General features: G+C 36.7%; 2 protein-coding genes and 1 pseudogene across 2 annotated transcripts; 1 reads left to right on the forward strand and 2 right to left on the reverse strand.

Annotated features, from left to right (window-relative positions):
* Positions 1-14,677: 14,677 nt before the first annotated feature.
* Positions 14,678-49,151, reverse strand: LOC109261293 (arylacetamide deacetylase-like 2). Its single transcript, XM_019439861.2, has 5 exons — positions 49,014-49,151; positions 44,613-44,835; positions 31,291-31,360; positions 29,294-29,465; positions 14,678-15,417 (listed from the first exon to the last, which is right to left on the reverse strand). The coding sequence occupies exons 1-5, from the start codon at positions 49,149-49,151 to the stop codon at positions 14,815-14,817; spliced, it is 1,206 nt and encodes a 401-aa protein (XP_019295406.2). The 3' UTR covers positions 14,678-14,814.
* Positions 24,629-26,860, forward strand: LOC109257822 (dynamin-3-like; annotated as a pseudogene).
* A 17,055-nt stretch (positions 49,152-66,206) lies between the features above and the next one.
* Positions 66,207-91,221, reverse strand: LOC109261281 (arylacetamide deacetylase-like 2). Its single transcript, XM_019439851.2, has 5 exons — positions 91,046-91,221; positions 78,684-78,906; positions 70,415-70,484; positions 69,326-69,497; positions 66,207-66,934 (listed from the first exon to the last, which is right to left on the reverse strand). Exons 1-5 carry the CDS (start codon positions 91,181-91,183, stop codon positions 66,332-66,334), a joined length of 1,206 nt encoding a protein of 401 aa, XP_019295396.1. The 5' UTR covers positions 91,184-91,221; the 3' UTR covers positions 66,207-66,331.
* Positions 91,222-144,179: the final 52,958 nt, after the last annotated feature.

Below are 144,179 nucleotides of genomic sequence, written 5' to 3' on the forward strand. Positions count from 1 at the left end.
TTCAAATTTTCAAACAAGTTCCTTTTTTTTTCTTTTTCATTTCTTTTATTTTTCTTGAATGCAGAAAGAGAAAAACTTAATTTTTACTTTCAATTTCTTTAAAAATATCTTAATTTAATTTTTTACCATATTTTTTTGCTTTTATGTAAATTTTTCCAAATTCTATTTTACTTCCACCATTTTATTTTAATCTACTACAGTGTATTCACTTTTTTCAAAAATGCGAATGATTTTTTTCTTTTTTTCTTTTCTTTCTATCTTTTTTCTATTTTTCATTTCTTTTCTCTTGGATACAGAAAAAGAAAAAAATCCTATTCAATTTTAATTTTTTATTAAGAATATTTTCTTTATTTTTTTCTACAATATTCTTTACTTTTGTGTATATTTTTTTCAAATTCTATTTTACCCCATCATCTCATTTTACTCTACTTCAGTGTATTCATTTTTTCAAATTCTCAAATAGTTTCCTTTTTTTTCTTCCCCCCCTTTTTCTCTCATCTGTCAAACTACTTTCAACACCCAACCAAAACACACCTAGGATCTACCATCATCTATTTGATTTGTGTGTGTGTGTTTAAATTTTAATATATTTTTTTAATTTTTTTAATTTCAATTTTTCTACCTCATTAATTACTTTTCTCACTTCAAAATGACAAAATGAAGGAATTCACCCCAAAAGAAAGAGCACAAAGAAACGACAGCCAGGGACTTAACCAACATAGATACAAGCAAGATGTCTGAACCAGAATTTAGAATCACGATAATAAGAGTACTAGCTAGAGTCAAAAATAGATTAGAACCCCTTTCTGCAGAGATAAAACAAGTAAAAAATAGCCAGAATGAAATTAAAAATGCTATCACTGAGCTGCAATCAGGGATGAAGGCAGTGGTGGCAAGGATGGATGAGGCAGAACAGAGAATCAGCGATATAGAGGACAAACTTACAGAGACAAATGAAGCACAAAAAAGAGGGAGATGAAGGCAAAAGAGTGCAATTTAAGAATTAGAGAAATCAGTGACTCATTAAAAAGGAACAACATCAGAATCATAGAGACCCCAGAAGAGGAAGAGAGAGAAATAGGGGTAGAAGGGTAATGTGAGCAAATCATAGTGGAAAACTTTCCTAACCTGGGGAAGGACACAGACATCAAAATCCAGGAAGCACAGAGGACCCCCATTAGACTCAACAAAAACCGACCGCCAACAAAGCATATCATAGTCAAATTCACAAAATACTCAGGCAAGCAGAGAATCATGAAAGCAGCAAGGGAAAAAAGTCCTTAAGCTACAAGAGAAGATAGATCAGGTTTGCAGCAGTACTATCCACAGAAACTTGGCAGGCCAGAAAGGAGTGGCAGGATATATTCAGTGTGCTGAATCAGAAAAATATGAAGCCACGAATTCTTTACCCAGCAAGGCTGTCATTCAAAATAGAAGAAGAGATAAAAAGTTTCCCAGACAAACAAAAATTAAAGGAGTTTATGACCACTAAACCAGCCCTGCAATAAGGGGGACTCTCTGAGGGCAGAAAAAGTGAATATGTATGTGTGTGTGTGTGTGTGTGTGTGTGTGTATACACACATATATATATGCATATATATGTATATATATGTGTGTGTGTGTGTATATATATATATATATATATATATATATATATATATATATACATATATATATATCAAAAGCAACAAAGATTAGAAAAACCAGAGACCACCAGAAACTCCAACTCTACAAGCATCATAATGGCAATAAATTCATATTTTCAGTACTCACTCTAAATGTCAATGCACTCAATGCTCCAATCAAAAGACATAGGGAAACAGAATGGATAAAGAAACAAGATCCATCTATTTGCTGTTTACAAGAGACCCACTTGAGACCTAAAGACACCTTCAATTTGAAAACAAGGGGATGGAGAACCATCTATCATGCTAATGGTCAACAAAAGAAAGCCAGAGTGGCCATACTTATATCAGACAATCTAGACTTGAAAATAAAGACTGTATCAAGAGATGCAGAAGGGCATTATATCATAATCAAGGGGTCTATTCACCAAGAAGACCTAACAATTGGAGACATTTATGCACCAAATGAGATAGCACCCAAATATATAAATCAACTAATCAGAAACATAAAGAAACTCATCGATAGTAATACCATAATAATAGGAGACTTCAACAACACACTCACAGAAATGGACAGATCATCTATTCAAAAAATCAACAAGGAAACAATGGCTTTGAATGACACACTGGACCAGATGGACTTAACAGGTATATTCAGAATATTTCATTCTAAAGCAGCAGAATGTACATTCTTCTCCAGTGCGCATGAAACGTTCTCCAGAATAGACCACATACTGGGACACAGATCAGCCCTAAGTAAGTACAAAAAGACCGAGATCATACCATGCATATTTTCAGACCACAATGCTGTGAAACTCAAAATCAACCACAAAAAAATTTGGAAAGGTCACAAACACTTGGAGACTAAAGAACATCCTACTAAAGAGTGAATGGGTGAACCAAACAGTTAAAGAGGAAATTAAAAAATATATGGAAGTCAATTAAAATGATAACACCACAACCCAAAACCTCTGGGATGCAGCAAAGGCGGTCATAAGAGCAAAGTATATAGCAATCCAGGCCTTACTAAAGAAGGAAGAAAGATCTCAGATACACAACCTACCCTTATGCCTTCAGGAGCTGGAAAAAGAACAGCAAATAAAACCCAAAACAGCAGAAGACACGAAATAATAAAGATTAGAGCAGAAATTAATGCTATCAAAACAAAAACAAAAACAAAAAAAACCCAGATCGATGAAACCAGAAGCTAGTTCTTTGAAAGAATTACCAAAATTGATAAATCACTAGCCAGTCTGAACAAAAAGAAAAAGGAAAGGACCCAAATAAATAAAATCAAGAATGAAAGACCAGAGATCACAATCAACACAGCAGAAATAAAAACAATAAGAGAATAATATGAGCAATTTTATGCCAATAAAGTGGGTAATCTCGAATAAATGGACAAAATTCATAGAAACATATACACTACCAAAACTGAAACAGGAAGAACTGGAAAATTTTAAGAGACCCATCACCAGTAAGGAAATTAAATTAGTAATCAAAAATCTGCCAAAAAACAAGAGTCCAAGGCCAGATGGCTTTCCAGGGGAATTCTACCAAACATTTAAGGAAGAGTTAACACCTATTCTCTTGAAGCTATTCCAAAAAATAGAAATGGAAGGGAAACTTCCAAACTCTTTCTATGAAGACAGCATTACCTTGAATCCAAAACCAGACAGAGACCACACTAAAAAGGAGAACTATAGACCAATTTCTCTGATGAACATGGATGCAAAAATCCTCAACAAGATATTAACCAACCGGATCCAACAAAACATTAAAAAAATTATTCACCACGACCAAGCAGATTATACCTGGGATGCAGGGCTGCTTCAATATCTGCAAAACAATTAACATGATTCATCACATCAATAAAAGAAAGGACAAGAACCATATGATCCACTCAATAGATGCAGAGAAAGCATTTGACAAAATACAGCATCCTTTCTTGATAAAAACCCTCAAGAAAGTAGGGATGGAAAGAGCATACCTCAATATCCTAAAGGCCATATATGAACGACCCAACGCTAATATCTTCCTCAGTGGGGAAAAACTGATAGCTTTCCCCCAAAGGTCAGGAATAAGACAGGGATGTCCACTCTTGCCACTGTTACTCAACATAGGATTGGAAGTCTTAGCCTCTGCAATCAGAAAACACAAAGAAATAAAAGGCATCCAAATTGACCAGAAGGAGGCCAAACTTTCACTCTTCTCAGAAGACATGACTATATGGAAAACCCAAAAGATTCCACCAAAAAACTGCTAGAACTGATTCATGAATTCAGTAAAGTTGCAGGGTATAAAATCAATGCACAGATATCGGTTGCATTACTATACACCAACAATGAAGTGACAGAAAGAGAAATCAAGGAATCGATCCCATTTACAGTTGCACAAAAAACCATAAAATACCTAGGAATAAATATAACCAAAGAGGTGAAAAATCTATACACTGAACACTATAGAAAGTTTATGAAAGAAATTGAAGAAGACACAAAAAAAATGGAAAAAGAGGGGAGCCTGGGTGGCTCAGTCAGTTGAGCGTCCGACTTCAGCTCAGGTCACGATCTCACAGTTCGTGAGTTCGAGCCCCGCGTCAGGCTCTGGGCTGATGGCTCAGAGCCTGGAGCCTGCTTCCGATTCTGTGTCTCCCTCTCTCTCAGCCCCTCCCCCATTCATGCTCTGTCTCTCTCTGTCTCAAAAATAAATAAACATTAAAAAAAAATTTAAAAAAAATGGAAAAAGATTCCATGCTCCTAGATTGGAAGAACAAATATTGTTAAAATGTCAATACTACCCAAAGCAATCTACATATTCAACGCAATCCCTATCAAAGTAACAGCAGCATTCTTCACAGAGCTGGAACCAATAATCCTAAAATTTGTATGGAACCAGAAAAGACCCCGAATAGCCAAAGCAATCTTGAAAAAGAAAACCAAAGCAGGAGGCATCACAATCCCAGACTTCAAGCTATGCTACAAAGTGGTAGTTATCAAGACGGTATGATACTGGCATAAGAAGAGACACTCAGATCAATGAACAGAATAGAGAACCCAGAAATGGACCCACAAAGGTATGGCCAACTAATCTTTGACAAAGCAGGAAAGAATATCCAATGGAATAAAGACAGTCTCTTCAGCAAGTGGGACTGGGAAAACTGGACAGAGACATGCAGAAGAATGCAACTGGACCACTTTCTTACACCATATACAAAAATAAACTCAAAATGGATGAAATACCTAAATGTAAGATAGGAAGCCATCAAAATCCTTGAGGAGAAAGCAGGCAAAAACCTCTTTGATCTTGGCCACAGCAACTTCTTTCTCAACACGTCTCCAGAAACAAGGGAAACAAAAGCAAAAATGAACTATTGGGATCTCATCAAAATAAAAAGCTTCTGCACAGTGAAGGAAACAATCAGCAAAACTAAAAGGCAACCAACAGAATGGGAGAAGATATTTGCTAATGACATATCAGATAAAGGGTTAGTATCCAAAATCTATAAAGAACTGATCAAACTCAACACCCAAAAAACAAATAATCCAGTGAAGAAATGGGCAAAAGACAGGAATAGACACTTCTCCAAAGAAGACATCCAGGTGGCCAACTGACACATGAATAAATGCTCTACATCACTCATCATCAGGGAAATACAAATCAAAACCACAATGAGATACCATCTTACACCTGTCAGAATGGCTAACATTAACAACTCAGGCAACAACAGATGTTGGCAAGGATGCAGAGAAAGAGGATCTCTTTTTCATTGTTGGTGGCAATGCAAGCTGGTGCAGTCACTCTGGAAAACAGTATGGAGGTTCCTCAAAAAACTATAAATAGAACTACCCTACAACCCAGCAATTGCACTACTAGGCATTTATCCATGGGATACTGGTGTGCTGTTTTGAAGGGACACATGCACCCCTGTGTTTATAGCAGCACTATCAACAATAGCCAAAGTATGGAAAGAGCCCAAATGTCCATTGATGGATGAATGGATAAAGAATGGTATGTATACACATACACACACACACACACACACACACACACACACACACACACAATGGAGTATTACTCGGCAATCAAAAAGAATGAAATCTTGCCATTTGCAACTACGTGGATGGAACTGGAGGGATTATGCTAAGTGAAATTAGAGAAAAACAAAAAATCATATGACTTCACTCATATGAGGACTTTATATAGAGACAAAGCAGATGAACGTAAGGGAAGGGAAACAAAAATAATATAAAAACAGGGAGGGGGACAAAACAGAAGAGACTCATAAATATGGAGAACAAACTGAGGGTTACTGGAGGGGTTGTGGGAGGGGGGATGTGCTAAATGGGTAAGGGGCACTAAGGAATCTACTCCTGAAATCACTGTTGCACTATATGCTAACTAATTTGGATGTAAATTTAAAAAAATAAAAAATTAAATAAATAAATAAATAAATAATATATATATATATAAAATAAAAATAAATAAATAAATAAAATATATAAAGATCAATAATAAAATATTGAATATGTTCCTATATACAATAACAAAAATGAGAAAATAAAATTAAAACATCAGGACCATTCGTAATAGCAACAAAAACCATTAAATTCCCATAATTAAATCTAACAAAATATTTTTAAGACTGTGACACTGAAAATACTGTCAAGAGAAATTAGAAAAGACTTAATTCAATTGAGAGATACAGCATGTTCGTGGTTGAAAATGTACTAATTTTAATTTACCAATTCTCCCAAAGATTCAACAATATCTGACTGAAAAATTTCAAAAAAAATTTTTTTGGGGAAAAACCTGACAAGCAGATTGTAATTTTTTTTAATGCAAAGAGCATAAAATAGTTGAGACAATTTTTAAACAGAACCAAGTGGGAGAATTTACCAAACCAGACTTCAAATTTAGTATAAAAATCAGTCAACATGAGTAGAAATAGAAAGTATTTAAAATTAAGTACACAGGGGAGGAAACATGGAAAAATGAAGGGTTCTGTAATCTCTGGGAAAATATCAAGCAACTAAATATGTGTAATTGTGTGGGAAATGCAGGAGAGAAGCATCAAAGGAAAAGACTTCAAAAGGGAAGGACTGGAGAAGGTGCAAGGCCTTAGGACATGTTTACATAGTTGAACATGGCTGCAGCTCATAAGGAATGCCTAGAGCCATTAACATTGTCCAGGGCTGGATCCTCCTTCACACCTGACCCTTCCTAGTGTTATAGAACCAATTAACTCGAAATTCAACCTTGAAAAGCTAAACCATTAGATTGATTAACATATTTGCTTAGCTAATTTTATGCACATAGTCTTTAGCAATTATCCTAATAAAAAGAAGCTTCATTCTGGAGTCGGGCACCTATGAGGACCTTCATTTGAATGCACTTTGTGGACTCATCTTTTGCAACTCCGGCCATACTCCCTGCAACATAATTGGGAGTTCCAGAGAGAAGTAGCAGATATATTGTTGGGGCAGGAGGAGAAGGGATAAATTATATGAAGGTAAAAGGGGCAAAATTTTTCTAAATCTAAAGAAAACTATGAATTCAAAGATCCAAGAAATTCGATAAATCCCAAGAGAATAAAAATATAAATCACAACAAGTCACATTTTTTTTTATTTGAGAGAGACAGAGACATGTGAGTGTGGGAGGGGCAGAGAGAGGGGGGTAGAGAGAGAGAATCCCAAGCAATGTGAGGCTTGAACTCAGGAAACCACAAGATCCTGACCTGAGTGGAAACCAAGAGTCAGACACTTAACTGACAGGCACCAAGGCGCCCCACAGCAAGTCATATTTTATTCAAAATGCTGAAAAGCAGTAATTAGAAACAAGTTTTCCAACTATCCAGAGATAAAAGAAATATTACATACAAAAGGATAAGATTGACCACAGACTTCTCATTATAACATTTGTAAGAAGAGATCAACATCTTTAAAGTTCTGAAGAAAAATCATACTATAATCTTACTCAAAGTTAAAATATTTTCTTAAACTCAAGCAAAATAAAATATTATTCAAGAAACAGAAGCTTGAGAGAAATCACTGCAAGCAAACATACACTACAAAAAATGATAGAAGGACCTCTTCAGAAGGAAAAAAATAAGATGATAACCCTGATTTATACAAAAGAATTAAGAGCTACAGAAAGATAATAATGTGGATCAATACAGATGTTATTTCTCATCTTAAATACGCTTAAAAAGATAATAATTTAAAAAATTATTAACATAATGTTGGGTTCATAAGTAGCACTGAAATATATGGCAACAATAACCAAAAAGATGTGAGAGAAAAATGGCGGTATACCGTTGGAAAGTTCTTACCACTTCCATGAAGTAGAACGTTATTTGAAGTTAGATGTGATAACATAAACATGCATACTGTAAATTCTAAAGCAACCACTAAAAAGGATAAAACCAAGAAGTATGTCTCATAACCCAACAGAGGAGAAAACAATTAAATCATAAAAATACTGAAATAATAAAAAATAAAGAAAATAGTAAAACAAAAAAAAGAGCAAATGTAACAAAGAGGAAACAAATAGCAAGATGATTTAATCCCATACATTGAAGTCTCCAAATATGTCCTATATGTATAATATCCATGTTATCAAAAAGAAATCTCTCTGACACTACATATTACACAAATGGTATCTCAGCTCTTATCTACTGACCTTCTGCAATGGTAGATGTTTGCACCAGGGCTCTATAAGAGACTAGCAATTGTCCCAAAAAGTGATACTTTGCTCCTACAGCAAGGAGATTTTGAATCCAGAATCCCAAAAGACACCACCAGATGGCAGTAATTGACTTTATCTGCAAGTGTCTAGTGAACACCTCCAAAATCATGTGTGCGTGCCAGTTGTTGTTCTAGACCCTGGCCAAATTCAATACTATTTCAGTGTATAAAGTTAGTAAGTTACTTATGTTGGTTAATACATTTAGCAATATCTAAATACATCTAACAATATTCAAATAGCCTGCAAGGACCAAGTTTATTTCTTAGTGTTCATCCAGCAGAGACTATTTTATTCCATATATCCATGGAATGTATCCCGAGATCCTGGATCAAGTTATTCTTAGAAAATTTATTGATTAGCTTAGTTCCTGTATTTTATCTAGTTGGATTAACCATCTTCAGCTACTCATGTACACCAACATAGTGTTTGGTTTTTTCCCCAGAGTGAAATTATCCTGCTATACAACCAGAATGAACACAGAAAACAAACAAACAAAAACCTGGGGAAAAACTAGATACCCCAAAACAAGAAAATGGTTAAATAAATTGTGGTATATTCTGGTAATAAAACATTTTATACCTTGGTGAAAATGAATAAGCTTACATTCCCTGCACTATCTATGGCGAGTATATATATGATTGAGTGAAAGTCATATCTCAAAAGACTACATAACATATAATTCCATATTTGGCCCCTAAAGCAAGCAAAACTAAGCATATTGTTTAGGCCTGCTTACATATATCTAAAAAATATTTTTAATTAAAAAAAAAGAGAATTGCATACCTCCAAATCAGAATTTTAGCTGCTTCTCAGGGGAAACAGAGACTGGATAGGAAAAACATATAGGTAGATAAAACATATTGGTGATATTCAGTTGAAGTGAACACAATAGCAAATTTATGGTGTTTGTTATATTAAGACTTTCAAAAGAGAGAGAAGATAAAGAAGGAAATGAATTCACTATTGAATGGCAGAGGGAATCTGTTAATAAGTGTAAGTCACAAAGAGAGTCCATTTAAGACCTTCCATCCTTTTATAAGCTCTCCCTCACCCCAAGACCCCTGTGCTGCTCAACCAAACTATTCCCCCAGGTTCCAAGGAAAAAGAAAAAGTATTTTTAAAAACGGAGCTTCTTAAATGAGATTCTCTACATAATTAAAGTGTTACAGCTGCTAATAGAGGTCTACAGAGCAAAAATGGAGACTAGACAAAAGTGGTGGCCAGGAAGGTCTTGTAAGTAGAGGAGTTTGTATGAGCACAAGTCCATAGGTATGACAGTCTGATGTGACTATGGGACTTTATGGTATTTTGAGGACTAGACTGTGAAAGGCAGAAGGGATTCTGCAAAATACAAGCTGAAGACTTCATCAGATGGATCATTTAGCTAAATGGCAATTGACCTTGCTTCTATTCTAATGTATGCATTAGAAATTATCATGTATGTTATAAATTCCCTTCTAAGACCAGCTTTACCTGCATCCCACAAGTCATGTGTTTTCATTATCATTCAATTCAAAACATGTTCTAATTTGTATAATGAGTTAGTTTTTAACTCTGAGTTATTTAGTAATACATTTATTACTTTCAAACAGATGGGGATTTTTAAATTATCATGTTGTTATTCTAGCCTAATTTCACTAGAGTCTGAGAATATGCTTTACCTGGTTTCTATCATTTTAAATTTGACAATAATTGCTTAATGGCCAAGAATATTTTTAATGTTCAAAGTATACTTGAAAAGAATGTATTATGACATTATTTGCTATTGAGTTCAATATTTGTAAATTAAATCATTTTTATTAATTATGTTGTTGAAATCTTGTATACTTATCAATTTGGGTCTGTTTCTTTTTTTTTTTTTTTTCTAATAGTTACTCAAAAAAAAAAGAATTCAAATATTCCACTATGGGTCCTTAATTTTTGAAAATCCCCAAATCTCCCCCAGGAGAATCCACACAGAAATTTGGGTAAGAAAACCAAAAATCTATGGACAGCATTATATGAAGTAAAACATGAGCCAGAATATAAAGTATCCTACTAACCTCTAAGTATGAATGGTAAGAACAATTCACCAACACCTACAAGGCCTGTGCAGCATCAGTGCCTGTACAAGAGATAGCACAGGGGAGCAACAAAGCATTTGATACACTAAGATTTTAACATGTATTCACCAGAAATCTTAGTAAAATTTAGAAAACAGTTGAAACTCTCAGGGATTTGTGCACCCTATTAGTTGGTGAATACAAGCCATTTGCAATTACATCTGAAGGGGCTGGGATAGTGTAGACCCTACCATCCCTCAACATAAACCAATTAAAGCCTCTTCCGGCACAGAGCTCCACACTGACTAAACTGCTGGGAATAGAATCCAAAGTAACCAGGACAGGGGAAAAGACAATACAGATTAAATGGCCAGAACAAAATGTAGTATTTCACAATAATAACAAAAGAGGGAACTCAAGAGTCATAAAGTGAGAAAATCTGTAAAACCATGCCTTCCCCATACCTTCTAGAAGTTAAGATAATTAGTTTCATGTAAAAATGAGAATCAGAAAATGATTGTAGTTATATATCACTCAGAATTAATAAGAGCAATTTGTAAGAGCAAACATAATAAGAAGCAGAATAAACTCTATACAGACAATGAGAACATAAACAGAAAAACTTGCCCACAAAGCAAAGGAAAACTATATCCTAATGTTTTATAATTATCTGAAGTTATTAACACAATGATCTACAATGTGAAAGAGAAACATAATCCAGAATTATCAAAACTCAAAAATTAATTAATAACACCCAAGAAATAATTCAGAAAACAAAACAAAACACTGTTTCAAAAATGAAGATTAGACCAGAATCAACACAAAGGAAAATAAATACAGAAAATGTCAGAGGGAAAAACAGCCTTAAATTAGGAAAAAGTTTAAAGTAAAAAGGAATTTAATGGCTCCCATATGATTCCATTTATATGATAATCCAGGAAAGGTAAACTCACAGAGACAGAAAACAGAACAGTAGTTGGCAGGGGCTATGGGAAACAGGAGGAAACACAGAACAGAGCTGTTCCGTGTCTTCGCTGTAGAAAAATTTACATGATACTATGCCTTTGTCAAAACATATAGTCCTATACCTCAAATGTAAAAAAAAGTGAGTGCAAAGTAGAGATTAAGAACAAAATTAAAATGATTTTAAAATCTACAAATAATGAACAGAGGGAAAGAATATCTAACATAGATATGATAAAATTTCCCAGAGAAGAAAAACCAAAACAAGGAAATGGAACAATTACTAAAAATTATTATTCAAGATGTCACTGAAAGTTTTTAAAGAATTACTTGAACTTAGATATTAATGAGGTAAATGGCATACCTGGGGAAAAAATCAAACCAGAAATATCAACACTGATTCATAATTTAGTAAAAATTATTTGTCTTTAAAGAAAAACAAAAAAGAATTTTTTACACATTAATGAAAACAGGACCAAATAACTTCTAGAGGAAAGGTCTTCAGATAATGTGTAACTATTTTCATACCAAAAGGAAATACTTATTTATGTATATGTGTGTGTATGTACATATGTACATGAAATGCTCTGAATATATCTTGTCAAGTCCATCTGGTCCAGGGTATCATTCAAAGCCCTTGTTTCCTTATTGATCATCTGCTTAGATGATTGTCCATTGCTGTAAGTTTGTTATTAATTGATGTACACGCTTGGCTGCTCTCAAGTTAGGGGCATAAATATTTACAATTGTTATATCTTCTTGCTGGATAGATCCCCTAATTATATATTGTAGCCTTCTTCATCTCATATTATAGTCTTTGGTTTAAAATCTCATTTGATATTAGTATGGCTACTGCAGCTGTCTTTTGATGTCCATTAGCCTGATAAATGGTGTTCCACCCTGACCTTCAATCTGGAGGTGTCTTTGGGTCTAAAATGAGTCTCTTGTAAGTAGCATAACTGTGGGTCATGATTTTTTATCCATTCTGATGCCCTATGTCTTTTAAATGGAGGATTTAGTCCATTTACATTCAGAGTAATTATTGATAGATATGAATTTAGTGCCCTTGTACCACCTGTAAAGTCACTGTTCCTGTAGATGGTCTCTGTTTCTTTCTTGTTTCTTTTGGTATCTTTCCCACTCAACGGTCCCCTTTAATAATTCTTGCAGAGCTGGTTTAGTGTTCATAAAGTCCTTTAGTTTTTGCTTGTCTTGGAAACTCTCTCTCTCCTTCTATTCTGAATAACAGCCTTGCTGGGTGGAATTCTTGGCTGCATATTTTTCCCATTGAGCACATTATATGTATCATGCTACTCCCTTATGGCCTGCCAGGTTTCTGTGGACAGGTCTGCTGCTAACCTTATGTGCCTACTCTTGTAGCTTAAGGACATTTTGTCCCCAGCTGCTTTCAGAATTCTTTTCTGAAATTCTTTTCTGTCAGACCTGTGCTAGTACAGATGCACCTGTAGGGAACAGCAGGGTGAGGTTTGTTGTAAGTAGTTCCAGCCTCCACTGGCGGCACTGTTTTGGTTGGTGAAGTCCCACCAGGTACTGGGTGGGGGAAGATGGCATCACCCCATTCTCCTTTCCTGGCTAGGGGAGCTGCTGCCCACCTCTGTTCAGTTAGACTTCACAGACAAGCAAGCCATCTCCCTTCCTATGTCCTACACTTCAATCAGATCCCTGCCTTCAACCCATTTGTGCCTAGGTTGTCAACATGCCCAGTGTCACAGCTCTCCTGTGTTTTATCTCTGGTGCATGGCTGGTATTCAAAATTACTAATCTTAAAGGACAAGGTGAGCCAGAGGCCTGTACACCCCTCCAGAGGAGATCCTCACAGTGCTGTGCCTGGTCCTGTTATGTCCATGAAAATAGGCTGCACAGATGTACAGGTGCCTGGAGTTTATGGTGAAGCATAGCCAAAAGCTGGAACCAGGTTATCTGCCCTATGCACACACTTCTGTCCCCTGCTGTTGAATGGTTGCTCAAAGGCACCAGCCAGGTCTTTTGTCTGTGGAGAGGAAATATACCATCTTCCAAATGCACAGCAGGGAAGAGAAACTTTCTCTCCCACTGTGACCCAGGGGCTCCCCACAACCCACTATCCGCTGTCCACTGCTGACCTTCCACCCTCCTTTCCCCAGGAGTACTGCTGCCCTCCCAGATTGACTCCCACGAATGGTAGAGAATTCCAAAACCTCGGAATTTCAGCTCCACTGTTTGCAAATATTGCAATAATCATTTCCTCCCAATTCCCCAATGATTCTCAGAAAATCCTTTTCTTGTGCAAACCCAGTGCCATGCTCTCTCACCCTGTTTCCCTCTCCTTTCTGTAAAAAGGTCTTCCTACTCCTGTGGCACTGCAGCTTTTCTCTCCCCTAATGCACGTCTCCACACCTCTTAACCTGCCACATTCTCTCCTTCAAATTATGAAGATTGTTCTCTTAATCCTCAGATCAATTTCCTAGGTATTCAGAATGATTTGATGTGATCTAGCTATGTTTGAGGAAGGACGCAAGCCCAGGGTACCCCTACTACTCCACCATCTTAACTCTTCCCCTCGTTGAGTGCATACTTAGATGTGATTGAACTTTAACAAATTATAATGTTGATCTGTTGCCTTTTTAAAACATTTGACTGAAAATGTGAAAAAAAAAAAAGGCCTTCTAGAAAAAAATCTAAATCCTACTCCGTGGGAATGTCACCTTACATGGGGAAAAAAAGGCAGGTATTTGCAAATGCAATTAAGGATTTTGAGATGGGGAGAGGATCTTGGATCACTTCGGTGGAAACACATGTACCTTTCTAAAAGGGAGGCACAGATGAAGGCCAGTGAAGATGGAGCCGAGAAAAATTTGAAGATGCTAACCTTGAAGATAATGTGATCTGGCTACCCCAAGGAATAATGACAGCCATCGGATGAAGGAGGCAAAGAGCTCCATCTAGAGCCTCCAGAGGGAGTGTGGCTCTTGCCAGCACCCTGATTTGGTGACCCTCTGAGAGAAAACATTTCTGCTGTTTTAAGCCACCAAATTTGTAGTAAAACATTACAGCAGTCATAGGAAACTAATCCAATTACCTTGTAACTTTTTCCCTTTATTTTTCCTTTGCCCACTCACTATTATAATTTCTCTGCCATCTTCTCTAACGTATCAGTAACCATTCTTATTCTCAACTTGAATAGGTGTTGGTTTGTATTAGGACCAACATAATTATCATAAACTATAAATAAAAGGATTATATACATTTTACACATGCAGTTCTAGGAATAAGAAAAATTAACTAGCTCAAGGACATACAGTCACTTTTATAACTGATTTTAATCTCCATTCAGATAACACAAATGACATTGCTCTTTGTACCACACCTGTGATAATTTGTATATCACAAATTACAACCCATTAACTGGTGGCCCTATATATTTTATATATATTACATTTATAAATTCTTATCCAGCCAACTAATATACATGTCTTTTATCCTGAGACCTAGACGTAAGTACACTGGTGACACCATCAACGATAAAGCTCCATGGAACCCATTCTCAATATGGTCATGAGTAACTTGAACTCCAACATTTTGAAGTCTTGTGACATACATAAGTCCATCATCCCTTACACAATCATACTGACAGGTAAGAATATAGGTTGATGGCAAATTCTGTAACTGAGAATCACTGGCTAACAAGGGAGATGCTCTGATATCCATAAGTGCTGGCAATGAATAATTATGTCTTCCAAGAACTGGTTTGGTATAAACATGGTTTTTTCTATATTCCTTGGGTAAAAGAGTACTCCAGTTAACAAACTTAAACAGGTGTCTTGATTCCAGAGGCATATGTTGGTTTCTTCTGATTGCTTGGGCAAGTGTTTCATCAGTGGTTAAATATGAGCTAATGAGTTTTATGCCAAAGTCCTTTGTTAGAATTATACCACACTCATGTTCTTGGTGAGATGGCAAACAAGAATCTATTATCTGTAAGACAGGGTAAATTAAAGCTTGAAGCTTGATTTTATGCTTTATTTCAAGATCAATCTGCACCTGAAAAAAACATAATGATGTCCTATAAGCAAAAATTCCAAAACTTCAGGAGGGAGAGATTTAATTTTTAAAACGTAAGCAATCATGAGATAAACAAATCTACATAAATTGATGTGATAATATATTATTTTCACAATATTTATAATGACCTTCAGTGGCATAAAAACTTGTCAAGCTCATTTCAACAGTAAAGTTTTAAAAATGTTGGTTGTGTGTGAAAAAGGGAGAGAGATAGAGACGCCCAGGTATAAAACAAATAAGTCCCAGGGATGTCATGTATAGTGTGGTTACTAGGTTAATAATCCTGTGTTGTATATTTGAATGCTATTAAAATAGTAAATCTCAAATGTTCATATCACAAGAAAAACAATTTGTAGTTATGTGTGGTGATAGATGTTAACTTGACATATTACTATGTTGATCAAGCTGCAATATGTACATCTATCGATTATGCTGTGTACCTGAAACTAACATGATGTTGTATGTCAATTGTATATTGATTAAAAACAAATTTAAAACAGACAATGTCAGGAAGTGAGGCACTACTGGGCTGTACCCAAGAGCAATTTGAGAGACTGGGAGCAGCAGCCACAGGAATCTCAATCCCAGGTGGTGACAGAAGTAGCAGCAACCTGGCTTTGTAACCACTAATAGTACATACCTTGCTAGATTTGCTTTAGCAATTTGATGCCTTATTGTCAACTGGGTTGGCACATCAAATGAGTTCATTACATTGGGTAAATGGGAAGAGAGAGAGAGAGAGAGAGAGAGAGAGAGAGAGAGACATGCATACATACATACATAGAATGAGGTTTTTGTCAAAAATCACCAATGCAAATAATCTAAATAGGATAACCCTGGAGGAAACTGACACTATAAATAAATCTGCAAGAATTATTGACTGCATGAAACCAAAGTGAATGGAAAAAATAAATATAGCTATTGAAATAATATTTTATCATAAATTTGAAAATTAAAATTAAAAATTAGCATTACAATTAAAATATTTTAAAACAGTTTAAAGTTTAAAATAATAGTATTTGGCTGTTAAGCAAGTTCCCAGCAACATACTGTAAATTTTAAGAAACATTATTTAAATGTAGAAGTACAGAGACAGAAAAGAGAAAAAAAGCCAATGGATAGGTAGCTTACCTTCTGAAAGAATGGTGATATTTGGAAAACAAAGGGATGAAATTATTTTTAAAAACCTTGTTGATATTCCATTTGACATACAAGGAGAGAATGTGGAATATGTAACATGGAGCCCTTTTTTCTTTTCAGAGGTGAAGGGGGGTGTCCTGAGGTTCACCTATGACCCTGAGAACCCTAAAGGAGAACCTGAAAATAATTTCCAAAAAGCAAGTGTCTAGGCTAGAGTGTGGCATCTGAGACAATGATATCTGGACAAATGAAAACGCCTGCTGTGACTAGAAGATGTACCTATAAGTCAACCTCTCACCAGGGTGGCTGGCTGAACTCAAAGGAGGGAATCAACTGAAATCCAAGATGTACCTCAGAAAGGGAAATAGTATCCCACCACCTCTATGATGCTCTCTGAGGGCATTAGAGGCTTCACAAGTTTAGAATGAAAATGAGCCAAGACAATGTTTCCTGACGGAAACTCTCAAATCTCTCCCAAGTGCCCTCATGTAGATAGATGATTTACTGAGCCAAAGTCTACCATCAACATCCCACTGCCAACGTCCCAAGCCTAGACAAGGAAACAAACAGCCCACATCCACAGGGAGAGGGCAAACAGAAACACACCAACCAACACCTTATCTGGCCCTAACTGTCCTTTCTGGAATGTCATATGAAATAAATTGTTTTCCCGCAAATGTGTCACTACTTACTATGTCTACGTCCTTACTATATCATTTGTTGCTTTGCCAGTCAATACCTCTTCCTATCTCTCTGTCATCCTTTGAAGCTCATTTTAAAGTTATCTCTTTGAAAATACTGGAAGGGCACCTGCTGGTCAGATCCACCAAGTTTGGCAATTTTACCCTAGTTTTAGCAACCATGTTATCAGTCTAGTATGAATCTTCTTAGATGTTTTCTATATATTTACATATATTTCTAACCAAAAATGTATGATTATGCATGTAAGTAGCTGATCAAAGTTCACTTCTCTATCTTCAAACTCTTCTAAACTTCCAAAACTCTCTAGCTCTTTCAGGTCAATGATCAATTTCCCTTTACCTTTTAAAAATGTATATAATGGATCTCTCTCCTCGATTTTGAATTCCACAAGCACTGATAATATCTAAGTTGTCATTGTATGTCTTACCAGTTCTAAGATAATAAAAGGCTAAGTATAATATTTTTTAAAAGCAGACAAATAACTAAATCAAAATTGCTGCTCAGTTTCTAATTCTAAGAGGACATTGTGTTCTCTTAGAACCAGAAACCAGAGGACATATGAAGCAATAAGAGACTTATAATGAGTAGGTCCCAACAATAACACTTAATTATTGAATTATCTATAGCATTGTTCTTTCCTTCTAGATCCACATGGACTCAAAGACAAATGGCCAGAGTGCAAGAATGCAAATAAGCATTAATACTGAACCATAAACATTACTACTGAAAAGCCCTGAATGAACCTTCCTGTAACATAAATGTGAATATCACATTAATGGATACATATTTCTCATTCTGTGAGCAATCCATATGTACCTGGCTGCAAAAAGTGTGTAAGACATTTATCTCAGGATATTATCACTTCAAAAAGAACAAGAATGAAAATACAAAAGCAAAAAAAAAAAATTGAGAGAACACATCTTGCTTGTTGTGGTATCCTTGAGGTTTAAACACTGGTAACTGTTCTTAAATTGTCCACTTAAATTTTTATTATTGTTTTCAGTATAACAAAGACCTCTGGGTAACTCAGTAGAAGGTTACAGAATACATTCAAAAAAGCCCATTCTTATTTTTAATCCCTTCCAATAATTAACATTATTTCAATGAGAACACAATGGATGTGATATATTTCAACTTGTCTTTTGTACTTAAATACCATTAATTCTAAACTCATGAAATCTAAAATACAATTCTCCCATATAAACTATTCCCTCTGCTCCTCTTTTATTAAACCATGCAATTTAAATTTCTAACTGGTTTTTCAAGTTACAGGTCATGCCACTGATAGTATTGTTACCATGAGAGTAGTTTATTAACACCATGGTAAAGACTGATCTCCTCAATCTAGAAAGTTGGCAACAAAATTCGAAACCAGTTCATAAAAGGCTTCTGTATCATACTAAAAAGCTTAGAATGACATGTAGGTCAGAAGGATTTTCACTCCTGCGTTAATTTCTTTATTCACAACTAGCCCCCATTAGTTGGGAATGGTGACTGAGGGGTAGCTGATAGGAAAGACAGAGAAAAACCACTCATGACTTTATGCCCTGCCCAGAGAGCCCTATATCAGTTTACTGACTCAAGTGCTTTGAAGCCCATGTATTTGCCTGTCATGAATACTTGTGCCTGACATAAAGCCTGCTCCAGACAGTCTGAAGCATTACTGAATCCTCTCCCATTCCCCAAATGCCCCAAGGCCATCTATTAGGGCAATGGTGCTTTCCTAGAGAATGGCCGGTTCTTCTTGCCTAGCGCATACATTACTGTTCCTGCATTGAGTCCCTCGTTATCCACAGCCCAGCTCAAACCAGTCACTGGTTTGCAAAGGTCCTTACCATCTAGCCCCCTGGTTTAGATGTGTATTATTTAAAGTTCTGCACATCCACAGCAACTTATCCTGTGCTTGTCATCCATAGAAAGATAGATGTATGTAAAATATTAGTTATATATGGAGTTCCCACATCACTACTGATAATCCTGTTCATCAAACTTAGCAGATCTACTATTTTTTAATCCGGTGCACCCAGCTTCATAGCAATTGTGATTGCTTCCCTCACTACTCTTCCTTTTCATTGATCACCCCCACCTCGTACCACATCCAACTTCACCAACACACAGATAGCCAGTGAGTATTTGGGTGACTACGAGCCACCATGAAGGAACTCCAACACAAGAGGACTTTTGGCATCACCCTGGAGCACATGTTCCAACTTTTGTAGGAGCTGGAGAACTCCCACATGGAGCCTACTGTAGTCTGAATGTTTATATTCCTCCAAATTCATACGTTGAAAAGCTAATGTCCAAGATGGTGGTATTAGCCCATGGGGTGGTTGGGACTCCTTAACGTCCAACACTTATTTCACCAATTCCCCCACCCACCACCCCTCTGGTATCATCAGTTTGTCCTCTATGGTTAAGAGTCTATTTCTTGGTTTGCTGCTCTCTCTTTTTCCCCATGATCATTTGTTTTGATATTTAAATTCCACATGAGTGAAATCATATATACAATGGAATGTTCCTCAGCCATAGAAAAGAATGAGATCTTGCCATTTGCCACAAAGTGCCTAGAGCTAGAGAGTATTATGCTAAGATAAATACAACAAGCAACAGTATTTTTTAAAATACAAATGTGATTAAAATTTTTCTATGACTTCACGATGCCCTTGGAGAAAAAAAAAATCAAAAGAGGCATGATTTGCCCCTGCCATCCTTTCTAACATCACTATTCACCGTACTTCCACTGATGTAGTATCTATGCACTTAGTTTTTTGTTTTTGTTTTTGTTTTTTTTTTTGAACCAGGATTCCAAAAGAGACAAACAGTAACTGCATAAATAGGGAGGGGACAGAATGAATCCGTTCAACTCTTCTCAGCAAGTCGCAAAAACAACTTGATTCCAAGGTGAATAATCAGTTATGGTTCAATTCAGCAGCATGTAGGACAAGTGTCTTTATTTAATCTCTAAATCTTTCCCACAAAGATGTGTTGAGGATAATCTGTAATATCGTGCTGTGTTACACAAGGGGACTGATAAAGAGGCTGCCCTCAGGTAAAACAGGCAGAAGAGAGGCCAAGGTCCAACTCTGGAGTATTCTGAAGGGTGGAGGAAGAAGACAGCAAGAGTACAGGTATGATGGCAGGGTTTGGATATATAAAGATTAAAAAAAAATTATTGTCCCAGATTCCAAAATACTTAGAGTCCAGTTGGGATTGTGCACATGCAACAAATAATAGGATAATCACTGGAGTGTAACTGCTTTGAGTAGTATAGAGGAGGTTCGCCTGTAAGGGTTTCTAGTGCTTATGGAATATCCAGGTGGGGAAAACCATTTGGATACATGGGTTTTGAGCTCATGACAGTGGCATTAGTGGGAGGCATAACTTTAAGAGCCTTTAGCAGATCATTCAGAGCTGAAGTCATGAGACCAAGCAGAGAATGGGATAAAAGCCAGAAGGACCAAACGTTGAGTCCTAAGGAAAATCAGACTCAAAGGAGTGTATAGACCAAGAGTTCATCTCCCATAAAGCTGAATGGAAGAGAAGATAAGAACAGGGAGAGTGAGTATTTTAAGACAAAAGTTGGCAAGAGTTTCAAGTGATGAAAAGAAGTTAAAGAACAACAACAAAAATGCCCTTAGATATAGAAATAATGAGATCCCGGACCTACTTAGCCACAGCAAGTTGAACAAATGGCCAGGAGAGAATACAAAGTGATTAAATGAGGAAGGTATACATTAGGAGTATGTAGAAAAAGAGCTTAAAATGATGAGAGTTGAATATCTGATGTTAGGCTGTAGCAAAACAACTTTCTTACTTACCAAAGTGACCTCCACCTGTAACTCCAGAGTAAGGCAACTTTGTTGTTACTGTGTGTCAGGTAAACAGCTTTCATATGTTGAAAGGTAATAATTTCAAAGCCAGATGAATTTCAGGCTTAACTTGCACTGTTAATAAAGGTCTTTTAGTTTTACAGAACTGAGCAACCTAGCCAATCTTTTATTTAATCTAGCAAACTTACTAAGTCATTTTTTCCCTGAGATGAAGATGTAAATCCCAAGACAAGATGCTTTTCCTAGACACGTCTTCTGCTTGGCCAACACAGGGAGAGAAAGACCTACTGCTAATCGACCCATGAAAGAAGAATGGAAGAATTTCTCTTAGTCTTTTTTTTTTTTTTTAATTTTTTTTAACGTTTATTTATTTTTGAGACAGAGCATGAACGGGGGAGGGGCAGAGAGAGAGAGGGAGACACAGAATTGGAAGCAGGCTCCAGGCTCCGAGCCATCAGCCCAGAGCCCGACGCGGGGCTCGAACCCACGGACCGCGAGACCGTGACCTGAGCCGAAGTCGGACGCCCAACAGACTGAGCCACCCAGGCGCCCCAGTGGTTTCTCTTAGTCTTAATAGAGGGATAATTGGTCCAAGATCTAACAAACGATGACAAAGACCTCCTGAGACTACACAGTGGCTTCAGAAAACCATCTTGATTGTGCTGGCACAGATGGATAGAGGTTTCCAGAGAGCAATGGTGATGCAAGATTGAAATTAACGGAGGACTGGTATTTCTACGTTCAGTGGATTTCATGTAGTCCATGTGACACTGCTATGTTGCGATTACATGGAGATTAATAAACAAATAAATAGTATACCTAGTATACTTAGTATATAAACAAAGAATATAGTATACCTGCTACTGAAAATATCCCAGGTTGAAGGGTATGTAGTGTCACTTTTTTTTAAGGCATCATCATTAATTAGTCTCTGATTTATATTTACTCTTAAGACTGGTAAAGAAAACATTAAAAATATTTTTAGAGAAGTGTCAAACATATAAGATCATATGTGGCCATAGAAATATGATGTAGAGATGTCACAGAAATATTGTTATAAATCGATCACAAGGCTACGTTGACACCTTATGACAAATGATACAAATTAGTAGGAACAATATATTTAGAAAGGTTAACCTATAAACAAATAGAGATATCTTATATTACCACTACCTTTCAAATTTCCTACATAGAATCACATAGTTTTTAACAACTGCGAAGGGTGGAACTTAATAATTACTTCAGAGTATTGAATCAATTCATATTATTTTCTAAAATTAAGAAGATGTTTATGCCATAAATAAATAAAAATAATGCATAAATTACTCTAAAATATAATTAGATGAGATGGCCAGGAAATTGAATTTAAATGCTATTAAATTTAAAAAAATTGCTCCTTAAAGTAAAGATTAAGGAACTTTGTTGAGAGAAAGTTTTTCGACTATAGTGATTATTCAGATCATTGTAATTGGTAAGCAACATTAGTAATTTTAGGACACATTATGTGATTTTGCCAGAAAATCTCAGAATTGTAGGGAAAAGATACTCATTTCTCTTTCAGTAAGTAGAAGAGAATTGAAAAATGGACAAAGTCCAAAACAGAAAATTACAGAATACAGAAGAATCTATTTAACTTCTTAATCCACGAGAACATCTTTTTACACTATGAATTACATATATATATACACGAGAACATCTTTTTACACTATGAATTATATATATATATATTTGGTATCCATTAGGAAGGATATATCTAATATGTCGCCTGAAGTCTTCTCAGAGTACACAAAAATACCGATCTCTAAATGAGGTATTCTTACTGAAACTGAGCTTTTCAGGCTGTAAATCTGTAACATACTATTAAACGCTTTGTTGAAACATGAGACTTTGAAAAAAGGGAGGGGTGGTATAATACTTACAAAGTAAAAGGTGATTTTAATTAGCCAGATAAAGAATAAACCTAGCATGGGGAATAAAACTTTTTGATTAAAATACAACTCATGTAGAAAGTTTAGCTGACCATGAAGAATAAGCAACTTAAAGTATGATCATAAAAAACAGGAGGGGCACCTGGGTGGCTCAGTCCGATGAGCGTCCGACTTTAGCTCAGGTCATGATCTCGTGGTTCATGGGTTTGAGACCCACATCGGGCTCTGTGCTGACAGCTCAGAGCCTGGAGCCTTCTTAGGATTCTGTATCTCCCTCTCTCTGCCCTTTTCCCTCTCTCTGTCCCTCTCCCTCAAGAATAAATAAACATTAAAATGTTTTTAAAAAAATAAACAAGAAATGCTAAAGGAAATCACTTTTTTGTTATACTATGTAACCATGTTGAGTTCTGATACAGTATTTTCAGCTGTAAAACAATTTCTTTGATCAGATATATCAGAAAGTTAATTAGATATTATGTTCTTCTACAAGTAGCCAATTCAAAGAATACGATAATGTCAAATTTTAATTCACTTCAAGACAACAACTTGTACTGTCCTACAAATTGTACTGAGAATCGCATCTGTTTTTGGTAGCTGTGTTAATATTCAGGATTGCCCTGCTGGAAAGGTCTTCACATCTTGATGGATCTTTATGGCTACATGTCATAATCATTTCAAAAGCTTTCTTCATTTACAAAGCCTGGCAAATATTACAAAATGCAAACAGACATTACAGGTGTTAAAGGTGCTTCTTGATCATTATTGGGTAATTATTGGACAGTTTCCAGAATTTCTATGTCCATAAAACCAGTTTTCGATAAAATTCAAGATTTGATTGCTGTATGATTTGGTGTAGCGATTCGTATGTAAAACAGGGGACAGTCTCCAATATTCATTCTCTACCACACTTCCCACCCCATCCCAGCAAGATTTTTCAAATAAGTGATGTATTAATTCAAATACATAGCAAATTAGTTTAGGTTGGAAGAGGCCTCGGGAATCAACAAGTCTAATGGCTTACAAATTTTTTTTTGGTAATGAAATTCTGCAGAGCCAAAGGTGAAACTTTGCTAACTACTGCCATTCTGGCTCCACAATAGGGTTTTGTATGTGTATGTGGTGTTACAGATTAGTATACATGCATATGTATATGTACACTTTCATATTATGAATGTGTGTATCTCTCTTTGCAATGTGCATATGTATATATAAAATATAAATATATGTGTCTGTATATAATTTTCTTCTGAGTGGTCTGAGTATTTTATTTTCATTCCTAATTTTTTTTTTAATGAGCAAGATTCTGGGTTTGTGAAGAGGTGGAAATTTGGGAAGAGTGGAACACCTGGAGATGGTTTCAAAGCCCTGTGCACTTGGCCCATACCTTGCCCTATCCATGTCTTCCCTATCCTTTTATAATTACCTGCTAATCTAGGACATTCTCCTTTGGGGGTTGGGCATTGCAACGAGATGGTCTTTTGTGCTGCACTATGAGCAGAATATGCTGGATTTATTAACTACACAGGAAAACAGATTTTGATGGTGTGTGCCATGAAATTGAAGCAGAAAAAGATCAGGTGACCAGAAGGAATGCAGACATTTTCTCCAATCCAATTTATTTATGACTCTATTCCCTACACGTGTGAAATCCAATCCTTATCGTCCTACCTGGATAAAGTGTCCACAGGAAATCAGTCACCATATCAGTCACCAATCAGAGAAATGATTTCACAGTTCATCATGCAGGAGAACTGATACTGGCTGTTACCCCAGCCAATACCAATCTTACAAACTAAGATCATGGAAGATAACTAAATAAGTTGATTCTCAGGGTGCCTGGTTGGCTCGGTCAGTTAAGCGTCAGACCCTTGGTTTGGGCTCAGGTCATGATCTCACATGCTGACAGCACGGAGCCTGCTTGGGATTCTCTCCCTCTCCCTTTGCCCCTCCTCCACTCATGCTGTGTCTGTCAGAAAAGAGAGAAAGAAAGAAAGAAAGAAAGAAAGAAAGAAAGAAAGAAAGAAAGAAAGAAAGAAAGAAAGAAAGAAAAAAAAAAAAGAAAGAAAGAAAGAAAGAAAGAAAGAAAGAAAGAAAAGCAAAGAGAGAGAAAGGAAGGAAGGAAGGAAGGAAGGAAGGAAGGAAGGAAGGAAGGAAGGAGGAAAGGAGAGGAAAGGAAAGGAAAGGAAAGGAAAGGAAAGGAGAGGAAAAGAAAGGAAAGGAAAGGAAAGGAAAGGAAAGGAAAGGAAAGGAAAGGAAAGGAAAGGAAAGGAAAGAATTTGATTCTCAAGGTCTGAAAACTACTGGAGTCATCACCAAACTAGACTTTATAGACGAAGAAACAGATGCCAGAGATGTCCTAGAGAACAAGATGCTGCCTCTTCACAGGGATTATGTGATGGTGGCAAACAGAAGCTGGAAGAATATATATGGGAAGGAGGAAAGGAAATTGTTTCTCTCACATTCAGCTTACAAACATATTGCCAGTCAGATGGGGACCCCATACTTGCAGAAGTTCCTTAATCAGCAACTTACCAACCACATTTGACATAATCTGCCAAACTTCAGGAACAAATTAGAAGGACAGTTGTCCTCCACAGAATGACAGAATGTGAAGTAGGAGCCTACAAACACTTCAAGCCAGAAGAGCCCACCAGGAAGACCAAAGCATTGCTGTAGGTAGGTCAACAATTTGCTGTGGACTTTGAGAAGAGAATCACAGTGTGAGGGGATCAAGTAGTTACCCTGGAATTCTCAAAGGGCTTTAAATCCATTGTATTTTCTATGAAGGCTTTCCTTCTGAGACAGTAAAGATGGGGTTCAGTGAGAAAGAACTGTGAAGAGAAATAACCTATGCAATCAAAAACATACACTGTATCAGGACAGGGTTGTTTACTCAAGACATGGCATTTTGAGCAATAGTCAAGAAACAAATTGCAAACCCTTCCTTAAGGTGTGTGGATCTGGGAAAACAAATATTTATCAACAGTGTCAAAAAGTACACCAAACAAAAAAAGACTGGCAAACTTCCCCAGACTCTTCAAGTAAATGGAAAGGATGATTGGTGACCACATTTGACAGCAGAAGGGAAGACAAAGTACTAGGTCCTGATATTGATTGACATCCAGTCTCCTACACCAACACTAGTCATAAAGATTTCATAACTTTGCAAATGTTCAGCAGAGAATCAGTCAGGTTCACAAGAAAAATAGATTTGGAAATTAAGTAATTTGAAAGATGCAGCTAACCATCAGCATCAGTGGCATCATGAAAGGAGGCTCTAAAGGATACTGGTTTATATTTACCCCTGAAAGTTTGTCCTGGTACAAAGATGACAAGGCAAAAGCAAAGAAGTATGTATTTCCCTGGGACAACCTGAAAGTCTGGGATGTGGACAAGAGCTTTATGCCTAGCGAACACATACGTATATTCTTTAATAAAGAACAAAGGGCTGTATACAAAGACTGTTGCTTCCTTGAGCTGGCATGTGATTCACAGGAGGATGTAGGCAGCTGGAAGACATCTCTACTAAGAACTGGGGTTTCTCCTGATGAATCTTTTACTGCAAATAATGAGAATAGCCAAGGAGAAAACTTTTCCATGGACCCACAAGTGGAGAGACAAGCAAATATCACTCATAACCTGATAGATTCCTACATGTCTACCACCCACAAATGTGCCAACATCAAATTCCCAAAATGATAATGCACTTGCTAATCAAAAATGTTAAAGATTTTTATAACTTCAGAGCTCTTCGCACAGCTTGGTTCTTTACAGGACCAAAATACTCTGATGAAGGAATCTGCTGAGCAGCCTCAGCACTGAGATGAGATATACCAAACCCTTAAAAAAGCCCTTGTGATCATTGGTGATATTAACACTGGCACTACCTTCATCCTAGGGATTTCTGTGGATGGCTCCTGGAAACAGCACTCCTGTAGGTCACCACCTCCAAGTCCCACAACCTACAACAGACATTGAGTGCTCCCCTCATATGGCCCACATGGCCCACATCTCTCCCAAGGTCTGCCCCTGCCAATCCTCTCCTGCACCCCACTTGGGAGCTACCCCAGTTCCGTTCCGGCTGACCCCTTACTTCTTTTTCCCAACAGCAACAGTTCACTTGGAGTACCTCTGCAAGTTTCCTCTCAACCCACAAGAGTCCCTCCCAATGTTCTAAGTCATTCCCCCAAATTTTGAGTGAGGGCAAACCCATGACTCTTTTGAGTGTCTCTTTGAGTCTCTCTTTGCATATGTAACATCAAACTTTGGTGCCGCCAATGATGAAGCTAGTAAGCCTTGATGACTTGGGCTCAGGAAACACAGACAACTAATTGACTTGTGTGACTGGCCTGTGTCTGATTTCCCCACAATCACATGGTGGAAATTACCTAACTTAGTCCCTCTTCAACATCCCTCTATAAGTTTGACTTTTAGGAGCTGAGTGTCATTTGGACAAATGAATTCATCTTGTGACTTCTGATTTCAGCTGTGAGCTTTCTATTTTCCTCACCATTCTTCTCCTTTAAAGAACAAATAAATATATTTATGATTAGGTTTTCTGAAAAAAAATTGGAGGAGGAGTTGGGATGCTTCCCAAATGATTGAATGAGGCCAGTATAACTTTATGTCAAAACCTGACAAGGGGTGCCTGGGTGGGTCAGTCAGTTGAGTGTCCAACTCTTGATTACAGCTCAGGTAATGATCCTGGGACATGGGATTGAGCCCTGTGTAGGGCTCCACATTCAGTGTGGGGTAAAATTCTCTCTCTCTCTCTCTCTCTCTCTCTCTCTCTCTGTCTCTTGGGGCAACTAGGTGGTTCAGTTGGATAAGAATCCAACTTTATCTCAGGTAATGACCTCATAGTTCATGGGTACGAGCCCCATGCTGGACCCTGCAATGGACTCCACATTGGTATCTGCACTGACAGCTCTGAGCCTAGAGCCTGCTTCAGATTCTCTGTCTCCTTCTCTCTCTGCTCCTCTGCTGCTTACACTCTCTCTCAAATTAAATAAACATTTTTAAAAAAAGGACTCTCTTTCTCTACCCCCACACCTTCTTGCCTGTGCTCACTCATTTGCTCTCTCTCTCTCAAAAAAAAAAAAAAAAAAAAACTTTGACAAAGAACTTTTAAAAGATAGACATCAATCCCTCAAATCTTTAATTTCAGCAAAAAGAAACCAGCAAAATATAATAGCTTTAAGTCATCATGACCAGGGAGGCTCATAATTTTACATCTGAAAGTCAACTGACATAATTTACTACATCAAAAGAATAAAGGAGAAAAATCACACTGTAATATCAATAGATCCATTAAAAACATTTAGCAAACTTAATACCTATTTATGCAAACACTATCATCAAATCAGGAATAGTAAAGACTTTCTCAGCCTGACAAAAGCCAACTGTAAAACGCTTTTAGTTAACATCATATTTATTGGTGAAATATTGAATGATTTCCTTCTAAAATTCAGAGAATGACAATTGTATTCAATATAGTCCTGGAAGCCCTAGCTAGTGCACTAATTAATAAAAGAAAAGCATAAAGATTAAAAAGGAAGAATTAAAATGGTCTCTAGTGGCAGGAGATAGGACTATGTAGAATATCCTAGGAAACATTAAAAAAAAAACCCTAGAATTTATAAGTGAAATTTTTAAGGATATGATTGTAAAAGGTCAGTGTAAAATGCAAATGATTTCTGAATACTTTCAAAGAGGCACTTGAAAAATATTATTTTACATGAAAATTTTCCCAAATAATTCAGGAATAAATTTAAGAAAAGATTTGTAAGATTTCTACACTGAAAAAGGAAAATACTGAGGAAAGTGAAGAGGACTTAAATAAAAAATGACATAAACCATGCACTTTAATTGGAAGTACCAGGATTATTAACCTATAGATTCAACACAATACCATACAAAATCCAAATTAGCTTTTTTGTTTTTAGAAATTGACAAGATATCCCAGTATTTTTATGGAAAAGATTTAGAGTATTAGAAACAATTTTGAAGAAAGACCAAAGCTGGAATCAGAATAGTATCAGGCATAAGAACAGACAAACAGGTCAATGGAACAAAAGAGAGGATTCAGAAATAGTCATATTGATAGTTAAATGATCTTAGACTCCAGTATCACTGTAATCCAATGAGAAAGTATGGTCTTTTCAACAAATGATGCTGAAAGAACTGGTTATGTGTATAGGAAAAAAAAATAATTTGTGACCTCTACCTCTCAGAATAAAAATAAATGCAACATACCTGTTGAGTCACAGCTGCTGCCAAATTGCCCCCAGAACTGTCTCCTGAAACACAGATTCGGGTGGGATCCACTCCATATTTTCTAAGAATTTTATCTTGAAGAAAAAATTTGACTGCAGTGAAACTGTCTTCAAACTGAGCAGGAAAATGATGTTGAGGAGCTAGTCTATAGCTTTAAAAAAGAATGATTTATTTAAACAATTTTTTTATAACATACCATTTATGGTTGTATCTTTCCATGTAGTTTTTCAATACCAAATAGATGCAATTTAACACCAGTTTCTATTTTTAATCTGTCAAAAAAATCACACTTGAGTTTTCCACTAACTCCTTAGTATATGGAAAAAAAAAAAGAAAAGAAAATTCATATAAAGGTTTTCAACCTTGTATCTACATTCCACGGATAGCATTGTGTGTGAGGGGTAAGGAGATATTAGGAACTCCCGACAATTGTAAGCATAGTTTTTAGTCCACATGCATTTTAGATTGGAGATACTCTATAGTTTATACCATATTCTCAATGTAACTGGAGGTCCAAACATTAAAAAAAATTATTGAAAGAGCACCATGGATGTTTGAGGACAGCAGATCTGAGAGATTATTATAGGGAAAGTGTTACATTTTTCAAGATCATGTGGATAAAAATCCTACATGCTTGCAATGTATATATCTCACCAAGGATAATGTCAAGGGGTTGATTTTAGATAAAAATTTTGAAATATAAATAACCTTTTAGTATGCTGGGAAGATTGTTTGTTTCTGATGAATTCATTTCTGAGGCAAACTATCACACTATTCTTTTAATGGATACAAATGGATTTTTTCCCCCACTATGTACATGGACCAGTAAACATAGGAGAATGGTTCTATCAGCCTGTTATCTATCAGGGCTAACTTTTTTTCTCATGCTCTTTAGAAAAACAAAATTTGTAAATATCTGTACTTAACATTAAATGTTAGTGTGATGATCCTTAAAATTTTATCATAAACTATCTTTAGAAAATCCTAAACAAAGTATGTTGGTATCTATTACTTTAAATGCAGTATATTTAGACGTTAGGGCAAAGAACACAAATCATAAGGATATGATAAAATATATAAGCCAGAAACAGACATATCACTATATTAAAATAGATTTAAAATGATAAGTTTTAGATTACTTCAAAAGGTATGGAGGTATAAAGGATATATCCTAATGTTATAAATGAGAAGTATCCCTGAAAATAGGAAGTTCTAGCCACTGCGAGTAATCAAAACAAACAGCATTGGCAATCACTCTTTAGATGACCAAATTGTCACTTTAGTTTTCTCTCTAAACTTTCATAGCTTCCTAGCTAAAAATCAAAACAAAACAACAAGAAAAAAACCCCCAAATCTATGTCACTATTACAGAGTAGAAGTCTTTAAGTATGTTTTTGTTACTATGGACTAGGGAAGAGAGGTACGAAAAAATCCCTCCTGGGGATGTGGGCTTCAGAAATACAGACTGCATAAGTATGAGAAAATATTGAACTGTCCTGACACATTCTGATATTTTCTAGCAAAATCCAGAAGGTAAAATTCACTTTTCCTGAGAATAACTTAAAATTCTTAGCTGATCCCAACCTTTACCTCCTACATTACTCCAAACAAGAATTATTATAAAACATTTTATTACCAACCCAAATATAATCTACCATCCCAAATTTGTAGGATTTATTTATATCTTCTTATCTAGCTATGTTACTTGGGGCTTGAGTTGGGACCTGAGTTTTAAGTGTCTAGAGCAAAAGTGTATCCAAAAATGCTCACTCAGGGATGTTACTCAGAGATTTCCAAAATCACAGAAGAATATGAGATAGTGGACTCTTCAGGAATGGTTTACATTGCAATGGTGATAAATAAAGAGAATAATTTTTTTAAATTGATATTTCAGGCATAGCTAACTTGATTTGGAAATCAAACCTCTACCTGGTGAAGGCAGAAATCATAGTAGCCAAAGAAAAACATTCTCTTACTCCAATCCTACAACAACAGCATTGAGTTTGTTTGCAGTCCATCTATTCAGGGAGTCATAAGCACTCTGCTCTGGAATGAAGAAAGAAATGTGAGAGTACTTTTGGTAAAAAAAACAAAAACAAAAACAAAAACAAAAAACCACAGCAACAGAAATGCTTGTAGCTATGAACTTGGAAAGAAATGTGAGTGTTATATAGAAACCTAAATTTCCCACTCCATTTCTATTCAGAGGGACCAGAATCAGCCTGACACAGTCTGGAGGAGTGTCTCCTCTGTCACTGTCTCCAGTGATGAAAAGATGACTTTGCAGATTGGTGTTTTGAGGAAGGGAAAGTAGCCTTGGGCCATTCTATTTTTTCTATTTGCATCCGCTGCCTGTACACAATGATTCTCCCAAGAAATTTTTGTGGCTTGTTGCGTTTTACTCTGCTTGCTTTTTCAGGCAGCAAGTTCCATAGGGAGGAACTGCGTGGCTGGTTAGCAGGGCCAGCCACGACAGATGAGTCAATCTAACTCAGTACCTAAATACACTTTCTCCCAAAGCCTTCTTTAGAAATAATGGTTATGTTTTGACTGTTGTTTATTTGAATTTTGTATATAATCTTCAGTTGGTTCAGAATTTGGGGGGAATGAAAATAATAGATACACTGACTCTGTAAAACCACAGCACTCAATAATACGGTTCCTTGAATCTCCATATTCTTTGCATGTCACATTAGGAAATGGTGTAATAACCTTGGTATTGAAGACAGAGTCTAAAGAAAAGTAACTTAATTTTGAGAGAACCTCTGGCGAGTGATAGATTTCCAAAATCACAGAAGAATATGAGATAGTGGACTCCTGAGGAATGGTTTACATTGCAATGGTGACAAATAAAGAGAATTATTTTTTTAATTGATATTTCAGGCATAGCTAACTTGATTTGGTAATCAAACCTCTGCTTGGTGAAGCCAAAGAAAATTATTCTCTTACTCCAATCCCACAACAACAGCATTGATTTTGTTTGCAGTCCATCTATTCAAGGAGTCATAAACCTTCTGCTCTTACATGTTCATTTTAGCACACAAGGCATCCCCTCTCTCCCTAGTACACATGTGTCTCTAACCCCAGGTACCTCCAAACCCAATTTACCAGTAACCTGGCCACATAACTTTGGCAACTCTGTGACATCTGCTACTACTTTATTTACCACAACATCCTAGAAATTCAGAGAAGCTGTTCCAAGATGTCTCCTGCAGATTAACAAAACTTCAAATTAAAAACTAATTAAATACTGGGTATGTGAATACCATGAAAACAGAAAAGTAAATCAACTAGCCTTTTAGGTAGATAAATGTTTTCATTCAAGACTGAGTTGATAATATGCAAGAAAAGGCAATGGGTGGATGAACACCAAAATGTACAAGACATAAGAAGTCACTGATACCCACAATGAAAGACCCTCAATGATATATTTCAAACCTGTCTTCATGTTATCTCCCAATACTTTTTATTTATCATAAAGCAAAAGTCATTTTAAGTTTTTTGTTTCCTATTCTTTATCTCCAGCTGTCCGAAGTCACACCATATTTCTGATAAAACTTGTTGGCTCATGTTTTTCCGTCTTCAATGTCCAATTACTGAATTTATATCACTTGTAGAACTCAGGTAGAAACAGGAAGGTATTAGTATTGAGGATGAAAAATAACAACCACTGTTTTATGTAAATAAATTGACTAGAGAAAGATATTCTTATATTTCTTAGTTCTCAAAACAACTTCAAGTTATAAAGAAGAAAAAATAGGAAGCCTAGGAAACAAAAAAGGAAAAGTGAAATTTATAAATAGTTACATTATCTATGTCCTGATCTGTCAAAAAATAGAAGCTATCTAAGTCCTTTCTAGTTTATAAATATAAGTTCTCACTATCTATAAACAATACACAAATATAAAGCCAAGACACAGAATAAAGACACAACAGGAATTTGGCTGAACAAAATGTTGGAACATGCGTCCTGAATGATAATTTGCACATTTTTTAGGAACTACTGATCACAATCATTGCATTTGTCAATAAAGGGGAAATCAACATGATAATCAGGAGAACTTCCAAATATTTTCCAAAGTGATATTTTCCTATCTGTGAGCATTTGTCTTGTGCTAACTGAAGACCCAGGTAATGTGTATATAGATACTTGGATATTTCATAGACCTTATAAGAACTTTAAGGGTATTAATACATCTCTTTAGAGAAGCATCTGGGCGGCTCAGTCAGTTAAGCATTAGATTTTTGATTTCTGCTCATGTCATGATCTCACGGTTGGTGGTATAGAGCTCCATGTTGGGCTCTGTGCTGAGAACATAGAGTCTGCTTGAGATTCTCTCCTCTCCATCTCTGCTGCTCCCCTGCTTACACACTGTCTCTCAAAATAAATAAATTTTAAAAATGCATCTCTTTTGAGACAAATGAGGCCAAATTGGCCTCATTAATTTATCTTTTTATATATCTTAGAATATCTTAAAATGTATTTTATAAAGGAAGCATAATATTCCAACTACAAATGCCTAGTATAAATTAAATTATATGTGAACTCTAATTTACAGAAAACATTACGGAGATAAAAAAGATATAGAAATACTGGGAAAGCGAGGAGCCAAGATGGCAGACAGCATGGAAGTTTTCTGTGTGTCGTGTGTCCATGAAATACAGCCAGACCAACACTAAATCTGATCTGAGGATTAACACAACAATCTGCACAACTTGAATGACAGAATTCAGCAGGTATGTGGCATGGAGAGGTGAACATGGGGAGACAGAAACCACAGAGGGCAGGGAGCTGCTTTTCATGCGGAGAGAGGATGGAGATGGTGGGCGGGGGGGAAGAATATGTGAAAAGCACTGCTCCCCAAAAGCAGCTGAAGAGAAAGTGGAAAATTGGAAACAGCCATAGGGACTGAACTAAAAAGGGAGAAAGGAGAAAGGAGAAAGGAGAGGGTTTAAATTCCATTAAGACTGTAAACAGGAGGAGTGCAGAGTCTGAAACTCCACAGCTCGATACTAGCAATGCTCTGGTGGGAAGGGTGAATCCCCAGGAGCAGAGTTGGGTCCAGAAGGTTCTCAGGCCACACGGGGAGAACAGTTCCACTGCTGGAAGGACATTTGCTGGAGGCTGTGAGGCCACCTGGTCCCAGAAGACCCCAGAGAATGGCCCCATTCTCTGGCACTAGAACAAGATCATTTGGGGTGAAGCCTGGTGCCAGATGTCTGTTGTGATTTTCCAAAATCCCTGAAATGCTGCTGCTACACTATCTCACGAACTTTTTCCGGGGCAGGCTGGCACCTGGCCACATTCTCGGGGCACCGGCAGCAGCAGGGTCCAGCAAGTGTTCCTACATGCTGCCAGCACCCAGCCATTGTTCAATAAGACCCTTCACAGAGGGATAGAGACAAAGCCACAGTCCCTCAGAAGGGGGGGCTGGGGAAGGCAGCTGCATCTGAGACAAAACTCGGAAAGGAGGTGCTGCCTGGGGCTTGTTCATGGACAGTGTGAAAGTGGGGAGTGGATGGAAACCGAAGATGAAGGATGGGTGCGCGATTGCTGATCAAGGAGAACAGAGTTCCGATACTAGAGACTGGGTAGCTGGGTGTCACCATTTTCATCACTCCCACATATGCAAATATGCACCTACAAGCGCCACAACAATCCACTCCAGTAGGCTAGCAGTGCCATCTAGTGGAGGATGGAGAATGCCAACTAGCAGAGCTGTGACACTAAGCCCCGCCCAACTGGGTCACCCTCACTCTTCAAGAACACAAATCTCACCACCTACTTAGTTTATGGTCTGTCAAGTGCTTCATACTTTGACTTATAGGGGAAAACAAAGTAATTTCAGTCGTATTTCAGTCTGTTAGCCAGTCCACCTATCCGATTTTCTTTTTTTTCTCTTTTTCTTTTCTTTTTATTGAATACAGAAAGAGAAAAAAATCATTTTATTATCATTTTTTATTAAAAATACTTTTTCTTTAAATTTTTTCTACTATATTTTTTACTTTTTTGTAATTTTTTCCAAACTCTATTTTACTACCGTCATTTCATTTTAGTCTACTTCAGTGTATTCATTTTTTAAAATTTTCAAATGATTTCCTTTTTTCTTTTTCCCTTTTCTCTAATCTATCAAGCACTTTCAACACCCAGACCAAAACACACCTAGGATCTAGCATGATTTATTCCATTTTGTGTGTGTGTTTGTTTTTAATTTTTTAATTTTAATATTTTTTTAATTTTAATTTTTTTTATTTTAATTTTTCTACCTCATTAATTCCTTTTTTCCCATCAAAATGACGAAACAGAGGAATTAACCCCAGAAGAAAGAGCAGAAAGAAACGACAGCCAGGGTCTTAACCAACACAGATACAGGCAAGATGTCTGAACCAGAATTAAGAATCACCATAATAAGAATACGAGCTGGTGTCGAAAATAGATAAGAATCCCTTTCTGCAGAGATAAAAGAAGTAAAAGCTAGTCAATGAAATTAAAAAATGCTAAAACTGAGCTGCAATCTCAAACAGATGCAGTGGTGGCAAGGATGGATTAGGCAGAACAGAGAATCAGCGATATAGAGCACAAACATATGGAGAATAATGAAGCAGAAAAAAAGAGGGAGACTAAGGAAAAAGAGCACGATTTAAGAATTAGAGAAATCAGTGACTCACTAAAAGGAACAACATCAGATTATAGGGGTCCCAGAAGAGGATGAGAGAGAAATAGGGGTAGAAGTGTTATGTGAGCAAATCATAGTGCAAAACTTTCCTAACCTGGGGAAAAACACAGACATCAAAATCCAGGAAGCACAGAGGACCCCCATTAGACTCAACAAAAACTGACCATCAGTAAGGCATATCAGAGTCAAATTCACAAAAGACTCAGGCAAGGGGAGAATCATGAGAGCAGCAAGGTAAAAAAAAAAAAGTCCCTAAGCTACAAGGGAAGACAGATCAGGTTTGCAGCAGACCTATGCACAGAAACTTGGCAGGCCAGAAAGGAGTGGCAGGATATATTCAGTGTGCTGAATCAGAAAAATATGAAGCCATGAATTCTTTATCCAGCAAGGTTGTCATTCAAAATATAAGGAGAGATAAAAAGTTTCCCAGACAAACAAAAATTAAAGGAGTTTGTGACCACTAAACCAGCCCTGCAAGAAATTTTAAGGGGGTCTCTCTGATGGGAGAAAAGATGAAAAAATAAACAAACGAATAAATAAAGACCAAAAGCAACAAAGACTAGAAAGGACCAGCGAACTCCAACTCTACAAGCAACATACTGGTAATAAGTTCATATCTTACAGTACTCACTCTAAACGTCAATGGACTAAATGCTCCAATCAAAAGACAAAGGGTAACAGAATGGATTAGAAACCAAGATCCATCTATATGCTGTTTACAAAAGATCCACTTGAGACGTAAAGACACCTTCAGATTGAAAATAATGGGATGGAGAAGCATCTATCATGCTAGTGGTCAACAAAAGAAAGCCAGATTAGCCATACTTATATCAGACAATCTAGACTTGAAAATAAACACTGTATTGAGACGTAGAAGGGCATTATATCATAATCAAGGGGTCTATCCACAAGAAGACCTAACAATTGTAAACATTTATGCACCAAATGGGATAGCACCCAAATATATAAATCAACTAATCAGAAACATAAAGAAACTCATCGATAGTAATACCATAATAGTAGGAGACTTCAACACCCCACTCACAGAAATGGACAGACCATCTATTCAAAAAATCAACAAGGAAACAATGGCTTTGAATGACACACTGGACCAGATGGACTTAACAGATATATTCAGAATATTTCATTCTAAAGCAGCAGAATGTACATTCTTCTCCAGTGCACATGAAATGTTCTCCAGAATAGACCACATACTGGGACACAAATCAGCCCTAAGTAAGTACAAAAAGATCGAGATCATACTGTGCATATTTTCAGACCACAAAGCTATGAAACTCAAAATCAACTACAAGAAAAAAATTGGAAAGGTCTCAAATACATGGAGACTGAAAAACATCCTACTAAAGAATGAATGGGGGAACCAAGCAGTTAAAGAGGAAATTAAAAAATATATGGAAGTCAATTAAAATGATAACGCCATAACCCAAAACCTCTGGGATGCAGCAAAGGCGGTCATAAGAGCGAAGTATATAGCAATCCAGGCCTTACTAAAGAAGGAAGAAAGATCTCAGATAAACAATCTAACCTTATGCCTTCAGGAGCTGGAAAAAGAACAGCAAATAAAACCCCAAACCAGCAGAAGACAGCAAATAATAAAAATTAGAGCAGAAATTAACGCTATCAAAACCCAAAAAAACCAGATGAAACCAGAAGCTAGTTCTTTGAAAGAATTACCAAATTGATAAATCACTGGCCAGTCTGAACAAAAAGAAAAAGGAAATGACCCAAATAAATAAAATCAAGAATGAAGGACGAGAGATCACAAACCAACACAGCAGAAATAAAAACAATAATAAGAGAATAGTATGAGCAATTTTATGCCAATAAAATGGGTAATCTGGAAGAAATGGACAAATTCCTAGAAACATATACACTACCAAAACTGAAACAGGAAGAAATGGAAAATTTGAACAGAGCCATTACCAGTAAGGAAATCGAATTAGTAATCAAAAATCTGCCAAAAAACAAGAGTCCAGGGCCAGATGGTTTTCCAGGGGAATTCTACCAAACATTTAAGGAAGAGTTAACACCTATTCTCTTGAAGCTGTTACAAAAAATAGAAATGGAAGGAAAACTTCCAAACTCTTTCTATGAAGACAGCATTACCTTGAATCCAAAACCCGACAGAGACCACACTAAAAAGGAGAACTATAGACCAATTCCCCTGATTAACAGTCCTCAAAAAGATTTTAGCCTACCAGATCTAACAATACATTAAAAAAGTTATTCAGCACGACTAAGTTGGATTTATACCTGGGATGCAGGGCTGGTTCTGAAAAACAGTTAACATGATTTATCACACCAATAAAAGAAAGGAAAGAACCATATGATCCTCTCAATAGATGCAGAGAAAGCATTTGACAAAATACACAAAGCTTTCTTGATAAAAACCCTCAAGAAAGTAGGGATGGAAGGAACATACCTCGAGATCATACAAGCCATATATGAACAACCCAACGATAATATCATCCTTAATGGGGAAAAACTGACAGCTTTCCCCCTAAGGTCAGGAACAAGACAGGGATGTCGACTCTCGCCACTGTTATTCAACATAGTATTCGAAGTCTTAGCCTCTGAAATTAGACAACACAAAAAAATAAAAGGCATCCAAATCGGCCAGGAGGAGGTCAAACTTTCACTCTTCTAATATGACATGATACTCTATATGGAAACCCAAAAGATTCCACCAAAAAACTGCTAGAACTGATTCATGAATTCAGCAAAGTTGCAGGATATAAAATCAACGCACAGAAATTGGTGCGTTGACTGGGTTGCACAGAAATCGGTTGCATTCCTATTCACCAACAATGTAGCAACAGAAAGAGAAATCAAGGACTCGATCCCATTTACAATTGCACGCAAAAAAAATAAAATACCTAGAAATAAATCTAACCAAAGAGGTGAAAAATCTATACACTGAAAACTATAGAAAGCTTATGAAATAAATTGAAGAAGACACAAAAAAATGGAAAAAGATTCCATGCTCCTGGATAGGAAGAACAAATATTGTTAAAATGTCAATACTACCCAAGGCAATCTATATATCCAATGCAACACCAGCATTCTTCAGAGAGCTAGAACAAATAATCCTAAAATTTGTATGAAGCCAGAAAATACCCTGAATAGCCAAAGCAATCTTGAAAAAAGAAACCAAAGCAGGAGGCATCACAATCCCAGACTTCAAGCTGTACTACAAAGCTGTAACCATCAATTAATATATATATATGTAATCATCAAGACAGTATGGTACTGGCACAAGAACAGACACTTAGATCAATGGAACAGAATAGAGAGCCCACTAATGGACCTACAAACGTATGGCCAACTAATCTTTGACAAAGCAGGAAAGAATATCCAATGGAATAAAAGACAGTCTCTTCAGTAAATGGTGCTGGGAAAACTGGACAGAGACATGCAGACGAATTAACCTGGACCACCTTCTTCCATCATACACAAAAGTAAACTCAAAATGGATGAAAGACCTAAATGTAAGACAGGAAGCCATCAAAATCCTCAAGGTGAAAGCAGGCAAAAACCTCTTTGATCTTGGCCACAGCAACTTCTTACTCAACACGTCTCCGGAGGCAAGGGAAACAAAAGAGAAAATGAACTACTGGGACCTCATGAAAATAAAAACTTCTGCACAGTGAAGGAAACTTTTGGCAAAACTAAAAAAGGCTACCAATAGAATGTGAGAAGATTTTTACAAACAATATATCAGATAAAGGGTTAGTATCCAAAATCTATAAGGAACTGATCAAACTCAACACCCAAAAAACAAATAATCCAGTGAAGAAATGGGCAAAAGACATGTACAGACACTTTTCAAAAGAAGACATCCAGTTCTGGGGTGCTTGGGTGGCTCAGTCAGTTAAAGCATCCAACTTGGCTCAGGTCAAGATCTCAGAGTCTGTGAGTTCAGGTCCCGCATCAGGCTCTGTGCTGACAGCTCAGAGTCTGGAGGCTGCTTCGGATTCTGTGTCTCCTTCTCTCTCTGCCCCTCCCCCATTTGCACTCTGTCTCTCTCTGTCTCTCAAAAATAAACATTAAAAAAATTAAAAAAAAAAAAGACATCCAGATGGTTAACAGACACATGAGAAGATGCTCCACATCACTCATAATCAAGGAAATACAGATCAAAACCACAATGAGATACCACCTCACACCTGTCAGAATGACTAACATTAACAACTCAGGCAACAACAGCTGTTGGCGAGGATGCGAAGAAAAAGGATGTCTTATGCACTGCTGGTGGGAATGCAACCTGGTGCAGCCACTCTGGAAAACAGTATGGAGGTTTCTCAAAAGATTAAAAATAGAACTACCCTACAACCCAGTAATTGCACTGCTAGGTATTTATCCAAGGGATACAGGTGTGCTGTTTTGAATGGATACATGCACCCCAATGTTTATAGCAGTACTATCAACAAGAACCAAAGTATGGAAAGAGCCCAAATGACCGTCGATGAAGGAATGGATAAAGAAGATGTGGTATATATATATATATATATATACACACACACACACACACACATACATACATACATACAATGGAGTATTACTTAGCAATCAAAAAGAATGAAGTCTTGCCATTTGCAACAACGTGGATGGAACTGGAAGTATTATGCTAAGCAAAATTAGTCAGAGAAAGGCAAATATCATACGACTTCACTCATATGAGGACTTTAAGATACAAAACAGATGAACATAAGGGAAGGGAAACAAAAATAATATAAAAATAGGGAGGGGGACAGGGGCACCCGGGTGGCTCAGTTGGTTAAGCATCCAAATTCGGCCAGATCATGATTTCACAGTTTGTGAGTTCGAGTCTCACGTCTGTCTCTGTGCTGACAGCTTGGAGCCTGGAGCCTGCCTCAGATTCTGTGTCTCCTTCTCTTTCTGCCCCTCCCCAACATGTGCTCTGTCTCTATCAAAAATAATAAATGTAAAAAAAAATTAAAAAACAGGAAGGGGGACAAAACATAAGAGACTCTTAAATATGGAGAACAAATAGAGGGTTACTAGAGGGGTTGTGGGAGGGGGATGGCCTAAATGGGTAAGAGGCATTAAGGAATCTACTCATGAAATCACTGTTGCACTATATGCTAACTCATTTGAATATAAAGTAAAAAAATGAAATTAAAAATTAAAAAAAAAGAAATACTGTGAAAGCATTTCGACTAAGTTGGCAAGTTAAAATGTAAGAACCTGGAAATCTGAACACTATGCTAATGGATTTAAATTTATTAAGTGATAAAAGTGAAGAGTTTAGACAAAGAAATCATATAATCAGACTTGCATGATAGAAAGATCCAGTATACTAAGTGTAGAAGATGAAATAAGGTTGAGCAGGGAAGAGGCAGAGACATCACAAAAGATTATCTGTAAAAGATGACGAAGTACTAAATTGTGTTAATGAAGTCAAAATGTTCAGAAGTACAATGAATGGGATATGGTAATTAGATGTAAGTGCTAAGGAACTATAATTAATTGATCATAAGTGCTATTTACTGAGAGCATTCAATGTTGCTTTAGATCGATAGTGGTTCTTTTGTTTGTTTCTTCTGAGGCCATTAGGACACAAGACAATAAATTATACTCGGTCATGTGGAGCTTGAGATGTCTGTGATTTGTCCAGTTGTAATGTCTAAGTGATAGGTGTATATGTGGAATCAGGACTCAGGAACAGTGTCAGAGAAGCAGATTCAGGACTGGATGTCAGCAGCATGTGGGTATTTCGAGAAGATCAGGGATTGGAAAAGAGAGTATGTACAGTCAAATCCCAAAGATAGGGAGAGAATTCTGGGGGACAAGAATATTCATGAAGAATAAGTATGGGAAACCTGTTATTTTGTTTGCTTGGTTTGTTTTTAAATGAGAGAGGGAGGGAGATGAGAAAACAATGAATAACAGAGGAAATCTAGGAGATACTTTGTCATAGAAAGAAAAAGGAGCAGCAGTGAGAATGTCAAAGAGGAGAAGAGACTAGTATTCATCAAATGCATTAGAGTAGAGAGATCGAGGAATTAATTAAAGTGGGTAAAGAAGGAAATAGGGAAGGCCTAGAACCTACAGTGTATACAAATTGGTCTGAGAAGGAAAGGGAAATCAAAGGGACTAATGAGACAGAGGAATTCATGGCCAAGTGGAAAAATATTTTTTCAAGATAAAAATGAGCATAACATGTTTTTCAAAGTTAAAAAGCAAAAAAACAGAGTATTGATGGAGATACACTGATGAAGCCAAATAAGAGGGAAAGAGGTATATGATATGGAGCAAAAGGAGAAAGAGTGATTTTGTCAACAGATTTTGTCTGATATTCCTGTGAGAATATTAGAAAGAAGTGAGCCAAGGATGGATATGGTGGATAACAAACTTACAGAAGGGGGGATTGAGCCAAGGACACAGCGTTCGAAATGTGAGGGCATACAATCCTTCATACCCTCTTTCCTCTGAAATAGCAACAAGCTTGCTCTCTAGCTGAGTGGGAGGCACTGGGAGGCCTAGAGTCAAACAGGCCGTGAGTGACACACGAATGAGAGACAGAACTCAGATACATGGGACAGGATTTCTGAGCCACCGCAGGGCACAGGTCATTGATCTCCACAAGCAGTCAAGCATAGTGTAGTGCCCGGATCAGTATCATCAACAGCAACTGGAAATTAATTTGAAGTGCAAATCATCGGTCCCCACCATTACTTGTTGAATCACAAATTCTGTAGGCCAGGCCCAAGAGTTTTTAACAAGTCTACTAGGTCATGCTGAGACACTAAAATTTGAGAAGCACTGTCTTAGGGCTTCATACATTACTAGAAGTACGCCATGACTGTCCTTCCCTTCCTTGTCACAGTGTGTGCTTTAGAATTCACTTTCCAGAATCTTTTAAAATCTTTGAGAAAGAAAGCAATCTTTATGAGGACTTCCTGAAGGACATTCAGAATACCTGCTTCCCTGGATGTTATAAACTTCACCTATGAATCACATCTTTCCAAGAGTCTTGATCTTTACCGCATCCTATTACCTGACCTAGAATTGCTTTGACTGGGCTGCCCGGGTGGCTCAGTCAGTTAAGTGTCCCACTCTTGATTTCAGCTCAGGTCATGATCTCATGGATCATGACTTTGAGCCTTATGTTGGCCTCTGTGCTCACAACTCAGAGCCTACCTGGGATTCTCTCTCTCCCTTACCCCTACTGCATTCTCTCTCTTTCTCAAAATACATAAATTAAAAAAAAAAAAAGCAGAATTGTTCTCACTAATTATTGTCTTGGAGGCAAGCTATCATCCTATACTTGTAAGGATGATCGTAAATTCAATAGTGACTATTGGGATGGTTTTCAGGAATCTACCAACCAACCAACCAACCAACCAAGGGACATGAACACAGGGACCAAGCCCCACCCACGAGTTTTGGTTAAAGTTGAATATTGCCTCCTGAGCTGGAATTACAAGGACTCAATTTTTCCCAGCTTATCCTACCCAAAACCCAAACCCAAATTCCATCATCCTTCTTCAAATGAGGACCTGTGGGGTCATCAAATGATTTTCAAGTGAGCCTGGCCAACTAAACTCTCTAACCTCTGTTTAAATCACGTAAATAATTTTCTTTTGACAAGTCACTATGAAATTTTACTGACTATATATTATTTCTAACTTGTTAGTTGTCAGAAAGCTAGGAAGGAGAAATCTGGAAAGCCAAAATTTCAGTCTGTTTTGGCCTTTTGTATATTCATCTGAGTGTTTGTGCCTCATCAATTTTCCATGCCAATTTTCTCTGTGACTAATTCTCACAACTTTTGTTTGGTGAAGTGTAGCTTCCTATATGCACATATTTTTATAAGGTTCTCACTATTTAGAACCCAATGAGGCTTAGAGAAAGGCAAAAGGTTAAAAAAAATAACTTCTTATCTGTTTATCTTTCCTCCATTCTCTTCATTTGTTTAATTAAATAGAATGGTGCCTCCTCCTGATATACCAGCACCATTCTATCAAAGAGTTTTCCAAAGCTTTCATGAAGGAAAATTTATTCATGTTTTTGGCTTGAATCTTCTACCTATTCCTCTTAAATCATAGCCAGAAATGAACGGGGAAATTAGACTTCATAAGAAGGAGTTTAATGTAACCTATGTCTATTTTGTGTTTTCCTTTAAAAGAATTGAGACGAGCTATCATTCTAAGCTTTACTAACTGTTAGCATTATTGTTATTGGTATTTACAAACTTGATCTTGTAGCAACCAACATGATTCCAATTTACTGTTTATAACATCCATATCACTTCAACGTTTCTGCTCCTGAATATATTCTAATGTCACAGAAAAGAAGTTGTACTAATTGACTCCTTCATGTCTTATTTTCATTTGTTATGAGCTGATTCAATATGGAAGCTGAGAAGAAAGAGCTTATCAAAACCAAGCAAAACAAAAACAGAAATAATGGTCTGCCTATTTTTCTCCAAACATATGTCTATGTCTGTTCAATATCTAATATTTATAGCTATACTTATCCCTATTATACATATAAGTATGTATATTTATATTAAATATTTCTTATACCAAAAACATATTGCCAGTTATAGTTTTTTCCTTATGTGATAAACTTACTGAAACTTCCAAAGCAAAAACCACCACCATGAATATAGATGACAGCTGGTCTTCGGATTTCTGACTTTCTCTTTGGCAAGTACAAACGGACTGGAGTATCAACAAATGTTGTGTCGGTCACTGTGACATTTTCATCTGAGAGTGGCTGTGTATGGTCCAGACTGACTATCATGGAAATTAAGTCCCCATGTTTCATAATACCTAAGTTTTCAAAACACATATCCTGTAAAAGCAAAACAAAATTGAACATTTTCATCTTATATTACACCAAATGCATATAAAGAGAAAATAAAACATAAGGAAAATGGACAGAAATAGAATATTTGTAATATTTATTTCCAAGTAATACTGTATACACTTTATTCCATACTTTTTTGCCTTTGAAAATCTCAAGTATCCTGTATTTTATTAGTAACTGGGTCATTCAAAAGCTGTCAATTAACTGGAAGTTATTTTATAATTGTAAATTCTTACCTGGAAAATTTCCAGGTCTTATAACATCTTTTCTTTTCTTTTTGTTTTATAGGAATGTTGTCATATTTTTCTTCTTTATTGTTCATTTTATCTAATCCAAAATTTTAAAAGTTCTCTTATGCTCACACTAACAGTTATTTAATGCCCTGGTTATCTTTTTTTTTTAAATGCTTTTTATTTATTTATTTTAATCCAATTTAGTTAACATTCAGTGTAGTATTGGTTTCAGGAGTTGAACCCAGTGATTCATCACTTACATATAACACCCAGTGCTCAGCCCAACAAGTGCCCTCCTTAGTGCTCATCACCCATTTAACCCATACTCCCAATTACCTCCCCTCAAACAATGCCCAGTCTGTTCTCTGTATTTAAGAGTCTCTTATGGTTTGTCTCCCTCTGTTCTTATCTTATTTTTCCTTTCCTTCCCCTGTGATCATCTGTTGTGTTTGTTAAATTTCACATGAATGAAATCATATGGTATTTGTCTTTCTCTGCCTGACTTATTTTGCTTAGCAAAATATATTCTATCTCTATCCATATCGTTGCAAATGCAAGATTTCATTCTTCTTCATCACTGAGTAGTATTCCAATTTGTGTGTGTGTGTGTGTGTGTGTGTGTGTGTGTGTGTGTGTGTGTGTGTATGGGTATGGGTATATGTATATATACACACACACATACCCATACACACATACATACACACCATATTTTCTTTATGCATTCATCAGTTGATGGACATTTGGGCCCTTTCATAATTTGGCTATTGTCACTATTGCTGCTATGAACACTGGAGTCCATATGCCCCATCAAATCAGTACTTTTGTATCCTTTGGATAAATGCCTAGTAGGGCAATTGCTGGATTGTAGGGTAGCTCTATTTTTAATTTTTTGAGGAACCTCCACACTGGTTTCCATAGTAGCTGCACCAGTTTGCATTCCCACCAACAGTGCAAAAGTCTTCCTCCTTCTCCGCCTTCTTGCCAACATCTGTTGTTTCCTTAGTTGTTAGTTTTAGCCATTCTGACAGGGGTGAGGTGGTATCTTGTTGTGGTTTTGATTTGTATTTCCCTGATGATGAGTGATGTTAACCATCTTTTCATGTGTCTGTAAGCCATATGGATGTCATCTTTGGAACAGTCTTTGTTCATGTCTTCTGTCCATTTCTTCACTGGATTATTTGTTTTTTGGGTGTTGAGTTTGACACATTCTTTATAGGTATTTCATATTAACCCATTGTCTGATATGTTATTTCCAAATATCTTCTTCCATTCTGTAGTTTGCCTTTTAGTTTTGCTGATTGTTTCCTTCATTGAGCAGAAGCTTTTTATCTTGATGAGGTCCCAATAGTTTATTTTTGTTTTTGTTTAATGCCCTGTTTTCAACTTTAAATAGCTGTGTCCTAGCACCCAACCCCCATCTCTCAAATCCCATATTTGATAGCACTGAAAAAAAAATATCTCCCTGTTATTTCTGATAACTTTTCTAGGAAATTCGTGACATGTCACTGGGCAGTTTACTCAAAAGAAAAAAACTTAAAAATACATGGTCAATAGTACATCACACACATTCCTACAATTATTTCAGAGTATGGTATTACAGGGTCTTAGAGAATGTCTAATTCCTATACTTTAACAATGAGGAAGCATGCAGAAGCCCTAAGTTGCAGCCAGTAAAGGTCAAAGCCAAATCTGCACTCATTTTTCCAGACCAACCACTTATACCATCACTTACTGAGTATATGATCTGAAGCAAATTACGCTCTACCTCAATTTTTTATCTATACAATTGTAATCATAATAATAACAACAAATCCCTCAGTGGGCTGTTGTATGATCTAAGTGAGTTAGGACTTCTAATGTACATAGAGGAGTGCCTACTACATGTATGTATTTAATGAATCTTGCCTTATTTAAGTATTCTTTACTACTAAAAATTCTTAAGTAATTTCATGCTAACTGAATATAATCAGGTAGAGTGTCCTTTAAGGCAAGATTTTGGGAAATGGGTAATTAAGCTAATTTTTCATTTAGTGAAGTGAATTTTAAAAAGTGAATTGCTTTTTTTTTCTCATTTCTCAGACATTTTATGTTTTTGAGCTGGTAAGTATTTTTGAATAACAAAAGTATCACCTTAGAGATTATTTTGTGCTGTTCTACCATACATTATCTGTAATTCTCAGAGCAATCCTCTAAAGTATTTATGATTAATATCCCCATTTTATAGGTTAAAAATGTACAATGGGGGATTAAGGAAAGTTTAGAAGATTGGACATGCTTTCTTTTACCAAACTCAGCCTTCCAAGTTAACATATGACTCCATAGCAATGCATTTTATTTATCAAGATTACTTACTCAAAAACTTTACTTTTCACTTCCATTTCCTATGATACAGTAATCTATCTTCTGCTATCTCAACTTTGAGTTACAAAATTCAGTACTGACAAGAATAATTTTTTTTGAGAACAGCCAAGGACTGTTAATTTTACTAGAATAATCTTGCAAGTAAATACATGGGTGCTCTTCTTAGTATCTTTGTAAAAATAAAGAGCAATCCATATACAATGTGAAATCTATAAAGTGTATAATTGTGTTATAGATGGACAATGGTGGGAATAATTTGTAGCTGAAAAAGGAAAAGACTATGGAGTCGGCACTTGTTTCCCCACATCTTCTTTCATGTTACGTTAAATCAAGGAGTAGGAGCATTGGAGAAAGAGGCAGTTATGCTTAAGGTCAGCCGCTAGAAGTGATCAGGGAGAGAAATAGCAGGACTCGGCAGATGCAGAGAGGAGATAGTTGTGTTTTCACAGAACCACTGTCTGCTGTGCAAAGTACCACGGGACAGCCTCTCCTTATATCATAGATTGTTCTCTCTTCTCTAATCATTTGCTGCTGCTTTGTCTTCTCCTTTCAGCTTCTTACTGTTTCCGTCATCAAACGACATTTCTGGGAGCCACTTGATTTAGCAGAAAGAGTACAAGTTTTGGAATGAGGCATTTGTGGCTTCAAATTTTGAAGTGGTCAGTTTCTAGCTGCGTGAGCTCCTCTGAACTTCTTTTCCTCCTCTGTAAACTGGTCCAAATAGTCGGAAGGTAGTGGGGATTCAGAGAAGTATACATTACTGAAAACCTGTGTATTCTAAGAGCTGAAAAATGCTATTCTAACCATATCTCTCCCTTACCAAGAGCTGTTTTTGCTTGAATTCATAATCGACCCTGCATATTTCAAGTCAGACAATCTCTGAAATCTAGAAATTTTGATTAAAGATAAGCAATGGAGTGGCACCTGGGTGGCTCAGTTGGTTCAGTGTACGACTTTAGCTCAGGTCATGATCTCACAGTTCGTGGGTTCAAGCCCTGCATCGGGCTCTGTGCTGACAGCTTAGAGTCTGGAGCCTGCTTTGGATTCTGTGTCTCCCTCTCTCTCTCCCCCTCCCCCACTCATGCTCTGTCTCTGTCTCTAAAACATGAATAAACCTTAAAAAATTTAAAAAAAGATAAGCAGTGGAAACCAATGAAATACTGAGAGCCCTAAATTAACACCAAATAGGCACAAGTCTCAATAATGTTGATAAGTATCACTTATATATAAGTAAAATATAACTGGAAACTCAAATACGTTAAATATAACTCAAATGTAAGGTATCAAGTAAGCTTCAAAGCTTTCCTGTCAAGAATACCACTTATGCATATCACAGTATACACAAACTTTACATCTGGATACAAACTCCTTAGAAGCAAGAATTCTGTCCCACTCTGTTTGCACAGATGTAGATATAGCTAGTTTTATAACTTTAGTTAATTTTGTGTAATTTTTTCTAACAAAGAAGCAATGGTTATTTCAAAACAGTAATTTCTAAAAAGTTCATAAGCACTGATTTTTTAGTCAACAAGGCATTCCAATATCCAGAATAAAAAATGTTAATCTTACCACAAATGTGCAGGTTTTAGCAACTGTAAATAAGGCTATTACTTTCCAGTATTCTTCAATGTTGCCTGGAATGGTGATATAAATGTAAGAAGCACAGAGAGCACAAAGCAGACCCAAACAGAGAGCTTTGAACCCCATAATATCCCTTTCTCCAGTCTCTTCACAGTGCTGAGAAAAAGAGATTCTGAGACAGATACTGCAAAACATTAGTTCAAGCCTTAATTATTATTAAGCAACTCCCACAGTGTTTCTTCACCCTGTGACGCTGTCATCTTCCTAAAGCACCATAGGTGTGAGTCAGAGCCTAGATGAGAATTCTTAATAAGCCACAAAATCCAATTTTGTGATTGGTTGGTTGCAGCATTTTGTAAGAAGAGGTTTTAAAAAAAACCTAGCTAATATTTCATCAAGATCCTGGCTCATGAAATTAGCATGGATTACTAACTCTGTTGCTTGTTGTGCTGGACCAAAATTTGAGCTAAAAGATAAGGGGTGTGGCGACTTTTCCACATGACATTATTCATCAAGTTGGAACTTCAATAGTCTGAAGTACAACAAGGCTCGGTATAAGTATCTCAGGAAACACTTTTTGAAGTGATTGTATACTGACTTTATTCTAATGGTTAACTGGTAAATCTTTAAAATCAATCTACACCAAGTAGCCTAGTGTGGCAGGCAACCACGAGCGCAAATATTGGACTTACGCTTGCTGCAACCTAAGATAGCCTGAGAAGCTCCTGTCCATAAAGCTGATCATTTCAATGTTCTTTAGAGATGTAAGGCACTGGAGATTTTATGTCTGATCTGTTAGGCCCTAGGAATTAAAAGAACAGTCATAAATCAATAAATCCACAATTCTCAAGCTCATTCCCAGAGATTGGGACTTAAAGAAAGTAAATTTTAGTGATAGAATTAAATTCAATCAGGAGTCTAATTTAAGTATATACTGGACCTCTTGAAAGCATAAGTATTAACTTCAAAGTCTCTCCTAAACTTTATTACTACAATTTTTATTTTTGTTCATTTACATTGCAGTTTCCCTGAATCCCCCAGTCGTAATTTAGGAATATTATTTGTTTTTCAAACTACAACACTTTAAAAAGTGCTTTCACTATTAATAATGCATTTAAACTGGAACTTTCTTGGAGAAACTGGTACTAACAGACCTACCCTAATTATGTAACTCTTTGATCACATTCAATTGCTAAATACATATTTTTCATAAATTAATGTATAAACAAGTTAAGTGATTAATTAATGCTTACGAATATTGGGAAGGGGGAAATCTCAAGTTCACCAACAACAATGAAGTTTGAAAACTAAAATCAGGAGTGTTCATTGATGACAAAGACTGAGAGGAGAATAGAGTTAAAGTTAAGATAAAGTTTCTGCCTTCACATCACATGTCTCTCCTACTCCACCCCCACCCCATGCACATATGCATGCACACACACACACTCACAGAAGGGGACTGGGAAGAAACAGAAATAATGTTATCAGGCTAAATATTTGCTGTACCTGTGTGAACATGAAGGCCCTAATCAGAAGCAGTTAGGAGATATAATCAAAGTAACATATGCCAAGAAGTATGCAGAAGGTGTTGGAATTTTTCAAAAGCCAGATATCATGTAGCTGATGTGGTTTTTTCTCATATTTTGAAAAATGAGCAGAGGCATCTGATGTAATGACTGAATTACTTTGATCATGGCAGTTTGCCTAACACATAGTGAGCAATCAAGAAATATTACCTGTTATTGTCATGACATGGTTTTTTCTCATATTTGGAAAGATGAACAGAGGTATCTGATGTAATGACTGAATTACTTTGATCACACAGTTTGCCTAACACATAGTAAGCAGTCAAGAAATATTACCTGTGTAATATTACTAGTATTATTTTATTACTGCTGACATCAAAGAAAAGAGGCAACTTAAGAGTATGGGATCCTCCAAGAAGACCCAGATCTATGTAGTGAGGTTATAGGGGGACTTTAGATCTCTGACTGTAGTCAAATGTTAAAAGCATCTGAAGAGCTAGAGAGAGGGGTGAAGACAAGGAGAAAATGCCCCCCAAATTTATTTCACTTTGCAGTTCCTTAGATTCAGCCCTAGGTTTCTAAAGATCTCTAACTTTCGCAATTTTGCAAGTCCCTTGGGTCACCATTGTTCAGTATGGAAGGAGAACATATCAGATGCACAACATGAAGAAGGAATAAAACTAATACCATCTCCTCCAAGATTCAATGGCTGTGGGTCTTTTCCTACTTTAAAGAGCTGTCAACAGCATCGTACTAGGTCTGTCTTTAATCTTCATTTTATTTTACTCACTAAATGAAAGAAAGGTAATGTTTTTTGCATACAATAGTTTCGTTTGGCATTTTTTGGCCTTTGGCTTGTGAGATTACAAAAACACCATGCACTCAGTTGACAGCAAAGTGTGCTTAGTTTCCCCACAGGTTTCCACCACACAATATTATAATCAGTCAACTAACATCTGTGGGGTATCATCTCAATTCTATGCAGATTGGACAATCTCAAACATCTTTATATTTTTCCCATTTCCTCCAAGATAAAATCCAAATTTTTCCGTATCACATTGTATGTTCTAGTCATCTTCACAGAGTCTCTCCTTTGATCCCACAATCCAGGTCAACTTCAACTACTGAAAGTTATCCTAGAGCAACAAGCCATATAAGCCCTCTGGAGCTTTTGTCATATCTCTTTTCCTAGAAAAAGCTTCTCAAGTTCTCTCTGCTCATACCTGCTTATCAAACACTTTTCCTGCTTTGAATATTCAAGGCAGCCACTTATATGATGCTTTTTGTGATCCCTGACAGATAGGATTGATCAATTTCCCTTTCTTTATTTATTAATCAATTTTTATTTATCAGTTTTCCCTCCTAAAGAAGTGTAGACTTTTGCCATAGTCCCAGTAACACCAAACTGAATTTACATAGTAGGCATGAATCTCTCTTAATGGTATGTACAAATATTTCTTTAAACCCTGTTATAGACTGAATGTTTCTGTTCCCCCAAAATTTATATGCTGAAAATTTAATGATCAAAGTGATTGTATTAGGAAGTGACCTCTGGGAAGCTGATTATGTCATGAAAGTAGATCCCTCATGAGTGGGATGGTGCCCTTATAAAAGAGACTTCAGACAGCTCCTTTGCCCCTTTTGCCAGTGAGGACACAACAAGGAGATGGCTGTCTGTGAACCAGGAAGCAGTCTCTCACCAAACAGCAAATCTGCTGAACCTTGATCTTGGGCTTTTCTGACTCCAGAATACTGAGAAATACATGTTTGTCTTTTAGCTACTCAGTCTACAGTTTGGTTTTGTTTTTTGTTTTTTTATAGCAGACTAAGACAAACCACAAACAACATTAACATCAATGTATTATGCCAGTTAGGCATTGCAAATAAAACATAAATAGGTCAGGGACAAGACAAGGATCCTGCTTCACCTCTATTACTTAACACTATACTGGAAGTTCTAGGTAGAGCTACCAGATAAGAAAAGAAAAGCCCATCCAAATTGGAAAGGAAGAGACAAAGCTACCTTGATTTGCAATTTACATGGTCTTTTAAAAAATGTTTATTTTGAGACTGAGAGAGAGCAAGCAATGGAGAGAAAGAAAGAGAGAGACAGAGGGAGAGAACCCAAAGCAGGACCCACACTGTCAGTGCAGAGCCTGATGTGGGGCTCAAACTCACAAACCGTGAGATCATGACCTGAGCTGAAATCAAGAGTCAGACACTCAACTGACTAAGCCACCCAGGCACCCCTGCAATTGACATGATCAGAGGTATAGAAAACCCAGTAAACCCACAAGAAAGATACCAGAGTTAATAAAATAATTCAGCAAAGTTGCAGAGTACTAGACCAACATATAGCTGTTCACTAGCAATTACAAAGGAAATTAGGAAAGTAATTCTGTTTACAATAGCAATGAAAAGACTTACATACTTAAGAATAAATTTATCCAAGGAGGTGAGAAGCTTGCATGTTGAAAACTATAAAACAGTGCTGAAAGAAACTTTAAAATACATTAAAAAAATAGAAAGACATAACATGCTCATGGATAGGTAGACTTAACATTGTTAAGATGTCAATACAACCCAAAGTAATCTATAGATTTAATGCAATTCCCATCAAAATTCCAACAGTCTTTTCCACATAAGTGGAAAAGCCAATCTTTCAATTTGTATGGAATTGCATGGGGCTCCAAATAGACAAAACAATCTTGAAAAATAATAAAAGAGTTCCATACTTCCCATTTGGGGCCAGTGGAAGTTACTACTGAATCAGAAAATATCTGAAAGCAAGACACTCTACTTTTTAACACTTCATAAAAACTGAAGCAGGAACTCTTGATATTAGAAGAAAATATCTGAACTGTCTCTTTTTACAAGTTCAAAAAACCAAATTAAAAAAAAATGGTGAAGAAGAAAAGTATCAAAGTCCAAGTCTCATACAAAATATACAACATAGACAAGAAAACTAAAATAGAAGAAACAGAAAGAAATAAACACAACTAACAACCATTTAGATCAAGAAATGCAATGTGGAAAAGAAAAAAATTAAATATTAAAAAGAACAGAAGGGGTAGCCTGGGTGGCTCAGTTAGTTAAGCATCCGACTCTTGATTTCAGCTCAGTTCATGATCTCAGGGTTTGTGAGATCAAGCTCCGTGTTGAGCTCTGTGCTGACAGTGTGGAGCTTGCTTGAGATTCTCTCTCTGCCTCTGTCTCTCGCACTCTCTCCCGCTCTCTCACTTTCTCTCAAGAAAAAAATAAAACATTCTTTAAAAATAAAAGAGATAAATGATATTCAAGGGAAAGTGACAAATTTAAAGATAGGCAAAGAAATGACAAGTTGGACAATTGCAGTTATTAAAAAAATTAAAACAAGAGAAAAAATATTAAAAACTGTAATTGAAGAAACTTTCCTAAAATTAAAACAAAACCTTGAAAATACATAATTAGAGACTGCTTTTGTGTACCTGAGAATATTGAACCAGAATAGCCAACAACAAGATATATTCTTGTAAGTTACTATACTGAAAAGAACAAAGGAAAGAAATTATATGTTCAGGCAAAAAGTCATTTGGCTTATGAAGGAAATAATTAGACTATCATGAGAACTTAATTATCATTATTCATGTCGGGAGAAAATATAATACATATATAACATACTTAAGAAATAATGTGACTAAATAATTTAATATCTGGAATTATTCAACATATAATAAATCAGTGTATTGTACCAAGAGTGTTTCGTAAGAAATCTAGTAGAGTGTTTCGTAAGAAATCATGTAATCAAAATTAATATTGAGACAACCTAAATACTGCTTAACATTATTAAATATATTGTTATTGTAGAGTCAGTGTTCAATTATGGTTAAAAAGGGGCAGGTGTAGTAGTAAGGGCATTGTAGTCTAATAGCACCAAAAGGTGAAAGCAGATCAAGTAAGGAAGAAAAGAAAGAGCAGAGAGAAAAAAAAATTTAACTGTTTTTAGTCATTAAAATTAGTGGTGGTGACATTCATATTGTTATTCTAAGACCACTAAATTTGTAAGGTGAGTAAAAACAAGTAAGAAATTGTGGGACAGGGGTGTCTGGATGGCTCAGTTGGTTAGGTACCAGACTCCTGATTTCCATTCAGGTCATGATATCACAGTTCGAGAGTTCAAGCCCTATGTGGGTGTTTGTGCTGACAGTGCTGAGCTTGCTTGGGATTCTCTCTCTCCCTCTCACTTTGCCACTCCTCCACTAAAACTACTTCTCTCTCTCTCTCTCAAAATAAACATTAAAAAAAATTGTGGGATGTCTTTATTCTCTCATATATATGTTTCCCCAAGTGCCTAGATTCTTGGGTTGTTAGTGGGGAAAAAAAGGGAAGTGATACTAAAGAGATCAAGTAAAAACCCTATGGTCTTGAATTTGAGATGGAAATAACAAACTGCAATTATTATCAAGGATATCAAGAATTATTTTTTCTTTTAAAATAGGTATTTGTAAAAATTCCTAGTTTTGCCCGCTGAATAACCCTAGTGCTCAGATTGTGGTATTGAAATATCACCACCATTAAAATAAATCAAATATTAAAGGAAAACCAGGGATCTGGGATTAATGGCTAATCCAAGATCCCTTTCATTAAATGTGTAAAATGAGCCTGGAAAATACAGGTTGCAAAGAATATCATACCAAGAGTCATATCAAGAGGACTGAAAGGAGCTTCCACTGGCCCAAAGAGGGAATACTGAACTTCTTTAATACGAAATTAATCAACATGGGGCACCTGGATGGCTCAGTCAGTTGAGTGTCCAACTCTTGATTTTGGCTCAGGTCATAATCACATCACTTGTGGGGTCAAGCCCCGCATAGGGATTCTCTCTCTCCTTGTCTCTCTGCCCCTCCCCTGCTCCCTTGCACTCTCTCAAATAAAATAAATAAACAAAAAATGCCTCAAAAAAAGAGAAATCAATCAATAAAATAGGCTTTAATTCTCAAGTGTGTACTGATATGTTATTTTTTAATTAATCGGTTGATTACATTCTGAAGATAACAGAGAATCAATTCGTTATCTTGAAAAGAGGAAATGAATACAAGGAAATAAATACTAAAAATGAAGGTAACCATCTTGTATAATACTTTCAAGGTAATGTATAAAAGAAATAATCAAATTAAAATATCATTTTGCAATCTCCACTGAATTAATAAATCTGTATTTTCAGCCTCGATGGCTTTTAACCTAACATGTAGTGGCAAATATGTGTTTCCTGATGAAATAAAGCCCCATCATATATATTCTTGCTAAACAGATTGAACCTAAGTCTGGTCAAACCTCTGGATTCCAACTGATAATTCCCAGGAAACACACAAGACAGAGGAACATGGTAAACTGCCAAGAAGTGTGCAGTCAGCAAAATCTAGACTGTAGGAAACCGTACAGGCTGAGATTCTTCCACAGATAAATTAGGAATAAAGTGTCCTTGTAGGAGAGGCCAGTGGCCAAAGGAAAAAAAAAATTATGAAGCATACTTGGAGAGTGAAAGAGATTTAAGAAGACTGCCATGTTTCAAGTTGTGAAAGAATAAACTAGAGTTTCTAGGGATTCATACTTGGGTGATAATATTATATAGAAATGCAGTGAAGCTATAACTAAAATTCAGGACAGCGGTTCCACTTGGAAAGAGGGGAGAGTAGTGATTTAATTGTGAGTCAAGGATGGGCACATGGGTAACTTGGCAAAGTTGCATTTCTTAACCATAGTGGCGGTTGATATGGGTCTTCACAGTATCCTAATTCATTAACTATATACTTGTTTAATGTGGTTTATCATATCTGTGTTTGATTTTACAGTAAAAAGTATTTTGAAATAAACATAGTCTAACAACATATAAAAAAAATTAACTCCATAACCTAATATAAGACCTAAAACTATTCAACTAGAAGAAAACATGGGGAAATTGGATTTGGCCATGATTTCTTGGATATAACACCATAAGCACAGTCAGGGAAAGGAAAATATACAAAAATTAAACTAAAATTTTTCAGGGAATCAATGGAGTCAATCAAAAGAGTGAAGAGTGGGGGTGCCCTGGAGGCTCAGTCAGTTATGCATCCAACTCTTGGTTTCAGCTCAGGTCATGATGTCGGGGTTCATGAATTCGAGCCCCACGCTGGGCTCTGTGATGACAGTGCAGAACCTGCTTGAGATTCTTTCTCTCTTTTCTCTCTGCCCCTGCCCTGCTTGTTCTCTCTCTCTCTCTCTCTCTCTCTCTCTCTCTCTAAGTAAATAAATAAACTTAAAACAAAAGCAGAGTGAAAAGGCAACCAGTGGAATGGGAGAAAATATTTTCAAATCAAATATCTGATAAGAGGTTAATATCTGGAATATATAGACAACTTCTACCACTAAACAACAAAAACGAACAACATCCTTAAAAACTGGGCAAAAAACTTGAATAAACAGTTCTCCAAATAAGATACACAGATGGCCAAAAAGCACACAAAAACATGTTCAACATCTCTATTCATAGGACAAATGCCAATCAAAACCACAGTGCGATATCACCTTATAGCATTAGTATGGCTATTATTCAGAAAAACAAAACATAACATGTGGGTGTGAGGATATGGAGAAATGGAATACTTGTGCACTGGGTTGCATTAATGTAAATGTAAGATGGTGCAGTCATGTGGAAAACGGCATGATTACTCATAAAATTAAAAGTAGAATTATCATGTGATCCAGCAATCTCACTTCTGAGTGAGATGAAAGAGAATGAAAAGCAGAATCTCAAAGAGATATTTGCACACCCATGTTCACTGCAGCATTATTCCCCATAACCAAAAGGCGGAAGCAACCCAAATGTCCAACAACAGATAACTGGATAATGAAAACATGGCATATACATATATTAGAATACTATGCAGCTTTTAAAAAGAAGGAAATCATGTCATGTGCTACAACATGAATGAAACTTGAGGACGTTATGCCGAGCAAGAGTCAGCCAGTCACAAAAGAAGAAATATTGTCAGATTTTACTCATATGAAGTATCCAAGACAGTCAACATGACAAACAGAAAGTAAAAAGCTATTGCCAAGGCCTCAGGGCAGGAAAGAGGGGAATTAGTGTTCAGTTGGTAAAGAATTTCAGTGATGCAAGATAAAAAAAGTTCTAGTGATCTGTTGTAAAACAACACGAAGATATTTAACACTACTACTGAACTGTACACTTAAAAAAGGTTAACGTGATAAATTTAAAAAATGGGCAGTAATTCTCATGACTAGAACCATAATAAGAGTTGCTTTAATATAGCGTAAAAGTAAAATAAACATAGTCTGATAGGATTCTTAAATATCCATATATTGGTCACAGAAATCAAATCTAAAATATAGTATGCAAAAATATTGGCATTCAATATATTACAAAACATATTTCAAGAAACATATGGTCTAGTTGGCAGCTGGTATAGCTACATTGCTCGAGGCAAGAATCATTTTTTGCCTATAGACAGATAAAGAAACGATAGATAGATAGATAGATAGATAAAGAAACTATAGATAAAGAAACTCACCAAATAGTGACAAAAAATTCTTATGCACCTAGATGACAGATCAATTCCATACTCTAGTAAACTAGCCTCAAAATAGGGACGGAAAAAAACATAAAACTCAAAAAGAAACTGAAAAATTTACTGCATTAATGAGAGAATTTTAATACTTCTTTCCTATCATTAAGAGATCAAGTAGATAAAAGTTTTAGGAAAGATGTGGAAGATCTATACAGCACATTAATTAACAAGCTCAAACTCATGGTATAAGTAGACTGTTTCAACCAACAATTAAAGATTAATATTCTTTAGAAATGCATATGAACGTATACACAAATTGATCACATGTTATGCAATAACCCTAATCTCAAGAAGTTTTGTAGGACTGTAACATACTGACCATATTCTCAGGTCTTATCACAATTAGGTTAAAAACTAAAAAAAAAAAATCTCTAAACAACTAAATATCAAAAAAGACTCAATTGAAATAGAAAATACTAAGAACGAAATAGACATCAACAAGTATAGAAAGCCATTTAAACAACAGGGGAAAATCTATGCTAAATTCTAAAAAAAAATCCTAAAATTTATGAGTTATGCATCCATGGCAAATTCTTCATTTTTCCTAGCTCTCACCAATAAATGAAAGAACAGCTGTATAGAAACATAGTCTATGCATATGAATGTATGTACATGTGCATTTGTACACACTCTTTTCTCTTTATTTCAGTGGTGAATTCTACTGAGAAAGGGTCACAAAAATGTATCATAGAGCAGTTAAATACCTCTGAAGAAGTGAATCGAAAGCTGCATATGTGCTTCTCTGGTGTTCGTTTGGGGAGGCTAAGAGGTAGCATCTTCCTGGCACAAGGAAAGCCTCAGGCATGTAGAAGATGTTGGTTTGGTGGTCTAATTATATACAGCAGCTAAAGCCACGGAGACAGACTGACCTGGAGACAAAGACAGGCTTCGTAAGACAAATGTGGGAATTCAAGCTCTATCCTGAAGGAACTGGGGAAACGTTCCATGCTGTAGAGGGTGATCATATGTTCCTCTCACCTGAGGTCATCACCTTCACAATTACCTTGGGTTACACAATACATTATTTGGACATCCATCTATAAAGGTGTTTAAAGAAAACACAAGTCTGACCTGGTATAGTTAGGCTGAGAGGGGAAAGGTATTGGAAAAAACACCCAAACACCCACAGAAGATTAGGTAACTCCGAATTGTGTGTGATGCAAACACCTGCAGAGAGGACAACAATCTTCCTCCTGTTGCTTCATAAGGCAGAAATTCACAAACTAAATCCCTGGAGTCATGACCTTTAACTTGAAACTGTAACACCATGCCTGGATATTTCAGCAAGGAGGAGAAACAAAACAAGCTAAAGCCCGATGAGAGAAAAACTCTCTAAAGGCCTGGTCTTTAAAGGAAGCCGCTTTAGATTTCTTTCCAAGTCAGCACGAGTGTACATCAATTTTGCTGAAACCGAAAGCCTGATTTATGGCCCACCAAATGCATGCTGTATACCTGGTTTGTAAATGAGCAGCCTGAAAGAAAATCATGTTTTCTTTAAGATAGTCATCAATGCTTCTACTCCTTGATGTTAAAACTCCTTGATGTTAAAACTCATGATTCCTGTCTATATGTTAATCTAAATCTTTTGAACTTCCACAAAATGTACAAATATTCATTCTCTGTAAAAACTGTTCATTCTCTGGAACACTTTCTTCCCTGTGAGAGCCTGTTTAACAGGTAGCAATGGAAAATACTACCTGGTTCTTGTCACAGGACAAGTGAGACATATTGCTTACTCCAAAAATTTTTTAATATTTTTAATTATTCTTGAATTATTATTCATATCTTTAGTTTTTTTACAACTTATTTTTATTTATCATATAATATGGTGTTCCACTTTATTTTCCTCAAGTTTTTATTTGAATTCAAGTTAGTTAACATATACCTGTAGTATTGGTTTCAGGAGTAGAATTTAGTGGCTCATCACCTACATATAGTACCCAGTGCTCACCACAACTGCCCTCCTTAAAGCCCATCACACATTTACCCCATTCCCTCACCCACTTCCCCTAAGGCAACCCCCAGTTTGTTCTCTATAGTTAAGAGTCTCTTTTGGTTTGCCTCCCCATTTTTATCTTGTTTAATTTTCCTTCCCTTCCCCTGTGTTCATCTGTTTTGTTTCTTAAACTCCACATGAGTGAAATCATAGGCTGTTTTTCTTTCTCTGACTGATTTATTTTGCTCAGCATAATACATTCCCACTCTATCCACATCATTGCAAATTGCAATATTTCAATCTTTCTGATAGCTGAATAATATTTCATTGTATATGTATATACCACATTTTCTTTATTCATTCATCAGTCGATGGACATTTGGGCTCTTTCCATAATTTGGCTATTGTTGATAGTGCTGCTATAAACATTGGGGTACATGTGCTACCTTGAATTTTTGTATCCTTTGGATAAATACCTACTAGTGTAATTGCTGGGTCATTGGATAGTTCTGTTCTTTAACTTTTTGAGGAACCTCCATACTGTTTTCCACCAGTTTGCATTCCCACCAGCAGTGTAAGACGATTCCCTTATTTATCCTCACCAATATCTGTTTTTTCCTGAGTTGTTAATTTTCACCATTCTGACAGGTGTGAGGTGATATCTCATTTTGGTTCTGATTTGTATTTCCCTGATGATGAATGATGAGAGCATTTCTTATTTGAGCATTTTTTCATGTATATGTTAGCCATTTATATGTCTTCTTTGAAGAAATATCTGTTCATGTCTTCTGCCCATTTCTTAACTCGATTATTATATATATTTTTTGGATGTTGAGTTTGATAAGTTCTTTATAGATTTTGGACACTAGACCTTTATCTGATATGTCACTTGTAAATATCTTCTCTCATTCCATAGGTTGCCTTGTAGTTTTGTGGATTATTTCTTTCATTGTGCAGAAGCTTTTTATCTCAATGAAGTCCCAATAGCTCAATTTTGCTTTTGTGTCCCTTGCATTCAGTGATGTATCTAGTAAGAAGTTGCTCTGGCTGAGGTCAAAGTTTGTTGCTTGTGTTCTCCTCTAAGATTTTGATGGTTTCCTGTCTCACATTTAGGCCTTTTATCCATTTTGAATTTATTTTTGTGTATGGTATAAGAAAGTTGTCCAGGTTCATTCTTCTGTATGTGGCTGTCCAGTTTTCCCAACACCATTTGTTGAAGAGACTGTCTTTTTTACATTGGATATTCTTTCCTTGTTTGTCAAAGATTTTTTGATGATAAAGTTGTGGATCCATTTCTGGGTTCTCTATTCTGTTCCACTGATCTATTTGTTTTGTGCCAGTACCATACCCTCTTGATGATTACAGTTTTGTAATACAGTTTGAAATCTAGACTTGTGATGCCTCCACTTTGCTTTTCTTGTTCAACATTACTTTGGATATTTGGGGTATTTTTTGGTTACAAACAAGTTTTAGAATGTTTCTTCTAGCTCTGCAAAAGATGCCAATGTTATTCTGATAACATGAAATATGTAGATTGTTTTGGGTAGAACAGACATTTTAACAGTACTTGCTCTTCCAATCCATGAACATGGAAGGTTTTCCATTTGTGTCTACAATTTATTTCATTAGTGTTGTATAGTTTTCAGAGTACAGATCTTTTACTTCTTTGGTTAGGTTGATTCCTAGGTATCTTATGGTTTTTGGTGCAATTGTAAATGGGATAGATTCCTTGATTTCTCTTTTTGCTGCTTCTTTGTTGGTGTATAGAAATGCAACCAATTTCTGTACATTGATATTATATTCTGTGACTTTGTTGAATTCACGTATCAGTTCTAGAAATTCTATGGTGAAGTCTTTCAGGTTTTCTACATAAAGTATAGTATCATCCATGAAGTGTGAAAGTTTGACTTCCTCCTTGCCAAGTTGGATGCCTTTTATTTCTTTTTATTATCTGATATCTGAGGCTAGGACTTCTAGTACCAAGCTGAACAACAGTGGTCAGAGTGGACAACCCTGTTGTGTTCTCGACCTTAGGGGAAAATCTCTCAGTTTTTCTCCATTGAGGATGATATTAGCTATGGGTCTTTTGCATATGGCCTTTATGATATTGAGGTAAGTTCCATTTATCCCTACTTTCTTGAGGGTTTTTATTAAGAAAGGATACTGTGTTTTGTCAAATGCTTTTTCTGCTACTGAGAAGATCACATGGTTCTTATACTTTCTTTTATTAATGTGGTGTATCACATTCTCCATTAGCATGATAAATGGCTATTTCCTCATTTCCAATATGAAGGTGTCTAAAATGAGTCTCTTGTAAGAAGTATATCAATAAGTCTTGTTTTTTATCCATTATGATACCCTATGTGTATCATGTGTATTGGAGGATTTAGTCCATTTACATTCAGAGTAATTATTGATATGAATTTAGTACCATCGTGCTACCCAGAAAGTCAATATTCCTGTACATTGTCTCTGTTGCTACTAGTCTTTGTTGCCTTTGTCTCTCTTCCCAAAGTGTCGCCTTCAATAATTCTTGCAGAGCTGGTTTAGTGTTTACAAACTCCATTAGTTTTTCCTTGTGTTGGGAACTCTCTCTCTCCTTCCTTGTTAGATAAAGTATTCTTGGCTGCATATTTTTCCCACTTAGCACATTATATATATCATGCTCCTCTCTTATGGCCTGCCAGTTTTCTGTGGACAGGTCTGCTGCTAACCTTATGCATCTACCCTTGTACGTTAAGGACGTTTTGTCCCCAGCTGCTTTCAGAATTCTCGATCTTTGTATTTTGCAAGTTTCACTATGATATGTCTTGGTATTGTCCTGTTTTTGTTGATTCTGAGGGGAGTTCTTGGCCTCGTGGATTTGAATGCCTGTTTCCTTCCTCAAATTAGTGAAGTCCTCAGCTGTAATTTGTTCAAATAAACCTTCTTTTTCTCACTCTTCTTCTTCTGGGACTCCTTTTATACAGATATTATTATGCTTTGTGGATAACTTAAGTATATATTCATGATCTAATAGTTTCCTCTCCCCCTTCTTTTCAGCTTCATTATTTTCCGTAATTTTATCTTCTGTATTACCTATCCATTCCTCTGCCTCTTCCATCTTCATTATGATTACATCCAGTTTTGCATTTCAGTTATACTGGCATTTTTTTATTTTGACCTGACTAGTTTTTAAGTATTTTATCTGGTGTCTTCTATGCTTTTCCCGAGCCCAGCTAGCATTCTTATGACTGTTGTTCTAAATTCTTGTTCAGATATATGGCTTATATCTGTTTTTGAGCAAATCCCTACATGTGGTTTCTTCTTGATCTGTCTTTTGAGCAGAATCCCTCGGTCATGTCATTTTGTCTAGGTTTCTCTTTCTTCATGTTATGAAAGCTTGTTATGTTTCCTGCTCCTGACAGTAATGCTATATTAAGAAGGGTTCATACACTGTCCAGGGCATAGCACTTCAGGAAGTGTTTCTGGTGTGTGCTTTGTGCACTTTGCTGTTGTGTTTTTGCTGCTCTTTTCCACAGGTCAGTCCTCTGTAGAGTTCCTCCTTTCTTGCATGGAGGATTGTTTGGACCTTTAACTAGGTGTGCTTTGATTTGTTTGTTAAAATAAGCCTGATCCAAAAAAAGAGAAAATGAAAAGGAAATAACAAAACACCAAACAAAAAACTATAAGCCTGATTTCAAAGAAAACGAGAGAGAGAGAGAAAAAAAAGGAAGCAAATGTAAAAACAACCAAACAAAAACTACAAGCCTGAATCTAAAGAATGAAAAAAAAGAAATCCTGGTCCTATTTCTATCAGAACTGAAACTCACGCTTTGGAGCACTCTATGATGTGTACACTTGACGCATGCATTTGTTCTATGTGCGACAGGCTTTCTGCACTGGTTCACAGTCAGACGTGCCTTAAGATGCACCTGCAATATGCAGAGGTTGGGGTTTGGTATAAGTGGCTCCAGCCTGCATCGCGGGCACTTTTTTTTTTTTGCTCACTGAGCAAAGTCCACTGAAGTCCAACAGTGCTGGTGGGTGGGGTGAAGATGACATCATCCCACTCTCTCCTCCCTGGAGAGGGGAGCTCTCACCCACCCCTATTCAGGAAACCCTTAGAGACAAGTGAACCAACTCCCCTCTTGGGTTTCAGACTTCTGTCAGATACCTGCCTGTGCCAGGCCCTCAAACACCTGGCACCACAATCTCCTGTGTTTTATCTCTGGCATGGCTGGGATTCAAAACTCCAAATCTTAAAGAGCCTGACAAGGTGTGGACCCACTCCCTTCCTCTAGAGGAGACTTCACTGTGCTATGTCTGGTGCCATTTTGTCCCAGAAAAGCAGCTGCATGACCTCACAGGTGCTTGGAGTTTATGTTGACGTACAGTGAAAAACAGTGACCAAGTTATCTGCCCTCTCTGTGCACTTCTGTCCCTTGCTGATGAATGGCCATTCAACGATGCTCTCCGGGTCTTTTGCCCTTGGAGAAGCAATATACCCTCCTCTGTATGTACTCCAAGAAGGGGAATGTTTTCTCCCCATGCATCACAGGGGATACCTCCACCTTCCTTCTCTCCAGGAGTACCACTGCCCGTATGGCTTGACTATAGCATATGTTGTGGACTCCTAAAATCTCAGAATTTTGAGCTCTCCTGTTTGTAAAAACTTGCAATAGTCAGTTCCTCCCAACTCCCCATTTTGGCGAAGTGTTTTTCTAGTAGGAACCCTATGTGCTGCTGTTTCTCCCCAGCTCACTCTCTCCTCTCCCTGTGCCACTGTGGGCTTCTCTCCCCCAATTCACATCTCTGCACTTCATACCTGCCAAGTTCTCTCCCTCTAATTGTGGAAATACTTCTCTTAATCCTCAGACCAATTTCCTAAATGTTCGAAATGATTTGATGTTAATCTAACTATGTTCGAGGAACAAGGCAAGTCCAGGGCCCCTGAATACTCTACCATCTTAATTAACCCTCTATTGTGTTCCACTTTTGTTCTTCCACATAGAAATTCATCACTGATATTGCGATTCTGTATTTTCTAGTCTGTTTTACTGCTTATCTTTGTCTTCTCCCACACTGAACCAATATTGATTTATGTGACATATTATAGAATGATTCAAACAGCATTAAAGGATTGCAAAAGTTTCTTACTCAATAACTTTATGTTAATATGTAGTAAAACCAAATTTATAAATAAGTTATCAAAGTTATACCTATAATTTCATGATACAACCTATGTGTCCCCCATGTGAGAGCACATCACCCAGGATTTTATGTCATCCTAGTATCTTCAGGTCATTAGAACTACATTCTGCTTCTTTATTTAATCAGTGTTCAGTATGTGACTAGAAACTTTCTTGGATTGATAATATAGCAATCAATATTTTTAAAAGTTTGAGTGTTGGGTGGGGGTGAGGGCGTGCCTCAGTGGCACAGTTGCTTAAGCATCTGACTCTTGATCTCAGCTCAGGTCATGATCTCACAGTTCATGACAGTTCATGAGTTCGAGTCCTGCAATGGGCTCAGCACTGATGGCATGAAGCCTGCTCAGGATTCTGTCTCTCCTATTCTCTGCTCCTCCCCAACTTGTGCTCTCTCTCAAAATAAATAAATAAACTTAATTTTACAAAAAAAGCATAGTGAGAGCCAAATATTTAGGCTTTTGAAAGAATTTATAGCCTACATGTTAATCCTTTCCTTCTATAAGAAACTGAGCAATATATTTGAAAGCAGATTTTGTTTGTATTAGGTGAATTGAAAAAAATAAAAAACCTAATGGAATTTACATTTGGTGAATACAATTACTGTATGGACCATTAATTGAAAAAACAGGTTTTCAATATAATGTAGTTTTCCTCCTACACACAAATGCCATTGTGATTTTTCTTCTTTAAAACTTCTCCTCACTTACCACTACCATTCCTATCACTACCTGGATACTGTCCTGCTTGTTTTGTTTATAATCACACTTTTTAAAAAAAAATTACTATTACTGGTGCATATTTAAAACTTATCAAGCAAAATAAATTGTATTTAATGGGATTAATACAGTGAATCTCTACATTTATTAAGACCCAAGTTTAGGGAAATTAAGTAACTTGTTCAAAGGTACACAGTAATCTTTGCTTTTAAACTTACATTTATTCAAAAAGAATATCATTGTTCTGTTCCTTAAAGTCACAAACTTTCAAATATAACCTTTGGATTATATTACTAAATAAATAATTAGCTAGCTACATGTACTATTTATAGATTTTCTTCAAGCCAATTAATATATTTATCACTTATTCTAATGCCTACATGTAAGTAAAATGGTGTTGTCATGAAAAAAAGTGCTCCATGGATCCCATCCTCTATGTGGTCATGAGAAACGTTAACTGCAGCATTTCGAAGTCGTGAGACGTATATAAGTCCATCATCTCTTAGGATATCATGTTCACAGGTGATGATATAAGTTAGTGGCAATTTTTCTAATTGGGAATCAGTGGCTAACAAGGGTGATAACCTGCTATCCAAAAGTACTGGATACGAAGAGTTAAGCTTCCCAATAATTGGTTCAGTATATATGTGATTCCTTCTATATTTTTCAGGAAGAAGAGTACTCCAGTTAACCAACTTGAACAGATGTCTTGATCCATGGGGCATATGTTGATTTTCTCTCACTGCTTGGGGCAGTGCTTTATCCTTGGTCAAGTACAGGCATCCCATTTTAATTGCCATATCCCTTGACAGAATCGGACCATGCTCATTTTGTCGGTGAGAGGGCATTAAAACATCCACCACCTGCAAGCCAGGGTAAATTAAAGCTTGTGCCTTAATTTTATTTTTGAATTCTGGATCATTTTGTACCTGAAAAAAATTGATAATAAAATGTGAAAAGACTCCAAACTATACGATTGACGATTGGGAGGTTTTACTCCAATAATATGAGCAGTTATGATGTAAATAGTTACAAAACCAATACAGGACCTAATGGTTATTTCTTTTTATAATATTTAGACTTTATTTTAAGGGCATTAAAATGCATCAGCCTGCTTTCAGCAGTTATGATACACATATACATCAAACACTTACACATGTTTATTCATATACGACCATGAAATAAAATTATAATAATGAGATTCTTAGAGAAGATTACGAGCTATGTTTAAAAATCACTTTTTGATCTAAAGTAACCTGAGAAGATAGACTATAACAATAAAATATGAATGCTCAAACACACATACTAACTAAATTCAGAAGGAGTTGGACCAAGTTAAAGGAAATATTCCTAATATACAAGTTGCCTTCTGGAGAACATAATGTATTGTGATGGTAAATAAGCAGAGGAATTTATGAAAATTTGAAGGGCAGGCAAAGACACGGAGCATTGTATCTGGAGTTTCTCTTTCTTACCAGAGGTATGAGGTATCCTAAGCTCTCAGTGATGGGGTGAGAAAAGCCACCATATATTCCCCATTCCTTCTCTCTTAGTCCTAAACACTACAGGAGAGTTAATCTCTCAAGAAAAATTACCTGAGCCACAGACCAGCTTCTACAACTATGACATCCGGGCAAATGGCTATTCCTGCTGCCATAGCACATGTAAGTCTAGGTATCTGAAGAGTGATTTTGAAAGCCAATCCCCTCACCAAAGTAGGTGACATACCAAATGAGACAATTAACTGTAATCTCAGTAGTACCTCACAAGAGGAAATGATATCCTGCCAACTCTAAAATGTATACTCATTGTATAGTCAGTGCCACAAGTTCATAAAGAAGCTAAGACCAATTTCCCTAACAGAATCTCTCCTATGCCCTTGATCCCTCCCTAGCATCCTCAGACAGATAATTTTCTAGGAAAAAAAAAAGGATCATCTCATAAACTGGGTGGAAGAAACAGTGACCATATAAACAAAAATGAAGCAGAGAGATTCAACAGATACATTCTCAAGCTAGTAAAAGTGATCCCACAAAATAAGTAAATAGATTCTGCTGATTGTAAATGTATATGTGCTTCCTCTTATGCTAATTTTGTTCCATAAGTGGTTTTGGGAGTAGGAACTACGTGTGGGGCTGAATTCAATTTTCAAATATATTAATTGTTTGGATGGTTATTACTTAACTATACAAAGCAAGAGTTTAGCCTAGGCCATTGTTCTTCTTCATCACAGTAGTGATTCTTCCATACAAGCATGGCACATGCCCCAAATGCTATCTGATGACATTCTACTGGATTTAAAACATGGATTACAATAATGCCAAATGCTTGGAAGATTTTACAATTTAGCTAAGTAGAACAACAAATCCCTTGTGATATTCAATAGTAGTTCCTAGACATTGTCCTATTTTTCTGAAACTTGATGGCTGAATCAAATCCTTATTTAGCAATATATGTAGTCTCCCCTTAATGCCTCTAAAGCCACATCTGTCTACAGGAAAAATTATGCAAAAGGACATTAGGTTGGTTTTATATATTTGCCATTTCACAGTGTAAAACACAAGACCAACTTTGGAAAACGGCATGGAGGTTCCTCAAAAAATTAAAAATAGAACTACACTAGGACCCAGCAATTGTACTACTAGGTATTTATCCAAAAGATACCAGAATGCTGATTCGAAGGGGTACAAGTACCCCAATGTTTATAGCAACGCTATAAACAGCCAAATTATGGAAAAAGCCCAACATCCACCAACTAATGAATGGAAAAAGCAGATGCGGTATATACATACAATGAAATATTTCTCAGCAATCAAAAAGAATGAAATCTTACCATTTGCAATAACGTGGATGGAATTAGAGTATGTTATGCTAAGTGAAATAAGTTAGTCAGAGAAAGACAAATTCCATATGATTTCACTCATACATGGAATTTAAGAAATAAAACAGATGAACATAGGGGAAGGGAAGCAAATTAATATAAAAACAGAGAGGGAGGCAAACATAAGAGACTCTTAAATCCAGAGAACAAACTGAGGGTTGCTGGTGGGGTGTTGGGGGGGGGGGGGGGGATGGGCTAAAGAAGTGATGGGAATTAAGGGGGGAACTTGTTGGGATGAGCATTGGGTGTTATCTGTAAGTGATGAATCACTAAATTCTATTCCTGAAATCATTATTATGCTATATGTTAAATAACTTGGATTTAAATTTTAAAACACACACACAAGGTCAATAAAAATAGCCTAACAAATAAAATGATTCTTTTGTGTTAGAATTATAACGTATGTGTACTATCAACATATATAACACATAAAACATACCAGTTGAGTAACTTTTGCTGCCAATGTACCCCCAGAACTATCACCTGAAATACAGATTCGGGAAGGATCCACTCCATATTTTGCAAGAATGTTATCCTGTAGAAAGAATCTGACCACAGAAATGACATCTTCAAGGGGAACAGGAAATTGATATTGAGGAGCTAGCCTATAGCTTAAGAAAAAAAGAGAAAGTAACAAAGCATATATAATTAAACTCCAGTTGCATGTATCTAAGCAACTCAGTTTACCCAACAAGTCCAATAGACCAAATTGGCCCCACTCTGAAATTTTAATCTCACCAGTTGAACCCAGATTTACTACCAACTTCTATTTTTAAAATAAAAAGTAAATTCTGGTATAAAGGTTTTAAAATGTTGGCTCTATGGGAAGATGAGAGAGACAAGGATTGTGTCTTTATCCTCGTAAAATTGCATGTACAATTTTCAGCAAAACAACAATTAGTAGGGGAGATGCTCTGTAGTGTTCATCAGATTCTCAATGTAATTGGTAATTCAAATTTTTTCAGAACCACTGCTGGGAGGACACAAGAGATTTTAAAAGCATCAAATCAGAGAGTAAATGATTTGAAAGTCTCTAATATAAGAAATTTATTTAGGTTAAAATTCTTCAAGATGACATTCCATGTTTTATATCATGAGCACTACTTAGAAACTTGATTCAAAATAAAATCCTTATAATATTTGAGAAAAAATAAACTTTAATTTTAAATGCAAAAAATTAAAAGCTTTGAAATATAAGTATTTAAGTATAGTAAGTTATTTGGCTCAATGGTTGGAAAGTCATTTGTAAATTCAGGCATACTCTACTTCACCCTCAGTATGAAGAATTTTCTTTTCCCATCTCTCCTATAAATTACATAGTGCAGATATACACCTAGAGACTTCAAGCCCAAAACATGTTAGAGTTTCTTGGTAAGTGAGAAGCTAGAAAGTACTTGACATTTGCTAGTCTTTCCAGTATATTTTTGGAAATTCAGAAAAAAATCATGAGCAACTAAGATCTCTCACTCTGACAATGCCTTAAAATTCTGAGATGGTCCCAAATTAAAAAAAAAAATGATTGCCTTACTCTATTCCCACAACAACAGCACCAAGTTTATTTGCTGTCCATCTATTCAGGAAGTCATAAGCCATCTGCCCTGAAATGAAAGAAAAAAAAGAAGAATATAAAAGTGTACCCTGTCAATAAAGAACAATGGAAAACCATCTATATTTGTGGATAGTGACTGAAATATGATTAACTGACGGAATCCCTCTATTTTCACTTTATCTGTTGCGATGTAGAAGGATTCAAAGATATAAGATTTGATGACTACCACCAAATGGAGAATGTCATTGCAGAAGAAAATATACTTAAAGACAGAGTCATGAGAATGCATAAAGACCTCAGAGAAATAAATGTTAAGTACAAGTGAAGTAAGAATTTGGAGAAAAGTGGCGGCATAAACTAAAACCACGAAGGAAAATAACCGGTGATAAAATTCCTTGGGAAATCAGCCAGTGGGTAGGAGTGGGTAAGTTTGAAAAGTTTAAAGAACTAAATAAAAGAGCATTGCAGATTCAAAAGCTACAGAAAGGAATACTGGGAAACATGAACACTTATAAAGTATAAAAATGGAGAACCTGTTTTTGTGTTTGTTTCTATTTGTACTGTTTTGGAGAGGGAGATACAGATGAAGGGAAAGGCGAGAGGCAAAAGGAAGTTCAAAGAAATTTGTTTCACACAACCAAAGGAGTAGAGGGTGAAATGGCCATTTCAGTGAAACAGAAGGGAATGGCCATTCTCAAATTACACAGCTTAAAGAAGTATTCAAAAGGGGAAAACAAACTCCACAGTGTATAGAAATGAGTCTGAGAAATAAAAGAGGACTACGTACAGAGAAGGATTTGGGAACAAAGGAGAAGAGGTAGTAACACTTAGGAGTCAACTGGGATGACATGCTTGTAGGTAGACAAATGAAATAGAAGTACTGATAAACCAAATAATAGGAGGAAAGTAGAGAGCAAAGTAGAGAGATTCAACTGTGCCCGAAGATAAAAATGCCTTTTCCTAGGACACAGTTAGAAAGAAGTGAAGCTGAGGATTAATAAGGTGCTAATAATTTTTAAGGACTTTTGAAAGTCCTTATGTGGGAGGAGGGGAGCAGTGGTGGATTATGGACATACATCCTTGATAGCTCAGGAGGGATAAGCTGAGGTCTGGAAAGAGTGCTGAAGGTTTACAATAGTCATTGGCATGAAGGAGAGGAAGTTACGACATATAGGACACAGCATCTTAAAGCCACATGATGGGGCTGCTCACTAGTAGTGTGAGGGTGAATGCTGTGGGTCCTGCTAACAAGCTTAATTTTGACTACTGGTTCTACCACTTACTAATAGTAGGACTTTGAATAAGTTACTTTATCATTCTCTATTTCTTTATTTCTAAGACTGACAATAGTACCTAAGAATGTGCTTACCCAACAAAATAAAAGTTGACCATCCACCTGATTACAGTAGCATATGTAGTAGTCTTGAAACATTAACAGATCATGGAGTCAATCTGGGTTTAATGACCCAGGCTGTGGGTTCTTCAAGGAAAGGAGCCTTACCATTAGCTTCTTCTATCTTCTGAGTGTCTTGTAAAACATTCTTTGTGTTTTATGCTGTGTGGTGACTCCATAATACTGACATTCTACAAGCAACTCTGTATATATGTTAATATGTATAACTCAGTATGTGTATGTTAGAGCATGTTTGAGTTTGTGTCTGTGTGAATGTTTGTGGAATGTATAAGCATTTTAGCTACTCCACTGGCATTTCTTAAAATCATCTCCAACACTAGATGGGGATAGCATTTATGGGAAGAGCTGATTACACAGTTCTATTTTATGTTTTATTTTAAGTTCAGAATTAGGCATTGGATTCTAAGTCCCAAAACAAGTATTGTTGTATCACAGTCTACAATATGAACTGTATTTGCTACTTGGAAGTTGTAAATAATATCAGTTCTGACTCACCATTAACAATATCTTGTTCACTTCTATCTTTCTGAACCTGAAGTCAGGTCATTTGGTAATCTCAAAGTTAGGTTTTAAGGTTAATAATTGAATTTCCAATTTTACAACGTCAATGTAACTTTATTTGATAAAGTTTTTCGAAAAAATAAAATCTAATATACTTATTTTCTTTTTTTTTTTTATTTTTTTATTTTTTAATATATGAAATTTACTGTCAAATTGGTTTCCATACAACACCCAGTGCTCATCCCAAAAGGTGCCCTCCTCAATACCCATCACCCACCCTGCCCTCCCTCCCACCCCCCATCAACCCTCAGTTTGTTCTCAGTTTTTAACAGTCTCTTATGCTTTGGCTCTCTCCCACTCTAGCCTCTTTTTTTTTTTTTTTTTTTTTTCCTTCCCCTCCCCCATGGGTTTCTGTTATGTTTCTCAGGATCCACATAAGAGTGAAACCATATGGTATCTGTCTTTCTCTGTATGGCTTATTTCACTTAGCATCACACTCTCCAGTTCCATCCATGTTGCTACAAAAGGCCATATTTCATTTTTTCTCATTGCCACGTAGTATTCCATTGTGTATATAAACCACAATTTCTTTATCCATTCATCAGTTGATGGACATTTAGGCTCTTTCCATAATTTGGCTATTGTTGAGAGTGCCGCTATAAACATTGGGGTACAGGTGCCCCTATGCATCAGTACTCCTGTATCCCTTGGGTAAATTCCTAGCAGTGCTATTGCTGGGTCATAGGGTAGGTCTATTTTTAATTTTCTGAGGAACCTCCACACTGCTTTCCAGAGCGGCTGCACCAATTTGCATTCCCACCAACAGTGCAAGAGGGTTCCTGTTTCTCCACATCCTCTCCAGCATCTGTAGTCTCCTGATTTCTTCATTTTGGCCACTCTGACTGGCGTGAGGTGATATCTGAGTGTGGTTTTGATTTGTATTTCCCTGATAAGGAGCGACGTTGAACATCTTTTCATGTGCCTGTTGGCCATCCGGATGTCTTCTTTAGAGAAGTGTCTATTCATGTTTTCTGCCCATTTCTTCACTGGGTTATTTGTTTTTCGGGTGTGGAGTTTGATTAGCTCTTTATAGATTTTGGATACTAGCCCTTTGTCCGATGTGTCATTTGCAAATATCTTTTCCCATTCCGTTGGTTGCCTTTTAGTTTTGTTGGTTGTTTCCTTTGCTGTGCAGAAGCTTTTTATCTTCATAAGGTCCCAGTAATTCACTTTTGCTTTTAATTCCCTTGCCTTTGGGGATGTGCCGAGTAAGAGATTGCTACGGCTGAGGTCAGAGAGGTCTTTTCCTGCTTTCTCCTCTAAGGTTTTGATGGTTTCCTGTCTCACATTCAGGTCCTTTATCCATTTTGAGTTTATTTTTGTGAATGGTGTGAGAAAGTGGTCTAGTTTCAACCTTCTGCATGTTGCTGTCCAGTTCTCCCAGCACCATTTGTTAAAGAGACTGTCTTTTTTCCATTGGATGTTCTTTCCTGCTTTGTCAAAGATGAGTTGGCCATACGTTTGTGGGTCTAGTTCTGGGGTTTCTATTCTATTCCATTGGTCTATGTGTCTGTTTTTATGCCAATACCATGCTGACTTGATGATGACAGCTTTGTAGTAGAGGCTAAAGTCTGGGATTGTGATGCCTCCTGCTTTGGTCTTCTTCTTCAAAATTACTTTGGCTATTCGGGGCCTTTTGTGGTTCCATATGAATTTTAGGATTGCTTGTTCTAGTTTCGAGAAGAATGCTGGTGCAATTTTGATTGGGATTGCATTGAATGTGTAGATAGCTTTGGGTAGTATTGACATTTTGACAATATTTATTCTTCCAATCCATGAGCAGGGAATGTCTTTCCATTTCTTTATATCTTCTTCAATTACCTGCATAAGCTTTCTATAGTTTTCAGCATACAGATCTTTTACATCTTTGGTTAGATTTATTCCTAGGTATTTTATGCTTCTTGGTGCAATTGTGAATGGGATCAGTTTCTTCATTTGTCTTTCTGTTGCTTCATTGTTAGTGTATAAGAATGCAACTGATTTCTGCACATTGATTTTGTATCCTGCAACTTTGCTGAATTCATGTATCAGTTCTAGCAGACTTTTGGTGGAGTCTATCGGATTTTCCATGTATAATATCATGTCATCTGCAAAAAGCGAAAGCTTGACTTCATCTTTGCCAATTTTGATGCCTTTGATTTCCTTTTGTTGTCTGATTGCTGATGCTAGAACTTCCAGCACTATGTTAAACAGCAGCGGTGACAGTGGGCATCCCTGTCGTGTTCCTGATCTCAGGGAAAAAGCTCTCAGTTTTTCCCCGTTGAGGATGATGTTAGCTGTGGGCTTTTCATAAATGGCCTTTATGATCTTTAAGTATGTTCCTTCTATCCCGACTTTCTCAAGGGTTTTTATTAAGAAAGGGTGCTGGATTTTGTCAAAGGCCTTTTCTGCATCGATTGACAGGATCATATGGTTCTTCTCTTTTTTTTTGTTAATGTGATGTATCACGTTGATCGATTTGCGAATGTTGAACCAGCCCTGCATCCCAGGAATGAATCCCACTTGATCATGGTGAATAATTCTTTTTATATGCTGTTGAATTCGATTTGCTAGTATCTTATTAAGAATTTTTGCATCCATATTCATCAGGGATATTGGCCTGTAGTTCTCTTTTTTTACTGGGTCTCTGTCTGGTTTAGGAATCAAAGTAATACTGGCTTCATAGAATGAGTCTGGAAGTTTTCCTTCCCTTTCTATTTCTTGGAATAGCTTGAGAAGGATAGGTATTATCTCTGCTTTAAATGTCTGGTAGAACTCCCCTGGGAAGCCATCTGGTCCTGGACTCTTATTTGTTGGGAGATTTTTGATAACCGATTCAATTTCTTCGCTGGTTATGGGTCTGTTCAAGCTTTCTATTTCCTCCTGATTGAGTTTTGGAAGAGTGTGGGTGTTTAGAAATTTGTCCATTTCTTCCAGGTTGTCCAATTTGCTGGCATATAATTTTTCATAGTATTCCCTGATAATTGTTTGTATCTCTGAGGGATTGGTTGTAATCATTCCATTTTCATTCATGATTTTATCTATTTGGGTCATCTCCCTTTTCTTTTTGAGAAGCCTGGCTAGAGGTTTGTCAATTTTGTTTATTTTTTCAAAAAACCAACTCTTGGTTTCGTTGATCTGCTCTACAGTTTTTTTAGATTCTATATTGTTTATTTCTGCTCTGATCTTTATGATTTCTCTTCTTCTGCTGGGTTTAGGCTGCCTTTGCTGTTCTGCTTCTATTTCCTTTAGGTGTGCTGTTAGATTTTGTATTTGGGATTTTTCTTGTTTCTTGAGATAGGCCTGGATTGCAATGTATTTTCCTCTCAGGACTGCCTTCGCTGCATCCCAAAGCGTTTGGATTGTTGTATTTTCATTTTCGTTTGTTTCCATGTATATTTTAATTTCTTCTCTAATTGCCTGGTTGACCCACTCATTCGTTAGTAGGGTGTTCTTTAACCTCCATGCTTTTGGAGGTTTTCCAGACTTTTTCCTGTGGTTGATTTCAAGCTTCATAGCATTGTGGTCTGAAAGTATGCATGGTATAATTTCAATTCTTGTAAACTTATGAAGGGCTGTTTTGTGACCCAGTATATGATCTATCTTGGAGAATGTTCCATGTGCACTCGAGAAGAAAGTATATTCTGTTGCTTTGGGATGCAGAGTTCTAAATATATCTGTCAAGTCCATCTGATCCAATGTATCATTCAGGGCCCTTGTTTCTTTATTGACCGTGTGTCTAGATGATCTATCCATTTCTGTAAGTGGGGTGTTAAAGTCCCCTGCAATGACCACATTCTTATCAATAAGGTTGCTTATGTTTATGAGTAATTGTTTTATATATCTGGGGGCTCGGGTATTTGGCGCATAGACATTTATAATAGTTAGCTCTTCCTGGTGGATAGACCCTGTGATTATTATATAATGCCCTTCTTCATCTCTTGTTACAGCCTTTAATTTAAAGTCTAGTTTGTCTGATATAAGTATGGCTACTCCAGCTTTCTTTTGGATTCCAGGAGCATGATAAATAGTTCTCCATCCCCTCACTCTCAATCTAAAGGTGTCCTCAGATCTAAAATGAGTCTCTTGTAGACAGCAAATAGATGGGTCTTGCTTTTTTATCCATTCTGATACCCTATGTCTTTTAGTTGGCGCATTTAATCCATTTACATTCAGTGTTATTATAGAAAGATATGGGTTTAGAGTCATTGTGATGTCTGTATGTTTTATGCTTGTAGTGATGTCTCTGGTACTTTGTCTCACAGGATCCCCCTTAGGATCTCTTGTAGGGCTGGTTTCGTGGTGACAAATTCCTTCAGTTTTTGTTTGTTTGGGAAGACCTTTATCTCTCCTTCTATTCTAAATGACAGACTTGCTGGATAAAGGATTCTCGGCTGCATATTTTTTCTGTTTAGCACACTGTAGATATCGTGCCAAGCCTTTCTGGCCTGCCAAGTTTCAAAGGAGAGATCAGTCACGAGTCTTATAGGTCTCCCTTTATATGTGAGGGCACGTTTATCCCTTGCTGCTTTCAGAATTTTCTCTTTATCCTTGTATTTTGCCAGTTTCACTATGATATGTCGTGCAGAAGATCGATTCAAGTTACGTCTGAAGGGAGTTCTCTGTGCCTCTTGGATTTCAATGCCTTTTTCCTTCCCCAGTTCAGGGAAGTTCTCAGCTATAATTTGTTCAAGTACCCCTTCAGCACCTTTCCCTCTCTCTTCCTCCTCTGGGATACCAATTATGCGTATATTATTTTTTTTTAGTGTATCACTTAGTTCTCTAATTTTCCCCTCATACTCCTGGATTTTTTTATCTCTCTTTCTTTCAGCTTCCTCTTTCTCCATAACTTTATCTTCTAGTTCACCTATTCTCTCCTCTGCATCTTCAAGCCGAGCCATCGTGGATTCCATTTTGTTTTGCATTTCGTTTAAAGCGTTTTTCAACTCCTCGTGACTGTTCCTTAGTCCCTCGATCTTTGTGGCAAGAGATTCTCTGCTGTCCTGTATACTGTTTTCAAGCCCAGCGATTAATTTTATGACTATTATTCTAAATTCACTTTCTGTTATATTATTTAAATCCTTTTTGATCAGTTCATTAGCTGTTGTTATTTCCTGGAGATTCTTCTGAGGGGAATTCTTCCGTTTGGTCATTTTGGAGAGTCCCTGGCGTGGTGAGGACCTGCAGGGCACTTCCCCTGTGCTGTGGTGTATAACTGGAGTTAGTGGGCGGGGCCGCAGTCCGACCCGATGTCTGCCCCCAGCCCACCACTGGGGCCACAGTCAGACTGGTGTGTGCCTTCTCTTCCCCTCTCCTAGGGGCGGGATTCACTGTGGGGTGGCGTGTCCCGTCTGGGCTACTTGCACACTGCCAGGCTTGTGTTGCTGGGGATCTGGCGTATTAGCTGGGGTGGGTAGGCAAGGTGCACGGGGGCTGGAGGGGCAGGCTTAGCTCGCTTCTCCTTAGGTGATCCGCTTCAGGAGGAGCCCTGTGGCAGCGGGAGGGAGTCAGATCCGCTGCCGGAGGTTTGGCTCCGCAGAAGCACAGAGTTGGGTGTTTGCGCGGAGCGAGCAAGTTCCCTGGCAGGAACTGGTTCCCTTTGGGATTTTGGCTGGGGGATGGGCGGGGGAGATGGCGCTGGCGCCTTTGTTCCCCGCCAAGCTGAGCTCTGCCGTCTGGGAGCTCAGCAGCTCTCCCTCCCTTTGTCCTCCAGCCTTCCCGCTTTCCGAGCAGAGCTGTTAACTTATGACCTCCCAGACGCTAAGTCGCGCTTGCTGTGGGAACACAGTCCGTCCGGCCCCTCCGCTTTTGCCAGCCAGACTCGGGGGCTCTGCTTGGCCGGCGAGCCGCCCCTCCGCCCCGGCTCCCTCCCGCCAGTCCGTGGAGCGCGCACCGCCTGGCCGCCCTTCCTACCCTCTTCCGTGGGCCTCTAGTCTGCGCTTGACTCCGGAGACTCCCTTCTGCTAATCCTCTGGCGGTTTTCTGGGTTCTTTAGGCAGGTGTAGGTGGAATCTAAGTGATCGGCAGGACGCGCTGTGAGCCCCGCGTCCTCCTACGCCGCCATCTTCCGGAACCTCCTAATATACTTATTTTCTAAGAAGTTTGTGAAAAATATGTCTAAACTATGATTGGTAAAATCTCTAAGATACATACACATAGTCACAAACACAAATAACACAGAAATAAAGTTCTGCCAGTTATATATACAAATATATTTGAATATATATCTACATAATATGCAACACACACACACACACACACACATATACATTTGCTTATATAAGATACACTTACTGCAACTTCCCATAACAAAGGCACCACCATGAATAAAAATTACAGCCCGTCTCTGGCTTTCTGACTTCTTCTTTGGCAAGTACAAACATACTGGAATGTCAGTAAACTTTGTATCCATCACTGTAATGTTTTCATCTGAAATTAGTACTGTTTGGTCCAATTTCAGTAACATGGAAAATAATTCCGCATATCCAATAAGACCCATATTTTCCAATAACGTAGCCTGTTAAAAAAATTTCAAACATTGAATATTTCAATTTTAATACCAAATACATAGAAAGATGCAACCAACATGGAAGAAGGAATAATATAACACCCTAGAGTTCTTGTTGCACATCCTGATACATATACTATTGTTGCTTCTAGATAAATCTTAAGTATGTTGTATTTTGGAATAAGAGTAATCTCGTTAAATGTCATCATTGTACTGTGGCTACTTATTTTTTAATTCTAAACTTTTATCTGAAAAATTATCTGAGAAATAATAGAGTTTATACTTCTTAAAAAAACTATTTCTTTTTTAAAAGTTTATTTTGAGAGAAAGAAAGCGTAAGTAGGGAAGGGGCAGAAAGAGAGAGAATCCGAAGCAGGCTCCACACTATCAGTGTGGACCTCAAACCCATGAACCGTGAGATCATGACCTGAGCTGAAGTCAGACACTTAACTGACTGAGCCATCAGGTACTCCAGATTTTATACTTCTTTATGTATATAATCTCAATATTTTCATGTTATTTCATTGGTCAGTCAATTTTATTTAAAATTTTAGAAGCATCTGGTTATCACATTACTAATAAAGCTATTTCAGTTATTTCAACTACAAATAGGTTATTTTTTTTATTTAAAAAATGCTTGAAGAAAAAGCGCTACTTTAAATAAAACTATCTTTAGTATTTTTGGTAAGTTTTATAACATCTTTGTAACATTTCAAAGAATAGTTCACATATAAAGAATCCTGAAATACTGTGGGGACAAAAGAATATTACAGAGCATTTACAATACCTATATGAGGTGGCTATAATTTTACTAGGTGTTAAAGATCATCTAACTCATCTGCTTTAACATTGGGAATACTGACACCTGGTAAGTCCAATTTACTGACCAAAATGAGATAACCAGTAATTAGCAAAGCAAAATGTAAATCTATTTTTCTAGGCCACTGTTACACAAGGCAGGTACTCCTCTACATAAAAGTACTAAATTATGTTTTTTTATAATAACCCATAAAAATGGAAGGAAAGAAGTTATTAAGTACTAGAACAATAGGAAAAGATTGTATAATAGGAAGAATTTGAATTTTAAAAATGACAGTTGTATGAGGAATAATAAGTTGTTGACATGATATGGCCTTAAAGCCGCCATTTTGACATTGACACTTTAAGTAGCTTTAAAATACCATTAAGCTCTCAATTAAAACATATATAGATACACATATATAGAAATATTTATATCTTATTATATATTAGAAATATATGTTATATCTTATATATTAGAATACATATACATTATATATTAGAAGTATGTATCTTATTACATATTAGAAACATATATTTATATAATATATAGTATATGTCTCTATATAGTACTTATATATTTGTATAACATTATTTATAATATTTATATACATTTATATGTCAAACATTTGTCAAGTAGACAGCCATATCTAATCCATAATATATACTTATCTTTAGGGATTGGAAATAGGCTAGGTCAGAGAGATAATACCAAATTTCAAATTCCATGTTATAGACATCTTTTGCCTTTAGAATCTGAGTAGACATAAACATCCCTTATTTTGGTAACAGTGTTCTAGTCACTTTAGGGAGCTACCAACTCCCATTATTTGAAACCTTTGATGAGCCAGTTGATCAAGGATAACCACTCACTAGTTAAGAGGTGAGAAAGTAAACTTAAGGTAGATTTAGTGCACTATCCTTGAAAACTGGATCTTAAGCAGAGAGACAAAAAGAATGAGAACAATGAGAGATGAGAGAGAGGCAGACACAGAATCCAAAGTAGGCTCCAGACTGAGCTGTCAGCACAGAGCCCAATCACGGCTCGAATTCACCAACCACAAGATCATGACCTGAGCCTGAGTCAGATGCTTAACAAATTGAGCCACCCAGGCGCCCTCATTTTCAACAATTTCTTAATCTTAGTTGAAAATACACCAAGACCTAACTGGTGAAATGATATGCCAAAGTCAGAAAATAACTTCAGGCAACACCTCAGCAAGACCTTGGGATCTTCATACTAGGCTCATCGCACTTTCACTGAGACCCAACTCTCTTGTCACTCATTTATTCCCAAATCTTCGAGAGATTTCTCCAACTTTGCTGGGCTTTCAAATTTAAAATCTCCACATTTTCAGGGATCTCCTTAAAGTGGCATTTGCAATTTTCTTAGACATAATGTTATTGCTTTCTAATGCATATTTTCTTCTATCTGGAATTATTTATTTTTTTGTTATGTGATGCTTGTATTTACCTATTTTTCTTCATAAATATTATTTTCCTTGCTTGGATGCCTTTTTCTAGAAACAGAACATTTTACGTATCTCTTTGAGGCAGACATTTTGAAGAAGACACATTCAAACTTTGATGTCAAAATAGAAAATAACTATTTTTTTAGCTAAGTAACATCCACAGCAGACATCCCCATCTCTTATCACCTCTTGACCCCAATCTCATCATAAGGCAGTCATAAGAGGTAAAATTGTTTCATTGTATAAGGAGATGAATTTGAACAAATGCTTGGAGGTTGAGACATTGAAAGGGAAAAAGTCAATGCTTTGCCAAAATAGTCCTTAGAATGCCTGCAAATAAACATTACATATCCCTTCTCTAGAAAGTTTTTTCAGATGATCCTGATGAAAAGGAGACACTAGTCTAGGAAAGCAACAGAGAAAATGGAGATGCAATGAGAAGACACATTTTTTAGGAAAAATTTATCTTATTTGCTATGTTTGGGGAATTAAGGAGACGAGTGAGTCATTTGACTTTTTAATAACCCATCTGTTGATTTTCATCCTGCTCTCAATAGTCGCTCCAAACCTATTACTTACTTTACCTCCATTTGTCATTTCCTTCAATTACAGTTAGTTATCATCTGATAAAAGCCAGATCATTCAGGGATAAAATGAGTGATGAGGCTCAAGTCATGGCAAGAAATGAAAAGAGATGTTAATTTTCTTCTCTTCCTCCTTACATTACTTACCTATTTTTTTGCAAGGAAACCATGGATTTAAGTATCATAAATTATTTGTTTTTCCAATATCCATAAGCTCTGGATCAATTTGTCCCAAGTCAAACCATTGAATGATCAACTCTTAAAGATTGTTTGTCAAAGAGTGTATTCATGGGATGGAAATATTTTCCAAATTTACCACAAAGTAGTTTTATACTATATTCTTCCTGAATATATTTAACAAATATATTTGTTTCAAAACATGTATTTATGAATTTCAATATTTTCTTCTCAACTTATTTTTCTTGGAGTCTTAAAGAATATACTCATGGTGAATACATTTATGAGTTATTGAGTTTTATTTGTAATGAAGTAGTTAAAATGAAAGGTTTTGATGGCTTTCTTTGGCCAAGATAAAGCTCACTAAAGCCTATCTCTCCTACTTATTACAACTAAAAACTCTAGACAGAAAAGAATCAACCTGAGCACTCTGAAAGGTAAACAAAAAAAAAAAAAAAAAAGAATTTGAGGAAGTCAAAACTGGAAGAAATATTCATAAGAGAGTTTCACCTTTTTTTTTGTCTCTTGCCCTCTGGCTTTGGCCTGAAGTCACACTAAGCCCTTTAACAACCCAAGAGATGAAAGCAAATATCCCCAGAGAAATCCTTGATTTCCAGGTATTGGACTGGGAAATACATATCTTATACAGCAGAGTGTGAATGGGGGGAGGGAGGTGGGTCTCATTTTCTTTTCCTTTCTTTTTCTCCCTTTTTCTCTCCTGTCAGGCTCCAAGGCCAGTTCCATCTGCAGACAGCAGCTTTTCCACCGTGGTGAAGGCAGACATGTAAAACACTGAGCAAAGATTCTCTGCCCAGAGAAATTGTGAAAAAGGTCTTCTGTTATCCAAAGAGTATTAAGGAATAATACATTATTTTTCCTTATTTTTTCTCTCAAAGCTTCACCCTGAAGGTGGACCCAGTTATGTAGAACTGTAAAATATAATGGATGACTAAAACCCTAACTAAAAATTGTCTTTCTGGCCAGAAACACTGGCAAGAGGGAATATCGGAATTCAGAAATCAAGGAAGAAAGGGTGAATGAAATTAACAAATTAATATTCCTTCTGAAATTATTTAAAATATTTATTACTGTTGAAAACAAAATGTGTTAACATATATGGGGGTTAATGCATATAAATACAATACACATGACACCTATATATACAAGTGTCAGGGTAAAGAGACCTATGTGATTGAAATTTTATGCGCTATGAAAAGTGGTAAACTATTAAATCTATGTAAGCTATGAAAAGTTACTAGGGTTAAAGAGATGCATTCCATCATTATAAAAATCAATTTACCAAGGCAATAGTGAAAAATGAATAAACATTTATAAACAGAACTCAAAAATACATGAAACAAAACTGAATGAATTGTGAAGAGAAATAGATAATCCACATAATTATAAATGTCAACACTTCTCACTTGGTAATTGAGGGAAAAAAATAGACAGAAAATCATTAAAGATATAAAATGCCTGAATAACTTTGACATTTATAGAATGAACAAAAATGGCAAAATATAGAACCTTTTTAAATGCATATGGAATTTTCACTAAAATATACCACATTCTAAGCCATAAAACAAACTGGAAGAACTTGAGTTCACAGAAACTATGTTCTCTGACTATAATAGAATTAAGCTAGGATTCAAAAACAGAAGATAGAAAATTGCCAGATATTACAAAGTAAAAAAAATAGTTTTAATAAAAATTGTACATATTTAAGGTGTACTACATACTTGATTTGATAGGCATATACATAGTGAAATGATCGCTATAGTCAAGATAATTAACATATCTCCTTACAGTTATCTTTTTTTGTCTATGTGGTGAGAGTCCTTGAAATCTACTCTCTTAGCAAATTTCCAGTATCCAATACAGTGTTATTAACTGTAGCCATGTTATGAAATATTAGATCTCTAGATTATTCATTCTACCTAACATCTCTTCACTCCTACTACCCACCCCTGGCAACTACCACTCTACTCTCTACTTTTATGTATTAGACTTTGTTAGATTCCATATATAAGTGAGGTCATGTAGTTTTTTTATTTTTCTGTGTCTGGCTTATTTTACTTAGCATAATACCCTCTGGGTTCATTTATGTTGTCGCAAATGGCAAGATCTCCTTCTTTTTTAAGGCTCAGTAATATTCCATTGTATATATGTACTTTTTTATTCACTCATCCACTGATGGACATTTAAGTTGTTTCCATATTTTGGCTATTGTGAGTAATGCTGGAATCAATTTGAAAGAGCACATATCTCTCATTTTCTTTGGAAGAAGGATCTGGAGGAGGGATTTCTGGATCATATGATAATTTTATTTTCAGTTTCTTGAAGAACCTCCATATTGTTTTCCATTGTGGTTCTACCAATTTACATTGCCACCAACAGAGCACAAGAGTCCCTTTTTTCTACATCTTTGCCAACACTTGTTTTTATCTTTTTCATAACAGCCATCTGAAAAGGTATGAGGTGATGTCTCTGTGATTTTGATTTTCATTTCTCCAATGATTAGTGATCTCAAGCACCTTTTCATATACCTGTTGGCCATTTATATGTCTTCTCTGGGGGGGGGGATGTTTATTCTGGCTATTTTCCTATTTTTTAAATAAAAAAAAATTGCTATTGAGTTGCATGAGTTCCTTATATATTTTAGATGTTAGCTCTTATCAGAAATGTAGTCTGCAAATATTTTTTCCCATTCTGCAGATCGCATTTTCATCTTGTTTCTTTTGCTGTGCAGAGACTTTTTAGTTTGATGTAATGCCACTTGTCTATTTTTGCTTTTTGTTACTTGCACTTTTGGTGTCATATCAAAATGTCATTGCCAGTGCCAATGTCAAGGAGCTTTTGCCTTATGTTTTCTTCCAGGATTTTTTATGGTTTCAGGTTAAAATCTGAAGTCTTTCATCATTTTAAATGGATTTTTGTGTATGGTATAAAACTAGAGTCCAGTTTCTTTCTTTTTTTTGCATATGAATATCCAGTTTTCTCAACACTATTTATTGAAGAGATTACCCTTTTTCCATTGTGTATTCTTGGTGCCTTTATCAAAAATTAATAGACTATACATGCTTTAGCTTATTTCTGGACTTTCTATTCTGTTCCTTTGGTTTATGTGTCTTTTTATGCCAATGCCATATTGTTTTTATTGCTATAACTTTGTAATACAGTTTGAAATTGAGTACTATGATGCCTCCAGCTCCATTCTTCCTTCCCAAGATTGCTTTGACTATTCAGGACCTTTTGTGGTTCAATGAACTTTAGAATTGTTTCTTCTAACTCTGTGAACAATTTCATTGGAATTTTGATCAGGATTGCATTGAATCTGTATGTTGCCTTGTGTGGTATGGAGACTTTAACAATGCTAATTTTCTGATCCATTAACATGGCATATCTTTTTATTTATTTGTGTCTTCAATTTGTCTCATCCATGTCTTATGGTTTTCAGTGTAAAAAAAACACCTCAGGTGTCATAAATTCTCTGGGGAAATTAAAAAATATTTTGATTTGAATAAAATAAAAATAAAACATGCTCAAATTTGTGGCATGTAGCTAAAGAACTGGTTGGAGGAAAATTTATTAAATTAAACTATCATACTAGAAATTAAGTCTCAAATCAAGAGTTAAAGCTCCTCTCTTATAAGCTAGAAAAAATGTATCAAAAGAAAACTAAAGAAATCAAAAGATAGAAATAATAAATATAAGGGTAGCAGAGTTCAATGAAATTAAAACGAATCAAAAAATACAAAAATAGTGACACAAAAGCTAATTCTTTTCAGAGAATAAAATTAATCAATTTTATATGTAGACTGACTAAAAAAATAGAGAAGACCCAAATTACCAAAATGAATATTGAAGGGATATCACTACAGATCTTATAGACATAAAAAAGATAATAAAGAAATACTTTTAAAAAGATTTTATGCTCATAAACTTTATAACTTGTGAAATCTACAAATTTCTGAAAGGACACAATCTTCCACAACTTATAAAAAAGAAATAGATAATTTGAACAGTCTATAACTATTTTAAAAATTGAATTTGGCATTGAAAATTTTACAAAAATAAAACTTAAGGCCCAGTTTGTTTCACTGGCAAATTACACTAAATATTCAGGGGAAAAACCAATCTTACACAATAGTTACTGGAAAATAAAACACAAAAGAATGCTTTCCAACTCATTTCATTGGGTTGCCATTACCTTGTTACCTAAATCAGAAATATAATACAAGAAAAACTACAGAACAATATAGAAGCAAAAATTCTCAACAAAATTTTAAATCAAATCTAACAGTATAAAAAGAAGATACTGTATCACAATCCATTGAGTGTTATCTCAAGGAAGCAAGATAAGTACAATATTTGAAAATCAATGTTATCCATGACACTGAGAAAGGAGAAAAGCTATATATCATCTTAACAGATGAAGAAAAAGAATTTGGCTAAACTCAGTATCTTTTCATGGTAAAAATTCTCTGCAAACTTACCATAAAAAGGAACTTCCTTAATATAAAAAGCAGCTACAAAAAATAAAACAAGATCTTATTTAACGGTGAAAGACTGGGGCACCTGGGTGGCTCAGTAGGTTGAGTGTCCGACTTTGGCTCAGGTCATGACCAGTTTGTGAGTTCAAGCCCCTCATCAGGCTCTGAACTGACAGCTCAGAGCCTGGAGCCTGCTTCCAGTTCTGGGTCTCCTTCTCTCTGCCCCTCCCTTCCCCTACTCACACTCTGCTTTTTCTCTCTCTCAAAAATAAATAAACATTTAAAAAATTTTTAAAAATGGTGAAAGACTGAATACTTTTTTCTAAAAGCTGGAAAAAAGTAAGAATGTTTGGTTTCCATCCAACCTAATTCTGGAAGTCCTATTCAGTGCGATAAAGCAGAGGAAGAAAAGGTTATACATATCAGAAAGAAAGGAAAAATAGTCTCTCTCTGCTTTCAGTAAACATGAATATCTAAGTAGAAAATATTACGGGATCTATAAAAAAACTCTTAAAATGAATAAGCAGGTTTAGCTAAATCATAGGATACAAAGTCAATATAAACAATCAATTTTATTTCAAATTTAGCAATGAATAGAAATCAAAATTTAAAAATACCAGTTGCAACAGTACCAAAATTTAAAATACTTAATTATAAATAAAACAAAGTACATCGAGTATTCATATGCTGAAAAGCATAGAACAATGATGGAAGAAATCAAAGTCCTAATTAAATTGAGAATTAAGTTAACTGTCAGAAGACTTAATATTAAAATGTCAATTCCTTCTGAATTGATTTATAGAGTGAACCTAATCCCAGTCGAAATATCATCAGAATTTTTGGTTACCAATATGATAAATTTAAATTTTCATGGAAAGAAAGATGAATTATAACAGCCAAAGAGATTTTGAAGATGAAGAACAAAGTTGGAAGACTCATACAACCTGGTTTCAAGATTACTAACAAGCTATGATCGTCAATACAGTCAATACAGTATCAGGAAATGCTGGACTCACAGATCCAGGGAGGAGATTAATATCAGTCCAGAAATAAACCAATTTGTGCAATTTATTTTTGACATACTGTATAAGACAATTTAACGAAGAAAGGAAGATGTTTCAACAAATTGGAACAATTAGACATATCCATATGCGAAAAGAATGTACCTTTACCTGTTCCTCACACCTAATACAGAAATTAACTAACAATGGGCCTAATACTTAAATGTAAAATGTAAAACAACAAACCTTTTAGAAGACAACATAGAAGAAAATCTTTGTGATCTTAGGTTAGGTTAGGCAAAAGTTCTTAGACACAATACCAAAAGATAGTACCAAATTAAAAAAAAAAAAGATAAATTGGACTTCAACAAAATCCAAGGCTTTTGTTGTGTAACTTAAGACAATTAAAAGGGAAGAAACAGACTAAGAAAAAAATGTTTGCAAATCAAATACCTGCCAAATGACTTGTGTCCAGAATAGGACAATGCTCAACATTTGACAAAAACAAATCAAAGAACCAATTTTCTTGAAACAAAGAAGAGGTTTGAACATACATACACATCACCTCCCAAAAACATGAAACAGCAAATAAGTACATGAGAAGATACACATCTTTAGGAACTAAGGGCATGCAAATGGATATCAATGAGGTTACATTAATTAGAATGGTTTTTGATGCAAAACAGAAAATACTAAGTGATGATCAAGAGGTAGAACTGCTAGAACTACCATATACTGCTGATGTGAATGGAAGATGAGACAGGATTTTTGGAAAACAATTCAGTAGTTTTATATAAAGTTAAACACACACTGTATAATAACACACAGTATATCCAGTTCTAGGTATTTACCCAATAGAGATTGGAATTTTGGTTCACACAAAGCCTCTCTATGAATTATCACTAACTTTATTTGTATCCACTCCAAAGTGGAAACAACCCAAATATCCTTCAACTATTCATTGTGGACAAACTGTGACACATTCAAATAATGGAATACTACACAGCTTTAAAAAGGATTTAACTTTTGATACTGTCAACAACATGGATTACTCTCAAATGCATTTTACTAGATAAAATGTGTTAAGCCAGACTCAGAAGACCACGTGCAGTATGAATCCATTTATATGACACCACGGAAATGGCAATGTACAAGGACATACAGGGAGCAGTGATGACCAGGTGTTTAGGATGGGGAAGCTAATCACAAAGCTAATCACAAAGGTGATTTCAAAGGATTATATTCCTTCATCTTGATTGTTGTGGTTGTCACTTGAATCTATACACAACTTAAACCTCATAAAACCGTATAACCAAAAGAACAAATTTTACTATACACAAAGTTAAAATTAAATGTAAAATTTGGCACGAGAAAACAAAAAACGAGTCTGAATCAAGACTGTCTGGTTTGATTCCCAATTCCACAAATTATCAACTGTAGGTCTTTGGCTGGCTTACTTATTCTCTGTGCCTCATTTTCCTCGTCTTTAAAATGAGGATAACAATAGTGACTTCTTCAAAGTGCAGTTGTAAAAGTTAAGTAATACTTTTCAGGAGATTAAAGTTGGTCAGGGTACATTGCAAATGGTCAACACATTTTAGCTTTCTTCACTATTAATTTATATTGAAAATATTCTTAAATATTTTCACTGCTAGTTGAAAATAATTATAGTGAAGAGCTTTTCAATTTAGTAAATATGTCACTTTAAATCTAAATTTTATAGAGTTTTGGCTCTTCATCTCTCAAAGCTCCAATGAATAGATGCTGACTAGCTCTTTACTGAACAATAACCAGCCACCATTTAGACATCACTAAGCAATGTTTAAAACACACATCCCTTTATTGTTCTAGAAAAATTGCAACATGTTGTTTACATTTCTTATTTTGCAAAGGAGGAAACTGAGCCACAAAAGCATTAAGTAGACTCTTTAAAATCTGATTGTCTTTAATGTTCATGCTCTTTCTTCTACTTTTGACTGTCTCTAATTTGAATATGTAAATGCATAGTCTTATACTTATTCCGCACCATTGTATCAAGAACTGTGAGGTTTGCCTTCCTGGCATATATTTAAAAAAATTAAAATTCTCTCCGGGAATCCCTGGAGTTACTATAATTCAGAAATGACAGGGACAAAATGGTTATCCCTTTAACAAGCAGAAGCTGATCAATTATTAGTATAATTAATTCATATGTTTGTATGTAAGCTACTTGTAGTCAGTTCTATTTTAGATGTGTAATGTCTTAATTCTATTTTGCATCTGATAAAGCAACAGTTGAATTCTATAGCTGCATACTTTCAGAATGTGCTAACACTGATGAGGAAATAAGCTTTGGTTTATTCTGAAGTTTAAGGATATATGAGCTATTCGAGAAGACAACATTGTGGTTTCTCTATAGGGCTGGCACTTGCTCATCTATTATCCAGTGAATGAAAAGGTGAAGCATTAGCAATAAAGAGGGAAAAAATGGCGCCAGGAGTGACTCAGCATACTTTGGATTTTGAGCAGTAGACATCTCAAGCTACCTAGGGTGACAGATCTCTCATCTCTTCTGTGTAGCACACTAGGCGGCCTCTTCCATACACCATGCACTACTCTCCTCTCATCATTTACTGTCTGTTGAAGCATTTCCCCTAAAACTTCCTATTGTCACCATCATTCATAGGCCTCAGGAACAGCAGCATGTTTTGACAGGGGAGAAAATATTTTTAATGAGGTAGATTTGGGTTCAAATTCTGTCACTGTCACAAAAAATCCAAAATCCAGCACCTGAGGATGAAGGGTAGACAAAAGAAATGGTTTTCAAGGTGTGGTCTTAGAATCCCTGTGGTTCTCTGGTTCCCCCAGAGGCTACAAGACATGTGATGTTGCAACAGACTAAATGCAAGAGCATATACAATAATCCAGTTATATTTCATAAAGAGATATTAAAAAGATTTGCAAAAATCGAAGACAATGTCACTATCATAACTAATTTTTCTTGTGTTAAAAATGTATTCAACTTTAATAAAATTATTATCTATGTTAACCTTTAATGAGCTTATTATTATCACCATCATCATTAAGAGAAATTTTAATGAGGCCAGTTTCTAATTCAGTAAATATTGATAAATATTATAAATATAAAAAAGCTCTTTAGGGTCCTTAATAACTTATAGAGTTCTGTGACCAAAAAGTTTGATAACCACTAAGAAAGAAAAAGATATTAAAATAGTAAAGGTACAAAATACACATCAAAATATAAACATAATCAATATAGACATGTAAGTTTTAAGAGAATGAATGAGACGAGGTTCAGGTTCCCTCAGACATGTCAAATACAATCCAATGATTTAATAACCCCCCAGATTTTCCACTTAGACGATTAGATTTTCTACTTTATTCTTATCAAAACATATGATGGATTTATCTTTAGATATAGACTCTTATCAGCAACAATTTTATCTCCCTCTGCTTTGTATTAGAGATTAAATTGGTTTGTTAATAATTAATTAAATTAATTAATATTATTTTGCTAATTTGTTCTAAAAGAAAACCAAAGTCTCTTTCAAAATACTAATTGAAAGAAAGTTTATATGTACTCATAACAAGGTATCCCAGTCCCCCGGCGGGGAAAAAATTACCGTAAGAGAAGTAGTTTTTATAAGAGCATCGATGACCCCTACTTTCCAAGGTTCTTCAATGTTTTCTGGTAACGGTGTATAAATATAATAAGCAAAGAGAATCAAAGTCAGTCCAAAGCACAGAGTTTTGCACCCCATGATATTCTTGTCACAACCTTGTATAGGAATAATTTAATCCACTCCATATATACTGAAGGCTAAGTAGTAGGACAAAGGGAAATGACAAATTCTCTCAAGTAATATCGCCACTTCAGCAACAGTGACCTTACATTGGGTTCCAACATTAACAGTGACAGTAGCAACTGGTTTAACAATTACATACTGTATCTGCAACACAACTCACACACAATATATCCCATCACATAGTCTGACAGAATAGTAAACAATTTAAAATGTTGGCAGAAGTTCTTTCACCTTGTGACACCATAATCATCCTAGCACAATAAATTTGACTGAGAGTCTTAGCAGAGCACGAGGTAAGCCATGAAGTCTGTTTCTCCCATTAGTTTTTTGCAAGGATTAGTGAGGAGTTTAAAAAAAATCACAAGGTAATACTGAGTCAACCTCAGGGCTAACACCTATGGCACAGATCACTAACAAAATTAAAATTCAAGGTCATCAGCTGAGCATGACACAAGAAGAGAAGAAGCCAGGATTCTTGTCCCAAGTTGATAATTAATTCATCTAGTACAGAAACATTTATGGAGAGTTTACCTCATGTTAAATTAATTTATGGAGTCCAAAAATATTTATAAAGTGATTACCTAATGTTATGCCTAAAAATTGCAATCCATATTGTTGTATAATAATGGGAAAGTTATTCATTAAGCAAATATTTATTACATGCCTTATAAATACTTAAATTCAGTATTAAGCGAAATGATTATAAAATTGAGCAAAACCTGGTATTTTTCCATTCCTCTGCAGAGCTTTCTCTTTCTGATTTACCTTTCCTAAGACCATTTTTGGAAATTTTATCATAGAATAATTTGTTTATTTGGGACACATTTTGAAACAGAAGTTGTTATTGTTACTGTAATAATTGATGCGTTATCCCCACGCCATAAATTTCTTACTGCAACCCTGCTTTTTTATATATCTAAGCACCAAAGTGACAGGAAAAAGGTCATTCTTCTAAAATATGTTCTAAATTGAGGAATAAGAACCACATCGGTGGAAGGGGATAAGAAGGCTGAAAATAAGCTAAATATGAACAATCCAGCATGTGCATAATGAAAAAGTCAACATTTTAAAATATCAATCTCATTTTGCATGCCTTCCTCCCTACAAATGTTAAAAGAAACTAATGGGGAGGGGACATCACATTATTAAAGAAAACAACAGTATTAAAGATGGATGATATTACATACCAAGCAACAGACATAATAATAAGACAATAAAATGAGATATGTAAAATACTGAAGGAAAAAAAAGTAACTGCCCATATAAAATACTATACATGTAAAAATATCCCTCAATGGAGAAAAAATGAAAATAAATAAAGCTCATTTGTCACCAGCAGATTCACATTACAAGAAATACTGATTAAAAATAAAAAAAAAAATAATACCAGATAAAAACAAAAATAATACCAACTCGCAAGAAGAAACCAAAATGTATGTGAAACATGGTATGTCTATCTATTCCCATCACTTCTTTTTTACCTTCTATTGGTTATTCACTTAATCCAGTGAAATAAGTCCAGAAAAGTATTATGATGCATCAAGACTGAAAACAATCAATCTTTTTTGCTCTCAGGGGATACACTAATGCACACAGAAAATCTAGGAGACTAAACCAACCAGAAATGAAATGTAAATTTAGCAACATTGCTGAATAAAATATAGATATTACAAATCCACTATCTGTTCACATGCTAGTAACAAATAAAGAATAGAAGTTTTAAAGGCAAACGTCGAGAAATCTATTAGTTTCCGGACAAAATAGAGTAATGGAGCAGATCTACCTTTCCTAACATCTATGGACAGAAAAACAAACCACAAAGAATAATTGAAAATATATGAAGCAATAGTTTTTAAGACAGTGAACATCAGGACAGAGTGTAATTCCTGAAAGGTTTGGAATAAGCAAAGTGAGTCCACTTATTGCCCTAGCTTACTGCCTTGGGAGAGTTTCCTGTTGCATAGAGAAGGGAAACCAGAAGCCTGGTGATCCCCTAAGATGAAGAAACAGACCAAGGCGTCCTTAGACAGCACAGTGGCTGTAGTTCACAGGACAGAAAACCATAGCAGAGAGCTGCACACAAAAAGAATTCCTGAGATCTGCAGCAGGGCATCCGTGAGTACTGATAGGCACATGCATAAGGAAAGAATATCTAGGGCAAAGGTACTTGAAACAATGAGTGTTAACAGTGATTAGTACTCACAAAGGGCCAGGAATCAAGTCTGTTCTAAGAGTCATATTGGAAAATCTAAACATTCATGGAGCACATTCATGGGTCAACCACACAGAAGGGCCTTACCTCAGGAGTGGGGAATCATCAGCCCCACACTGAACACTGCTCTGGTTCTGACCAACCAATCTTAAAAGTGAGAAGTGAAAGAGTCAAACTATTAAAAGAACAATCTGCAGCACACCGAAAGGTAAAATTTATAATTTCTGACACCAATAAAAAATAACCTAGCATGAAAATATGCTGAGGAAAGAAATCCATAATGAATAAACAAATCAATGAATTAAAACTGAACAGACTGGCACAAATGTCAGAATTAGTAGCCAAAGAAAGTATTCATAATGGTAAACCAGAATGTTCTATAGGCTATATAGAAACATGGAAGGTATAAAAATGAGCCAAACTGACCTTCCAGTCTACACAAAATGACACAGACTCATTTATTCCTTGCTTCTTCTAAGTATAACTATAAACTCTGGAAACAATGCAAGAGGTAAACATAGAAAAGCTCTAAAAGTTGGAAAGAAGAGGGTGGACAGATTAGGGGACCCAAGACTAGAGAAAAAACATAGCAGCACAGCAACAGAAGGTGATTCAGGTAGGTTCATTCCAGCCCCAGCTCAAACAATACACCCTATAAACACTCTGTCACCTCCCTTCCCCCTTTCCCTTTCCTTCCCCTCCTCCTTTCCTCCCTTCCCTTCCTTTCTCTTTTCTGTAAGGAATACTTCTGTGACTTGGAAAAACATCTGAAAATGCATTTTTATAAATGTAGAAGAAACTGAATTTCCTGGGATGGAGCCTCAGTCTTCCCAGCTGTGCTCTGGGAGTTGGTTGGATTTCCCTGTGTATAAAGTAGATCCTCCAACCAGTTTCCTGGGATGGAAGGTCCCAGTTCACCCAGAAAGGAGAGGGTACAGGTTGGTCTGTGTCTCTGCAGGTTCCATTCAATTCATGGCCCACATTTTCCCTGTCCTGTTTCCAGTGGAACAGGTGATCAAAACCCATTCTCAAACTCTTACAGAACCTGGAAGATACACTCAAAAATTTTACCAATTTATCAAGATGGAATCTTAAAAAATTTTTTTAAACCCCAACATGTATAGAGCTTGTAAGTCATCAAACAATCTTCACACACACACACACAAAAAGACAAAATCTGAACAATCATAAAGCAAAACCTTTTTCCTAGATTCATCAGAGAACTGAGGTCAGAGGACAAAGAATCTCTCCAAATCTGGACAGATACGCAAGTACAAAGAATCACAGCCAAGATCAGATTATCTGAAGCAGAAACCACTGAAGCCAGGAACTGGTAGAAAGACTTAAATGATAATTTTGACAAATAGTTTGATGCTGAGTGCAGACAAGCTGGGGAGTTAAAAACTACTGGAGGCCCAGACAAAAGAGGTTCACCACCTTTCCTGGGTGTTACATCCAGGACATCCACTCAGTAGGTTGTCATGGTAAACAATGGAGAAAAATCCTTCCTATCTTGAGTAGGGGGAGAGAAAAAGAAAATATTGGAATTGTCTCAGATTATTCTAAGAAAGGCCTAATATCCACTGTAGAAGACTTATCTCACTTGGCAAAGAATAATTAGCCAACTCTATTCCTCTTTAATTTTCCTGCCTCATTTAAAGTATAAAGGAATGGGGCCGCCTGTGTGGCTTAGTCGGTTAAGCGTCAGCCTTTAGCTCAGGTCATGATCTCGCACTTTGTGGGTTCGAGACCCGTGTCACGCTTTGTGCTGACAGCTGCTTTGGATTCTGTGTGTCCCTCTCTCTCTGCCCCTTTCCTGCTGGCACTCTGTCTCTCTCTCAAAAATAAATAAATAAATAGATAAATAAATAAATAAATAAATAAAATAAGGATGAATCACTGGGTTCTACTCCTACTCTACATACTCTACTACACAGTACGTGAACTAACTTGCATTTAAATAAATAAATTTATTAACTAAATAAAGTATAAAGGGAGAAAAAAGAAAAGGTTAAGAAGTATTTTAAAAGATCACAGCTCAAAGACTCAGAGCCACTAAGACAAAAACAAAAACAAACAAAGCCCAACACCACAGTCTAAAGAGACAAAGCAAACATCAGAACCTGATTCAGATACAACATTGATTTTGGAATTATCAGGGAATAACTGATAAATATATTTAAGGATCAATATATTGATCATTATATTTAGGACCAATATATTTAGGAATCTAAAGGAAAAGTAGGCAATATGCAAAAACAGATGATTAATATAACCAGAGAAATGGAAGCACTAAGAGAAACTTAAAAGGAAATTCAAGAAATAAAAAAACAATGTAAAAGAAATGAATAATGCATTAAAGGCTCACTGGTAGACTATACAAGTTCAAAGAAAGAATCAGTAAGGTTGAAGATATGGTGATAGAGAGTCCCTAAACTAAAATGTAAAGATAAACAAGGAATTTAAAAAATGAAAGAGAATATCTAAGCCCTGTGGGACAATTATAAAATGTAGAATATATACCTAATGAGAATACAAAGAAAAGAAAAGAAAAGAAAAAAGAGGAGTAAAAAAAAAAAAAAGTTAAAGTAATAATGGCTGAGAATTTTCAAAAATTTACACCAGACACGAAACCACATATCCAGAAGGTTTAGCAAACAGCAAGCAGGAAAAATATTTTTAAAAATTTATTTAAAGAATAAATTTTGAAAGAAGCCAGAGGAAAAAGCACCTTACAAAGAGGAACAAGGGTAAGAATTCCATGAGACTTCTCTTCACAAACGATGCAAGCAAGAAGAAAGTTGTGTGAAATATTTAAAGTGTTGAAGGAAAAAAACCCCAACAAACTAGAATACTGTATGTAGCAAAATTAGCCTTCCAGAGTAAAGAAGAATTTGGACTTTATCAGACAAACAAAACTGAAGGAATTTATCATCTATAGACCTTCCTTGAAAGAAATATTCAATGTTCTCCAAAAATAAGGAAATTTATATAGGTAAGGAATTCAGGTTTACATAAAGAAAGGAAGAACATCAGAGAAAGAATAAACTAAGTTAATACCAAACTTTTTTCTTCTTATTCTTTTTTTTTACCTTTTTTTAAAAAATATTTTATTTATTTTTAAGACAGAGAGAGACAGAGCATGAGTGGGCAGAGAGAGAGGGAGACACAGAATCTGAAACAGACTCCAGGCTCCGAGCTGTCAGCACAGAGCCCGATGCGGGGCTTGAACTCACAAACCGTGAGATCATGACCTGAGCCGAAGTCGGACGCTCAACCAACTGAGCCACCCAGGCGCCCCTCTTCTTATTCTTAATTGATTAACAGATACCTGCTCAAATTCATTAAGAGCAACAATGCATTGTGTCATTATCACATCTGAATAAGTGAAATGAATGACATTACTATTAGGAGGGATGAGAGGGAAACATTGAGAACGTTGTGTTATATGGTGCCTATACTAACAGTGAAATGCTACAGTGTTATCCAAAACCAGATATAAATGGTTGTGTATATTTCAAGTAACCACTAAAAAATTTTATAAAATAAGTATGATTGATATGCTAAGAGAGAAAAAAGAATAATATAAAATGTTTGATTAAATCTGAGAAGGGAGAAGAGAGGGAAACATGAAGAAACAAAGTGTAATGAACAGCAAATAATTACAAACGTGGTAGATACTAATACAACTTTACCAATAGTCACTTTAAATATCAATAGTCTAAATAATGTAAGAGCTGGCAGAGTGGATAACTAAACAAGACTCATTTTTTTATTGTCTACAATTAATACATATAGACACATAGAAATATTGTCTACAATTAATCGACATATTGTCTACAATTATATAGACACATAGATTCAAAGTAAAGAGACAGAGATACAACATGCTAACACTGATCAAAAGAAACATGGATTTATTACATTAATTTTAGACAAAGCAGACTTCAGAACAAGGAAACTTATCAGGGATAAGAAGCATTATATAATAATAAAGGGATCAGTTTCCAAAAAGACATCAGAATCCTGAGCACGTATGGACCGAACAACAGAGAATCAAACTATGTGATGCAAAAAATGGTAGAAATGTAAGGTGAAATAGACAAAACAATGGTTATAACTAAAGCCTTTAATATCTCTCTGTTAGTCACTGACAGATCTAGCAGGCAGAAAATCAGTAAAGATATGGTTGAACTGAATGAACAGTATCATCCAACTGAACAGTATCATTCCAATATCGAATCTCATTGATATTTATAGAATACTTCATTCAATAGCAGCAAAATACACATTCTTCACAAGCTCACAAGGAATGAGACAGACCTCAATGTGGGCCATAAAACACCTTAACAAACTTAAAACAGAAATCATAGAAAACATACTATCTTGAATAATCCATAACTGAAGAGAATAATTTTAATGAGATTCAAGTGATCTATGCAGTGCAACGTGTGGAGAGTAATGGATCATGTAGGTGAGCTACTCAGATCTTAGATACTTTTTAAACTATTTTTGTGTATCCTGGGCTAAGTATGCTCGGTTTCAGATATCCTCCTGTGACTCATTTTGAAGAACTTCCCCAAGATGCTAAACCAGTACACTTTGTCACACATCAAATCTAAACAATCAGAGTGCCTCAAATTTCATACCACAACAACCACCACTCATGCCTTAAATGTATTTTATTAAATAAGGTAATATCGAAGCCCAGCTCTACTTCCTGGGGTCCAGACAGGAAGGCTGTGGTGCAGCCTACACTTCAGAAGTTTTGTGTGAAATCAGGCTACATTCTGAGGGTGCTATATTGACACCATATACTTACATGGCTTCATCACCTTCCTTTTCCCTACTTTCTATGTTATCTCACAGATTTCTCTGAGAGCACTTCCTTAAGAAATTATTGGTACATGTCTCTGTCTAGGGATCTGCTTCTGGACAACACTACCTATGACACATGGGATGACAACCAACATTTAAGCAAGAAAGAACAACAATCTTAATAACTACTCCTCCACATGATATAATGAGAAGAAATACTTCCCAATTCATTTTATGAGTTCAGTATAATCTTAATATCAAATCCTGACAGACATTACAATGAATATTACAGAAAGTTATCACTCATGAACATAGATGCAAAAATGTTAAATAACTTGTTGGCAATTCAAACCAAGATGTATACACACAACTAATTAGATCTTGGTCATGATGTTTTACTAGTTTGTTAAATCTATGAACATTTTAAACACCCTTGGGAATATCTTGAGCATTACTAAAATGTTTTTAAAATGCTCATTTGCATAAGGTGTTAATTCACGTGCAATACAATTTGAAAGATAAAAAGGGGTAAATGGCACACTCCCCCTTCATCTTTGCCACTAGCATTGAGATAATTAATGAAAATCCAGATATGAAGAAATGTGTAACTTTGTGCATTTGTGTACTTCCTCCCTTTAATCCAGAGGTAGAACAAAAGGGGAAGTGGTTATATCTGCTAAGGAATTATCACAGGGGGATTCAACATGGCAGAGTAGTAGGGGGACCCCAAGTTCCCCCATCTCTCAAACACAGCAGTGTTGAGGCCAAAGGACTTTGAATTCTAAGAGTCCAGGCTGCAGGGTGACAGAGACGTCTCCAGAGATCCACAGGGACAACCTGGCAGGCCATAGATACATGACTGCGAACTGGGAGAGACATAATGGGCTGCATAGGCAGGATGGGGAGGGATCCCCTACTGTGAAGAAACAAAGGGAAGAGAGAGGCTGGGGAAGTGTAGGACTCTATCTGGACAAAAGAAAAAACACGGACAGGGTTGGAGAAAGATCCAAACTCTAACTGTGGGGCTTCCACCAGAATGGGGGCAGCTGCCCTGTTCACACACCTGGGGAGTTGGGGAGCCAGCCCTGGGTGTGGTGGCTAGGTCAGGGGCGCAGTCCACAGAAGAAAACAATCCCCTCCCCCAAGTGCTATGGGAAGAAGGTATATATCCCTTCAAAGGACAAAGACTGCCTGTGTCCACCAACCAGAGGCCATATATCCATGGCACGGAGTGCAATTCCCTGGAACTGGGGCACAAGGAGCAGGACTCTTTAACATCAGGGTTTAAATCCCAGCAGAGCACAAGAGAGGCACGGGAGTCAGCAGAGCAGCACAACCACTTCATTCATGCCCGCGGCGCAGTGAGGTCGGTCTGACAGAGTGGTTTGGGACACGTGGTCCGTGGAGTAGAGACTGGGGGAGTCACCATTTTTCTCCCCATCACCACCAAGGTGGGGCTTCAGGGAACTGACGAGGGCCCACAGTAGAGGCAGGAGCCGCCTACACCAAATCACACCCCTCCACGCCTGGTAACTGCTTATCTACAAGATGGGATTGACACAGAGGAATAAGACAGACCCCTCCTCCCGACCAGTACTGCCACCAGTTCCAAGGCAACCAGCTGTTTGGCATTTCCTGATTTAATTCTTGGACAATTCTTAGTGTGTGTGTGTGTGTGTGTATTTTTCCCCTCTGCCTATTTCTTCCCTCCTCTAATTTGGTTATTCTGGTTGTTGGCTTGTTTAAGCAGACATATTTAATCTATTCTCTTTATACCTGTTATGTATCTCTTTTATTTTCCTCTCTCTCTCTCTGGATTAAGCCATAGAGTTTCTCTGCCTGCTCATTTTTCTTTTTCTCCGCCCTTGTCTTTTCTCACTTTGTATGGGAAAGGCCTCTTCCAACAACAACACCCCCACCCTGTTGTTTTGCTGTGGCTGGTGTTTTTGTTTTTTCTTGTTTATTTGTTTTCTTTTCCAGGGATACTTCAACAAACAAATCAAAGCACACATGGTGGAGGGTCGAAAACATCACTAGGAGTAAGGAGATAAAGCAACCAGAGTAACAACAAGAAAGAGCAAGTAACAGACTCAAAAACACCTCCTGAGGGCCAGGCCCTGGACAACGTATGACCCCACTTTATTATAGTAGTGCTCGCAGGTGGAGGACACATAACAAGCTTTTAAAACACATAAGGGACAGAAAACTAGCCAAAATGATGAAACAGGAGAATTCTCATTTCAAAAGAAATTCCAGGAAGAAATAACAGCTAAAGAACTTATCAAAACAAATATAAACAATTTAACTGAACAAGAATTTATAATAATAGTCATAAGATTCACTGCTGGGCATGAAAAAAGCATAGAAGAGAGCAGAGAAACTATTACTGTAGAGATCAAGGAACTAAAAAATAGTCATGATGAATTAAAAAGTGCTGTAAATGAGGTGCAAAATAAACTACAGGAGGTGACAGTGAGGATTGAATAGGCAGAGGGAGAATAAGTGAAATAAACAGAAGATAAAACTATGGGAAAAAATGAAGCTGAGAAAAAGATTTAAAAATTCTGGATAATGAGGAGAGAATTAGAGAACTGAGTGATTCAATGAAATGGAACAATATCCTTATCATAGGAGTTCCAGAAAGGAAGAGAGAGAGAAAGGGGTTGAAGGTGCACTTGAATAAATCATATCTGAGAACTTCCCCAATCTGGGGAAGGAAACGAACATTGAAATCCAGGAGGCACAGAGAACTCCCTTCAGACGTAACTTGAATTGATCTCCTGCACGACATATCATAGTGAAACTGGCAAAATACAAAGATAAAGGGAGAATTCTGAAAGCAGCTAGGGACAAAGGGCCTTAACCTACAAGGGTAGACACTTAAGGGTAGTAGCAGACCTATCTACTGAGACTTGGCAGGACAGAAAGGAGTGGCAGGAAATTTTCAATGTGCTGAACAGGGAAAATATGCAACCAAGAATCCTTTATCCAGCAAGTCTGTCATTCATAATAGAAGAAGAGAGAAAGGTTTTTCCAGGCAAACAAAAACTGAAGGAGTTCATCACCACTAAACCAGTCCTACAAGAGTCATGAGGCAGACTCTGTGTGTGGAATGCTGCAAAGACCACAAAGGACTAGAGATATCACTACAAGCATGAAACCTACAGATAACATGACACTAAGTCCATATCTTTCTTTTTTTTTTTTCTGCAGAAGCAGAGATGAGACTCCAGCTGTATTTAATTAAACCAGATATTAAAGAGATTTGCCAAAGTGTAAAGTGATGCTACTCTTCTTAGTTATTTCTATAAAATGTTTTTACATTAACATATGACTTTATTATTGCTATTTTAAAACCATTTTTTTAATATGAAATTTATTGTCAAATTGGTTTCCATTCAACACCCAGTGCTCATCCCAACAGGTGCCTTCCTCAATGCCCATCACCCACTTTCCCTTCCCTCCCACCCCCATCAACCCTCAGTTTGTTCTCAGTTTTTAAGAGTCTCTTATGGTTTGCCTCCCTCCCTCTCTCTAACTTTTTTTTTCCCTTCCCCTCCCTGGTCTTCTGTTAGGTTTCTCAGGATCCACATAAGAGTGAAAACATATGGTATCTGTCATTCTCTGTATGACTTATTTCACTTAGCATAACACTCCCAGTTCCATCCACATTGCTACAAAAGGCCTTATTTCATTCTTTCTCATTGCCAATGTGTATATAAACCACAATTTCTTTATCCATTCATCAGTTGATGGACATTTAGGCTCTTTCCATAATCTGGCTACTGTTGAAAGTGCTGCTATAAACACTGGGGTACAAGTGCCTCTATGCATCAGCACTCCTGCATCCCTTGGGTAAAGTCCTAGCAGTGCTATTGCTGGGTCATAGGGTAGATCTATTTTTTAATTTTGTAAGGAACCTCCACACTGTTTTCCAGAGTGGTTGCACCAGTTTTCATTCCCACCAACAGTGCAAGAGGGTTCCCGTTTCTCCACATCCTCTCCAGCATCTATAGTCTCCTGATTTGCTCATTGTAGCCACTCTGACTGGTGTGAGGTGGTATCTTGGTGTGGTTTTGATTTGTATTTCCCTGATGAGGAGTGATGTTGAGCATCTTTTCATGTGCCTGTTGGCCATCTGGATGTCTTCTTTAGAGAAGTGTCTATTCATGCTTCTGCCCATTTCTTCACTGGATTATTTGTTTTTCGGGTGTGGAGTTTGGTGAGTTCTTGATAGATTTTGGATACTAGCCCTTTGTCCTATATGTCATTTGCAAATATCTTTTCCCATTCCATCGGTTGCCTTTTAGTTTTGTTGATTTTTTCCTTTGCAGTCAGAAGCTTTTTATCTTCATGAGGTCCCAATACTTCCTTTTTGCTTTTAATTTCCTTGCCTTTGGAGATGTGTCAAGTAAGAAATTGCTGCGGCTGAGGTCAGAGAGGTTTTTCCTGCTTTCTCCTCTAGGGTTTTGATGGTTTCCTGTCTCACATTCAGGTCCTTCATCCATTTTGAGTTTATTTTTGTGAATGGTGTGAGAAAGTGGTCTAGTTTCATCCTTCTGCATGTTGCTGTCCAGTTCTCCCAGTACCATTTGTTAAAGAGACCGTCTTTTTTCCATTGGATATTCTTTCCTGCTTTGTCAAAGATTAGTTGGCCATATTTTGTGGGTCCAATTCTGGAGTCTCTATTCTATTCCATTGGTCTATGTGTCTGTTTTTGTGCCAATACCATGCTGTCTGGATGATTACAGCTTTGTAGTAGAGGCTAAAGTCTGGGATTGTGATGCTTCCCACTTTGGTCTTCTTCTTCAATATTACTTTGGCTATTTGGGGTCTTTTGTGGTTCCATACAAATTTTAGGATTGCTTGTTCTAGCTTCGAGAAGAATGCTGGTGCAATTTTGATTGGGATTGCATTGAATGTGTAGATAGCTTTGGTAGTATGAACATTTTAACATTTATTCTTCCAATCCATGAGCACGGAATGTTTTTCCATTTCTTTATATCTTCTTCAATTTCCTTCATAAGCTTTCTATAGTTTTCAGCATACAGATCTTTTACATCTTTGGTTAGGTTTATTCCTAGGATTTTATGATTCTTGGTGCAATTATGAATGGGATCAGTTTCTTTATTTGTCTTTCTGTTGCATCATTCTTAGTGTATAAGAATGCAACTGATTTCTGCACATTAATTTTGTATCCTGCGACCTTGCTGAATGCATGTATCAGTTCTAGCAGACTTTGGTGGAGTCTATTGGGTTTTCCATGTATAATATCATGTCATCTGCAAAAAGTGAAAGCTTGACTTCATCTTTGCCAATTTTGATGCCTTCGATTTCCTTTTGTTGCCTGATCGCTGATGCTAGAACGTCCAATGCTATGTTAAACAACAGCGGTGAGAGTGGGCATCCCTGTTGTGTTCCTGATCTCAGGGGGAAAGCTCTCAGTTTTTCTCCATTGAGGATGATATTAGCTGTGGGCTTTTCATAAATGGCTTTTATGATGTTTAAGTATGTTCCTTCTATCCTGACTTCCTCAAGGGTTTTTATTAAGAAAGGATGCTGGGGGCACCTAGGTGGCTCAGTCGTTTGAGTGTCCGACTTCGGCTCAGGTCATGATCTCATCACTCGTGAGTTTGAGCCCCACGTTGGGCTCTGTGCTGACAGTGTGGAACCGGCAGCCTGCTTTGGATTCTGTTTCTCTCTCTCTCTCTCTCTCTCTCTCTGACCCTCCCCTGTCTCTCTCTCTCTCTCTCAAAACTAAGTAAACATCAAAAAAAAAAAAAAAAAAAAAGAAAGGATGCTGAATTTTGTCAAATGCTTTTTCTGCATCGATTGACAGGATTATATGTTCTTATCTTTTATTAATGTGACATATCACATTGATTGATTTGCGATTGTTGAACTAGCCCTGTAGCACAGGAATGAATTCCACTTGATCATGGTGAATAATTCTTTTTATATGCTGTTGAATTTGATTTGCTAGTACCTTGTTGAGAATTTTTGCATCCATATTCATCAAGGATGTTGGCCTGTAGTTGTCTTTTTTTTCTGGGTCTCTGTCTGGTTTGGGAATCAAAGTAATGCTGGCTTCGTAGAATTAGTCTGGAAGTTTTCCTTCCCTTTATATTTTTTGGAACAGCTTGAGAAGGATAGATATTATCTCTGCTTTAAACGTCTGGTAGAATCCATACTGCTGCAAATGGCAGGATTTCATTCTTTCTCATTGCCACATAGTATTCCATTGTATATATAAACCACATCTTCTTTATCCATTCATTAGTTGATGGACATTTAGGCTCTTTCCGTAATTTGGCTATTGTTGAAAGTGCTGCTATAAACATTCGGGTACATGTGCTCATATGCATCAGCACTCCTGTATCCCTTGGGTAAATTCCTAGCAGTGCCTTGCTGGGTCACAGGGTAGTTCTGTTTTTAATTTTTTGAGGAAACTCCACACTGTTTTCCAGAGTGGTTGCACCAGTTTGCATTCCCACCAACAGTGCAAGAGGGTTACCCTTTCTGTACGTCCTCGCCAGCATCTGTAGTTTCCTGATTTGTTCATTTTAACCACTCTGACCAGTGTGAGGTGGTATCTCACCGTGGTTTTGATTCATATTTCCCTGATGATTTGTGACGTTGTGTACCTTTTCATGTGTCTGTTGGCCATCTTTGGTCTTCTTTGTGAAAAGTGTCTATTCATGTCTTCTGCCTATTTCTTCACTGGATTATTTGTTCTTCGGGAGTTGAGTTTGGTAAGTTCTTGACAGATTTTGGATACTAGCCGATATGTCATTTGCAAATATCTTTTTCCATTCCATTGGTTGCCTTTTAGTTTTGTTGATTATTTCCTTTGCAGTGCAGAAGAAACAGACACAGAGACCAATGGAATAGAATAGAGAACCCAGAACTGGACCCACAGAAGTATGGCCAACTGATCTTTGACAAAGTAGGAAAGAGTACGCAATGGAAAAAGACAGTTTCTTCAGCAAATGGTGCTGGGAAAACTGGACAGCAACATGCAGAAGAATGCAATTAGACCACTTTCTGATACCATACATAAAAATAAACTCAAAATGGATGAAACACCTGATTGTGAGACAGGAAACCATCAAAAGCCTAGAGGAGAAAGCAGGCAACGTTTTTGACCTCAGCCACAGCAATTTCTTACTCGATACATTTCCAAGGCAAGGGAATTAAAAGAAGAAATGAACTATTGGGACATCATCAAGATAAAAAGGAGATGCATTTCAAAACAGGTTTTGGAGGACTTTGCCTCCAGATACAGACAGTATAGGCCAGTCAGAAAGTATGACATCTGCTAAGGCCAGACCGCGTCCCAGAGAAGTACCATTATTGATTTCCATGTAATACACCTTCAACCACCTCATTTCAGCTAATTCATAAAAGCTGAAATTAGGATTCACCATTTCCATATTGATACATACCAATATAAAGGAAAGTGGTTCCACTTAGAGCCAGAACCATATCTAAATATAGTATTTTACTATAACCAGATCTAACCATCTAGACTGATAGACCCAGCCCTCTGGTATACCCCAGAACTAATGGAAGACTTTATACTGAGCAATAAATAAGAAACCTCATTTTAACCAATCAAAAACACATTTTTAGACTCCTGTCATTCTATCCAAAGTGCACGTTTCAAACCCCAATTAATGTAGCTAGAGAATACATCCTCTTCCTAATGCATAAAATTACACGATTTTCCTTCTCAATGATCTCTCAAGTGTTTCTTTACCTCCCAAGTAAGTAAATTTAGCATTTACTTGGGGTGCCTGGGTTGCCCAGTTGGCTAGGTGTACGACTCTTGATATCAGCTCAGATCATGATCTCACGGCTCATGAGTTCGAACCCTGCCTCCATCTCTGGACTGACAGCATGGAGCCTGCTTGGGATCCTCTCTTCTTCTCCCTCTCCACAGCACCCCCTCTCTAAAAATATATTTAAAAAAATAAACTTTAAAAAAATTTAGCATTTATTTGATCACTTTTGCATTTATACATTAATATCTTGGGTTGCTGGTTTGATTATATTTTATATAAAGTCTGCAATTAACCCTAATACTTTAAAGAGGTTTATTATACTCTTGTAATAGCAATTCTATTCTGAATTTTAATAGGAGGTCCAAAAGCTGAAAATTACTTCTCACTGAGTACTCACAGAGCTTTGGGTACATTATTACCCATGAAGATGTAAGTTTGAAAGTAAAAAGCCAGTAAATATATCTTCTAGTTTCAAAACTCTGTTTCTATGAGTAGAGAATGACCAATGGCTATGAATGTGAACAAACTCCAGGAAACCAATTCTACAGAAGCCTCTTTCTCTGATTGGAAGTGAACATAGTCTCATAATAAGATTTGATCTTCTTTGTCCACTATAGCCAACAGTAGACTACACCCTAATTTTTAAAGTTTTATCCCTAAATGAAGTGACCAAAGTTAGTATGTAAAACTCTTAGAAACAAGAATGGTTTCTGCCACTCTTAGACCTGAGAACTGAACTCAAGCCAGCACCACACAGATGGTTTGTAATTAGCTCCAGGCACTCAGCAGCGCACTATGGATCATAAAGATCTGAACCACCCTTTTGCCAGGTTCTGTTGGCTCTTCAAGCTCTTACCATAAAGATATTGTGTTACCAAGTTGTGTCTTGGTAACACAAATTGACTACTTCATTCCTTGCAAAGTTTCAAAGACCTGAATATGGAAAAAGATCTCCATCTTTGATACACAAAAATCTACAGATTTGATATAAATTCATAGTTAGCAAACTTGATCAACCACCACTTCCCTGCATCATGTTACGCAGTAATTGTTAGCCTTCTGTTTAAGAGCTTCTCTTCCTCAAATTCCTAAAATGTGTCATTGCAAGTATCATGTAGGGCTAGAAATTCTGTGATTAAGAAATTGGTTTCTGATAACCAGCAAAGAAATTGAACCAATAATCAAAAAGCTCCCAACAAACAAAAATCCAGGACCAGATGGCTTCACAGGTGAATTCTACCAAACATTTAAAGAAGAGCTAATACCTGTTCTTCTCAAACCACTCCAAAATATAGAAAATATAAACTCATTCTGTGAGGCCAGGATTATCTTGATACCAAAACCAGATAAAGACACCACTCAAAAAGAAAACTACAGACCAACATCCCCAATAAAAATAGATGCAAAAATACTCAATAAAATATTAACAAACTGAATCCAAAAATACATTTAAAAAAATCATTCACCACAATCAAGTAAGATTTATTCCTGGATTGCAAAAGTGGTTCAATATTCTCAAATCAATCAAGATGATACATAATATCAAGAAGACAAAGAATAAGAACCATATGATCATTTCATAAGAAACAAAAAAGGTATTTGACAAAATACAACACCCATTCATGATAAAGACCCTCAACTAAATAGGTTTAGAGGGAACATAGTTTAATCTAAAAAAGGCCATTTGTGAAAAACCCATAGTTAATATCCTCTATTGGAAAAAACTGAGAACTTTTCCCCTAAGGTCAGAAACAAGGCAAGCATGTCCACTCTCACCACTTCTATTCAACATGGCACTCAAAGTCTTAGATACAGCAATTAGACAACAAAAAGAAATAAAAAGCATCCAAATTGGTAAGGAAGAAGTCTAACTTTTACTATTTGCAGATGACATGATACTATATATAGAAAACCCGAAAGACTCCACCAAAATATTGCTAGAACTGATATATAAATTCAGTAAAGCCACAAAATATAAAATCAACGTACACAAATCTGCTGCATTTCTATACATCCATAATGAAACAGCAGAAAAAGACACTAAGAAAATAATCCCATTTACAACTGTACCTAAAATAAAAAGGTACCTAGGAATAAACATAACCAAAGAGGTGAAAGACCTATGCTCTGAAAATTATAAAACACTGATGGAAGAAATGCAAAGGCATGGATTAGAATAAGAAATAATGTTAAAATGTCTATTCTACCCAAAATAATCTACAGATTTAATGCAAATCCTTATCAAAATACCAATAGCACTTTTAACAGAACTAGAACAATCCTAAAATTAAAATGGAACCACAACCAAAGCAACCTTGAAAAAAAGAGCAAAGCTGGAAGCATCACAATATGGTACTGGCACAAAAACAGACACATAGATCAATGGGACAGGATAGAAAACCCAGAATAAACATACAGTTATATGGTCAATTAATCGTCAACAAAGCAAAAAAGACTATCCAATGGGAAAAGGACAGTGTCTTCAACAGATGGTGTTGGGAAAACTGGAGAGCAACATGCAGAAGAACAAAATTGAACCATTTTCTTATACCAGCCACAAAAATAAACTCAAAATGGATTAAAGACCTAAATGTGAGACCTAAAACCATAAAAATACTGGAGAGAAGGCAGGCACTAACCTCTTTGACATCAGCCATGGCAACTTTTTTTCTCTTTCAGTCCCCCGAGGCAAACTAAACAAAAGCAAAAATAAGCTATTGGGACATCATCAAGATTAAAAACCTTCTGCACAGCAAAGGAAACAGTCAACAAAACTAAAAGGCAACCTATGGAATGGGAGAAAATATTTACAAATCTGATAAAGGGTTAGTATCCAAAATGTATAAAGAACTTACCAAACTGAACACCTAAAAAACAAATAATCCATTTAAGAAATGGGCAGAAGACATGAATAAACATTTTTCCAAAGAAGACATACAGATGGCCAACACACACATGAAAACGTTCTCGATATCATTCATTATCAGGGAAATACAAATCAAAACTATGATACTACCTCACACTGGTCAGAATGACTGAAATTAACAACACAGGAAACCACAGGCATTGGCGAGGAGGTAACTTCTTACACTGTGGGTGGGAATGCAAACTGGTGCAGCCACTCTGAAGACTCTATGGAGGTTCCTCAGAAAGTTAAAAATAAAACTACCCTACGATCCAACAATTCCACTACCAGATATTTACCCAAAGAATACAAAAATACTATCTAAAGAGATTCATACACTCCTATATTTATACCAGTATTATTTACAATAGCCAAGTTATGAAACAGCCCAGTGTCCATCAAGTGATGAAGGATAAAGATGTGGTATATATATACAATGGAATATTATTCAGCCATAAAAAAATGAAATCTTGCCATTTGCAGGCTAGAAAGTATAATACGAAGCCAAATAAGTCAGTCAGAGAAAAACAAACACTATATGATTTCACTTATATGTGAAATTTAAGAAACAAAACAAAGGAACAAAGGGAAAAAGAGAGAGACAAACTGCGAAACAGATTCTTAACTACAGAGAAAAAAAAACTGATGGTTACCAGAGGGGAAGTGGGGGTGGGGGTGGGGGGGGAATGGGTTAAATAGGTGATGGCAATTAAGGAGTGCACTTAACGTATGAGCACCAAATAATGTATGGAATTGTTGAATCACTACATTGTATATCTGAAACTAATACAACACTGTATATTAACTAACTGGAATTAAAATAAAAACTTTAAAAAAGAAATTTGCCTCATGATGACAGACTATAGATTTCCTGTCAATCACAGCTGAACCTAACATAAATACATACACATAAGCACAATTTTTAAGTACTATTTTTAAAAACTAGTAAAAACAAAGCAAAAATATGATGCTACTTACATCATCAACAACACTCTAACTTCTGTGTTACATATTGAATTACCAACAATCAGTGGGAAAAGATCAAAATCCATTTTTAAAACTTGACAAAAGGAATGGGAAAATTCAAACATGAAACTGGCTTTAAAATATGTGAAAGAATTAAACTTGTAATAAAAACCACGTATCGCCTGTCACATTGGTAAAGAACAAAATCTTTAGAAATGATTCATTGCAAGAATGGAAAGGAGACATAGTCATATATTGTTGTTTGGCGTGTAGATTGTCTTAGGCAATATAATTTATTATTTAAACCAGAACTCTTCTGAGAATAACACAAGCACTATTAATAATAGTATTCATAATTTTTTTTACAATTCTGGCTACCTGTCACTCATGTAATTTATGGAATCATAACACTTTCACTATGTTTTATTTGTGTGTCTTTCCAAATGGGCAGTAAACACATTGATGGAAGGCATTGTAAGATTTCTCTTTTCTTGTAACTCCTAAATGTTACTTTGCTTATTGTATGTGCTTAATATTTTCAAGTGAATTTAAAAATGGCTAATTCACTAATGTCTAAAGGGACTAAGAAATGGAACATATTAAATCCACCACCTGCATTATCATTTGGAACAAACACTAGGAGAAGCCAGTGATAAGAAGGGCTGAGACGAGAAATGAAATAGAGATTACAATAAACAAACATTCTGTCTTGGAACCACCAAACCAATTAGAGAGAGAGGAAAAGAGTAATTTTATGAGGCTAAATTACAGCTGTAGGTATGTAGAAATCAAAGGACCAATTTACATAGTTAAAGAAATTAAGTGTGGGTGTCTGAAAACTTTCAAAACCTGGACATCAAATGGTTGGAGCTTATTCTCTCAAATTAGGAATAAATTTGGAATTTGGAATGAACTACCGTGGTAGACAGAATAATGGCCCTCCCAGGATGTCCATGTCTGAATCCGTGGAACTTACAAGCATGTGATATTACCCAGAAAGAGGGAATTAAGGTTACTAATAAGCTCAACTAAAATAGGGAGATTATCCTGGAATATTTGAGCAGTTCCATTATCATCACAAGAGTCTCTAAATGATGGAAGACAGAGGCAGCAGAATCACTGTCAGAAGGATGTAATGTGAGAAAGCCTCACCTGGCCATTGTTGGCTTTGATGATAAAAGGGGCCACAAGCCAAAGAACACAGCTTTTAGAAAGTAGAAAAGGCAGGCAAACAGATTCTCCCCTAGAGACTTCAGGGAAGACTACACCTGTGCCAATACCGATTTCAGTCCAGTGAGACCCATTACAGGCTTCTGATCTACAGAACTGTAAGATGACAAATTCACGTTGTTTTAAGCCACTGGGTTTGTGGTAATTTGTTATTCCAACTACAAATATGCTAGGCAGCAGTTATAACGGCAGTTAGTGTTATAACTAATAAACTCCCCGGCAGTTATACAACATTATGTCACACTCTTATCTCAGCCCTAAGAAATTTAGAGAATAACCAAATACATTTTATTTAGAAAAATGGTAAAATATATGTGAAATGATGACTGAATCACTGTAATACTATTATATGTGCTTGCCTGGCACTCAGTAAGTACTCAGGGATTCTTATTTATTGTCATTATTAGAAATATTATCATGCATTACAGCTGACACTGTAAAGTTAAAATAAACTTGGGAGCATGGGGCCCTTCATGATACACAGGTCTTAGTAGATAATCAGTGAGGGACCTCAGATCTGCAGAGAACAGTCTAAGGGCACAAGCAGCTGGGGAGCTGGGGTGCAGATCAAGAGAATGTTGTATATAAGCAATGAATCATGGGAATCTACCCCCAAAACCAAGAGCACACTGTATACATTGTATGTTAGCCTACTTGACAATAAATTGTATTAAAAAGAAAGAAAGATGGGTGTCTAGGTGGGTCAGTGGGTTAAGTGTCCGACTTTAGCTCAGGTCATGATCTCACAGTTTGTGGGTTGGAGCACCGTGTTGGGCTCTGTGCTGACAGCTCAGAGCCTGGAGCCTGCTTCAGATTCTGTGTCTCCCTCTCTCTCTCTCTCTCTCTCTCTCTCTCTGCCCCTGCCCTGCTCATGTTCTCTCTCTCTCTTTCAAAAATAAATATTAAAAAAAAGAAAAAGAAAGATCAACACACAAACACACACACACACACACACACACACACAGAGAGAGAGAGAGAGAGAGAGACAGACAGACAGACAGACAGACAGAATATGCAAAGATTTTGTTCCACTTTGCAGTTAGACCCTAGAGTGTGTCTGGAAATGATGCATGTCCCTCGGGTCATCAGTGTTCAGTTAAGGGGAGAACAAATCCATCATACAAAATGAAGAAGCAGTAAAATTGACCCCATCGTCTGCTAGACCATTTTCCAGGAGGTGTCAGCAGCACTGCCCTGTGAATGGCTCGAAACTTCATCTTGTGTTACTCAATGAAATGATACAATGAGACTTTCCGAAATCTAACACTTGGATAGGTCATTTTTTTTCACTTTCAGTTTATGGCTGTTTTTGGTGAATTTTGCAGTTTTATCATTAGGGGATGGTATTTGCCAAGGTCCTACTCCATTACTCTTCTCCTTTATTTAAAACTCCTCTCTTCAGTGTTTTATACGTACAGAAAAACTGCAAAAATAGTACAGAGAGTTCTCATATACCCCACACCCAGTAACCCCTTTTACTAACAACTTCTGTTAGTATGTTATGTTTGTTTAAAAAAAAATCAGTGAACCAGTATTAAAGAATTAACTGAAGTTCATACTTCTGAACTGAAATTCAGATTTTCTTACTTCTTAATGCCTCTTTTCTGTTCTAGGATTCTACACAAGCTATTTTGAAATATGCCCCTCAATTGAGATTCTTCTAGTGCCAGGGCACCAGCAACTGGGGAACTAGAAAGAGGCATCCAGAAATGGAGCAATGGACAACATGCAAAAACTTTTTTTCTATTTTGTAATTCTTTAGATTCAGGCCTCATGTCTGTGAAGATCTTTTATTTATTCTGGCAAGGACACATGTTCCTGTAAATACCACTGTTAGGAAGTGAGGGGAAAAAAAGATCACGTGCATGACTTACAGAAGTTTTAAAATTTTTCTCATGGAAAATGAGAAGGGCAAGAATTTCCTGGAGCATGTAGTTAAGTTTGGTTTTTGCTTTGTTTTGTGTTTGTGTGTTGTGAGTTAATGAAGCAACATGAAAACCATTCAGGGCAGAATATGCTTATTACATATTCTCTGTGATGTTTTCATCACACAGAAACTGTGTTAAACAAATACCCATGGAGATATGGGAGCTTTTCTGAGACAGACGTGGGTTCCCAAGTGTACTCTATCTCAAACAAGTTTAAAATAAGTAATATTCACCCAATTTTCTCCATGATAAATACAAATATCAGAGGAGAACATTGTATGTGTCTGGCCTCAGCTACTGAACATACCATAAGGCATCAACCACATAAGGCCACTAGAGTTTTGTCACATCTGTCTCCCACCTCCTGTGGGATCTAATTTCTCAGCTCAAACCTTACCTACCTACCTCCATGCTGACTTTTTAAACCCTCATAACAAGGATTTCCCACCTCTTCGTGTGTTCCCTTCCTAAATCATTAGAGATTTCCAGTACAGTACCATAACACGGTGCTGTACTTGCTTATGCAGCAGGCACAGATCACATTTTCTCAATGATACAGGCCAGAAATGCAAGCTTTTTATTTTCTGCTGAAATGTATTTCTCACCACAAATAAACCCATCTCTGTGTTTTATGTTATTTGCAGTTCTAGAATTTCTACTTTTTCAACAATTTCCAGTTAAGTGCCAATTTTTATGAATTATGCCTTTGTATCCCTGAACTGAGCATATAACATTTTACAGCTGTCTCTGAGATTATCTGGATTCCTGTGGCTCTGTTTTTATGGTCTGGGTTTGCCTCAGATTTTTATCACGTGACATTGCCTCCTTTTGTGTCTGGGGATATTTTTTCTCTTTGAGTATCTGTACTTGAAAAACTAGAAATAATTTGAGACTCATGATTATGTTCTGTTCCTCTTCACTTTCATTCTGATAAATTCCTCAATCACCTTAATCCAGTTATGGGGATTGAGAATAAATTGAATGTGAGTTGCAGTACCTATTAGAACCATTATAGGTTATATTTACCTCCAAACTTTTGGGATGCTCACCAGGACCACACCTTCTTAACAGAATATGGACTTCAATTTTTGCCTGTTTTACACCCATGAGCAAAGCAAAAGATCTGCTCAGCCTCCCAATCTCTTAGAATGAGCTCATGCAGAAAGAGCAGATGGCTTTAGGGGAAAAGAGCAACTTTCAGGTTGTTATTGGTTTTCTTCTTTACCTGGGCATTGGCCCTGAAATTTGTCAACACCACGTTGACTCTATGATGCTTTTGGAGAGTGTTTTTTTTTTAGTACTGAGTGTTGTTTTTCCAATGTTTGCAAAAGAAAGGTTAGTTTTGCCAAAACATAAGAGACACTTAAATACTGAGAACAAACTGAGGGTTGATGGGGGGTGGGAGGGAGGGGAGGGTGGGTGAGGGGTATTGAAGAGGGCACCTGTTGGGATGAGCACTGGGTGTTGTATGGAAGCCAATTTGACAATAAATTTCATATTAAAAAAAAAAGAAAAGAAACATTTACAAAATAAAAAATTTAAAAAATAAAAAAAAGAAAGGTTAGTTTTATTACTTGGTTCACTACGCTTTAAAAAAAGTTTTAATATTTTCCTTGTTTATTTTTATTTTATGCCTTTTCTCAGAAATCCAACTAGATGACCTAAAAAATATTCTATAATTATTTAAGTGTGACTCTAATTCATATTAATCCACCTAAAAATGGGTTTTATATGTAGTGTGAGTTATGAGTCCGATTTTTAAAGTATTTTTTATATTTTTATATATTCAATTTTTATAAATTTATAAATTTCTATTTTATAATTTTAATATAGACATATTAGCCCTGAACTATTTATTAAATATTTTTGCCACTTATCTGTTATTTATACACCATCATATTTCATATATGCATGGCAATACTTCTGTACTCTCAACTCTTTTACATGGGTTTATGTCTAACCTCTAATCAATATCACTAATATAGCTTCATTTGTTTTAATATCTCAGGCAAATTTCCCAATCTTGTTCTTAAGTGCATAACATTATCTTGCCCTGTCTTAAACTTTTGTCTTCCATTTAAATTTGGAACCAGATTGTCAAGTTGCATTATAGTTATTGAAATCTTTCCTGTAATTTCATTGAAATTATAAGTTATGTTGAGCTACACTGACAACTCTATGATATTAGGTTTTCCAATCCATGAACGTGGCATATCTTTTCATCTACTTAGGATTATTTAACGTCTGTCAGTAGTATTAAATTACTCTCCCCATAGAGTTCAATGTTAGATTTGTTGTTGTCATTGTTAGATTTGTTTCCAGATACTTTATAATTTTCTGTAGTTGTTAAAATGATAGTCTTTTTGCCCTGGTAAGGAAACTGCAACTGATTTTTATTACTGGCTTTAAATTGTTATGTCACTAGAAGATTCCTTTGAATTTTTATGTAATAATCACATTATTTTAAAGTGTTCTTTCTTAATTTATATTTCTTTTATTTCATTTTCTTGACTTACTACATATTCTAGCTAGAATTCCCAGTAAAATATTGAATACAAATGATTATGGTAGGCAATCTTGCCTCATTCCTAAAATCAAATGAAACAATGCTACACTGTATGTATATATGTATGTATGTATATATGTATACACACACACACACACACACACACACACACACACACACACACACTAGAAGAATGTATTTACTTTCTAGGGCTGCCATTAAAATGTACCACAAACTAGGTGGCTTCAACAACAGAAATTGTCTTGTAGTATTGAAGGATAGAAGTTCACAATGTTGGCAGGGTTGTTTCCTCTTGAGCTAGAAGAGAAGGATCTCCTCCGGTCCTCTCTCTTTGGATTACAGATGGTCATCTTCAGGTTTACATAGTGTTGTCTTATATCTTCACATTACCTTATTTCTGTACGTATATCTCCATGTCCCAAGATCCCTTTTTTATAAGGTCACCAGTCATACTGGAGTAGGGCTCACCCTAATAGCCACACTTTAACTTGACTAGCTCTGGAGGTGCCTGGGTGACTTAGTTGGTTAAGCGTCCAACTTTGGTTCAGGTCATGATCTCATGGTTCATGAGTACAAACCTCGCATTCAAGTTCTGTGCAGACAGCTCAGATTCTAGAGCCTGCTTTGGATTCTGTGTCTCCCTCTCTTTCTGCCCTCCCCGTCTCACACGTTCATTCTCTCTCTCTCTCACAAAAAAAATAAACATTAAAAAATATTCTAAAAAAATTTTGGCTACCCTGTGAAGACTTAAAAAAAATTTTTTTTTAACATTTATCTTTGAGAGAGTGCATGTGAGAGCCAGGGAGGGGCAGAGAGGGAGGGAGACACAGAATTCGAAGCAGGCTCCCATACTGTCAGTACAAAGCCCAATGTCAGGCTCGAACTCACAAACAGTGAGATCATCTGAGCCAAAATCAAGAATCAGAAACTCAACAGACTGGGCCACCTAGGCACCCTTAGCTTGGTGAAGATTTTATCTCCAAATAAGGTCATACTCTGATATACCAGAGATTAGGCCTTCAGTGTATGAGTTGTGGGTGGGTTGGGGTACAATTCAACCCTTAACAAGGAGGGAACACTTCCAAATTCATTTTATGCAGCCAACATTACCCTAATAGCAAACTATTACAGAAATAAGTAAACTAGAAACCAAGAGCCCTCAGAGACATAGATACCAAAATTCCTAACAAAGTATTACCATATAGAATTCAACAATACAGAAAAGATAATATATCTTGACTAAACAGATCCATTTCAAGAAGGCAAGCCAGGCTGAACATTTGAAAATCAATCCATGTATTCATTATATTAATAAATGATAAATAATAAAATGGATGACTATCTAAATAAGGTACAGAAAATACATTTGACAAAATTTAACATTGATTAATGATAAAAACACTCAGTAAAGGAATTGAAGGGAAATTCCTTAATCTGGTTAAAAAAAAAAAACAAAAAACCTCTAAAATCTGTACAGCTAACTCAACAGTGAAAGACCAAATACTTCCCCCCTTTAAAAGTGAGAACAAGGCAAAGATGTTCTGTCTCACAATTCCTATTCATCTTTGCACTTGGAGTCTTAGTTATTGCAGTAAGACTAGAAAAATAAATAAAAGGCATCAGATTGGAAAGGAAAGTGAAACCATCTCTATTTACACACATTATTGTCTATGTAGAAAATTGCCAAGGGGCACCTGGGTGGCTCAGCCAGTTAATCACCAACCTAGGCTCAGGTCATGATCTCACGGTTTGTGGGTTTAAGCCCTGCCTTGGGCTCTGTGCTGACAGTTCAAAGCCTGGAGTCTGCTTTGAATTCTGTGTCTCCCCCTCTTTCTGTCCCTCCCCCACTAGTGCTAAGTATCTCTCTCTCTTGTGCTCAAAAATAAACATTTAAAAATGGAAAAATAAAATTGCCAAGAATCTATTTTTTTAAATCTCCCAAGAATAATAAGTGAATCTTAGCAAGGTCAAAGACTACAAAATCAATGTATGAAAGTCAATCTTCCATATGTTAGCAGTAAATAATTGGAATTCAAATCTGAAAAAAATGTCATTACACTAGAAGCAAAAACTTAAATACTTCAGTATAAATTTAACAAAATGTGTTCAGGATATATATACTGAAACTCTACTAAAAACTATTAAACACTGATGAAAATAATCCAAGAATATCCAAATAAATGGAGAGATATACCATGTTTATTTGCTAGAATAATCAATGGTATAAGATGTCATTGTAACCCCTGTAAAGATCAGTGAGTAACCCATTCTTGAGTGATATCACAGTCCAGAAATACTAAGTAATACAATAAAAATGATAGTCATGTACAGTTGAATAAGCAACATTCTTAAAGCAGTAATCTGTACTACGGTACATGGCAGGTCCTATGACACTTGTATTTTTACAGTTGATGCTACAAGTGGGAATCAGACTCCAGATGTAAGTACATCTGACTGTCCCATGAACCTAAACTGACTTAAAAGTATCCAAGACAAGGGCTGCCTAGGTGGCTCAGTCAGTTAAGTGGCCGACTCTTGATTTTGGGTTAGGTCACAATCTCACGGTTCATGAGTTTGAGCCCCACATTGGGCTCTGCACTACCAGTGCAGAGCCTGCTTGAGATTCTCTCTCTCTCTCTTTCTAACTTTCTTTCTCTGTTCCTCCCCTACTGTATATGCTCTCTCTCTCTCTCAAAATAAAGAAACTTAAAAAATGTTTTTTAAAGTATGCAAGACGATACATGCAAATGCTCTTACAATCTCCATTTATTAACTTACACCTTCCCACTCATTATCATCCTTGCCACTTTCTGAAAAGTGTAATCACTTCACTTTTTCTGTTAATACAGTTGGCCTCTATTAACAGCTGTTCCATCAGAATGGATCAAAGTAAGGTAAAGAGTATATACAGTTTTCTTCATTTTACAGACGCCAGATATAATATCAGAAATATATCTTTCCAAAAAAATACAATAATTATTATAGCTCTCATTCAAACCTAGTTTGGCCAAAATTAATTTTATAATTCTTTGTACTGTATTTCCAAACATTGTAAGTTAACAACTGAACTACACCCTACTAAATGATGAGTTACATGTACTTATTATATATTTATGAATTCTCATCTAGCCTAGTAATATGCTTATCACTTATCCTATACCTAGGTATAAATGGAAAGGTGATACTGTGAATGTCAGACTTCCAAGAAATTCATCTTCTATGTGGTCATGATTAACCTGAACTCCTACGTTCTCAAGGCTTTTAACATAAAGCCAACAGCTATTTTGAAATCATATTGTCAGGTGAGAAAGTGGGTTGATGTCCAATTCTGTAACTGGGAATCATTAGTCAACAAAAGTGATATCCTATTAATAATAATATTATTTATTCAATGAATAATAATATTCATTCTAGAAATGAATAACTGTATTTTCCAAGAGTTTGTTCACTGTAACTATATATCTTTCTATACTTCTAAGTAAATAAAGCACTCTAGTAAATAAACTAACCTTTTGATTCCATGGGCTTATGTTGGATGTTTCTCCCATTGCTTGGGAAATGGTTCTTCCTTAGCCAATTAGTTTTATTGCCAAACCTCTTGTTGAAAAGGAACATGCTAATTTTCTAGGTGAAGTGGCATTTAAGTACAACTGTGTGTGAACCAGAATAAATTAAAGCTTGTTTCTGAAAAATTTTTTTCTTTTAATGTCAGGATTATTCTGTCTGTGGAAGTTACAACAGTACATGAGTCAGAGGCTGCCAAAATACAGACTGATAAATTTCACTCCTAACATAGGTTAGGTATTTCATAAAGCTATAAAAAGTAGTATAAGACTTATTAATATTATTATAATTTTGGTGTCTTTCAAGTATATGAAAATTATCATAACTTTAACACTAAACTAATTTTATAGATTTTCTAATCATAAAGAGCCCCTATTTCAAAGTATAGAAATTACTAATACAAACAAACATAATAATAAAATATCATGATCATGATCATAAGGAGGAATTCCCAATTTCACATATATTCCAAATACAAACTGAATTTCACACACCCAAAAATAATACATAATAACTTCCCCTCTTGAAAGAAGCTGCAGTGTGGTAGGAAATAAGTGGCAGAAATTATAGAAAACAAAAAAACCTTAATATGCATGAGTTTGAAAGGCAGGGCATTGTGTTTAGAGCCTTTTCTTTCCCCCAGAGAAGAAAAGCTTATCCTTAGCTATTGGGCAAGTAGAGCCCCAATACATTCTCCTTTCTTTCCCCCTGGCCCTGGAGATTGCAGGAGGAAACCCAAAATTAATTTCCCACGATCAGTAGTTTCAGGTCTACAGCACCACCTGCAACAGATTCTGGACACATGGACCTACCTGCTGCTGCTCCAAGCAAAAATCTCAACATTTTGAGGATGTGTTTCTAAGGCAAACTCTCACCACAGCTACTAGCTAATTCCCAAGGAGGGAAATAAAGTGAAATCCAAGAGGCATCTCACAAGAGGCAATGGAAACCAACCACCTGCACTATGGTCTCCAAACAACAGCGATTCTGTAAGTTTACATGAAAATGCACAAAGACACAGGAGCCTGCATGACTCAGTTGGTTGAGCATCCAATTCTGGCTCAGGTCATGATCTCATGGTTTGTGAGTTCAAGCCCACATCGGGCTCTGTGCTGACAGTTCAGAGCCTGGAGTCTGCTTCGGATTCTGTGTCTCCCTCTCTCTCTGCCCCTACCCTGCTCTTGTTCTGTCTCTGTCTCTCAAAAATGAATAAATGTTAGCTGGAACCTCAGAACATGGTGGCATACGACGATTCTGGGTTCACCTTGTCGTCCTGCTGATCGCTTAGATTCCACCCACATCTGCCTAAATAACCCAGAAACCCACCAGAAGTCTAGCAGAACAGACTCTCCAGAGCCAAGCATAGACAAGAGGCCCACAGAAGAGGGTAGGAAGGGCAGAGAGGCGGTGTGTGCTACAGGGACTGGCGGGAAGGAGCCAGGGCGGTGGAGGGGCAGCCCACCAGACAAGGCAGAGCCCCCCCGAAGTCTGGCTTGCAAAAGCGGAGGGGCCAGACTCCATGAATTCTGACAGCCAGCGGGACTTAACGTTTGGGATGTTAAAAGTCAACAGCTCTGCTCTCAGGGGAGAGCTCTCACAGGGAGGGAGAGTTGTTGAGCCCAGGAAGGACAGAGCTCAGCTCGGTGGGGGAACAAAGGCGCTGGCAAGCGCCATCTCCCTCTCCCATCCCCAGCCGAAATTCCAAAGGGAACCAGTTCCTATCACTGAACTTGCTTGCACTGCACAAACGCCCAATGCTGTGCTTCTGTGGATCCATCCCTCCAACAGGCCTGCCTCCCTCCCTGTGCTGCAGGACCCCTTCCACATGGAACCACCAATGGCAAAGCGAGCTAATCCTGCCCCTCCCACCCCTGTGCACCTTGTGAATCCACCCCAGCTAATACACCAGATCCCATCGAAGCAGCACCACAAGCCTGGCAGTGTGCAAGTAGCCCAGACAGGGGCCAACCACTCCACAGTGAGTCCTGCCCCTGGGAGAGAGGAAGATAAGCAACACACCAGTCTGACTATGGCCCCAGCAGTGGGTTGGGGACAGATATCAGGTCTGACTGCGGCCCCGCCCACCAACACAAGTTACTCCAGACAGCACAGGGGAAGTGCCCTGCAGTTTGGAGCTACCACAGGGACTGCCCAAAATGACGAAATGGAAGAATTCTCCTCAAAAGAAATTCCAGCAAGTAGTGACAGCTAACGAATTGATCAAAAACGATTTAAGCAATGTAACGGAACAAGAATTTAGAATAATAGTCATAAAATTAATCTCTGGGCTTGAAAAAAGCATAGAGGACAGCAGAGAATCTATTGCTACAGAGATCAAGGGACTAAGAAATAGTCATGAGTAACTAAAACATGCTATAAATGAGGTACAAAATAAAATGGAGGTGGCCATAGCATGGATTGAAGAGGCAGAGGAGAAAATAGGTGAATTAAAAAATTAATGGAAACAAGGAAACTGAGAGAAAGAAAGATAAAAAAAATCCAGGAATATGAGGGGAGAATTAGAGAACTAAGTGATGCAATCAAATGGAATAATATCCGTATCACAGGAATTCCAGAAGAGGAAGAGAGAGAGTAAGGGGCTGAAGGTGTACTTGAACAAATCACAGAACTTCCTTGATCTGGGGAAGGAAAAAGGCATTGAAATCCAAGAGGCACAGAGAACTCCCTTCAGATATAACTTGAATCAATCTTCTGCACTACATATTATAATGAAACTGGCAAAATACAAGGATAAAGACAAAATTCTGAAAGCTAGGGACAAACAGGCTCTAACTTACAAAGGTAGACACATAAGAGAGTAGCAGACCTATCTACTGAAACTTGTCAGGCCAGAAAGGAATGGCAGGAAATAATGTGATGAACAGGAAAAATATGCAGCCAAGAATCTTTTATCCAGCAAGTCTGTCATTCAGGACAGAAGGAGAGATAAAGGTTTTCCCAGACAAACAAAAACTGAAGGAATTCATCACCACTAAACCAGCCCTACAAGAGATCGTAAGGGGGATTCTGTGAGTGAAATGTTGCAAGGACCACAAAGTACCAGAGACATCACTACAAGCATGAAACCTACAGACATCACAGTGACTCTAAACCCATATCTTTCAATAATAACACTGAATGTAAATGGACTAAATGCTCCAACCAAAAGACATAGGGTATCAGAATGGATAAAAAAAAAAAAAAAACACCCATCTATTTGCTGTCTACAAGAGGCTCATTTTAGGCCTGAGGATACCTTCAGATTGAAAGTGAGTGGATGGAGAACTATCTACCATGCTACTGGAACTCAAGAGAAAGCTGGAGCAGCCATACTTGTATCAGACAAGCTAGACTTTAAATTAAAGGCTGTAACAAGAGATGAAAAAGGGCATTACATAATAATTACAAGGTCTATCCATCAGGAGGAGCTAAATTTGCCGAATAAAGGAGCCCCCAAATATATAAAACAATTAATCACAAACATAAGCAACCTTATTGATAAGAATGTAATTACAGGGGACTTTAATACCCCACTTATAGCAATGGATAGATCATCTAGACACAGGATCAATAAAGAAACAAGGGCCCTGAATGAAACATTAGATCGCATGGACTTGACAGATATATTTAGAACTCTGTATCCCAAAGGAACAGAATATACTTTCTTCTCGAGTGCACATGGAACATTCTCCAAGATAGATCCATAATGGGTCACAAAACAGCCCTTAATAAGTATAAAAGAATTGAGATCATACCATGCACAATTTCAGACCACAATGCTATGGAAACTTGAAATCAACAACAGGAAAAGTCTGGAAAACCACCAAAAGCATGGAGGTTAAAGAACACCCAACTACATAATGAATGGGTCAAGCAGGCAATTAGAGAATAAATTTAAAAATATACAGAAACAAATGAAAATGAAAATACAACAATCCAAATGCTTTAGGATGCAGTAAAGGCAGTCCTGAGAGGAAAATACATTGCAATCCAGGCCTATCTCAAGAAACAAGAAAAATCCCAAATACAAAATCTAACAAGCACACCTAGAGGAAATAAAAGCAGAAGAGCAAAGACACCCCAAATCCAGAAGAAGAAGAAAAATAATTAAAGATCAGAGTAGAAATAAACAATATAGAATCTAAAAACAAAACAAAACAAAACAAAACTGTAGAGTAGATCAATGAAACAAAAAGTTGGTCTTATGGAAAAAAAAACAAAACAAAACTGATACACCCCTGGCCAGGCTTCTCCAAAAGAAAAGGGAGAGGACCCAAACAGATAAAATCATGAATGAAAATGGAATTATTACAACCAATCCCTCAGAAATACAAGCAATTATCAGGGAATACTATGAAAAATTATATGCCAACAAACTGGACAACCTGGAAGAAATGGACAAATTCCTAAGCACCCACACACTTCCAAAACTCAAATAGGAAGAAATAGAAAGCTTGAACAAACCCATAACCAGTGAGGAAATTGAATCAGTTATCAAAAATCTCCCAACAAATAAGAGTCCAGGACCAGACAGCTTCCCTGGGGAATTCTACAAACATTTAAAGCAGAGATAATACTCATCCTTCTCAAGCTGTTCCAAAAATAGAAAGTGAAGGAAAACTGCCAAACTCATTCTATGAAGCCAGTATTACTTTGGTTCCTAAACCAGACAGAGACCCAGAAAAAAAGAGAACTACAGGCCAATATCCCCGATGAATATGGATGCAAAAATTCTCAATAAGATACTAGCAAATCGAATTCAACAGCATATAAAAAGAATTATTCTCCATGATCAAGTGGAATTCATTCCTGGGCTCCAGGGCTGGTTCAACATTCACAAATCAATCAATGTGATACATCACATTAATAAAAGAAAAGAGAAGAACCATATGATCCTGTCAATCGATGCAGAAAAAGCATTTGACAAAATACAGCATTCTTTGTTAAAAAAAAACCCTCGAGAAAGTTGTAAAAGAAGGAACATACTTAAATATCATAAAAGCCATTTAAGAAAATCCCACAGCTAATATCATCCTCAATGGGGAAAAACTGAGAGCTTTCCCCCTGAGATCAGAAACATGACAGGGATGTCCACTCTCACCATTATTGTTTAACCTAGTGGTGTTGGATATTCTAGCATCAGCAATCAGACAACAAAAGGATATCAAAGGCATCAAAATTGGCAAAGATGAAGTCAAGCTTTCACTGTTTGCAGATGACATTATATTATACATGGAAAACCCAACAGACTCCACCAAAAGTCCTCTAGGACAGATACATGAATTCAGCAAGGTTGCAGGATACAAAATTAATGTATAGAAGTCAGTTGCATTCTTATACACTAAGAACGATGCAACAGAAAGACAAACAAAGAAACGGATCCCATTCACAATTGCACCAGGAATCATAAAATCCTAGGAATAAACCTAACCAAAGATGTAAAAGATCTGTATGCTGCAAACTATAGAAAGCTTATGAAGGAATTGAAGAAGATATAAAGAAATGGAAAAACATTCCGTGCTCATGGATTAGAAGAATAAATATTGTTAAAGTGTCCATACTACCAAAGCTATCTACACATTCAATGCAATCCCAATCAAAACTGCACCAGCATTCTTCTCGAAGCTAGAACAAGCAATCCTAAAATTTGTATGGAACCACAAAAGACCCCAAATAGCCAAAGTAATATTGAAGAAGAAGACCAAAGCAGGAGGCATCACAATCCCAGACTTTAGCCTCTACTACAAAGCTGTCATCATCAAGACAGCATGGTATTGGCACAAAAACAGACACTTAGACCAATGGAATAGAATAGAGACTCCAGAATTGGACCCACAAAAGTATGGCCAACTAATCTTTGACAAAGCAGGAAAGAACACCCAATGGAAAAAAGACAGTCTCTTTAACAAATGGTGCTGGGAGAACTGGACAGCAACATGCAGAAGGATGAAACTAGACCACTTTCTTAACACCATTCACAAAAATAAACTCAAAATGGATGAAGGACCTGAATGTGAGACAGGAAACCATCAAAACCCTAGAGGAGAAAGCAGGAAAAACCTCTCTGACCTCAGCCGCAGCAATTTCTTACTTGACACATCTCCAAAGGCAAGGAAATTAAAAGCAAAAAGGAAGTATTGGGACCTCATGAAGATAAAAAGCTTCTGACTGCAAAGGAAAAAATCAACAAAACTAAAAGGCAACCGATGGAATGGGAAAAGATATTTGCAAATGACATATAGGACAAAGGGCTAGTATCCAAAATCTATCAAGAACTCACCAAACTCCACACCCGAAAAACAAATAATCCAGTGAAGAAATGGGCAGAAGCATGAATAGACACTTCTCTAAAGAAGACATCCAGATGGCCAACAGGCACATGAAAAGATGCTCAACATCACTCCTCATCAGGGAAATACAAATCAAAACCACACTCAGATATCACCTCACACCGGTCAGAGTGGCTACAATGAGCAAATCAGGAGACTACAGATGCTGGAGTGGATGTGGAGAAACGGGAACCCTCTTGCACTGTTGGTGGGAATGCAAACTGGTGCAGCCACTTTGGAAAACAATTTGGACTTTCCTTACAAAATTAAAAAATAGATCTACCCTATGACCCAGCAATAGCACTGCTAGGACTTTACCCAAGGGATGCAGGAGTGCTGATGCATACAGGCATTTGTACCCTAATGTTTATAGCAGCACTTTCAACAGTAGCCAGATTATGGAAAGAGCCTAAATGTCCATCAACTGATGAATGGATAAAGAAATTGTGGTTTATATACACAATGGAATACTACTTGGCGATGAGAAAGAATGAAATAAGGCCTTTTGTAGCAATGTGGATGGAACTGGAGAGTGTTATGCTAAGTGAAATAAGTCATACAGAGAAAGACAGATACCATGTGTTTTCACTCTTATGTGGATCTTGAGAAACTTAACAGAAGACCATGGGGGAGGGGAAGGGAAAAAAAAGTTAGAGAGAGGGAGGGAGGCAAACCATAAGAGACTCTTAAAAACTGAGAACAAACTGAGGGTTGGTGGGGGTGGAAGGGAAGGGAAAGTGGGTGATGGGCATTGAGGAAGGCACCTGTTGGGATGCGCACTGGGTGTAGAATGGAAACCAATTTGACAATAAATTTCATATTAAAAAAATTAAAAAAATTGCTGCAAAAAAATAATTGCTAAGACCTGAAAAGAAAAAAAAAACAAAAACAAAAAAAAATGAATAAACGTTCAAAAAATTATTTTTAAAAAGAAAATGCACAAAGACAAAGTTTTCTGACAGAAGGTCTCCTGGGCCCCATCTCTCTCCCTAGCTTCCTCAAGGAGATGATTTCTTGAACTAAGAAGATCAGCCATCAACCTCGATTTCAGAAGCTATTAAGAAGAAACTCACAGTGAATACACAAACTGAGAGAGGCCAGAGAGACTTCATTTATACCTTTCGTGGGCAGGTTCTTGCTGCTTCTGAAGTATAGAGAGCTCACGTGTTCTATTTCTTTCCTTGCCAAATCATTTTGAGATCATCTTGAAATAAAGTTGGAAGTTGGAAATTTTTCTACTCCTTAGCAATGTTGAGATAAAAAAATGAGTAGACTTTTATTCTAATAGAGGTTGAAGAAAACCTCAAACTTTAAACCAAAGAAATCTAGAAGCAATATCAGACTATAATTATGAAACAAAAATAGCACAAAACAAAAAGGAGCAGGCTAAAGTACCTTTGCTCTTACAATATTAGACCACTGCCATTCTTTCCTGTGCCCAAGCTAATTTGCTGAGATAGTGAGAATATCTTTCCTTTGGACACACATGAGAAGCACGGTTGTTTATTAGTCTCCAAACAGAGCTGCTTAGTGTTCAGACTTATCTGAAAGCAGATACCAAACTCTTCAGAGATAGGTAGGAAACCATGAGTAGCCATTGTTCACAATGGAAGACTTTACAAGGAGGCTTCAAACTGCCTGACATAACCTGAGCCACTGGCAACCTGAGGAACATCAATGGAAGTTACTACCTGGCTTCCAGCATACGGCAAGTCAGGAGATTGCTGACACAGAACCTGGCTGGAGTTATGGGATAGTATCCAGGGCATTAGATATGGCCAACTTCCAAAGAAGTCTGTGGTATTTCTAGAACATCTCACATCTGACAGTCTTTCAGAAAGGAAGCAGTTGTGCTCTTTGTAACGGGCACCACAGTTAAACTCACCCTATAATTCAGGGAATGCTTTGTCCCAGTCCAGAACTGGTGTCAGAGCCATGAAAGAGAACTCCAGCTGAGTATGGACAACTGATCTATTTCCTCAAAAGCAATTTTTACAGAACAGGGAGAGAAAGAACAGTATGAAGGTGAGTCTACAAAGGCCATTTAATTGATTATAATTAGCTTGAAATATTGTAGGCAGCACAGGAAGAACATCAAAGTGTTTTGTTGTTGTTTTTTTTTCCACACCAACAGCAACCAGGATGGAGGACTGGGGGTGGCCCAAAGAGGCTGCAGCAACACTTTAGCCTGTTTGCGCATGAAGAACACTGGTATAGCTTGTAAAGTAGCGGCTGTGGTCCAGGAAATCCCTCTTGGGGAAGGAATGTTGACACAAAGAAGGTCACTCAACAGATGGGACAGTCCTAATTGCAGGACCCCTTAATGGTTCTAAAAAATTGCCTTTAACAGTTCTAACTGCCTCGGCACCTGTGTGGCTCAGTCAGTTAAGTGTCCGACTTCCGCTCAGGTCATAATCTCATAATCTTCTCGTGAGTTCGAGCACTACGTCAGACTCTATGCTGACAGCTCAGAGCCTGGAGACTGCTTCGGATCCTGTGTTTCCCTTTCTCTCTTCCCCTTCCCCACTCGCATTCTGTCTGGCTCTCTCTCTAAAAATAAACAATAAACATTTTTTTTTAATTTTACAAAAACACTTTTAACTCTCTGATAATATCTGGCTCTAACCTTCCTTTGGGAAGCTAAATATAATAACTTTCTTTTCCCAAAATTGAGTCATTTTTCCTGACTCCATTATATTGCCTGTTATTCCAACACTCAATTTTAAGACTTACACTTTTAAAAAATATAAAAAAGATGGTCAGAAAAAATAAAAGTAAACCAAAAATTAATATGGTAATTGCATATGAAAAACAAATTTAAAAAATGAAACAAAAAATATATATGTATGAATATCAATTCAAAATAAAGCTATAGAGACATCATTGCATAAAGTAGTGCCTTTTTGTAGTCCTTGAAGGAATCTTAAATATTTAGTTTTAGAATAAGAGTAACTTCATTCAAAAACCATTACTATACTGGCAGTTTCTTTGATCTTTTATACCTGGCCTAATTAGGTTTTAACTGTGTGTTACCTGAAAATAACAGATTTTATAATTCTGCTTTATTTTCTTAGTAGGGTTATTTCCAAAAATTTCCTTTCATTATTTATTCTTTCAATTTCATTCAAATTTAAAACTATCATTGTGTTACCACATCATTAAAAGGTTGAATTTTCTGTTTTTTTCCACTAACAAATGCCCATTTCCTTCCTTTAAAAAACTAAAAAAGAAAAAAAAACTAGAAAAAGGACATACTTTCGTCACTGATACAAAGTCCCTCTTACTATATCTGCCCAGGCATTTTAGCATTTTATGATGTCATTGCTGAGTACCCACAAAAGGAAATTTTAAAAATTCTGCAGGCACTTAGAAGCACTTAGAAGTTATACCACACTCATTTTATACCTGTATAATACAGAGTATTAAACATTAAAATCCCTCTGGTTTAGCGATAAGAAAACTGATGCCCAGAAAGTCTGACTGAACAAATTTTCACAGCTAGGAAATGGCAAAGCTGGGTCTAACATCATTTTTTTACGTCAGCACTCTATCTGCTTTGAAAAACATATAATTAATTTCTAAATTTTGTGAAAGAGCCTATAGGGACTAAAAAAAAGATTAATGAAGATAAATCAGAAAAGACTTTTCAGAGAAAAAAGAACTTGACTTATACTTGAAGAATGCCTAGGATTACAAGAAGCAAATGAGGCAAAATGAATGTGAACGACATGCTATGTGGCCTTGAAGGAGCCATGAGTTCCATTGACACTTGGAGCCAAAGACTTTCTCATGGGAACACTATTTTGGTAAGAGTGCTCTGGTTTGATTTGGGAACTACCACCTGCACCCCTTAGATGCAGCCTTTGACAGGACTGTTAATAAAGAGGCTACCCTCCTTCAGTCAATAGATGGGAAGGTAACCCATGTGCGATCAAGTGCTCACTCACTGGGATTTGGATCTGAAATAGACCTACAAAATATAAGCAAATACAGAAAGTGAAATCATATAAAATCCTCAATTAAAACCACAAAGGCAGAAAAAGAGTACAAAACAAGGGCAACAAATAGAAAATTGTACCAAATATGGAAGACATTAATCTAACTATATCAATATTCACTTTGAACATCAATGAGCTAAATGCAGGAATTAAAAGACTGAGACTGTCAGAATGGATCAAAATACAAGACTCAATTTTATATTGTTCATAAGAAAACCACTCTAAAGACACACAGATTAAAAGTAAATGGATGGAGAAAAATGTCTACCAAACATTTTTTTCTAAGCAGGGGTAGCTGTATTAATTTCAGAAAGAGCAGACATCAAAGAAAGAAAAGTTATCAGGGATAAAGTCATTACATAATGATAAAGGGGCCAATTCTCCAAGAAAACAAAATCCTTAAATTGTATGCACCTAACAACAACATCCAATTGCATAAGGCAAAAACTTACAGAACTGCCAAGAGACATGGATGAATCTACTATCATAGTTGCAGACTTAAATACCTCTCTATCAGAAATAAACAGATGCCAAACTAAGTATATCCTTATCATTCAATCCAGCAATTAAATTCTTTGGTCATTTACCAAAAGGAGTTAAAAACTCATGTCCACACAAAAACCTGAACACAGACCTTTACAAAAGCTTTATTCATAATTGTCAAATCTTCAAAGGAAACGTGACGCACGTTAGTGGATAAATGGATAAACTGGTACATCCAGAAAACGGAATATTATTCAGCACTGAAAAGAAGTGACCTATCAAACGCTGAAAAGATATGGAGGAAACTTAACATTACTAAGTGAAAGAAGCCAATCTGAAAAAGCTATGTGCTATAGGATTCTAACTATATGACATTCTGGAAAACAGATGAAGACAGTAAAAATATCAGTGAGTACCAAGAGTTGGGGTGGGGATGGGGAAAATGAATAGGCACAGCACAGAGGAGTTTTAGGGAAATGAAAATATTCTGTATGATATTATAATGATGGGTACTGGTCCTATTGATTTGTCCAAACCCGCAGAATATGCAACACCAAGAGTGAACCATAACATAAACTATGGACTTTGGGCAACAATGATGTGTCAGGGTAGGTTCACCAACTATAACAAACATACCACTCTGGAAGGGAATGTCGTTAATGGGGAGGCTATGCATGTGTGTCGGCAGGGGGTGTATGAGATATTTCTTATCTTCCTCTTAATTTTGCTATGAACTTAAAACTGCTCCTAAAAATACACATAATTTAAAAAAAAATAATAAAATAACTATCAGTCACTCTGAAGTTTAAGGACATATGAGATAATCGTGGAAGTTTCTTTGTGAGAATGTCATGTGCTTATCCACTTCTTTCTTCACTCCCCTTTAAACCAACGTGTAGCAGCCTCAGTGAAAGAAATGGGTAGGGAAAAGGTAGGGCACGAGAAGTGATTAGGAAAAAAGGGACCCAGCAGACATCGCACTTTCAGCAGAAGGTACCTAATGTATCAGACTGACAGAATATGAGCTATTATGGGAAGCAGGACAGTATGTAAAGGAACCAGCTCATAATGGGTGTCAGAAATAACTGTTAAAACGTTCAGCTCTTTTGCAAGCCAGTTGTTAAATAAGCTGTTACAAAAAATAACATAAACCTACAACTAAATTATATTAAAAATAAAGTTAATAAGTATTCAAAATTGAGCACTAATAAAAAATTAGTTTTATTACATTTACAGTTATCTATGCTTATGGGGTATTTATGTCTCTAGCATGGACATGGTGGAAAAAATACATAATGGTGTGCTACTGCACATCTCTTCCCAGCTTTGTGTTCAATTACATTACAGTGATCATTTAACAGCAGCCAGGATTATAGTATTTATAGCATTGAACCAGGCAACACTACAAGTCAGGGCTTCTGTGGGACAATCAGCTGTTGAGTGTTTACCAGCACACCCCTCGCCCAGCTTTACCTGCAAGTGCTAATTCCCACTCTTAACTGGCATCAACTATCTACCACTGCCTCCACCTATTAGTCTCCTGTGGTAAAAACCAACCCCTGTCCTCAGGGATTAGCATGCTTCAGAGAAGAGGACATGGGTTCATGTTCTAGTTTGTGACCTCTTCTGAATCTCAGCTTCTTCCTCTTTAAACTTTCAAATATATTGAAAAAAAATAGAGGAAAATGAAGTGAGATACATTAAAAACATGGAACATCAAAGCAGCTCAAAAATATTATTTCTAGCCATATTTCCCATTTATGGGGATCCTACTTTGAATGAACTTGAGGAACAAGAGGGAGATATTGAATAGTAACGACACTAAACAAATGCCAAGCAGAATAAAATGTAAGTAATCTACATATATAGGTTTTGAGAGAATATTAATGAAATTTCAAGCATTATCGAGATATTTAACAACTCACAAACTTCTCCCTTAGACATTTCTTTTATGCAAGTCACAATATATGTTGTCTTTCTATACAGATTTATATACCATAGGGTGCAAGGATTCTACTGCCTTTCCACTGCACAAAGCAAGGATTCTGTCTTCTTTATACTGCACTAAGTCAAGTGAACATATTACTGTGGTAAATATAATTTACTAGATTTATTCTACAAAGACTCTTTCAAAATGTAAATCACTATAAAGTCTGCAAGTGCTCATTTGTGGTCAACAGAGACTTCCATGCCTAAGGGGGCCGGGGGGGGGATCCCTACCATAAGTGCACTAGTATTTAAATGAGATCTATGACCATTACTCTCCAGGCTTCTGTAATATTATCTAGGATGAATGCATAAACACTACAGTCAAAGAGAAAACAAGTCATTGGATCCAAAGCACTCAGCTTTGTACCTGTGATTATCTTTTCTCCAATCTCTGCACAGTGATTAGTTTGACATTGCTCCATGTATCATAAACATTGAGCAGCAGGTCAAAAGTAGAATCCTCTTAGGTAATATCATTACCTACTAACCCAGACCTACTGTTCAGTTCCAAAGCTGACAGTGACAGTAGTAACTGCTTCTGCAATCATATAGATTAGTAGGAACAGAGTGCAAATCAAGAATGCATCATTAGTATGTAATTAGTACCTCTCACAGCAGGCTTTCACCCTGGGACATGAGCCCAGCAACACTTTTTTTTTTTTTTGTTTTTGAAAATATAAATAGAGCACTGAATAAACCAAGACATCTAGCTATATGATTGGTTTGTTGCAAATTTTAGTGAGACAAGGTTAAAAAAACATGCCTACTAAATCTAGTCAACTTCAGGCTAACACCACTGAAATGAAACATTAATAGTCAAAAATCATTGCTTAGTGCAGTGAACTGAGCTTTGGATAATAAAGGATTCACGTTCAGGTGGCTCAGTTAAGCACCTGACTCTCGATTTTGGCTCAGGTCATGATCTCACAGTTGCGGGATGGAGCACAACTCCCCCCACCCCGCACCAGGCTCTGTGCTAACAGCGTGGAGCCTGCTTTGGATTCTCTCTCTCCCTCTCTGCCTTTCCCTGCTCATTTTCACGTTCTCTCTCTCTTAAATAAATAAACATTAAAAACAGACAAAAAACACAAATATAAAGGATTCATTCTTATCCAAGCTCCACCTTTCATTTATCCAATTCAGAAAAATTTATTCAGTGCCTATTATATGCTGGACATTCAGTGCATCTCGAGTTTCATCATAGGAAAATCAATTATTCTATAAGCAAATAATTATTGTATGCCTATTTTGTACTAACTCTATATTAGGTAAAGGATTACAGAGACGAGCAAAAGGTGGCACAGTCCACACCTTCCTAGAATTTAGTGTACCTGTCTTTTCTGAGTTTTACTTTTCTAAGTTTGGCTTTGGAGTTCTTATCCTGTAAGTTTTTGTTTAATTGGTACTACTCCCAGGCTTTCCAACTAATTTTGCAAAATGTGCTGCTATTGTCACTCCTCCTTCTGTTCTTTCCCCCCACCACATAATTTCTCATTGAAAGCCTGCTTGCTTTCTTTTCCTTTTTTTCCATTAGTTATAAAGAAACATTATCATTACTCTGAAATATTTGAGGACTAAAGACAATCAAGACATACAAAATAGTAAAGTCAATACAGTGGACAAATATTTTATTTAAATGTTTATTTTTGAGAGAGAAAGCAAGAACGAAAGAGTGAGAAAGTGGGGGAGGGACAGAAAGAAAGGTGGACAGAGGATCCAAAGCAGGTTCTGTGCTGACAGCAGTGGGCCTGATGTGGGGCTCAAACTCATGAACTGTGAGCTCATGACCTGAGCTGAAGTCAGGCCCTTAACTGACTGAGTCACCCAGGCGCCCCATGCACAGATATTTTTTAAATAACCAAAATATTAATAACTTGGTGCACTTTCCATTTTCCCTGCTTTACCTAGCACTTCGTTTTCCTCATTGGTCCTGATCTTTTCCCCATTTGGGCAGCTATGTTCTCTTTTCCCATTGTCTCAAAGATGAGAATTTCCTATGACAATTACCTTTCACTCTATAGGTCAAAACACCAATATGAGAATTCTTCTACCTGCTAGGAATGTTCATCTATATTATGCATTCAAGAAAGGAGGAGAAAGCAATGGGAGTAAATGAATCCATTAAACTCACTGCAAGATAGACTTGGACCAAAACATCAATGATCTAATTTCTATGTTCTCTTGCTCTAATGAGGGGATAATCAGGGGAAGGGGATGCCATGATGGTTTTTTGGGTCTGCAGGTATGTGTGTGGGTTCAGAATCTGTACCAAACATCCCATGAAATATGTGAATATTTTCCTTTTCTCAGTGCAGTTATTCGGGTAAATGGCTATATGTCCCTTTGGACAAGGGCTAGAAGAATCATTACTCAAATACATACACTAGCTGTGCAAGGACCTTCCTAAAATTGACTCAGTCTCTCCTTCAATACATAACTCTGAATTTAAAAAGTAGTTAAACTAACAATATTGGATCAGGGATTGGAACAGCTGACATCAATCTTCTATTCATCTTTATCTTTTCTGAAACTAGACAGATAAGTGCACAATGAAGAAAACGCTTATGAGCCACCCACAAATCTTGTCCCTTAGAACTCAATGGTCTCTTGACCATTAATATTAATTGACTATAGGTCAAAGCCTCCAAGTGACTAATCTGACATTGCTCTTCATTAGTGTGTTTTCATCTTATCTATGATGATAAAGTTCTTCGACCTGGCTTCTGCTATTCCAGAATTCTGTCAAACCCATGGACACTTGGGGAGACAATATTGCCCTTAAAAGAAAACCTGTACATTTTACCACATGTAGTGTTATCTCATTATTAACTGTGTTTTCCTAGTGACCAATAATATTACAAAGTTTTCGTGTACTTTTCTGATCTGCTCTTGTTTCTGAGAACATTACCTGGATAATTTTGTTGATCTAGGAAGGGTAAATCCTTATCACAAACTTGTATCTATATTTTTGGTATAAGATAGCAGAAAACATCATGCCCAATGGTAACTCTTGTTCCTCCTATTCAGGGGTAGATGCTCTCACAGATTTTCTTACCTGGAGACTCTTCAGAGCTACTGTGAACTGAATATTTCCTGTTGATCAATTTACATACACATCAAGTTCATGACATCAAAAAACAGGGGACTTCCGACTATGAATGAGATCAGTGCTAAAATTCTCTCAAATCAGGTATCGTATAGAGGAATAAAATCTACCTCTGAGAAGGGGAAATACAAATTGTAAAGCCTAATAGAAATGCAATACAGTGTTGTCAAATACGAAATATTTGTATTTCACAAACCATGATGACGCTGTGCCAGTTTGAAGTAAAACTTTTATGATTTATCTGGGGTGTAAAATATTTGAAGGAGTTCTGGGTTGGAAGTCAGGACAAGTAGCTCTGATTTACAGAGGCCTCCAGGTATTCTTTTGTTTTCACAGCTGCGATGCCCTTGGACTTGGCTATGTTTTCACCACCTGTGGGACAAAGGTCTCTTCACCATATGGTCTACCCTCAGAGCAGCCTTTTGAAAGAGTCTTTCATCTTCCACACAGGATTTAAACAATCTATATCACGTGTTCTAGTTACCCTTATAAATCATGTGACCACATAATCTTTATCAAAATGGGGAAAATTTTTGCATAAAAATGGTTACTCACACCAAGAAAATGGGTATAAGCCAGGACTGACAGGCACAAACTGGGACTTTTGGTCATTCTATTGTAAATTGTTTCTGGACCTGCCCTTTCAAATAAACAGTATTTTGCTTGTATTACACATTTAGTAAACATTCTAATGAAATAATCAATGTCTAAGGAGACTAATTAGGAGAAAATCTCAAATCCATCACTAGTAATAGTAAGTAGAAACTAGAACAAGAAGAAATCAAAGAGGACCACAACAACTATCAAGAATAAAGGAGAAGAAAAGCTAAGAAGATTCTAAACAACATATGCACTTGACACATGCACAAATTGTAGCAGGTTAAACCACGGCTGCTCTCTGTAAAGATAAACGGGATAATAATAAAGCTTCAGGGGATGTGGTCCAAACAATTTAAATTAAGAAATTAAGAAAAGGGGGCCGGGTAGCTTGGTCGGTTCGTGAATTCAAGCCCTGCGTTGGGCTCTGTGTGCACAGCTCAGAGCCTGGAGCCTGCTCAACATTCTGTGTCTCCTTCTCTCTCTCTGCCCCCCCACCTCCACTCACACACACACACTCTCTATCTCTCTCTCTCTCAAAAATAAACATTTAAAATTTTTTTTAAAAGGAAATTAAGAAAAAATTTTCACAGCAGGGATCATGTAGTTTGCTTCAACTTCTATTTCAAAAAATGAGAAAAAGTATGTACAGAATGAATATGAATTAATTTTTTTAATGTTTATTTTTGACAGAGAGGGAGACAGAGTGTGAGTAGGCAAGGGGCAGAGAGAGAGGGAGACACTGAATCGAAGCAGGCTCCAGGCTCCAAGCTGTTAGCCCAGAGCCTGACGCGGGGCTCGAACTCACAAACCGGGAGATCATGACCTGAGCCGAAGTCAGACGCTTAACTGACTGACAGACCCAGGCGCCCCTGAATTACTTTAATCAGATAACACTAATTGATACATAGTAAAGCACTGATGTTGTTATTGATATCATCAAAATTAGTGCTAAGATTGGCACTCTGAAAACTGGAGATTTTGATAACATCCAGAGGAGTGGAGACAACTGGGAGCACTTACCATTTCAAGAAAGAGTGGATCTAAGTTGGGTGGTTATGAGGGAATTCTAGAGGTAGTCCAAAGTTACCAGCACCTGAAAAGCAGAGAGCAGAGAAAAATGGCAGGCAGTTACCCAAAGAACCCGACCCACCTTGTAGTTGTCACCCACTTTTGTACTTTTGGGCTCAGTCACGGTGTCTCTGAATATCTTCTGAGCTACTCATAATGGCACATACCCTCAGGTCACCAATATTAAGGTCAAGTGCACAAAATGCGGAACCAATAAAGCCAACTTAAATTTCTCCCAGTCTCAATAGATGTGGGCATGCTTCCCAGTTCTGGGAATGGGCACAGGTTTGTCTGTGGCTGAATTTTACCAATATATTTCCTATACCACTGAAAGGAAGTAATACTGCACAGTTCAAGGGAAATCAAAAGCTTTTAGGGAGATGGGAGTTCTATTTGACAGTTTGTGGCATTTGTTAGTTTGCTTGCTTTTCTGTTTATGGAGCCATTGAAAACAAGTTAGGGAGGAGTACGGCCTCCCCACAAGCATTCATCGTGCATTATCTGTGTCAAATACCTACCTGCAGAGGCTTGAGTAACTTTCACACACTGTACCCTGGCAACACACCCTAACGGTGCACCTGCACAGCCCCAATGGACTCAATTTCAAACACCTTTATAGTAAGTAACACTTTTCCCCCAGTTTTCTCAGATGAAACCCAAGTCCTCAGTACAGTACATGATGCTGTTTGTCTCCGTGTACGTAGTTACCTGATAATGCCCAAAAGTTTCGTACTATGTGCTTCTTGTCACACTTTCCTGCCTACAATGTGCCACCTCATGTTCTCTCCACCCATCTCTCTGTAGATGCAGGGTAAGGTAGGAAAAATAATTTTTGCCTCTCTGAGCTCTTACCTGAGACTCCTGTAATAAAAGGCAGAGTAACAAGAGAAAGACAGGGGTTTAATTAACATGTTTACCTCCTGTATACATGGGAAATACCCAGAGAAAAATAAAATTCCCTGAGCCCGTCTAAACCACCAGCTTTGAAAACCACCTTCAACTGAGGGCAAAAGAAATGTGTGGAGGTGGGCAGTTATGGGTCTCTACCAGGAAAAAGCACAGTAAATAACAGTAAGGTTTGTTAGGCAGATTGACATCAGCACTTTCTGTACGGAGAAGACTCTTGTGATTTAGTGCCAGTCTTCTCTTCTTAGTATAGAAAGGGAGACACCCTTACAAATATAGATTTTCTTTATAAACATAAATATTCCTTATAAAAAGGCAACTTCTACTGTGCTCCTAGGTCCACTATTTTTCCAAAATGATCCTCACGTAAAGGAGGCCTATTTGCAGGTGGCATATTCTGCTACCCTTCAACTATCTCAACCAGGTGATTCAATTTAGAATCAACAGCAATGCACTACAAAGGACCCAGCATCATTTCTGTGGTATTTTTCACACACACAAAAAAAGCATAACCTGGATGTAATCAAGAGGAAACAGCAAACAAATCAAACTGAGTAACATTCTACAAAATCACGGACTTTATTCCACTTATATGAGGTATCTACAATAGTCAAACTCATAGAAGTAGAGAATAGAATGGTGGGGGGTGGAGGAAGGGTTAATGGGGAATTTTCCAATGAGTATAAAGTCTGTTATGCAAGGTATGGTTGGAAAATATGAAATGCCATGAATACTGCCTGTAGGGCTTTCTCTTAGAAAGCTACTGTCTTTCTGTCATGTCTGAAATGTAAATAAGGATCCACCTTTCACTTGCCTGAAGATGAGGATGGTTCTTCTGATTTGGAGTTCATGTGTTTGCTGAGGTTTTTAGGCCTCATCTCAAGCAAATAAATTACTGGTATCTATGGGATAAAAATCATCCTAAGGAAAAAAATTTTAGAATGATGTAGATAGCCAGAAGAGGAAGAAAAAATGTGAGATTTATAGATACTACCTCTTTTCATAGAACGCTTCTCCTCCTTTCTCTGTCATTTCTGCTCTCTCTGCTCTCCTGTATCTCTTTATCCTTCTCAGCCTCCAACTGACTTCAGGAAAGGAGAGTCAATGACCTTTTAGACAGTGGTTCTCATTAGTAAATTTCCCCATAAAGAAGAACAGAGGGCATGATGTCTTTAGCTGGTAACTAATTACACGCCCTGCTTAAGGATCCAAGTTTGTTCATCTCCTGACCTAGTCTGATCCACCTCCAAGAGTCCCTTCTTGGCCACACACCATGTAGCTGGGAAAGCAGACACGACGACGAGACCTGATCTGGGAACAACTGAGATCTTGTAAAAAAACACCATGGTCCCATATGAAGACAACAGGATGAAAAGCAGCACTAGCTGCCTGGAAAAAGGCAAATGAGCAAGGTATTAAGCTGATGAATGTCAACACAGGAAGGAAACCAAAGTGCCATATAATTCACGTTTTTGCCTTAATGCGAGGAACACCAGACTTTCCTATTTGGAGTGCCAGCAAAGCTGATGTCACTGAGAAGCTACCTGGGGCTCCAGGGTAATTCACAAGCCTTTCTCACCAGCTGATGTTACTCATCTTAAAGACCTCTTTTATCTGTGTGCCAGAAGCTTTCAGAATATATGTTTGGTTTCTGCCATGCAACAGAATAAATTGTTTTTAGGGGAGGATTTTTTATTTTGCTGGGAACCTAAATACCTCACAGAGAATTGATAGCTGCCTTTCAGAGGCTTTACAACTGCCTAGTCAGATTATCAGTGACTTATTGTGGAGCCCAGGCAGGGCAGAAGGACAAAATTTCTAAAGGCAACCATTGTGCGGACAGAGTTTCAAAAGCTATTAACCCACAGTGGACTCCAAACTTAGAAGATCCAGTTTGGGTACTGTAAGAAATTTTTCTTCATTTTCAAAATGTGCCTCACAAAGGACAATGGACACATAGGCTACACAAATTGGGCTAAGAAAAATTTGACTGGTTTATGGGAATTGCATAATAAAATAATTCCCACACTACAGTCCCTATTTGTTTGGTTAGTATTGTGTCATCAACAAAATCCTATGAATTAGAGATTTTAAGGACACTAGACTTTTACTACGCCTAATAAACAGATTATTTAAAATATCAAAGACATGAGCTATTCATCAGAATACTCATCAGCTATTCATCAGAATACAGGTAAAGTATTCTTTCAAAGTAAACGCACGAAGTTTTCCCTAAACCAACTTTTCAGGAACTAGTTGGATTTTATAGAACTAAGGCCCATAAAGAATAAAAGACTTTGTTTAGTTACAGGGTGTATGATGTCTGAATGGCTCGGGCAGCAGTAAAGTCTTAATTACATAACTGTCACTTTGGGCACACCAGAAGATATTACATATAGAAAGTCATTTATTTCTACCATTGTCCAGGAATTATACAAATGTTTGCAGATTTCTACAAGTCTCAGTCCTCTGGACAAATAAAGCAAATAAAACAAACCCTAAAGCATATCATTGGCAAAGACTCTGAAACCTTCTAGGATAGGACCCATAGAGTTTTACCATCAGCCTTGTTAAAAATGAGAGCACCCCCTACCTACAAGCAGGCACAGATTCTCTCCCAGTGAACTCATATTTGGCAAACTTATGGATTTTGGTCTGAAACCATGTCCTGTGCCTAATTTAACTAAATCCTCTTATAATCATCCCAGTACTTAAAAATCCACCTCTCTCTCTCTCTTTTTTTTAATGAAGTCTGAAACAAAATCATAAAAACCTGGAAGGACCCACTGGAAGACCAAAAGATTTCATCTACATGAAGATGTTGCAGAGAAAAGATGGGCTGTCACTGCCCTGAGAAGGACCGATTCAAGTGCCAATCAGCAAGGACTACCAAAGTAAATTACAACTCAGCTAGTTGGTGCTTCCCAGGGGAACCAGATCCTTAGAAGGACTGGATTGCATTACCCACAAAGGACTTGAAACTTAAGATTTTTAAACTTATATTGATACGTAACTCAACTCAATTATGCCTCCAAGATCATAAAGCACTTATGCCTCTAAGATCATAAGTCAAGCACTTCTTATAACCTCAATCAGATACCACACCATGGGTCCTCACCCAATAGAGAGCAACACATGGAATTTTGAAAGCTATTTTTTTCCACAGTCTTATCATTATTCTTTGTATAACACCTTTCAGAGAATTATAAATTACACTATAAAGAGGAGAATAGTTGACACTTTTGATTACCCAATCTATCAACAAATGTTGGGTAATATCAAGAGGAAAAAAACAAACTATTCTCTTCGTTATAATAGCTGATGTACTCCTTGAAAATTGAAATCAAATTTTATCTGCCTATGTCTTTCTAGAGTTCCTGGCATAGCTTCCTGTCCCATAGACACACATACATTCCCAAATAAAATTAAATTTAGCCAACTTAATAGGGAGGGGTTTTAAACTTTTACCTGATTTTTAGGATTTACTGTTAGGGCATCAAAATATAAATTAAAAACGAACAAGTAAAGCTTAGTAATGTCTGGACACAGAACAATGAATGTTCAGAGGTGAGATTTTCCAACCTAATCATGACCTACACTCAGCCTGGCTTGACTTTCTCTTCCATATTATGTCAATCCCTCCTTTGCATATAGACTCATTCATTTCTGATATGCACACAAAGCACAAGATAATTTACATTGCTGTTACTTTAGGAACTCAATGAACTTAAAATATTGAAAACTCTGTTACTGCAATTTTTAGATTTCTTATATTTTATGATACATTTTGTAATTGAACTAAATATTAAATGAACCACCAAGAGGCAGTGTAGTACCAAAAATTATCGTTTTTCCCATGAAAATATGGGTTTTAAATCCTTAGGCTTTGAATCCAGAGTATACTAATATTACTCTCTAAGATTTTAGTACACATAAGGGATGAGAAAATCATTCTCATTCTTCTTCTTGGTGTTCTTTCTGTACAAACAAAAAACAAGCTATTTTGGAAACATACCTTAGAAAATTAAAACCTGTGCCATTAAGAAAAATAGTTTCACAGCAAAGTCACAAAGTGAATATTCGTTACCCCTGAGGACAGAAAAAGGATGGATCTAACCTTTGTTAAGGAACATATTTGAGCCAAGCATCTATTTTTAGCAACTAGTTTTACTGAACCAAATTCAGTGGAAAAACCCAGAAGTGAGTAAATGATCCATTGTGAACGTATAAGGCAGATCTGTAAAACTAAACAAAACAGGGTCACAATAAAACATTTTAGTTTTAGGAGATAATTTGTTTAGTTCCTGCTCTGTCTGCAGGTGGTACTATGCCACTCACCACATGGCCTCTGTGAAAAGAAAACTCAGAGGGGCAGAAGTATTAAAAACAATTTTTTCTCTTGCAATGTTTTGCAGAAATGACTATTTTTTTTTATTTTTATTTTTTTAGAGAAAGAGAGCACATGGGTGGAGAGAGGCGGTAGGGAGACGGGGAGAGAGATACTGAGAGAGAGAGAGTCTTAAACAGGCTCCGTGCTCAGCATGAAGCCCAATTCAGGGCTTGATCTCAAGACTGAGATCATGACTTGCGCTGAAATCGAGTTGGATGCTTAACCAACTGAGCCACTCAGGTGCCCCATCAAAAAAAAAGCTTAGAATAACTGGTTATCCAAAAAACATAGAAGGTACTTAAAGTAGAAACCAAAATACAAACAAAAATATAACCAAAGTTATTGTCTGTTCAAGATAGTAAAATAAAAATTTGCTCACTTGATTTTCATACCTCCAAGGGTCAAAGATCATCATATATTTACAGTTATCAGTATTTCAAAAGTCAAGGAGTTAGCCACTTACTGAAATGACTCATGGCTTCACTTTATTTAGAGACTAGTGCTCTACAGAATGTTTTCGTTTTTTAAAGTTTATCTAAGGATACAAATTACTTTTTTATTTCTGTTATGTGAAATGCTGAGTCGAAATGCCAGTAGGGCAAGCTGTCTGTTTTGCTTCTTAGTCCCTGCTTCTGGCCAAATTGCATTCTCACTAACACAGGTGAAGTTTTGGCCATATACATTTGTTTAGCTATTTCCTAATTCAGTATCGATAATTTGATATTTTGTTTATTTGGCTTTTTTATTATAATTTAAAAAATTATCCTTGTTAATATGGTTAACATAACTAGAGCCATCTGAAATTAAGGCTTGATATTTGATTTCTCTCCGGAGGCTTTGTAAATTTCCAAGAGCCATAGTCAATCACTTTTATCTGCCAGAAGCACTTTTATTGCTTTTACAAGAACATATTTTAAGGCTGGGGTTCAGAAAACATACAATACAAAGCATGCCTACTAAGTTTTGCCTGCAGTACTTACAAATATAGAATTACTTCTGTTTCTCTAAGATCTCCAAGACTTATGTCCTTCCAGAAAGTGTCTCTTTCTCCTACCTGTTGGTCTGGGAATACATAAATGATAGAGCAGTTACCAAAAACTACATCGTGGCGTCATTTTTTTTAAAATTTTTTACTTTTTAAAAATTTTTTAATGTTTATTTTTGAGAGAGAGAGAGAGAGAGAAAGAGAGACAGAGCATGAGGGGGGAGGGGCAGAGAGAGAGGGAGACAGAATCTGAAGCAGGCTCCAGGCTCTGAGCTGTTGGCACAGAACTCCACGTGGGGCTCAAACTCAGGAACCTGAGCTGAAGTCGGACACTTAACCGACTGAGCCACCTAGGCGCCCCCGTGGCATCATTTCCATATGAGAATATGCTTTGTTCTTCAGTAGTGGATTTATCGTGCCTCACTAAATAAGATTTTTATTGAAAGCATGCAAATAACTGCAACGTAATAAAGAGCAACAAAACACGAGAAAGGCATTTTGCCTGCCTAATATTTAACCATTATTCTGAGCTATTCTGTCAATAGAACCAATAGTTTGCCTTTGATTTTTATGAAATCATTTTTCTTAAATTTTCCAATTATGTATTATTTTGTGTATTAAGTTCTTTTTATTTGTGAGGACTTTTACTGAATTGTAAGGAGTCAGTTAAGTAAGATATTACTTAAGAGGGTTTTTCCACATTGTAATAGGATAGCCTATTAAAATTGATAAATCACGAAGGCAGGCAAATGTTCTCATATTTTTTTTTAACATTTATTTATTTTTGAGACAGAGAGAGACAGAGCATGAACGGGGGAGGGACAGAGAGAGAGGGAGACACAGAATCGGAAGCAGGCTCCAGGCTCTGAGCTGTCAGCCCAGAGCCCGACGTGGGGCTCGAACTCACGGACACGAGATCGTGACCTGAGCTAAAGTCGGACGCCCAACAGACTGAGCCACCCAAGCGCCCCTGTTCTCATATTTAAAAAAAAAAAAAAAACAACAAAAAACCTTAAGCATGATTAAATTGCTCTCTAATTCAGTCTGAGGTAATTAATTCTTATTCATTTGATCTTGAATTACTTGGTAGTCTACTATCATAAAGTCAACTGCATCTACACTAGGAGTGTCAGAAATCCTACTTGACAGGCTTCTTGCTCCCA

This window comes from Panthera pardus, unplaced genomic scaffold (genome assembly GCF_024362965.1).
Source record: "Panthera pardus isolate Hobbes unplaced genomic scaffold, ASM2436296v1 HiC_scaffold_16, whole genome shotgun sequence".
NCBI classification, from domain to species: Eukaryota; Metazoa; Chordata; class Mammalia; order Carnivora; family Felidae; genus Panthera; species Panthera pardus.

Excerpts from the sequence above, each read along its gene's own strand:
- LOC109261293 (XM_019439861.2), bottom strand. The coding sequence starts at position 49,151 with ATGGGGTTCAAAGCTCTCTGTTTGGGTCTGCTTTGTGCTCTCTGTGCT. Across the intron at positions 29,466-31,290 it reads GCTGTTGTTGTAGGATTGGA|CTATAGACTAGCTCCTCAAC; the intron begins GTAAGAGAATGT and ends TCTTTTTTAAAG. Across the intron at positions 15,418-29,293 it reads CAGCAGCTGTGACTCAACAG|GTGCAGATTGATCTTGAAAT; the intron begins GTATGTTGCATT and ends TGTTTTTTTCAG.
- LOC109261281 (XM_019439851.2), bottom strand. The coding sequence starts at position 91,183 with ATGGGGTGCAAAACTCTGTGCTTTGGACTGACTTTGATTCTCTTTGCT. Across the intron at positions 70,485-78,683 it reads CTTTGTTATGGGAAGTTGCA|GGCAGATGGCTTATGACTTC; the intron begins GTAAGTGTATCT and ends CTTTCATTTCAG. Across the intron at positions 66,935-69,325 it reads CAGCAAAAGTTACTCAACTG|GTACAAAATGATCCAGAATT; the intron begins GTATGTTTTATG and ends AATTTTTTTCAG.